The following is a 120199-nucleotide window of genomic DNA, read 5'->3' on the forward strand; positions in this document are numbered from 1 at the left end:
GCAGAGCCAGAGTCCTCTGTAAGGTTGCCACCTGTACGGGATTGACCTGGACAGTCCTGGTTTCAGTCCACCTGAAACCCAGAATGGAGTCCTCGCTTCGGCAGGACATATAATAAAATTGGAACGATACAGAGAAGATTAGCATGGCCCCTGCGCAAGGATGACACGCAAATTCGTGAAGCGTTCCATATTTTTGGATGAATCTCACAAATGCGAAAGTATTCTGTCATGCTCAGCCTTAACCTTTCAACGTTTTAAAGATAGATGAAAACTGTGGGAGGCCTACAGGGCTTCTTAGACCTACCCTTTACACTTTATTGTTTCTTTCCTCTTTATTCTTTCCCTACTATATTACTATAATTTTCCCCTTGTACAGGGCTTGGGCGTGCCACGTGGAGGCCGAACATGCCGGAGAACTGACGCCTCTTAGATTGTTCATTCAAGCATAGAATGCATATATGTTTGTCTCCGAAAGTTTGCTATACAGGTATGGTTTTTTATACCCCTAGAAGAAAATGTTTGTATGGGTGGTTTTACCCCATCCAGAGTTACTTGCTGATCCTGTTTAAATGTAAATGGCATACTGTTTGTTATGGATTACCACAAGCCTTGTATCTTTGAAAACCCAATAAAAATGTATTTATAAAAAAAAAAGAAACCCAGAATGGAAATACCTCCAGTCCCAACCATCAGGTAAACCTGCTCTGGGGATGGAGTCAGTGCCGGTCCAGTGTGGTGCCTGTCTGTGCTCTCTGCTTTCTCTCCTGCCCGGCGCCTCTCTCCACCCCTCACCGCCTCAATGATCTCCTTTGAAGTAATTGGTTAGGACATGCATAGTGGGAGATAGAACGATACTCCAGATCTACCCCCTAACTCTGGCTCCCGGTGCACATCCTAGTTTGCAGCAGTTACTGCTCCTGAGTCCCGCAGTAAGGCAATCAAAACCAATGGAGGACTTAAAGAGGGCAGGGGATGCAGATATAAGGGGGATCTCTCTCATCTAATGGAGGTCTCTATGGAAGGAGGGAGACTGAGAAGGGGACTGTGAGCTAATGGGTGTCTCTAATGCGTGATGATCTAACAGTTGTTGACCATTAGATCAGCAGTAAGCACCCCTCCCCTATAGAACCTTACATCAGAGTCACCTTATATCAGCATCGTTACCCCCCTTACAGACCCCCATTAGATCAGCATTAAGCACCCCACCCCTACATAACCTTACATCAGAGTCACCTTATATCAGCATCATTACCCCCCTTACGAACCCCCATTAGATCAGCAGTAAGCACCCCTCCCCTACAGAACCTTACATCAGAGTCACCTTATATCAGCATCAATACCCCCCTTACGGACCCCCATTAGATCAGAGTCCCTTTATATTAGAACCCCTCCCCTCTTTTAGAGAGCCCCAATTATATCAGAGTTCTCCTATATCAAAGGTTGGTCTCTTGGGGGGTTGCTTATATTAGGGGACGAAAAACTCAGTAAATAAACTCACTGTTGTGTTGCTGCTAGCACTGATATTTGTTCCCACACCTCAAAAAAACAAAAAATGTAAAAATGCAGCACAACCTCCCCCTACAATTCTATTAATTCATAAGTGAAAAAATATTTGTAAATGATGGTGGAAACCCCCAAACATATATACTGTGCAATCTTGATACACATAACACTATATTAATAGTGGTGGAAACCTCCAAGCCATTCCAAAATGTGTGCTAATATCCAACTTATAAAGTCCTTTTGAGTTGGATAAGCTGGATATTAGCGGAACACATTTTGGAAGGAAAATTCTCACAGGCTTTTCTTTGGCCCTTTGGCACTTATTCAGTTACCTATTTGTGACCACGTTTGTCTTATTTGCCCATTTGCTGCCCTGCATATTGTAACAATTGACTGTTTGTTGCCTGTGTATAGTGTGGGGGGGGGGGGGCTTAATAATGTATGGTTTAATAACACCTGAGGCTACTTTGTTCTAAATCAAGAGTGCAGGCCCAGGTGTGCACTGCGGGTCACTGTTCAAAGCAAGGACAAGGTGGCAAATATTCCATACCCTTACCTCCTGAACAAAGTCTACACAAGCTGAGAAGGGAGAGACTTGGAAGACTACGTAATATTCAGCATGTGACATCATCAATAACCCCAAACACAACGAGGGGCAGACACACTCTTCTTCTTTCTCCTGCTCCAGGCAAATCACAGAAATATTGATAAGATCAAGATGGATTACAATGCGACCACTTGGGCAGGAGAGTCCATTTTTAAAGCTGGAAAGAAAATGGGACACATTCTTTTAACAGGGCACGAAATCTGCAAATCTTTTATAGGGCAGACTCTATAATTGTGGACCGTCCCTGGAAACCAGGGACATCTGGTCACTCTGTTCTACATGTGCCACAATGCCTAGATGTTCCCTGGGTCTTTTATCATTTTCCATTGCCAGTTGGAGTTCTGCAAGGTCTGCCAGGCTCACTGACATTGAGGTCTATAACTGTCTGCCTTATGCCTCATTCTTTTGCTCCAGATGCTGTAGTTTTTCCCCTAAAAATGTGCTCATTCTCTGCCATTATCGGTCTGAAGTTGCAAAATAGCTGTCCTTGGAGACATTTAGATCTCTCTTGTAATGTGTAGCTCTCTTTCTCTGGGGTTATGTAGCACTCTCCCTTCTTTGGTAACACTAATAATACATACTGTACCAGATGCCAACAATTTAACCTTGAATGTTCAAGTTAAGGGCTTGTTTACACCACAATGCACATACTGTTAAAAATGAACAGTAAAGAAATTCGCATTCACACGCATTTTTAACCTATTGCACTGTGTTTTATTTAACATTAAATGTTTTTTTACTGTTTATTGTGGATATGACACATATACAGAATACACACATGCAGAATAATTCTGATGAGACATCAAAATGTGACGGCATGTACCTTGCAGTAATAAGCAATCAGAATACCAAAAAATGGTACAAACAAACAAGCAAACAAGCCTCTATCTCTTGTATCTTCACCAAAATTCTGATTACCGAAGGAGCAATAACAGTGTACAAACATATAAGACTGATTATTTATAACCCTGGACAACCGTCGACTGTTTTTTTTGTCAATTATCTTGGCATTGCCGAAATTTTACACTGAGCTGAGTGGGTTGACAGGCAGGTAAGAAACTTTAAATTCTGCCTGATTGCCAATTTTTTTTCCCCTGAAGTTCCGCTTTACTAGCATTCATCATTCTTTCCATAAATAAAGTCTCTTTCAAGGAAATCCTACTATATTGGGGCCAAACCTATTTGTCCAGAACTTCAAAGAGACACATTTTTGGAGCACAGGGTACCATCTGAGACAATAGAGACGTAAGCATTACAACTACCTGGTTCCAGTATGAGGATGTCACTGGGCATGACCAGTGGATGAAATCTGCCTGGGGCTGTGCATGTGGGTGGGGCCACTTGCCCTGTGTGAGGGGGTACCTTTCACGCTGAGTGCGTTTATCAATGTACAGGACCAGGCAGGGACCTCAATCATGTGAAAATCAAACATTATGTCAGTTCCCTGCCTTAGAGATGAGTTAAACATCATGTGCAGTAATTAAATGTACAGAGTTTCACTGTAAAGTACCATCCCGTGTCACTACACACTTTAAATTGAGGTACAGTATGTTGCATTTCGGAGGGATACTGCTGAGCCCGTGCCCTTTCCACCAGTCCAGCGTATCTCTGCCACCTCACTCCAAGTGACAGAATAGGCTCCCACTGTGCATTTAGCACGGACCTCATGCATGCACTTATTAATTCCTTCTCTTCCGTACCATGTGGCCAGGCTCTGGGTCTCTGTAACGTGGGTACGGTCCTGAGTGCTTTTGGAAACCGACCGCTGGGGAGTGAGCCAGATCACTGACCCTTCGCTAATGGAGGACCGGTCATCTTCACCAGGTACCATCCCTTCTGACTGGCTGCAATGTATCTTTCACTATTTCTGATTACCAATAGCAACTGCATTGCTCCTCCTGCTTGTTGTGTGTAAACCTTCTGTAGTGGCTTTGCTTTATATGCCACATGTATTTTACTGACTTTCATATGACAAGAAGCATCATGTACCCCTTTGAATAACTTCAGACCAGACTTAAGACAGTGGATGCAACTTTACTGAACAATTTGGCAATACAGGTCAACATGAACATTTGCAATGGAACATCCCTGATTAACTCTACTAGGCTGCCCAGGCATACTTCAGCAAGGTGGTAGTCCATGACTGGTGATCCCCAAAGCTTGGTAAATCTTTGGTCTCCCGGTGTCCTCTGCAAGGCACAGCAGTCCTCCTCAGATGCTCTGCAGCAGTCACGGCATCTTCCTACATGGGCTGAAGCTTCAGAGCCTGACCCCCCCCCCCCCTTATTTATATGACTGAGCAGATAGGCTGGGTCCAAAAAGCCTCAGGAACAGAGGTGCAACACATTAAGCCTTTCCCCAGTCTGGGCCAGCCAGCTAGCTAACAAACTGTAGGCAACCTGCCTACACTTGCCCTCTCCTTTTTGTAAGCCATCCCAGCTACAACCATACCTATGAACAAATAACAATAACGGCACGTTTACACCAGCATAGAAAACAGTGCAACGACAAACTGTATCTTGGCAAAACAACAGAGTCTTTACACAGAGTTTGCTGGGTCCGAGTAGGAGACCCCTTTTTCCATCACAGGGTGGAGTCCCTTTACATGGTGGATCACCAGGTAGGTATATTCAGGCTTCACCAGTTCCCCATAGTCTATGTAAATAGGTCTCCTGATATTGTAATCCTGGTATAGCCGATGGAACTGGGCTTCTATATATTCATTTTGGTGACAAAATTCCTGGAGGTACGCCAGTTCCTGGAATTTCTGCCATATGGCCCAATTGTATATTTAGGCCTCTCCTCCTCTAGCTGTCGAAACATGGCCTCAGGCATTTAGGGGAAAGTGTACCTGAATTTTGTTTAAAACATAGGCATCGAAATACCTCTGCAGGTGGGACAGTCTAGTTAACTTCAACCTGGGGAAGGACAGACCCTTGTGGGAGGGTTGAATCCTTAGGGTGGTGGGACAAAACCTGAAACCATTCGCTCAGAGACCTGGGGGTAGTCTGCTTTGGGCATCCCTCTGGAGTGGGCGGTAAGACCGGGAAGAACTGAAGGGAGGATGAAGGATCTTCCTCGCTGCTTTCAAATACCAGGTCCTCTCAGGACCCTCATACTTCTTCCTGGAGGTGGCCTTTGGTTCTTGCAGCTCATCCCATAATGGGGAGGCAGTGGCAGAAGACAAGCAGGGCTGTAGAGGGACTTGTTATGACAGTTCAGGAAGGGGCAAGTTCTACAGCAAAACACTGGTGCTACCTGGTAAGTCTCCAGGGGGCAGAACTGAAGTGTGGTTACCTCTTGGGCTAAAGGTTTCTGAACAGAGGCAGACGGTGATGGTGTAGATTTCCGTGCAGACAGCTCTTTGAAAACAGCTGCAGAAGTCAGCAGCTCGACCCCCGAGTCTAGTGGGGGAAGCGGATCTAGATAGCTCTTTACTGCAAACCACAGATCCTGGTGATGGTGGCAAAGGTGATTGAGATCATGGAGAGAGTTGTCATGAGTCCTCCAAGGCTCCAAGGCTGCAGCAGGACTAGCTGAAGTGGGAATTAGTTGTCCATTAAAACTGGTCAAAGCCAAAGTCGTATCCAAGTTGCACCCATCCAAAGTTGTGTCAAAGTTGCAATCTAAAGTTGGCGCAACTTTGGAGTCCTACAAGTGTGAAAGGGGCCTTAATGTTACAAAATGAATGAATGGATAACTCCCCTAAGGCCCCTTCCACACTTGTGCGACCTAAAAGTTTGCTGTGATTCTTTTGCCGTGATTTTGAATGAACTTGAAGCAATGCCGATGTCTATGGACCTCAAAAGGCATTAAAATTGGACCAAAGTAGTGCAAGGACTACTTTGAAGTTGTTGCAACTTGAGGTTGCACAGATATGAACGGTACTCACTGGAAATCATTGAGTATGAATTATCATGTGAATTTGCAGTCCCAAATCGCAGGAAAAGTCGCACAAGTTTGAAAGGGGCCTAAAGGCAGCACTCAGCAACCAACAGTTCCATATAAAGTGTCCAATGGACATGAAAAAAAATATATATCAATCAAGAAAGTTAATTTATTATAAGATAAGTCTAAATAAAAAAATCATGTATATGAAAAAAAAAATTTTCATTCACACTTGTATAACTCCAAAGTTGTGCCGACTTTGGAGTGCAACTTTGAGGCAACTCTGGATGGGTCCAACTTGGATACGACTTTGGCTTTGACCAGTGTTAATGGACAACTGTTGCATTGTATAACATTCAGGTATGACTGTCATGCAACTTTTGAGGGTTAACATTGAAAGCTGTGCCCCTCAAGTTGCATGAAAGTCATACCAAAGTTGTGCATGAACTACTATGAAGTCGCTGCAACTTTAAGTCACACATATATAAATAGTTATCACTGGAAAACATGGGGAACGACTTGTCATGCAACTTTGATGTCCAACAAGTGTGAATGAAGCCTAAAGGATAAATTCACCTTTGGGAACATGTTACATGTTCCAACCATTTTTGGGGTGGAACATGCAACATGTTCCCAATGCTGCAGCCGCTGCCCGATTCCCCCTGTGACAGCAGTACGGGGAAAAACACATTTCATTTCAGTGAACAGGCTACTGGAATGCATAGAAATCTCTGTTTAACAGAATTATTCTGACTCCAACTGTTGTAATAATGACTTATCCCTTGCTGAGACCTATGCCTGGCCTGTATAAGCAGATATAATATAATCACCACGGTGAGATAGCTGAACTCACCAAAACACATCTTTTTCCATCCACAAGACATTTATTGACCACAGCAGTTACAGCAGACAACAAGATGTGGCAGATGACTGAAAGATGACATTTTGCAGGTCAAAACATGGTAATGTATTCCCGGTTGCGAGCAGATTGCATAAGGCCTAGACAGAAGTGGCCATCTCTATCCCCACAAGCATAATGAGGGAACAGGAAAAGGAAGTACATCACAAAAATGGAGGAGACAGGAGGAGACACAGAAAAGGATGGTGCTATAACCAAAACAACCACAAGATGGCAGTATAATAACCAATTATATAGACATTACTATAACTATGCATTACATTATATCTAACATATAAGTATAAGTGTAACAGCACACTCCCCGTCTGGTACTGTAAATACCACTATGTTACATCATAACGGTAGTTATGCAATGCACATTAACCACTTGCCGACCGCATGCCGCAGATTTACGGCAGCAGTCTGGCTCTCCCAGGCAAAGTCCCGTACATGTACGGCGCTCGCCTGGGAGGAGCTAAGGGGCGATTGCGCGCCGCCGGAGGCGGGCTCCTGCCCCCGTTCGTCAGCTGGGAAGCTAGTGCGTGTGGCAGGCGGCTCTGATGGCCGCCGGCCACTCGCGATCTCCCGCAGCTGAGAGAGAAGGACAGACGGCTTATGTAAACACAGTTGTCCGTACTTCTCCCTGAAGTGATCACAGATGTCATGTGATCCTGCTATATTGGATTGCATGTCTCTGTGATGACTTCACAAGCCATGCCCTCCACAGTTAGAATCATGCCCCTAGGGACAAATTTAACCCCTTGATCACCCATACTGTTAACCCCTTCCCTGCCAGTGTCATTTTTACAGTAACAGTGCATATTTTTTAGCACTGATTACTTTAGTAATGTCAATGGTACCCCCAAAAGTGTCAAAAATGTCAGTTAGGGGTCCAATCTTTCGGCCGCAATGTCGCAGTCCCGCAAAAAATCGCAGATCGCCACCATTACTAGTAAAAAAAAAAAACTATAAAAATTACATAAATCTTTCCCGTAGTTAGTAAACGCAATAACTTTTGCGCAATACCAATCAAAATACTGCGATTTTTTTTACAAAAATATGTAGCAGAAAACAAATTGGCCTAAAACATTAAAAATGTTTGATTTTTACATTTTTTTTGAGAATTTCATATAAAAGAATGTGAAAAATATTGTTATTTTTTCAAAATTGTCGCTCTTTTTTTGTTTATAGCGCAAAAAAAAAAAATCGCACAGGTGATCAAATACCACCAAAAGAGTTCTATTTGTGGGGAAAAAGAGGACATCAATTTAGTTTGGGTACAGTGTCATTAACATGTCCGTTAAAGTCACGCAGTGCCAAATCGCAAACTAGGGCTTGGTCATTGAGCAGCCAAATCCTCCGGTCTTAAAGTGGTTAACAATGGTGCAATTTGCAGTTGTCTTGAAGATCTGAAAGACAAAAGGAAAAACATGCATATATATGCAACAATGATAACTGCAATAAGGCATCAAGTAGTGTCAATTAAAGTCCAAGGCACATTCTACTTGAGGTCAGAAACTGGATCCAACAAACCCCCTGATAAACAAGTTCAGTCTCCAAAAGGGAAGAGTAAAACAAGTTCTGTGATGGGTCTGGGGAAAGTCTTTACAGTTTCTTGTGTGGCAACTTTCACCTCTACCTTACGTACCATACCATCATCACTAGGAATGGTCTTTACAATGAGCCCCATGAGCCATTCGATTCTTTATGCTTGCTGGTCTTTAAGCAGAACAAGGTTCCCTGCTTTAAAGTCTCCAGGTGGAATAGGAACAGACCCAAGCTTCTGGGTAAGAAGAGTAGCTGCAGTAAGGATGGTTGGGACTCTGGATCTTTGTCAGGATCTAGAAGATCTCAGCTGTAGTTTCTTTTGTATGATCCAGCAGGAATTCAGGTCCTGTTAACCAAAAAGAATTTGCAAAGACACTTACAGACATTTTTCTGGTGGCATGATCTGCAGGATTAAACTCTGACGGAATGTGATTCCATTGTTCAGGCCTTGAGAATTTTCTGATTCTTTCTACACAGTTACTGACTGTAAGATTCTGGTACCTCTGGTACCCTTATTTTCCACTTTTCTTTCAAATATGCGTTCCACCTTTCTAATTAGGTGGTACGCATACTCCTTTAAGACGAATGACGTCATCGCCGAGCGCCGCAGAGCAGCTATTTCAACCGCCGGCGTTCTCTCTCACATCGTTCGTTCAACCTGCCGTGTGTCCACATGCTTACAAGCTTACCTTGCTACCGGAACCTCCAGCTATTCCCTTCTACTTGGAAACAGACCGGAACCTCGCTACCGATCCCTGCATCTCGCTACTGGATCACTCCCTTACTACTGGACCCTGCTACTACTAACTTTACTAGTGATAAGTACCCCACAGGGGAATCCTCCATAACCTTACTTACACTATCTACCTCTGCACATAAGGACTGTTACTATCTATGCATACTAATTCTATCATCTGCACTGTTACATAGATTGCTAGCTCTTGAGTCTACTACCATCTATCCTTGCACTGGGTTAGTCTATCCTGTATTTGTCATCTGCTGTCCTTACCACCTGTTACCATACTCGATTACTAACCTATCTGCATTCTACCTAATACCATCTAATACTCTCCTGAACATTTCTATCAAGTGCTTGCCATCTCTGTCACTGTTCACACCTGTCCCTTCAGCACATCATCTTCATACTGTTATATACATCCTATCACTCCAGGAACATCTTATTGAGTGTGAATATCTGTATGCTGAAGCTGAAAAGCCCACAGTGATGAGTCTGGAGAGTTGGATCTGGTTATTCAACACATCTCTACATGACTACTGAGTGGAGATTCTGCAGCTGCAAATCCAGCCTACTACAAAAACGCAGGAGCGTTACACTGACATAGACATAGAAGTGTTTTGTCAAATTGTATATGTAACCCAAAACAACTTTGCTGTCTGTGTAAAATTTTATGTCATCTATCTGAATGTCTAGCTCACGCAGTAAAATGTCTGCAATTTCTATGGCTAGCACAGTCCCGCAAAGTTCAAGCCTGGGAATTGTGTGTTCAGGCTTAGGTGCTAACTTAGCTTTGCCAAACAGGAACCCTACATGGGTTTGATTGAAAGAGTCTCTTACCTTCAGGCAGGCAACAGCTGCTACGGCCTCAGTGGAAGCATCTGAGAAGATGTGAATCTCTTTTCTCTGACTTGCAGCAAGGTAAGCTGAAGTGTAGCAGTGTGGTATGTCAATTCCATCCAAGGCAAGTAGAGATTGTTTCCAGGACCCTCACTTTGAATGTTTGTCTGTTGGTAGTGGAACATCCGAATCTTGAATAGACACTGATAGCTGTCTTAATAAGGATTTACCTTGTATGGTGATGGGAGCCACAAATCCCAGTGGATCATAAAGACCAGGGATCCTCAAACTACGGCCCTCCAGCTGTTGCGGAACTAAACATCCCATGAGGCATTGTAAGACAGATATTCACAGACATGACTAGGCACAGCGGGAATTGTAGTTCCTGAACAACTGGAGGGCCAAAGTTTGAAGACCCCTGGTATAGACTGTATACCACTGACAGTACACCTTGTTTGGTGAATGGCTTCTCTGCAGCGCTGACTTGAAAGCTGAAAGTGTCTTTTAATAAGTTCCACTGTAAGCTCAGACTTCTCTGAACAGGAGGCATGTCCATTCCCAGATTTAAATCCTGAAATCCTGTGGCATGATCATCAGGCTGAAAGGCTTTTATCACAGCAGCACTGTTTTGAGGCAATTTTATGGAGTCCGAGGTTGGCCTCAGAAAGCATACCTTGAGTTCTTTGGAGCAGGTCTATGGCTTCTTCATCTGTGGGTAAGGATTTGAGTCTATCGTTCACATAGAAGTCTCTCTCAACGAAGAGTCGAGGATCTGTGAAATGCTCCTTTTCGTCATCAAGAGCAGTCCTTCACAGACCATATGTTGCAACAGCAGGCGAGGGACTGTTTCCAAAGACATGTACTTTCATGCGGTATTCAATCACTTCATTGTTTATGTTGTTGTCATGGTGCCACAGAAACCTTAGCAAGTTCCTATGGTCTTCTCTTACTATGAAGCAATGAAACATTTGTTCAATGTCAGCAGTTATGGCAACTGGCTCTCTTCTGAACCTCATAAGTACTCCTACAAGGTTATTGGTTAGGTTAGGACCAGTGGGAAGAACATCATTCAGGGATACGCCTTGATGCTTGCACTGGAGTCAAACACTACCCTGATTTGCTTTGGTTTACATGGATGATACACTCCAAAGAAAGGCAGATATTAGCACTCATCATGTTCTAGAAGAGGTGGAGCCGGCTCATCATTGTCAAAGATAGTTTTCATTAGGGCAATGAAATGGTCCTTCATTTCAGGCCTGTTCTTTAGTGTTCACTGAAGTGAGTTGAATCTGGATAAAGCTTGTTCACGATTGTTTGGAAGTCTGACTCTTTTACCATGAAGAGGTAATGGTACAACACCGTTGTTAGATTCATCTTTGAAGAATTAGCCGTCCATTATTGTGATAGACTCTCTATCTTCAACTAACAAGGCTATTCTATTGTCATCAAGTGTAGTACAAAACACTGTGCTACCTAAGTTGTCATCACAGGGGATGGGATTAACATCAGATACCTGGATAATGTCAAGAGGCTTCTCCTTTACTTTAATGATGAGGGCATTGTCTGAAGTGAGATGCACACCCATTTCTTAACAAATGAGTCTTGAAAGAGTTGATCTCAGATGGCATGCACATCCTGTTCAAGCATACATCACCCACTATTACCCAGCCTAGATCAAGTCTTTGTGCATATGGGGCGTTGTCAGATCCATTGCACTGCTGGCATACTTTATGTACTCTGAGAATGTCTCTTCCCAGCAAGACTAAGATTTCATCATCCATATCCATTGGAGGAATCTCAGAGTCCAGGTGCCTTAAGTGGGGATGGTGATACGCAGCTTCTGGAGTAGTTATTTCATCGCTGTTTTTTGGTATTTGGTCACACTCAACTATTGTTGGCAAGGGTATGCCTTTCTTTGCCTTGATATGAGAAACCATGAACCCATCGGCCCTTCTGCCAGAGGTTTCTACACGACCAGAACAAGTGTGGAGAGTATATGTTGTTTCATGTCCCTTTATGCCAAAGATCTCAAAGAATTTAGGTTTAACCAGGGATCTGTTGCTCAGCTTGTCTATTATGGCATACATCAGGGGTCTTCAAACTATGGCCCTCCAGTTGTTTAGGAACTACAATTCCCATCATGCCTAGTCATGTCTGTAAATGTCAGAGTTTTACAATGCCTCATGGGATGTGTAGTTCCGCAACAGCTGGAGGGCCGTAGTTTGAAGATCCCTGGCATACATCCTGGTAGCTTTCTCAGGTTGATCCTTTGTATATACTTTGACTAGACAAACGTTAGCACAGCATTTGTGGCTTGATCCTTCTCCACGGACTTCAGTACATGAAAATTAAACATTTGTTATGGCTGGAGCATGGCTTTGTTGCTCCCTGATGACTTGAAGCAGGGTTCAGTGTAGATGGCTGCTGTGGATTTTCTGGAAGTTGTGCAGGATGCATAGCTGTAACATGTTTGTCACTGCTGCATTCTGTGCACTTGATGACAACTTTACAATCTTTAGCAAAATGGTCATAGGAAGCACAGCACCTATAGCATATTCCAGGTTTCTGAAGAATCTCCCTGCGATCTTTAACCGTCTTTGCCCTAAGCCCACAACATTTCTTGAGAGGGTGAGGTGTTTTGTGAATAGGGCACGGACGATTAGGATCCTTGTCTCTATCACCCGAATCACTCTGGTGTTTAGGAGAGGATACGAGAGGTGAGATGTCTGTATTTTTAGTGGATATAGCTCTATTTAAGTCTCTATGTTTAGCTGCTTTGTTATTATACCTTGATGATGAAGATGATGATGATGATGAAGAAGGCAGGCTAGACTCGCTGAAGCTGAAATAATTTCTTGTCCAGGCTTGTTCACTGATGAACCTGCAAAAATATGAGAATGGAGGAAAAGATACATTATAGTCTCTTTTATATCTTAAGCCCTGTTGTGCCCATTTCTCCTGCAGGTTGTATGGCAGTTTAGACACCACTGGATTCGCGCCATGAGCAGTGTCCAGAAAGCTTAGCCCAGGTAGACGAGGAACTGCCTTTGCCAACTCTAGCTCCATGAGGAGGTCGCTTAGTTCTTGAAGCTTGCGATGATCTTTACTAACTATTTTTTTTTAAAGTTTTGCAGTCTTTTGATAAGCGCGCTTTCTATGGCTTCAGAACTACCATAGGTTTGCTCAAGTCTTGCCCATGCAGCAGCAAGACCTGCATCTGGGCAGTCAACATGTACTGCTCTCAGTCTTTTAATATGATCAGCAGATTCTGGCCCCAGCCACATTTTGAGAAAATCAAGTTCCTCCTAGGCATTAAGGTTGAGATCCTCAATAGCAGCTTTGAGGGTTGATCTCATAGCCCTACAGTTCTCTGGACAGTGGTCAAACCCTAAGAGGCTAATGAAAATGAGCTTGCAGCGAATCATATATCTGGCAAAGTCAGAAAGGTCTGATCTCTCACTCTTTGGTGCCAAAGTAACTTGTGGGGCCCCTTGGGTGTGAAAGTTCTCTGGTGAATAAGGTTTAGGGTTACCAGGATAAAATGACTTTGCAAGAGCATTTAGCTTAGTCTCTAAGGCTTCTGCTGGCTGTTGCTTGAACTGTGGCTTTTCGCTGGGAGTCACCTTGTCATTGACAGTAGGTGATGTGGTTTTCTGCATAGGTGTGTTGTGCATAGCTCCCAACTGTCCCTGATTTCGAGGGACTGTCCCTGATTACGAGGGACTGTCCCTGATTTGGAACAAAGTCCATTTGTCCCTCTTTACTCCTCATTTGTCTCTCATTTTGATCTGATCTATACAGTTGTATATAAAATGCACTTTTTATCTTTCAAAAAGTGTTTCCCAGTGCTAAACCTTTCATCCAATTTCTAAATTGCTGCATTTGTTAATTGCAAAATAAAGGAAAAGTAGTGGTAAAAAAGCACTTGTTGGTTTAACTAATCATTTTTTTTGTTGTATAATTCTCCCTAAGGGGGTGTGGCAGAGGGTGTGTTCTATGCCTACATACTTTTGCTAATAGGTGTCCCTTTCTCCCATCTCAAAAAGTTGGGAGGTATGGCGTTGTGGACTTGAAAAGGCTCAGGCTTTTGTAGGTTGGAGGTCTCTGGGTTGAGAGTCTGAACAGTAATATTAGTAAGCAGTACAGGAGATGATTCTGTATCATTGCAAACACTATGCCTTAGCACATATTCACTAGTGCGTTCAATTGGATCTTCCATTTCTGCTGGAAATGAACAGTTTGAACTAGTACTATCTCCCATTGCTTGTTCAAGAACCTTTAGCCTTGCTAAGGCAGCTGCTTCCTCTCTTTTGATTTGCAGAATCTTTATTTGGGATTTCACCGTTGCTTGGCGTGCTGCTTGAAGAGTTTTGTTCTGAGCTTCTATCTCTGCTTTTCGAGCTGTCATCTCTGCTTGGGGAGCTTTGTACTGAGCTTCTATCTCTGCTTGGCGAGCTGTCATCTCAGCTTCCCTTCTGGAAAATGAGCTTTGCACTTTATTTGCTTCCAGATTTGCACAGGCTACTATTAGCTTGTCGCTTAATGTTGAGCTTCTAGAGTGAGAAGATCTAGAACGTGGTGTGAGCTTAGTAGATGTGGATCTATGAGATCTGGTCTCCTCCAGTTGAGCGATGCGGAGTTCTACCTTATCCTTAGCATCCTGCACTAAGAGATCTCTTTGTTGGTTTAGGTCATCTTTCTTAGTCAGTTCTGCTAAAGAGACCTCTAAGAAAGCTGTGTTTTTAGCAGACAGCCGCTGGTAGCATTGGTACGCTGTAGATAGGTGATCTATAGAGTCTCTTAATTTAGCTGCTTAATCATTAAAACACAGCAAAACTGACATGCGATATATAGTTCTGTCCCATAGTTCCGACAGATTGCTGGAGAACTCATCTCTAGTGGTTTCGTAGTTTTCTCTAAGTTTCTGTGTTGGTATTATTATGAGTTTGGGTCTTACACTTTGTTCTGGGATATCTGCAGAATCTGCTTCCTGTGCATGTGTGGTCAGAGGCATGATGTATCTGTGTTGACTCAGTAATAAAAGGTGTAGACCTTTTTTTAAGTTTTGCAAAAAATGGTTGCTGTCTCCTTAAGAAGACGAACAGCACCAGACAGACGGGATCACGCAGTCCAATGCAGAGAAACAGTATTCAACAATAACAGATGACTTGTAGTAAGCTTGTGCGACCATGGGCTTACACAATATGGCAGTAAGCTTGATTGCAGATTAGACATACACATCTACACAGCATGCTGTAGGAATTCTACCACGTTTTGACTATTCTGACTCCAACTGTTGTAATAGTGACGTATCTCTTGCTAAGACCTATGTCTGGCCTCTATAAGCAGCTATAAGCACCGTGGACAATCTTCATCACATAGCTCAATTTACCAAAACACGTCTTTTTCCATCCACAAGATATTAATTGTCCACAGCAGTTACAGAAGACAACAAGCAGATGCTTGAAAGACGATATTTTGCAGGTCATAACATGGCAACGTGTTCCTGGATGCAAGCAGATTGCATAAGGCCTAGATAGAAGTGACCATCTTTATCCCCACAAGCATAATGAAGGAACAAGAATAGGAAGTACATCATAAAATGGGATGGGACAGGAGGGAACATGGGAAAAAGGATGGTGCTATAACCAAAACTACCACAAGATGGCAGTATAATAACCAATTATATAGACATTACCATAACTATGCATTACTTTATATCTTACATATAAGTGTAACAGCACAGAATACAATAACCACTTGCCGACCGCCGCCCGACTATATGCGGCGGCGGTCAGCCTCTCCCAGGCAAAGTGACGTACCGGTACGTCACTAGCCTGGGAGCCAATGGGGGGCAAGCGCGTGCCGGCGGAAGTGCGCTCCCGCCCCCGCTCGTTCCCTAAGCAGCCCGCGCGTGTGACCGGCGGACCCGATGTCCGCTGGTCACTCGCGATCGTCGGGTGGAGAGGGAGAAAGGCAGGCGGCTAATGTAAACAAAGCCGCCTGTCAGTCTCCCCTGTGTAAAAGCACAGATCATACGGTCCTGCTATGTAGGACTGTAGATCTGTGCTGTTACATCACAAGCCACATCCAATCACAGTTAGAATCACGCCCCTAGGGACACACTTAACCCCTCCCTCTCCAACAAAGTTAACCCCTTCCCTCCCAGTGTCATTTTTACAGTAACAGTGCATATATATAGCACTGATTACTGTAGTAATGTCACTGGTACCCCCAAAAGTGTCAAAAATGTCAGTTAAGGGTCTGATCTGTCCGCTGCAATGTCGCAGTCCTGCAAAAAAAATTGCAGATCGCCGCCATAACTCGTTAAAAAAAAAAAAAACAATAAAAATTACAAAAATCTTTCCCTTAGTTAGTAAACGCAATAACTTTTGCGCAAACCAATCAAAATACGCATTTTGCGATTTTTTTTTTACCAAACATATGTAGCAGAAAACAAATTGGCCTAAAATGTTAGAAAATTTTGATTTTTACTGTTTTTGGGGGAATTTCATATAAAAAAAATGTGAAAAATATTGTTATTTTTGAAAAATTGTCGCTCTTCTTTTGTTTATAGCGCATGATCAAAAAAAACGCACAGGTGATCAAATACCACCAAAAGAAAGCTCTGTTTGTGGGAAAAAAAGGACGTCAAATTCGTTTAGGTACAGCGTCGCACGACCGCGCAATTGGCTGTTAAAGTCACGCAGTGCCGAATCGCAAAATAGGCCCTGGTCAGGAAGGGGGTAAAATCTTCCGAGGCTTAAGTGGTTAAAGAAAAACTAGACAGGGACTCATTGCTATAGATAAAACTAGTATAATGAATACCTCTGTGTAGCAAGATGCAAAAAAACATAAACCTCCATCAGAGAACTCCCTTCACATCAGATCTATTCTACCACATTAGAAGTCCCCCCTTCACATCAGAGTCCCCCCCCCAACATAAAACCCTCTCTTCACATCAGAACCCCTTCTTCATATCATATCCCCCTTCACATTAGAGTTCCCCTCTCACATCAGAGCCCCACCTTTATATCATATCCCCTCCATACATCAAATCCCCCCTTCACATCAATCCTCCCTTTACATCAGAGCCCCCCCCCCACATCAGAGTCCCCCCTTCACATCAGGGCCCCACTTTTACATCAGAGTCCCTCTCTTCACATCAGAGTCCACAGCCCCACCATTTGTATGGGGCCCAGCAGGTCTGGATAGAGGGGGGGGGGGGGAGGCCATGCACCATGGAATTGCATGATGTAAATATAGAATGAGTTACTGGGTAAAAATCTTCTATTCTGGGGAACCGTCATTGAATTGATTGGATGCTGAAAATGATTGTTTCATTTAAAATCAGCAGAAAATTTTGCCTGCATTGATCCAATCGACAACACGCTTCCTCCGGGTGTGGAATAATTGACATGATGATTGGACCAAAAAATCACTTATTAAATTACTTGAAATTTCCAAGCATCCAGTTTTCGGCTTTGACAAAATGGATCGAAATTACGATGAAATTTCTTAATGATCATAAAAATTCGATTTTAATTTTAAGTGATTTTTTTTAAAAGACAAAAAATATAATTAAATGTAAAAATGTATCATTACAACAGATCTGCGGGAAATCTGGGAAGGAATCCCTAAAACAGCTTCCCCGGCTGTCACAGGACGGATTCTTCGCCAAGGACCAATCTCCTCTCTCCCTCAACAAACATGGCCGCTCAGATTCCTTCCAAGGGTCACATGACAACCTATCCCACCAGCAGGCTTGCAGTTCGGTCCAGCTGTCATTCAGTCGGGCCCCCTCCTTCTATCACGTGTTCCCGCGGCGATCTCTCCTCCCCCTGATCCTCGGTGGAGTCCGTCCCCAGCCTGCCAGTGACCGTCTCAGCCATGATGGTGAGCGGCGGAGGGGAGGGCGGGGGATTGGCGCCTCTGCAGGGCATGGTGCTGGCTGCAGGGGGGCCGGGGGCCCTACGAGGAGGCATCGGAGGGTAACAGTCTGTATTTTGTTCTCTCTTTGTAGCAGGAAGGCCTGGATGACGGACCCGACTTCCTGTCAGAGGAGGACAGAGCGGTAAGTGGCCACATAACCTTCTCATGATTGGATGACATCTCTCAGGGCATGGATGTGCCAGTGTATGGCAGACACCATGGGGAGAGAGAGTATTCACATGTGCAGCTTATAGATCCTTACCATGGCATAACACTACCCCATTGATCCCCCTGTCATAGACTGCCCCTTATTCACTGACCCCCCCTGTCATAGACTGCCCCTTATTCACTGACCCCCCCTGTCATAGACTGCCCCTTATTCACTGACCCCCCCTGTCATAGACTGCCCCTTATTCACTGACCCCCCCTGTCATAGACTGCCCCTTATTCACTGACCCCCCCTGTCATAGACTGCCCCTTATTCACTGATCCCTCCCTGTCATAGACTGCCCCTTATTCACTGACCCCCCTGTCATAGACTGCCCCTTATTCACTGACCCCCCCCCCCGGCATAGACTGCCCCTTATTCACTGACCCCCCCCCAGCATAGACTGCCCCTTATTCACTGACCCCCCTGTCATAGACTGCCCCTTATTCACTGACCCCCCCCCCCCGGCATAGACTGCCCCTTATTCACTGACCCCCCCCAGCATAGACTGCCCCTTATTCACTGACCCCCCTGTCATAGACTGCCCCTTATTCACTGATCCCTCCCTGTCATAGACTGCCCCTTATTCACTGACCCCCCCCTGTCATAGACTGCCCCTTATTCACTGATCCCCCCCCTGTCATAGACTGCCCCTTATTCACTGACCCCCCCCTGTCATAGACTGCCCCTTATTCACTGATCCCCCCCCTGTCATAGACTGCCCCTTATTCACTGATCCCCCCCCTGTCATAGACTGCCCCTTATTCACTGACCCCCCCCTGTCATAGACTGCCCCTTATTCACTGATCCCCCCCTGTCATAGACTGCCCCTTATTCACTGATCCCCCCCTGTCATAGACTGCCCCTTATTCACTGACCCCCCCTGTCATAGACTGCCCCTTATTCACTGATCCCCCCCCTGTCATAGACTGCCCCTTATTCACTGACCCCCCCCCGGCATAGACTGCCCCTTATTCACTGACCCCCCCGGAATAGACTGCCCCTTATTCACTGATCCCCCCCTGTCATATACTGCCCCTTATTCACTGACCCCCCCCCCCAGCATAGACTGCCCCTTATTCACTGACCCCCCCCCCAGCATAGACTGCCCCTTATTCACTGATCCCTCCCTGTCATAGACTGCCCCTTATTCACTGATCCCTCCCTGTCATAGACTGCCCCTTATTCACTGACCCCCCCTGTCATAGACTGCCCCTTATTCACTGATCCCTCCCTGTCATAGACTGCCCCTTATTCACTGACCCCCCTGTCATAGACTGCCCCTTATTCACTGACCCCCCCCCAGCATAGACTGCCCCTTATTCACTGACCCCCCCTGTCATAGACTGCCCCTTATTCACTGATCCCTCCCTGTCATAGACTGCCCCTTATTCACTGACCCCCCCTGTCATAGACTGCCCCTTATTCACTGATCCCCCCCCCTGTCATTGACTGCCCCTTATTCACTGACCCCCCCTGTCATAGACTGCCCCTTATTCACTGACCCCCCCCTGTCATAGACTGCCCCTTATTCACTGATCCCCCCCTGTCATAGACTGCCCCTTATTCACTGACCCCCCCTGTCATAGACTGCCCCTTATTCACTGATCCCCCCCTGTCATAGACTGCCCCTTATTCACTGATCCCCCCCTGTCATAGACTGCCCCTTATTCACTGACCCCCCCTGTCATAGACTGCCCCTTATTCACTGATCCCCCCCCTGTCATAGACTGCCCCTTATTCACTGACCCCCCCCGGCATAGACTGCCCCTTATTCACTGACCCCCCCGGAATAGACTGCCCCTTATTCACTGATCCCCCCCTGTCATATACTGCCCCTTATTCACTGACCCCCCCCCCCCCAGCATAGACTGCCCCTTATTCACTGACCCCCCTCCAGCATAGACTGCCCCTTATTCACTGATCCCTCCCTGTCATAGACTGCCCCTTATTCACTGATTCCTCCCTGTCATAGACTGCCCCTTATTCACTGACCCCCCCCCGGCATAGACTGCCCCTTATTCACTGACCCCCCCGGAATAGACTGCCCCTTATTCACTGATCCCCCCTGTCATAGACTGCCCCTTATTCACTGATCCCTCCCTGTCATAGACTGCCCCTTATTCACTGATCCCTCCCTGTCATAGACTGCCCCTTATTCACTGACCCCCCCCCAGCATAGACTGCCCCTTATTCACTGATCCCTCCCCTGGCATAGACTGCCCCTTATTCACTGATCCCTCCCCTGGCATAGACTGCCCCTTATTCACTGACCCCCCCCCCTGGCATAGACTGCCCCTTATTCACTGACCCCCCCCCCTGGCATAGACTGCCCCTTATTCACTGATCCCCCCCTGTCATATACTGCCCCTTATTCACTGACCCCCCCCCCCAGCATAGACTGCCCCTTATTCACTGACCCCCCCCAGCATAGACTGCCCCTTATTCACTGATCCCTCCCTGTCATAGACTGCCCCTTATTCACTGATCCCTCCCTGTCATAGACTGCCCCTTATTCACTGATCCCTCCCTGTCATAGACTGCCCCTTATTCACTGACCCCGCCCTCGGCATAGACTGCCCCTTATTCACTGACCCCCCCCCCCAGCATAGACTGCCCCTTATTCACTGATCCCCCCCCCCAGCATAGACTGCCCCTTATTCACTGATCCCTCCCCTGGCATAGACTGCCCCTTATTCACTGACCCCCCCCCTGGCATAGACTGCCCCTTATTCACTGACCCCCCCCTGGCATAGACTGCCCCTTATTCACTGACCCCCCCCTGGCATAGACTGCCCCTTATTCACTGACCCCCCCCTGGCATAGACTGCCCCTTATTCACTGATCCCTCCCCGTCATAGACTGCCCCTTATTCACTGACCCCCCCCCGGCATAGACTGCCCCTTATTCACTGACCCCCCCCGGCATAGACTGCCCCTTATTCACTGACCCCCCCCGGAATAGACTGCCCCTTATTCACTGATCCCCCCCTGTCATATACTGCCCCTTATTCACTGACCCCCCCCCCCAGCATAGACTGCCCCTTATTCACTGACCCCCCCCAGCATAGACTGCCCCTTATTCACTGATCCCTCCCTGTCATAGACTGCCCCTTATTCACTGATCCCTCCCTGTCATAGACTGCCCCTTATTCACTGACCCCCCCCGGCATAGACTGCCCCTTATTCACTGACCCCCCCCGGAATAGACTGCCCCTTATTCACTGATCCCCCCCTGTCATATACTGCCCCTTATTCACTGACCCCCCCCCCCCCCCAGCATAGACTGCCCCTTATTCACTGACCCCCCCCAGCATAGACTGCCCCTTATTCACTGATCCCTCCCTGTCATAGACTGCCCCTTATTCACTGATCCCTCCCTGTCATAGACTGCCCCTTATTCACTGATCCCTCCCTGTCATAGACTGCCCCTTATTCACTGACCCCGCCCTCGGCATAGACTGCCCCTTATTCACTGACCCCCCCCCCCCAGCATAGACTGCCCCTTATTCACTGATCCCTCCCCTGGCATAGACTGCCCCTTATTCACTGACCCCCCCCCTGGCATAGACTGCCCCTTATTCACTGACCCCGCCCTCGGCATAGACTGCCCCTTATTCACTGACCCCCCCCTGGCATAGACTGCCCCTTATTCACTGACCCCCCCCCCTGGCATAGACTGCCCCTTATTCACTGACCCCCCCCCCCCCTGGCATAGACTGCCCCTTATTCACTTATCCCTCCCTGTCATAGACTGCCTCTTATTCACTGATCCCTCCCTGTCATAGACTGCCCCTTATTTACTGATCACTGCGGTGACTGATGTTTTACCATGCAGTAAAACATCTTTCCCAGCATATAGTATGAATTGGAGCCTAAAATGGTCTGTTGCAAAGTGGAAAACTGCTCTGTGATCAGATAGATCGAAACCTGACATTCTTTGTAGAAACCATGGGTGCCGTGTCCTCCGGACTAAAGAGGAGAGGGACTTTATTGCTTGTTACCAGCGCTCAGTTCAAAAGCCTTCCTCTCTGATGGTATAGGGTGCATCAGTGCATATGGAATGGGCAGTTTGCACATCTGGAAAGGCATCATCAATGGTAAAAAATGATGTATATCCATATTGTAGAGCAGTATATGCTCCTATATAGATGGATCTTTTTTAGGGAAGGCCTAGAATATTTCATCAAAGCTAAAGTGCTTCTATCACAACAGCATGGCTTCATAGTTAGAGTCTGGATGGTTAACTGGCCTGCCGTCCAGACCTTTCTCCAATTGAAAATATTTGACGCATCTTGAAAGGAAAAATATGATAAAGAAGACCCAGGACTGTTGATTACCGTATTTTTCGCCGTATAAGACGCACCGGCATATAAGACGCACCCAATTTTAAAGGAGGAAAATCTAGAAAAAAAAAGATTCTGAACCAAATACTGCAGTAAAATATTTTATATCAACAGGTGGTGGTTTAGGCATGGCACAGGTGGTGGTTTAGGCATGGCACAGGTGGTGGTTTAGGCATGGCACAGGTTGGCTTCAATCATTTACCTGCTCTCCTGGGCTGCCTGCGAGACGTCCACGGCGCTGCTCCTCTCGTCCTCTTCTGTCTTCTTTGACGGCGGCTCTCTCGGTCCGGCGGGAAGGAGATCGGGCGGTGACTGACGCACGCACCGGCACCGCCCCCATTGCGACGTCAGGACTCAGCAGGCAAAATGTGTATTTGCCGTATAAGACGCACCAACTTTTCCCCCCCAGTTTTGGGGAAGAAAAAGTGCGTCTTATACGGCGAAAAATACAGTAGTTAGAATCCTAAATCTGACAAGAATGGGACAAAATTCCTCTCCTAAACTCCAGTAACTGGTCTCCTCAGTTCCCAGATGTCTGCAGAGTGTTGGTAAAGAAGAGGGGATGCTAAACCGTGGTAAATATGGCCCCGTTCCAACTTTTTTGAGACATGTTGCTGCCATTAATTTCAAAATTACTTTCTTTTTCTCTTAAATTGATACATTTTCTCAGTTAAAAACCTTTGATTTGTTTTCTATTGTAAATAAAATATAGGTTTATGAGATTTGCAAATCATTGCATTCAGTTTTTTTGTAGATTTACAGTGCCCTTTTTTTGTAATTTGGGTTGTAATAGAGCTACACGATTAATTGTTAAAAGATTGTGACCCCCCCTAACGATCTTAATTTGACATTTTCACGATTCATGTAACAGTGCAGAGCCGTTCTCTGCTCAGAGCTGTAAAAAAAAAAAAAAAGTGGCAAACTTTATCAAAACATTGCTTAGGCTGAGATAAAAAGAAACCTTGTATCATTTGGTTCTTTTAGATCAAAGGGATGAACGTCTGTCTGCAAACTAGGGCAGTTTATCCACTTAAAGATACATTTTTATCGGAAATTTTTGTATGAAGAAAACTTATCTAATCGTTAGTGGGGTCAAATCAATGTCCATTTTCAACTGCAGTGATGCAAAAATTTGAAGGAGCAGGAAGGAAGAATTTTCTTGATCTAACAAACTTTCGGGGCAGTGTATGGTTATCGCTCATAAATTTCATTTATTTTAAAACTGATAATGTTAAAAGCAAAGGAATATACGAACGACATTTATACATTCATCAAATGTTCAAAGAATTTTCATACGAACATCCTCGTCCAAAAATCTTTGCATTTATGGCCAGCATAAGCCTTTTTCTGACACTTGTTGTTAAAATCAGTACTTTTTACTAGAACAGCCATTAATGTCTAAACCGCTGGCAACAAAAGTGAGTACACCCCTAAGAGAAAATGTCCAAATTGGGCCTGAAGTGTCAATATTTTGTGTGACCACCATTATTTTCCAGCACTGCCCTAACCCTCCTGGGCATGGAGTTCACCAGAGCGTCACAGGTTGCCACTGGAGTCCTCTTCCACTTCTCTATGATGACATCACTGAGCTGGTGGATGTTAGAGACCTTGCGCTCCTCCACCTTCCATTTGGGGATGCCCCACAGATGCTCAATAGGGTTTAGGTCTGGAGACATGCTTGGCCAGTCCATTACTTTACCCTCAGCTTCTTTAGCAAGGCAGTGGTCGTCTTGGAGATGAGTTTGGGGTCGTTATCATGTTGGAATACTGTCCTGCAGCCCAGTCTCTAAAGGGAGGGGATCATGCTCTGCTTCAGTATGTCACAGTACATGTTGGCATTAATGGTTCCCTCAATGAACTGTAGCTCCCCAATGCCGGCAGTACTCACCTGGTTGCCGCCACACACGCTTGACACCATCTGAACCAAATTTATCTTGGTCCATCAGACCACAGGACATGGTTCCAGTAATCCATTTCCTTAGTCTGCTTGTCTTCAGCAAACTGTTTGCAGGCTTTCTTGTGCATCATCTTTAGAAGAGGCTTCCTTCTGGGACGACAGCCATGCAGACCAATTTGATGCAGTGTGCGGCGTATGGTCTGAGCACTGACAGGCTGACCTCCACCTAGGGATGCACCGAATATTCGGCGGCCGAACATTATTCGGCCGAAAATACAGAAAATAGCACTTTCGGTATTCGGCCGAATAAGTCAAAAGGCTGAATAATTTTGTGCCGAACAATGTCAGCTTCCGCCCGGACCGCTCCCCTTCCTCATTGCGGCTCCCGGCTCCCTTCTCACGCGCCGCCGGTGTCCTGTCCGGCCTCGAGTAGGGGGTGTGACGTCACGCGCGTCCCGCCCCCCTGCTCCTGACTGCGGCTCCTTCACACTAGGTCCAGCGAGCGTGACACTATGTGCACGCCCCGCCCCCCTGTTCGCGGCTTTTGGCTCCGACCTGGCTGCAGTTCAGGTATGTGGAGCTGAGCACATTTGGGGGAGAATACGGTAGCTGCACAAGCATTAGTGTGCAGACTGCCATATGTTGTTGCCACTTGCCATGCTCATTACATTAGAGTGCCCTATAAAGTGCCCCTTAAAAAAAAAAAAGAAAAAAAATGTGCCCAACAGAGTGCTCCCTTGACATAAAATGTGGCCATCAGCGTGCCCCTTATTATATGCTAAGGGACATGCTGATGAGCATATTTTATGTTAAGGGGCACTCTGATGAGCATATTTTATGTTAAGGGGCACTCTAATGAGCATATTTTATGTTAAGGGGCACTCTGATGAGCATATTTTATGTTAAGGGGCACTCTGATGGGCATATTTTATGTTAAGGGGCACGCTAATGGGCATATTTTATGTTAAAAAATGCGAAACACTGCGTTCGGTATTCGGCCTTCGCCCAAGCATTTCATTATTATTCGGCTTCGGCCAAGAATTTCATTTCGGTGCATCCCTACCTCCACCCCTTCAAGATCTGCAGCAATGCTGGCAGCACTCATAGGTCTAGTTCCCAAAGACAACCCTGGATATGACGCTGAGCACATGCACTCAACTTCTTTGGTCGACCATGGCGTGGTCTGTTCTGATTGGAACCTGTCCTGTTAAACAGCTGTATGGTCTTGGCCACCGTGCTGCAGCTCAGTTTCATGGTCTTGCCAATCTTCTTATAGCCTTAGGCCATATTTATGTAGAGCAACAATTCTTTTTTTTTTTTCAGATCCTCAGAGAGTTCTTTGCCATGAGGTGCCATGTTGACCTTCCAGTGACCAGTATGAGAGAGTGAGAGCGATAACACCAAATTTAACGCACCTGTTCCCCATTAACACCTGAGACCTTGTAACACGAACGAGTCACATGACATCAGGGAGGGAAAATGGCTAATTGGGTCCAATTTGGACATTTTCACTTAAGGGTGTACTCACATTTGCCAGCAGTTTAGACAATAAAGAGGAAGTAAACCCTCTGAAAAAAAAATGTGAAAAAAAACCTGTAAAGACAAGGGCATAATGAGCTAGTATGCATCGCATACTAGCTCATTATGAAGTATTTGCCAAAAAACGAAGCCCCCGCAGTGCCCACAGGACGGCTGACATGTTCGGCCATCCTGCTTCCTGGATCGTATCCTCCGGCCATCTGATTGGCCGGAGGCGCGATTACATCACTCCCGCGCATGTAGGCGGAAGCCGCCGTCTACAGCACAGGGCTCTGAAGGAACAGCACGGGTGGCCATTCCTTCAGAGCGCATGTCCCGATGACATCAGCTGCATGCACTGTAAATATCTCCTAAACAGTACATGTTTAGGAGATATTTATAGCACCTATAGGTAAGCCTTAATATAGGCTTACCTATAGGTAAAAGTATTTTAAGTGAGTTTACAACCACTTTAATGGCTGTGTGTTGAGTTATTTTGAGGGGACAGCAAATTTACACTGTTATACAAGCTGTACACTCACTACTTTACATTGTAGCAAAGTGGCATTTCTTCAGTGTTGTCACATGAAAAGATAGAATAAAATATTTACAAAAATGTGAGGGGTGTACTCGCTTTTGTGAGATACTGTATATTTTTCAGCAGAGACCCTAAAGAATAAAATGGTGGTCACTATTTTTTTTTTTTTTTTTGTCACACTGTATTTGCACAGCGGTCTTTCAAAAAAAGCAATTTTTTGGGGGGAAAAAAATACACTTTAACCACTTGCCGACCACCAGCAGTACATATACTGCAGCAGGTCGGCTCTGTCCCGCGAAAAGCCGTAACTGTACGTGGCTTCGCCGCACCGCTAGTGGGGGGGTGCGCACCCATTCTCCACAGGGGGAGCCAATTTGCTGCCGGGCACCCGTGATCACTCCCCATGGAGACAGAACATTAGTACAGTAACTGCATATATTTAGCACTGATTACTGTAATAATGTCACTGATCCCCCTCAAAAGTGTCAAAAAATGTCAGTTAGGTGTCCGATCTGTCCGCCGCAATGTCGCAGTCCTGCTAAAAATCGCAGATCGCCGCCATTACTAGTAAAAAAGAAAATTAAATAAAAATGACATACATCTACCCCATAGTTTGTAGATGTGATAACTTTTGCACAAACCAATCAATATACATTTTTTGGGATTTTTTTTTACCAAAAATATGTAGCAGAATACAAATTGGCCTAAAATTATGAAAAAAAAAATATTTTTAAATTTTTTTTATTGGGAATGTAATATAGCAGAAAGTAAAAAATATTGTTTTTTTTTTTTTTTTTTTTGTAGAATTGTCGCTCTTTTTTTTATTTGTTTATAGCGCAAAAAATAAAAATGGCTGAGGTGATCAAATACCACCAAAAGGAAGCTCTATTTGTGGGGAAAAAAATGACATCATTTTTGTTTGGGTACAGCGTCACACGATTGCACAATTGTCAGTTAAAATAACACAGTGCCGTATCGCAAAAATGGCCTGGTCATTAAGGGGGGAAATCTTCCGGTCCAGAAGTGGTTAATGTATTTAAACAAATGTAAACCTTGAAGTTAGCCCATTTTTTTGTATAATGTGAAAGATAATGTTATGTCGAAAATCGCAAGAGGATCATGATCTTTATTTTATCTAGAATTGTGCAGCTCTAGGTTGGAAATTGTATTTCTAAAGAAAAGGCTTTATGACTGTTTTCTAGTGAAGAGTTCACTTCCTCTCGGTGACTAATTTACTTTACTTTAATTTAATTTAAATAACGAATCCATGTGCTGCTTACAGTTTTTAAAGAGATACAGTCTGAAATTGACATTTGTAATGATCAGAATCTCTACCGTTGCCCACACCCAGGATTCCTCTCAGAACAGGGATAGCTGTTTTTTCCGATATTCTCTGGTATTCTCTTCCTGTCTTAGCTGAAATGTTTGTTACAAGCTGTGTACAAACCTCCCTTCCCCAGAGGACACCTAACAAACATGTTGTATCCTAGTACTGAAAACTCTGTAGACTGCTGGAGAAGGGTAGGACCTTCCATTTCTAAAACTTTTAGTTGTCACCCAGAGTGTTACTAAGCAGAGAAGTGGCAATTACCATAATTCATTCACCTAAATCCTACACATCATGCCACTGTTTATTTTTTTTTTTTAATCGTCTAAGTACCTTATTCCTTCAGCGCTGTTGTGTGGTCATATGATTTTTTCACTGTTCTTTGGCATCTGCAGGAAAGGAATGTAATCAATCGGGTACTATATCCCACCCCCATAGTGGAGGTGAGACTAAGGGAGGTGAGTGTCATTTACCACTGCGTATGCCTCCACGTGTGACTATATTCACATTGGCTGCACAGATAAGAATGGAGGAAATGAAGAGCTTTAGAAGGGAACTGAAATATGAGCATACTCAGTAGAGGACACCAGCTGGTCTATACAATCTCAGCCTGCAGTGGGGACACAGAGAATATGGGAGGGATAGCTAAAGGCAGGATCAACCAGGTATATATTTCACTATACACAAAATGAATGCTTTAGTGGCTGTGTGAGTATGTTTTATAGCAGGTAATTCGAGTTTTTCATAGTCTGGGTTTATTGACATTGTAAGCAATCTTGATAGCACTTTTTGTTATTTGGCCTTTTTTTGGGCACTTGTTTTCAGGTTTGAATTGAGGCAAGAGAGCCTTAAGCTGGATACACACTATACAACTTTTGTTGTTAGATTTCCTTTAGATTTACCTTCAACTATGTAGTGCAAGGGCTGCCTGATTGCATACAAATTGAAAGTGTTCAGATTTGACCTCATATTATATGGTTTTGGTAAATCTAAAGGAAAACATCTAAAGACAATTGTATAGTGTGTGTGGCCTATTAGAGAAGGCCTTGCAGTTTGACATTAAGCTGAAGCTGCTTCTCTGAGAGGGAGAAAATCTAGCTAAATAAAAGGATAAACCCCATGCCTGCTCTGTTTTTATACAAAAATTTCAGCTAAATTTTAAAGAATGCCATTTAGTTCTGTTCTCTGCTCGCAGTATTGAGTGTATTATGGAGAGACTGTCAGGCCTCATGCACACAGGACGTTTTGTTTTTCCTCCCCTGGACATTTTTGCTCCAGGAGAGGAAAAAGCAGCCTAAAAAGCGCACATAAAACCTCGCCTCGCAAACGCATTTAGGTAAGCTAAACATTTGGGCATTCATTCATTTCATTGGCTAGAATTTTAATTTATTCTGACCGTCGGAATGAATGAAAGCCTTCATGTTAAAGTGGTTGTAAAGGCTGAATGTTTTTTTACCTTCATGCATTCTATGCATGAAGGTAAAAAACCTTCTGTGTGCTGCTCCCCCTATAGCCCTCTAATACTTACCTGAGCCCCCTCTCAATCCAGCGATGTGCACGAGAGCCTCTGCTATCCCGGGACTCCTTCTCCCCATTGGCTGAGACAGCAGTGGGAACCATTAGGGGGAGAGTGGAGTTGGCAAGCAGCGGCTTTGTGTGTCCATTGCATGCATAGAGCTGGGCTCAGGAGTGAGCACGCACCAGTGCCTCCACAGCAAACGGTTTACTATTGGGGGGCACTGGTTAAGGGCGAGGAGTCGGATGCATTGGCGAGGGACCTGGGAAGAAGTGGATTAGGGCTGCTCTGTGCAAAACCACTGCACAGAGCAGGCAAGTATGACATATTTGTTGTTTTTTTTTTTTTTAACCACTTCCCGCCCGCCCTATAGGCGATTGACGGCGGGAATGTGGTTGTATTATCCTGACCGGACATCATATGATGGCGGCAGGATAATGCGCTCTTCGCGCCCCTGGGGGGCACGCAGAGCGGCGATCGGTGATGCGAGGTGTCAGTCTGACTCCCCGCATCTCCGATCTCGGTAAAGAGCCTACTGACGTAGGCTCTTTACCATGTGACCAGCCGTGTCCAATCACGGCTGGTCACATAGTACACAGGAAGAGCCGTTGATCAGCTTTCCTCAGTATGTGCCTGACAGGCACGAGTAAAGGAACGCCGATCGGCGGCTCCCCTGACGGGGAGGGGCGGTCTGCCCTGGTTGTCAGATCATTGATTACCAGTGCAGACCCCTGGGGGGGGGGTGCCACTAGAACCACCAGGGATACCCACCCATGACCCCAGGGATGCCCACTATGGCCACCAGAGATGGCAATCAGGGCTCAGGGAGCCCCCCAGTGCCCATCAGTGCCATCTATCAGTGCCATCTATCAGTGCCACCTATCAGTGCCCATCAATGCTGCCTATCAGTGCCGCCTATCAGTGCCCACCAATGCTACATATCAGTGCTACCTATTAGTGCCCATCAGTTCTGCCTATCAGTGCCTGTCAGTGCAGCCTCATCAGTGCTCATCAGTGCAGGAAAAAACTTATTTATTTACAAAATTGTATAGCATAAACAAAAAAAACTTTTTTTTTTTTTTTTTTTTTCAAACTTTTCGGTCTTTTTTTTATTTGTTTAGCAAAAAAGAAAAAACCTTGTGGTGATCAAATACCACCAATAAAAAGCTCTATTTGTGGGGGGAACATGACATAGATTTGGTGTAGGTACAATGTTGCATGACCACGCAATTGTCATTCAAAATGCAACAGTGCTAAAAGCTGAAAATTGGCCTGGGAAGGAAGGGGGTGAAAGTGCCCGGTATTGAATTGGTTAAAGCATTTTCATGCGTTTAAGCTTGTTAACCGTTTTCTTCTGCCCAAATGTTCCTCTCCTGAATGTGCTGGTGGTGCATTTTTTATTTTTCAGCCTCTTCTTATACACCTGTAAATGCCTGTGTATGCCTGGCCACAAAGTCTATGATAGAAGTGTGTTTAGAAGCTAAAAAAAAAAAAAACGGCAAACGCCTGTAAAAGTGGTGTTTTTACATCCTGTGTGCATGAGGCCTAAATATTTTATTCTAGTAGGCCCCTGCGTACTCACCTTTCCGACTCCAACCTTTCCATTCCAGCACTGCAGCCTAGGAAGATGTCTTCAGCATTCACCCAATAGTGACGTATAGGGTTAGAGGAGGCAACAAGTGTGTGGCTGGGGGCATAGACAACTGACGCTCCCAGAAGTGTCGAATGCTTACGATATTTTAGTAGACTGCAGTGCTGGAATAGAGGAGAAGAGGAAGAAATGGGCCAACAGAAAGGTGAGTTTATTCGGTCTTCCATTGCAGGGATCTGCTGGATTAAACATTAAAAGACCCAACTGAGTCAATAAAGTGGAGTTCCACCCAAAAGGGGAACTTCTGCTCATGTGCTCCCCCCCCCCCCTCCAGTGCTACATTTGGCACCTTTCAGGGGGGAGGGGGAACAGATACCTGTTTTTGACAGGTACCCTTGCCCACTTCCGGGAGACAGTGCCGTGACGCCATCCACCGGACGTTTACGTCCTCCTCTTTCCCCCCGCCGCCGAGCCAATGAGAATGCACAGCACACTTTGCGCATGCGCAATAGGGAACCGGCTGTGAAGCCAAACTTCATTGTCGGTTGCCCTTAGAAAGAATGGTGGCGGCAGCACCCAGGAGCCGATCCGAAAATCATCTAGGGTGCTGATATTGCGGGTTCCATGGACAGGTAAGTGTCTATATATTAAAAGTCAGCAGCTACAGTATTTGTAGCTGTTGACTTTAAAATGTTATTTCTCCTGGCGGAACTCCGCTTTAAGTATCAGTACTATACTTCCAATTACCAACATATTGGTAGTCATATGATTTGAAGCTACAGCAAATATTTCAGGCACTGGGGCTGGAGCTGAAGATGTTTGTGGCAACCTATGGGAAGATTTTATCAGTATGGGGTCATTCAGGTCCCATTCACACTTGAAGAATGTTTTCATTGATTGTACAGGAGTACTTGTGTTTCATGCTGGAGCATATTGGGGTTTTTTTTTGTGTGTTTTTATTTTTAGTTACTAGATGAGAAAAAATAATGCGTGCTTTTCCGGTACTTCCATTGAAGTTTGCTGGAGCCAAAACACGCAAGTCCGCCCCAAAAGAAGCTCAATTACTTTTTCAAGCGTGCCTAATTGCAACACTCAGCAGAGTATTGGATAAAGTATAATTAAAAACAAAACTTATTTTAGAGTTGGATAGTGGGCAAAATGCCCAACAAGCAAAATCCCATTCATTTCAATGGCTCCTGTTCACATCTGAGCATTTTGCCGCCTGAAACAAAACGCCTGAAGCTCAAAAAAGTACATGAGCCTCTCTTTTGACAGATCGGCAGCATTTTTGTTATGTCAATGCCTGCCTAAAAACTCCTGAAAATGATACGCTCAGGTGTGAATGGAGCCTAAAAGTGTTCCTAAATCCAGAACCCTGCATTCACTATATCTGGTCTCCCACAGCACACAGAACATAGAAATGCAATTATTTTAGTAAATTTAAACTGCTAAATACCTTTTCTCATCAGCAGTAAATAGCAGTCTTGTGACAGTGTCTGGCCGAGCACTGGTTAAAGCTTGTAGGAGGAGTTTTCATTCTCCTCTGACTGTCCTATGAGTCTACATGACCTCTGACCCTCTGCCCGCACAGTGCTGATTGGCCCTGTGCTGATCACATGCACCCTCCCAAAAAACAAAAAACTCTCTATCAATACACCCAAACTGAGCATGGGCAAAGTGCCCCCAAACCTCTGTACAATCAGCAGATGGATTGGGGACAGTAAAAGAAGTGGAGGATCAGAGAAGACAGGATCAACCTGCCTTTTTACACAATGGATTAACCCTTTAGGTTCCACAGTGAGTATAACAAGCTTTACGCTTTAATTTATAATCAATGTTACCTGTGATGAAAATTTTGGGTTGCCACCAGAACGGGGTTAGAGGGGAATCCTGTGACAACTTTTTAGGAGGGGATTTCTCTCACGTTGGAAAGATATCCACTCACTTTCTGTTGAGACTACAGGGCAGAAAGTAAAGGGCAGCCTCCCTAATGTGACACAGATGGCAAAAAAAAAAAAGAAAACATGATGGTGATTTAAATCCTTCCCTACTTTATCCAACATAGGAGAAAACAAGTTTTGGCTTTAGGAATACATTAATATAAAAAAAAGATTTTTAGTAAAATAACACCAGCTGAACTGAAAACTGATGGTTGGCTTTTGCTTGGTGTAGAAAGAAATTAGGGGTGTGTTTATATATTGTTCATGGGTTTATTGTGGACTTTTTGTATGTGAGTTACAGGAGGAGCTGAGGAAAGCTATTTTGGCAGGGAAAACGATTCACATTGTGCAGAGTAGGGAGTCAGAATCCCTAATCTGTACATTCGTTCTGGAACATTCACACCAACTGCGTCATTGCAACAGTGCTGTCAGGCCGGACCAGCGCAGTGTTGATGCGCATACTGGAGCATCAACACTCATCGCGCACTGTTCACCAGTGACTGGACTCTAAGACATTACTAAATCCATTGGATTATCATGACAGTCAGGGAACTGGTATTTTCAGAAAAGGTTAGCAATGACAGCCTCTATACTTCTTCCTTACAGTTTAGCTCTTAGCTCTTTATTTAAAGTGATACTTTAATATTGCACGGAGCGGTTCTTTACCTCCTCATCTGGGGTCCCCCGCCAGTGATGTTCACTCCTCCTCTTCTCCAAGTGCTTTTTTTTTTTTGGGGGGGCTCAAATCGTTTAAAGTGAATAAAAAAACATGGAAATCCGCTTTAAAGCTGAGCCTTTGAAAAGGTATAAGACACAAATTAATACAGATATTATTCTGTCTGTAAGGTGAGCATTCTCCCCATTGCCCATCAAAGTATGGAGTATCCTTTATGCTGAACAGCACGGTAGGGGCTCTTTTCTAACTGGCCACCAATGTAAGGGGGCACATCTTAATTGACCATGTGTAAGGAGACCCTTCTCCAACTGGCCAATAATGCAAGGAGGCCCTTCTTCAACTCACCAATAATGTAAAGGGGCCCTTCTTCAACTGACCAATAATGTAAGGGAGCCCTTCTTCAACTGACCAATAATGTAAGGGGGCCCTTCTTCAACTGACCAATAATGTAAGGGGGCCCTTCTCCAACTGACCAATAATGTAAGGGGGCCCTTCTCCAACTGACCAATAATGTAAGGGAGCCCTTCAACTGACCAATAATGTAAAGGGGCCCTTTTCCAACTGACCAATAATGTAAGGGAGCCCTTCAACTGACCAATAATGTAAGGGGGCCCTTCTTCAACTGACCAATAATGTAAAGGGGCCCTTCTTCAACTCACCAATAATGTAAGGGGGCCCTTCTTCAACTGACCAATAATGTAAAGGGGCCCTTTTCCAACTGGCCAATATTGCAAGGAGGCCCTTCTCCAACCGGCCAATGTTGCAAGGGGGCCCTTTTCCAACTGACAATTTTTACTGTCTGCATTTCTTTGCTGGCCATTATCAGTTGTTTATTTTTTATAACTGAAAATGATTTTGTATAGAACAGCCATAGATGTCAAATACAGTGTATGCTGCATCCTATATCCACTTACTGTCCACACTAATGTACCTTCAGCTGTAGACACAATGGTTAGCTGGGATTCCCTGGGACCTGACAGTTATTTTAAAGGTTTCTCTGGTTTAAAAGGTTTTGAGAAAGGCTGTTCTATAGTATTCCCTCCCCTGGTACTACATACAAGGTTATGTAGGTAGGTAAGGAGAGGAGCGGGGGAAATGGGTCAGTGCAGACAGTGATTATACCCTTGAAGAAGAGGAGGGGGCTGTGACCTGCAGGGAGGGAGGCCGGGCTGTGCTAGGGAATCGGCTCTTCTGAAATAGTGAGAATTGCCAAAAAGTCAATATATAATTGTTTGTGGAAAGAAAAATTGCTGCAAGCAAGCATTTAAAATGCTTAGGCTCCTTTCACACTACTCCATGGTAAAAACGCATATGTGTGTTTTTTCCACGTTTTCGGTGCATTTTGAACCTGTGAAAAAAGTACATGTGGCTCAAACGTGCCAAAATGCAACTGCAGGTGTGTTTTCCATTTATTTTGATGGGGAGGTGTGTTTTTTTTTCCCCACACAAAACATGCACCAAAAAATGTAGCAAGCACTACTTTAAAAATGCAACTAACACGTCACTAACTGGTGTGAAGAGCTCCTTAGAATTTAATGATCATGTGTTTTTCTTCCACTATTGGTAAGGCAAAAACAGAAGAAAACTGTGGTCAGTGGGAAAGGGGCCTTTGTTTTTCTTTGCTTTTACTTGCAATTGTTTAAAGAGTAAAGCCCCGTACACACGCACCGATTGTCGGCCGAACGATCGGCCGTCTTTTGTCCAGGGCTGTCCTGTAGGTTGAAAAGTGATAAAGACTGCACACGAATTTTGTCGGCCAACAACAACCAACTTCAGAAGTGATGTCATGTGCTGGTTTACTTTCCGTGTGTTTTTTCATCTCTGAGAATGCCCAGTCTTGCTCATCTGATTTTTGTCGGCTGAAATCTGTACTGACTGACGAACAATCGGCCGTTCTGGTGACGGCCAACAAAAATTTTATAGCCTGCACACCAGATTTTGTTCAGCCGAAAAGTCGCAGTCGGTTGTCGGAAGCATCATACTAACAAGCCGACAATTGGCCGATCAGACGTTGGCCGAACATTTACGGCCGACAATCGGTGCATGTGTACGGGGCTTTACTCTGCCTTTGTTGAGAAAAACATTCCCCCTCTTGGTGATCTATGTACATTGCAAGGACTTTAACACACTTTGTTGCAGACTCGTACCTTTTGGTACTCCTGAAGAATTAGTTGTTTGTGTCTATGTGCAAAATGAATCTTTATGGGAGTAGTTTTATAATTATCAATTAGCTGCTGCACCTGTAGGGCTCTAAAGAAATGCAGGGTCTGCATCCCTTGGGATGTGATTTCCCTTTGAGAGTCTCTCACCATGACATTGACATTTTTGTTGCAGGGGTTAGCAAAATCTGACTTATTTCTTAGTGTAGACCTCTGCAAAAATAAGTAAGCCTGTCCCCATATGTGTACAGAAAGCCTCCAGGTAGCCATATTGCATTGTATTTTACAGAAGATAAAAGCGCTGCAGATTGAATAGGAAAGATCGTTTTTATTAAACTTCAATTATAATGTGACTTGTGTCACAATTGCTAACTTGTTTGCCCACGAAGAGGAGTTACCTTTTGAAGTTGATGGCGGTCAGTATTTTTCAAATGCAGCTAGTGTGAGTACTTTAATAACTTGGTATCAACATTTTACAATACTCTCCACAGCAGAGCTCAGACTGGGAGAGGGAGGGCTGGGTCTTGGAGTCAGGATTTTTGTATGCAAATGTGCTGATGGGAAAAGAGCAGAGGGATAACCTCAACATTTTCCTGTTGTCTAGTCAGCTGAGGCTAAAGAGGACATTGCTGTCCCTTTTCTACGGCCTATACCTGTAATGGAGAAAGTGATGTGATCCACCTGGCTATACTGTATCACGGGGCTGTGTAAATCTAAGAAAGGGATGGCTCCTTGTACATATATATCTTTTGGATAAATTTTTAAAGCAGTTTATTTTATGTATAGTAATGCCCCATACACACGTGCAGATTATCTGCAGACTTTTGTCTGCAGACTTACCTTTTCTATGTAGTGCAAGGGCCTGCCGGATTGCATACAAATTGAAAGTGTTTAGATTTGACCTCATATTATATGGTTTTGGTAAGTCTGCAGACAAAAGTCTGCAGATAATCTGCACATGTGTATGGGGCATAATGGATAACTTTATGCCAAAAAAGTAACATTGAAATGGATTTTAAGGGGTGGCAACCAATAAGAATTTTTTTTTTTAATTTAAAATCTGATCGGTTATTATGATCAGCACGTCCACATTTGCTCTGGTTTCATAAATAAACCCCATGATTATTCAGGTGTTGGATTCCTTGGCCCACAGAATTTTCCTAGGTCTTAAAATGCTTGGAATGCTCTTAGTAGGCACATTGCATTCTGTTCTCGGTTAATTGGTGAACCTTTTGGAATACATTAAGATGCTTAGTCTAAGTAAAAACCTTAGAAAACCATTGCTTTCTCCAAACTTTTCAGTACAAAAACCATGTTGTATGATACAAATATTTGGGGCCAAAAACATTTTATAAATCAATAATTGAAAACCTAAGTAAAACAAACTGAAGATCCCCATTACATCAAGGTCCTTATGAACCCCCCCCCCCCTTACATCAGGGTCCCCATCAGAGTTTCCCTTTACATTAGCGTCCCGGTCAGGGGAGACTAACTGATCTGTATCCTTGGTCTTTGCACATCAGCTGTGGACCTGGTAAAATCTTGTAGCAAGTTGTGGCCCGTGGGCCATAGTTTGGGGACCCCTGCTATAGAATATGGATATTCCTCTTTTCATTTTTCCAAATGCTGTAGTCACCTAAATTATTTAATTTACACTGGATATTTGCATTATGTCAGGGCTCGAAAGAAAACTCAGGTGCCAGGTCGCCATGGCGAGAAGAAGTTTAGTCCTGGCACCTGGGCTGCTGCCTGAATTCTCCCCACACCCTGTGTGCCCCACCACGGGTACTGCCGTACAGAGGGGGGGAGGAGAGCAGACACACGTCAGCTTCCCCCCCCCCCCCCCCCCCTTTGAAGTTGTAGGTCACATCTCACTTCTGGGTCCCCATTGACACTTTCCCCAAGCATCAAGGCTGGGAAAAAATGTAATAGTGCGATGTGCAATGCATTAGTTTCAGTGGAGCACAGGGGAGACATGCAAGAAAAATTCATCACACTGGACTTTTTGTTCCCTATGTGCTGGGGGGGGGGGGGGGACGTTAAGTAAAAACTAAAATGTTTTTTTTAATTGTAAAAAATTAAAGTTACACTCAAGCAAATAAAATCCCCCCCTAAAAAAAAATTGAGGCCCTCCACACCCACATATATAAACATAAATACGTGCGGTGGGGCGCCTATATCTGAGAACTTTGATTCCAATGCATGTTACATATCAAAACTTTCATCAAAGAATTCTCCATTTGCAGCAATTACAGCCTTGCAGACCTTTGGCATTCTAGCTGTCACTTTGTTGAGGTAATCTGAAGAAATTTCACCCCACGCTTCCTGAAGCACCTCCACAAGTTGGATTGGCTTGATGGGCACTTCTTGTGTACCATACGGTCAAGCTGCTCCCACAATAGCTCTATAGGGTTGAGATCTGGTGACTGCGCTGGCCACTCCATTACAGACAGAATACCAGCTGACTGCTTCTTCCCTAAATAGTTCTTGCATAGTTTGGAGGTGTGCTTTGTGTCATTGTCCTGTTGTAGGAGGAAATTGGCTCCAATCAAGCGCTGCTCACAGGGTATGGTATGGCGTTGCAAAATGGAGTGATAGGCTTCCTTATTCAAAATCCTTTTTACCTTGTACACATTTCCCACTTTACCAGCACCAAAGCAGCCCCAGATCATCACATTACCTCTGCCATGATTGACAGATGGCGTAAGGCACTCCTCCAGCATCTGTTAACTTGTTCTGCGTCTCACAAATGTTCTTCTGTGTGATCCAAACACCTCAAACTACACACGCAACGATTATCGGCCGACCGATCGTCCGTCTTTTGTCCAGAGTGGTGTTTTGTTGGTTGGAATGTGCCTAGACTTCACACGAATTTTCCCGCACGACAAAATTCTACTTCAGAAGTGATGTCATGTGTTGGTTTGCTTTCTTTGTGTTCTTTCTTCTCTGAGCATGGCCAGACTTGCTCATTAGATTTTTCCTTGTCGAAATCTGTACTGACTGCACGAAAATTGGCCGTGTTTTGACGGCGGACAAAAATTTTATAGCCTGCACACCAGATTTTTTTCGGCCGAAAAGTCGGAGTCGGTTGTCGGAAGCATCATACTAACAAGCCGAAAATCGTCAGATCGGTCGTCGGACGAAAATTCCCTGCCGATTTTCGACGTGTGTGTACGAGGCTTTAGATTTGTCTGTCCAAAACCCTTTTTTCCAATCTTCTTCTCTCCAATGTCTGTGTTGTTTTGCCCATCTTAATCTTTTCCTTTTATTGGCCAGTCTCAGATGTGGCTTTTTCTTTGCCACTCTGCCTAGAAGGCCAGCATCCAGGAGTCACCTATTCACTGTGGACGTTGGGACTGGTGTTTTGAAGCTGCCAGTTGAGGACCTGTGAGGTGTCTATTTCTCATACTATAGACTCTAATGTACTTGTCCTCCTGCTTAGTTGTGCATCGGGGCCTCCCACTTCTCTTTCTATTCTAGTTAGAGCCCGTTTGTGCTGTTCTCTGAAAGGAGTAGTACACACCGCTGTAGGAAATCTTCAGGGTCTTGGCAATTTTTCACATGGAATAGCCTTCATTTCTCAGAACAAGAATAGACTGTCGAGTTTCAGAAGAAAGTTCTCTTTTTCTGGCCAATTTGAGAGTATAATGGAACCCACAAATGCTGATGCTCCAGATACTCAACTAGGTCAAAGGAAGGCCAGTTTTATAACTTCTCTAATCAGCACATCAGTTTTCAGCTGTGCTAACATAATTGCACAAAGGATTTGTAATCATCAATTAGCCTTTGAACACGATTAGCGAACACAATGTACCATTAGAACACAGGAGTGATGGTTGCTGGAAATGGGCCTCTGAACACCTATGTAGATATTCCAATAAAAATCAGCCGTTTCCAGCTAGAATAGTCACTTACCACGTTAACAATGTCTAGACAGTATTTCTGATTTATTTAATGTTCATTGAAAAAAAACTGCTTTTCTTTCAAAAATAAGGTAATTTCTAAGTGACCCCAAACTTTTGAATGGTTTCGGGTGTGTGTGTGTGTGTGTGTATATGTATGTATGTATGTATGTATGTGTGTATGTATGTATGTATATATATATATATATATATATATATATATATATATAATCTGTGGTAGTTGGGAAGGGGAGGGCAGAGTGTAAGAACTGTAGATACGGCTGCTGTAGTAGTGGTTGTTGGGGGTGGGGTGGGGGGTAAAACTGTATATATGGATTATGTGGGATTGTGCTCTATGCACATTGAGAGTTTGCTCAGCTCTTCTGGATGGTTTTTCTCCTGACAGGAGAAAAAAACGCTTTAAAAAATGCCGAAAAATACTTGTATTGTACGCATGTTTTATACGCATTTGTGCGTATGCACGTTAATGCATTCTATTAGCCAGCGTATTTATTTATTCTGGCAATTAGAATGCATTAATCTGTGAACGCGCATAAATGTGCTTAGTGCTTATACGCAGTGCTGTATTTTGACCTAAGCCGACATGGCCCAGGCCTAGGGCAGCATGTCCCCCATCCGTCCTCTGAGTCCAGGCTTTCATGTCTGCCTCCCACGGCCGCCTCCCGCACACATGCAGTCCCTGGTGGCTTGCTATACAGTGGCACTTAACGGCATTTGGCTCAAGTGGCAGGTAGGGGGGGCCGCTCTGTCTAGGGTTGCCACCTCATCCCTTTAAACACAGGTTCTGTGGCTGATTAAGGTGGTAATTAAATTCACTTAGTGCCTTTTCTGCGTTAAATTTGCTCCAGAACCTGTGTAATAAATGTGTTCTGTTTTAAGGGATTAGGTGGCAACCCTACCTCTGTCACCTGGGCCCCGCTGGTTGTCCTCACAGCCTCTCACTAATCCTTCCACTGGCAGCCCCCCCCCCCCCCCCCTCTTCACACTGCAGTCTGTGAGAGCAGCCGCCTGCTCTGTTCCCTCCCCTGCTTCCTCATTGTCAGGGGGAGGGAGCCCATCATCTGTCAGGACTCCAGCAGCTGCAAAGCATCGTGGGACATGTAGTCTCTATCCCCAGCGGCCCCCTATCAATCCCTGGAGGCAGAGACTACACTCCCCAGCCTGCCCACAGGAGAAGATGGACAATAGGCTGTGGGGGGGGAACAGAGGGTCACTGCACAAGGCAAAAGGACAGAGAAAATGTAAGTGTTTGCGCTTTACATTTGAGAGCATGTGAGTGTGACACTTTTGCTAAGTGTTAATGCTACTCGCATCTTCCATCTATATTATGCACTGGATCATTGGATACTGTTAGAGCATTGTTTAACACCATTGGAAAAAAAAAAAAAAATTCTATTAGCTTTTGGCCCCATTCACATAGGGGCGATCCGACTTCCCCAGGCGACCTCGGAGCGGCCGCCACGGACTTCATAACATTGAAGTCTATGGCGGTCACCTCCGGGTCGCCCCGAAGAAGCTCCGGACCCTTTTTCTAAGTCGGAGCGACTTGTGTCGCTCCTTTTAGAACGGGTCCGCAGCTTCCCTATGGATGGCGACCTACGGCGACCTGTGAGGCGACCAGGTCGCCTCACTGGTCGCCTTAATGTGAACGGGGACTTTCAGCGCTGCTATTTACCAATGTTCTTACGTGATGTAGGTAAATTTATAGTTAATGTTAACCACTTCTGGACCGGAAGGTTTTACCCCCTTTCATAACAAGGCCATTTTTTGTGTTTCAGCACTGCGTTACTTTAACTGCCAATTGTACTGTCGTGTGACACTGTAACCTAATAAAAGTGATGTCCTCTTTTTCTCACACATAGAGCTTTCTTTTGGTGGCATTTGATCACCTGTGCGATTTTTTTTTTTTTTTTTTTTTATTTATTGCGCTATAAAGAAAAACAATTTCTCTATCGCTCATTGACAGACGTAGTCTTCTTGATTCTCAAGAGCTGGGTTATGTTGTCTCCGCAGGAGTAGGACTAGGCAGAAAGACAAAACGTTCTGGCTCCACCTTAGGGGCAGTCCCTGAGGGTATATCCTCCCTCTCTCTGCTACAGGGAATCAGTTTTTTTCTGTCTAGTCAGGAGTAAGGACCTAAGTTCCTTGCTGGGATCTTTTGGTCCTGGCAAGACTTTTTTTCTTTAAGAAAAAGACATTTTTTAGGTAGTTTTCTCCAGTGTTTTTTTCCTGTGAGATCTTCAAGCAAAAATGCCGGACTGGGCGACACTTGTGGTCACCCCAGCCGGCCTACGAGCGCGCACAGACCATGGCATTGCGCTTGGTCGGCCGCGACATATTCAAGTAAGTATGCGGGGCCGGGCGACGGGCTGGATGTTGAAATCCAGTGGTCACCCCGGTTTCTGCCTACGAGCGCGTGCAGACCAGAGCTCCGCGCTGGGTCGGCCGCGACGGAGTCCCAGTGAAGGGACTGACTTTGCGAGTTAAAAGTCTCGCTTGGACGCCAGGTACCAGAGAGTCGAGGCGTCCGGAGTGGTCCACAAACCCCCACCCCGGTGGAGAGGGTATTGTGAAGAGAGGGTGCCTGTCGGTTCGGTATGGTGAGTAAACGTTCCCTTTTTTCCTCGTTATGAGGCAGTATGTATTATGGGCCCCTCCATATATGGTCAGTATATATCTGATACTTACAAGTCCCCCTTGTAATACAGCATGTGTTTGTGGGAAGTGGACTTGGTTTAAGAGCTAACACTCTACCCAGCAGACTGTAACATTACAGCAGACATAGGAGGTATAATCCTACCTTATATGTAGTGTATCTTCTGTAGATCCATATATCGCCTCTTAGCAGAGATGCAGGTGGATGTGCTGGGAAAACGATTTCGGCGGTCCGCCGCCATTTTGCCGTAGACCGAATGCATGTATGTCCTCAGGTCACGCCGGCCGCCATGTTTTTGGAGTCTTATGTCTCTTCTATGGGGGCGGCCATGTTTTGTGAGCCCAGCTACCTCGTGGAGAGCTGGGAACGCCGGAAGGCGTACACAGGGGGCGGAGCCACGCCTTCTACCCGGGAAAAAGCAAACAGCTCCTTCCAGTCTGTGTAAGACAGACGCTGACTGCAGTTGGTTGGAAACTGCACTGCATCGGTTGGTGAGCCTTGGGGGTCCCTCTCTCTCTCTGTGGGATCGAGAAGCAGGTACTCTGAGGGGCGCTATTGCGCTAGGGGGAGACACACAAAAAAAAAAAAAAAAAGTTTTTTTGTTTTGCTGGCAAAGGTGTCCTGTATTAACATGGACCCTGCCACTCATGTATCTCCTCCGGATCCCCTCGAGGGGTCAGCGGGATCCTCCAGCACCCCATTGACAATTGAATCATTGTCAGCTATTATGGAAACTTTTGTGTCCCGGGTGGAAGTGGCTTGTCAGGGACAGGGCGCAAGAAAGCGACCCCTGCCTAACCCCTTATTATCTGAAACCTCGGACTCAGACTCTGAGCCTATTTCTGCAGTTGCAGGTACTTCATCTGGGATTGGTGTCTCGGGTCCTGTCTCTTCAGACAGTGAGGAGGATGTTTCGGCATCCGCCATAGCCCGAGAGGAAGCGTTGGTAAACGCACTCATTGTATCTGTTCAAGAGACCTTAAGGTTACAGGGTATTCCATCAGAAATAGCTGAAACTGAAATCCCTTTTGGGACTAAAAAACGCATCAAAGTGGCGAAGGTTTTTCCATTGCCCAAATGTTTTGGCAATCCAATCGAAGAAGAATGGCGTCTGCCAAAACGCACTTTTACTATTTCTAAACGCATTGACAGGCGTTATCCGTTTGAGGAAACCCTTATTAAGAAATGGACAGAACCACCTGTGGTGGATTCACCAATTGCTAGATTGAATAAAGCCACGGTTATTCCTTTAGAAGACGCTCCGTCTTTTAAAGATCCAGTGGATCGCAAGATAGAAGCTATGTCTCGCACCATGTTTTCCTTGATTGGATCAGCTTTCAGACCTATAATAGCTATTGGTCTGGTTTCGCAGGCTGTAACTGAATGGACCAAGTGGTTACGCCGGGACTTAGAAGAGGTCCCTCAGGCGGTATCAGATTTGTTGGAACAAATGATACAGGGGTTACAGTTTGTGTGTGATGCGGCGTTAGACGCCACTCCATTATTGGCGCGAGCATCAGTCTCAGCAGTGGTTCTCAGGCGTACACTGTGGCTAAAAGGTTGGTTAGCCGACCAAGGTTCCAAAAAAGCATTGGCTAATATCCCCTTTTCAGGAGAGCGTCTATTTGGAGCCAACTTAGATGAGATCATTAAAGATCTCACGGGTGGAAAGAGCACCTTTTTACCGCAAAATTTTAAAGGTAGAGGAACTCGTCAAAGACGAGGGCCTTCTTTTTCTGCTCACAAGAGGTTTTTTCGTCCCGCGGGTGAAAAAACTAAGTCCTCCAAAGCTCCTGCAGGAGGCGTCAGGGGTCGTTGGTCGGGCAAGCAAAAGCCCGCCCCCTCCAGACCTGAAGATAAACCATCCAAAGCCTGAAGGTGCGCCCCCACCCATAACTGGGGTGGGGGGACGTCTTCGCCGGTTCCCGGATCCATGGCTTTCCAGAATCCCGGACAAATGGGTTTGCGAAGTCATAAGGTCAGGGTACAAGATCGAGTTTCGATCTCTCCCACCGGCGCGATTCTTCCCTTCCAATATCCGACTATCCGCAGATCGTTTAGAAGATCTGCGGAGAGCAGTCACAGATTTACTACAACAAGGAGTGGTAGTCCACGTTCCTTGGACAGAACGGTTTCAAGGGTTTTATTCAAACCTGTTTACAATACCCAGGAAAGAGGGCTAAGTGCGTCCAATTCTGGACTTAAGAGCACTCAATTCTTTCGTCAACATAAGAAGATTCAGAATGGAGTCCATTCGCACGGTAGCAGCCTTCCTGCATCCAGGGGATGTCCTAGCGTCCATAGACATCAAGGACGCCTATCTTCACATTCCCATTTTCGCAGGACATCAGCGGTTTCTACGCTTTTCCGTAGAGGAGAACCACTATCAGTTTGTGGCGTTACCTTTCGGTCTCGCCACGGCTCCGCGGGTCTTCACAAAGGTGTTGGCCCCAATGTTGGCACTTCTGCGCCAAAGAGGTATATCGATCCTTGGTTACCTAGACGATCTTCTGCTTCATGCAGAGTCTCCTCAGACCTTGCTACAAAACATAGAAATTACTATGATTTCTTTACAGGAATTCGGGTGGCTGGTGAACCAGCAAAAGTCATTTCTGGTTCCCACCCAGAGGCTCGAATATCTGGGTCTAATTCTAGACACAGTCAGGACAAGAGTTTTTCTTCCGGTAGGGAAACTCCGAAAGATTCAATCAGCAGTCCAGTTGTTACTGTCCAACAGCTGGTCTTCCCTTCGGACTTGCATGAGGGTTCTGGGGTTGATGGTGGCTTCGTTCGAAGCAGTCCCATTTGCCCAGTCCCATACCCGAATTCTTCAGCAAGAGATTCTTCTCAGATGGAATCGGAATCCGGAATCCCTGGACAATCAGATCCGATTGAGCAAACAGACCAGAGAGTCTCTGGTCTGGTGGCTTCGGTCTCCGATGCTCAGCCAGGGAAAGTCATTTCTGCCAATATATTGGACGATAGTGACCACGGATGCCAGTCTATCCGGATGGGGAGGAATTCTCGGTCAGTTATCTGTCCAGGGACTTTGGTCCCCGGAAGAATCCAGGTTACCGATAAATGTATTGGAACTGAGAGCGATCAGACTTTGTCTGATTCACTGGACCGAGCAGCTCCAGGGCAGCCCGGTTCGGATCCAGTCGGACAATGCCACGGCCGTGGCTTATGTCAATCACCAGGGGGGCACCAAGAGTGTCCGAGCGGCCAAAGAAGTGGCTTGCATTCTTCGCTGGGCGGAACGATTTGTTCCAGCAATCTCTGCGGTGTTCATTCCGGGGGTGGAGAATTGGCAGGCAGATTATCTCAGCCGTCAGACCCTGGATCAGGGGGAATGGTCCCTCCATCCAGACGTTTTCCACCAGTTGTGCCTACGGTGGGGCACCCCGGATGTGGATCTGTTGGCATCACGATTCAACAGGAAAGTTCAGAGATTCGTGGCTCGCTCCCGCGATCCTCTAGCAGAAACCGCAGACGCACTGATCGCCCCGTGGGGGCAATACCAGCTAATATATGCCTTCCCTCCTCTCGCGTTACTGCCAAGACTTCTTCGCAGGATAGAGGAGGAAGGAATCCCAGTAATCCTGGTAGCTCCGGACTGGCCTCGTCGAGCTTGGTACGCCGACATGGTCAGACTGGTGGCGGACGTCCCGTGGAGACTTCCTCTCAGGGAGGATCTACTGTCTCAGGGACCGATCTTCCATCCTGCTTTACGATCGCTGGCTTTAACGGCCTGGCTATTGAGACCCAGGTGCTGAAGGACAAAGGTTTGTCAGCTTCAGTTATTCCTACTCTAGTTGAAGCAAGGAAAGCGACTTCCAGAAAGATTTATCATCGCACATGGAAGTCCTACATTGCATGGTGTGAACCTTTGGGGTTCCGTCCTCGGTCTTATTCGATTAGTCGAATATTGGCTTTTCTGCAACAAGGGGTTGAGCAGAAACTGGCCTTGAGTACTATCAAGGGTCAGGTCTCAGCATTAGCCATCTTCTTTCAGAAGCCTTTGGCTACTCATTCCTTGGTGCGGAACTTCATCCAGGGGGTGCGACATCTGGCTCCGCCAGTGCACGCGCCGTTACCCCCCCTGGGATCTTAATTTAGTGTTGTCGGTTCTTCAGAAACCTCCCTTTGAAGATATTAGGGAGATTCCTCTACCCACGTTGTCCCAGAAGGTGGCCTTCTTGGTGGCTATTACTTCTGCACGCAGGGTGTCAGAACTGGCCGCATTATCTTGTCGTTCACCATATCTGGTGGTTCATAGAGATAAGGTGGTTCTTCGTCCGAATCCATCCTTCCTACCAAAAGTGGTTTCAGAATTTCATCTGAATGAAGAAATTGTATTACCTTCCCTGTGTCCTAAGCCCAGTCATCCTCGGGAGTTTGCTTTTCACTCCTTGGATGTGGTCCGGGCGATCAGGGTATACTTGAAAACGACAGACTCGTTTCGCAAGACGGATTCACTTTTTGTGATCCCAGATGGACCCAAAAAGGGGTTGCCTGCATCTGCCGCGACCATTTCCAGATGGATCAGACAGACGGTAGTACAGGCTTATTCTATTAAGGGTCGGGAGCCCCCGTTCCCTGTTAAGGCGCACTCCACTCGGGCACTTAGTGCGTCATGGGCCTTTCGCCATCAGGCGTCAGTGGTCCAGGTGTGCAAGGCGGCTACCTGGTCGTCGGTGCATACCTTTACTAAACATTATAAAGTTGATGTAATGGCATCGTCTGATGCCTCGTTTGGCCGCAAGGTTTTGCAGGCCGCAATTTGAGGAGACCAGTGGTCTACCTCGAGGGTTTTTTCCGTTGGAAAATTTTTCTTTAGTCTCATTCTTTGTTTATAATGAGCCTTTAAAACTTCTAGTTTGGCACCAGTTGGGCCTTCTAGATTGGATTTGATTTTGTCAATCCCACCCCTCATTTGTGGCACTGCTTCTGGATGTCCCAGCTCTTGAGAATCAAGAAGACTACGTCTGTCAATGAGCGATAGAGAAAAATGGATTTTTGTAAGATCTTACCGTAAAATCCTTTTCTCTTAAGCTCATTGACAGACGTAGTACCCGCCCCTCTATCATTGAGTTGGGTTGGGTTAAATTCTCTGTACTGCTTTAAAACAGAACTGATTCCCTGTAGCAGAGAGAGGGAGGATATACCCTCAGGGACTGCCCCTAAGGTGGAGCCAGAACGTTTTGTCTTTCTGCCTAGTCCTACTCCTGCGGAGACAACATAACCCAGCTCTTGAGAATCAAGAAGACTACGTCTGTCAATGAGCTTAAGAGAAAAGGATTTTACGGTAAGATCTTACAAAAATCCATTTATTATCGCGTCTACAAACTAGGGGAAAGATTATGTCTTTTTTTTTTTTTTTTTTTTTTTTTTTTAGCGGGACTGCAACAATGCGGCGGACAGATTGGACCCCTAACTGACATCTTTGACACTTTTGGGGGGACCAGTGACATTACTACAGTAATCAAGTGCTAAAAATATGCACTGTTACTGTACTAATGACACAGTGGGAAGGGGATAACCTAGTGGTGATCAAAGGGTTAAGTGTGAGTCTAGGGGAGTGTTTTCTAACTGTATGGGGGAGGGACTTGTGAAATTAACATAGAGACCTGTAATCCTAAATAGGAGGATCACAGGCGCTCTGTGAACGGTCTGCTGTGTTTTCAACAGTAGACCGTCGTTCTCTCTCAGCGGGGAACGATCACGGGTGCCAGGCAGCAATTGCGGCCGCTGGCCCAGTGGATTGGCATCCCCGTTGCCTAGTGGGAGCACCCATACAAAATATACAAGTAGGCACTTTGTAACCACTTTAATGTACAGAGAGGAAGAGGTGGAGCCTAAGGAGAAAGGGGTGTGGTTTACAGATGACGGGGGTCTGAAAGAGGAAGAGGTGTGGCCTTCACAGGAAGGGGTGGGTCATAGTTAAATTAGGGGGTGCACGAGTTTAGTCCGGCCTAGGGCAGCACAAAACCTAAATACACCACTGCTTATACAGGTTTTGCATTTTTTCTGCCTAAATGCTCCTTGAAAACGTTGATTATGGTTGTTTTTTTCTGCCTTTAGACCTCCTCTTCTAATACACATGCATGGATGCATAGGCTACCATAGAGGTGCATTTAGAGGCAGAAAAAAAATGGCAAATGCCTCCTAAAATCGTTTTTTCTCTGTCGCTCATTGACAGACGCAGATTCCATCTCTTGATATCCGTAGGGTTATACTGCCCCCTACAGAAGTAGGACACTAGGCAGAAAAAAGTTCTGGCTACACCTATGGGTAGTCCCAGGGGGTATACCCCCTCTCTCCCTGCTATAGGATGTCAGTTTTTTTCTGCCTAGTCAGGAGTAAGGACCCAAGTTCCTTGCTGGGATCTCTGGTCCTGGCAAGTTTTTTTTTTTTTAGATCTTTTTTTAGCTAGCTTTTTCTCTCCGAATTGTTCCTGTGAGATCTACAAGCAATTATGCCGGATCTGGGCGACGGGCTGGATGCTGAGATCCAGTGGTCACCCCAGCCGGCCTACGAGCGCGTGCAGGCCCTAGCTCCGCGCTGGGTCGGCCGTGACATGGTCCCACTGGCCGGGGACTGGCCCGCGGGTGAAACATCCTGCCGAGTCGCATACAACTGGTCAGCGACCGAGTCGCAGCGCCTCTTTTGGCCGACATCCCCCACCACTGGGCGGCGAGGGGTTTTGTCTGGAGTGGCGCCCGCTCTGTTCCGGTATGGTGAGTAAATGTTTCCCCCCTCTCCCTCATGGCTGACTCTGGGGTGAACGTGGGCCCCTCCCTGGGATGGTCGGACCCCCATTGCTCTGGGTTCCCCTCTGTTCCTCTGTGCTCCCCCCAGGTGGTGTCCCTCTCCCCCCCCCCATCCCCCCGCCCCCCCGAGGGGGGGTGCTTGTGTGTGTGTGTGTGTGTGTGGGGTGGCTGGCAGTGCGTGCATGCCGCTAATGGGACGGGAGGTGGGGGGTCCAGACGGTGCGGACAGCTGTTGTGCGGGGGGGCTCCCCAGGGCCTACCTGCCGATCGATCGCCTGTTGGTGTTGGGGGGGGGGAGCCCAGGGACCCCCCTCCCCGCCGCAGCGCGCGGGGCCGCCATTTTCTTGTAGCCTGCCTCGTGTAGTTTATGACGGCGACCGTCTTGGTACACCCAGCTCATTGTTCTTCAGAGCTGGGCTGCAGTGGGAGTTGCTGGAGGCGTGTGAGGGGACGGAGCCCCTCCCTAGCCCCGGGAAGATCGCTCCACAGGACTTCCTTTTCATGTGGACAGCGCTGAGAGCAGTCCTTTGAACTTCTGGTGCATCGTTTGGTGAGCCTTTTGGGGGTCTCTCTTCTCTCTCTGCGGGGGTCTCTCGGCACGCTGCCTGGCCACTGGGGGGCGCTGTAGCGCTGGGTGACATTTAAAAAAAAAAAATCATAATTTGCTAATGGGTTCCCCTGGTGTACCATGGACCCTGCTGCACGTGTCCCCACCTGATCCCCTCGAGGTGGCTGCAGGGCCCTCCGTTCCCCAGCTCACCATTGATGCGCTTTCGGTGGTCCTGGAGTCATTTGTGTCCCGGGTGGAGGTGGCCTGTCAGGGACGGGGGGCTAAAAAGCGACCCCCGCCTACCCCTGTCTCGCCTGATGCCTCAGATTCTGATTCTGAGCCTGTCGCTGCTGATGCGGGTCCCTCCTCTGGGGCTGCTGTTTCGCGCCCCGTCTCCTCCGACAGTGAGGATGACCTCTCTGCCTCCGCTATAGCGCAAGACAAGGCGCTGGTGGACGCACTGATTGTGTATGTCTGGGAGACCCTAAAGCTGGAGGTTTCCCCTGCGGATGAGACTGATACGGAAGTTGCCTTTGGCACTCGCAAGCCCTCCAGGGTGGCAAAGGTGTTCCCTTTTCCCAAATGCTTTGACGATATCATTAAGAAGGAGTGGGTCTGTCCGAAACGACCCCCTGGGACGCCCAAACGGATTGCTAGGCGCTATCCATTTGAAGAGTCCCTCCTTAAGAAATGGACGGTGCCGCTTTCGGTGGATCCGCCGGTCTCCAGGCTAAATAAGGCTACTGTTATCCCGTTAGAGGATTCCCCGTCATTTAGGGATCCGGTTGATCGTAGGGCGGAATCTGTGTGCCGCTCTATATTCTCCCTGGCGGGGTCGGCCTTCAGACCAGTGTTTACCATTGCTCTGGTTTCGCAAACATTGACGGAATGGGCCAAGTTGTTACGCCGTGACCTGGAAGGGAGAAGTCTCCCCCCTGCCGTGGCGGAGTTGCTGGACCAGATGGTGCAGGGGCTACAGTTTGTTTGTGAAGCCGCGCTGGATGCTGCTCTATTGCTGGGGCGTGTGTCGTTCTCTGCGGTGGTCCTCCGGCGCATGCTATGGTTGAAGTGCTGGTCGGCGGGTCAGGCTTCCAAAAAAGCCTTGACTGATCTCCCTTTTCAGGGGGATCGCCTGTTTGGTGCCTACCTTGGATGAGATTATCAAGGGTCTCACTGGGGGCAAGAGCACCTTTCTCCCGCAGGCTGCCAAGGGTAAGGAACCTCGTCGCAGACGGGGACCTTCCTTTTCAGCTCACAAGAAGTTTTTTCGTTCCTCCGGGGCGGGTGACAAGGCGAAGCCCTCCAAGGCCCCCCCGGGGGGGTTTCAAGAGACCCTGGTCTGGTAAGCAAAAATCCGGTCCTTCCAGACCTGAGGATAAGTCAGTTTTGGCCTGAAGGTGCGCCCCCACCCATATCAGGGGTGGGGGGGGGGGGGCGTCTTCGCCGGTTCCCGGACCCGTGGCTCTTCAGGATTAAAGACAAATGGGTTCACAAGGTCATACGGTCGGGTTACAAGATCGAGTTTCGATCAGTTCCACCAGTGTGGATCAGTTTGTGGCGTTACCCTTTGGTCTCGCCTCTGCTCCCCGGGTCTTCACAAAGGTTTTGGACCCAGTTCTGGCGCTGTTGCGACAGCGGGGCATATCGGTTCTGGGCTACCTGGACGACCTCCTCCTCCGTGCGGAGTCTCCGCAGGCTCTGTTGTCAAACTTGGAGATCACCATGACCTCTTTGGAAGAGTTTGGGTGGCTTGTGAACCTGCAGAAGTCATCCCTGGTTCCCTCCAGGAGGCTGGACTATCTGGGCCTGACTTTGGACGCGTCCTTGGCCAAGGTGTTTCTCCCTGCAGAGAAACTCCAGAAGATACAGTCGGCGACTCAGCTGTTACTGTCCGCCAACTGGCCGTCCCTTCGGACCTGCATGAGGGTTCCGGGACTGATGGTGGCATCGTTCGAGGCAGTACCTTTTGCTCCGTTTCATACGCGGACTCTCCAAAAGGAGATTCTTAAATGGAACCGGAATCCCGATTCCCTGGACATTTGGATCCGGCTGAGCAAGCGAACCAGGGAGTCCCTGGTTTGGTGGCTTCGGCCTCCGATGCTCAGTCAGGGGAAGTAATTTATTCCGATCTATTGGACGATTGTCACCACGGATGCCAGTCTATCCGGGTGGGGAGTGGTTCTCGGCAGGCTGTCTGCTCAGGGGCTCTGGTCCCTGGAAGAATCCAGGCTGCCGATAAATGTGTTGGAACTGAGAGCGATCAGGCTTTGCCTGGTTCACTGGACCGAGCGTCTGCGGGGCTGCCTGTTTCGGATTCAGTCGGACAATGCCAGTGGCCGGCATCCTTCGGTGGGCCGAACGGTTTGTTCCGGCTCTCTCCGCAGTTCTCATTCCGGGCGTGAAAAATTGGCAGGCGGATTTTCTCAGCCGTCAGACCTTGGATCAAGGGGAATGGTCTCTTCATCCAGAGGTGTTTAACCAGTTGTGCCTTTGTTGGGGCACCTCGGACGTGGATCTGTTGGCATCTTGGCTCAACAGAAAGGTGCAGAGGTTTGTAGCCCGCTCCCGCGATCCTCTGGCGGACGCCACAGACGCACTGGTTGCTCCGTGGGGGCAGTATCAGCTGCTGTAGGCCTCTATCCGCCTATTGCAGGATAGAGGCAGAAGGAATTCCAGTCATCCTTGTGGCTCTGGACTGGCCTCGTCGGGCCTGGTGCGCCGACTTGGTCAGGCTGGTTGCGGACGCTCCTTGGCGACTTCCTCTCAGGGAGGATCTGCTGTCTCAGGGGCCGATCTTCCATCCTGCTTTACGGTCGCTGGCTTTGATGGCTTGGCTGTTGAGAGCCAGGGGCTGAAGGACAGGGGTTTGTCTGCTTCAGTTATTCCTACTCTGCTTAAAGCGAGGAAAGCAACTTCTAGAAAGATCTATTATCGCACGTGGAAGTCTTGTATCGCGTGGTGTGAGTCCCTCGGGGTTCCTCCACGCTCTTACTCGTGGCTCGGATCTTGGCCTTCCTGCAATGGGGGGGGTGAGCAGAAGCTGGCCTTGAGCACTATCAAGGGTCAGGTTTCAGCCTTGGCGATTTTCTTCCAGAGGCCACTGGCCACGCATTCCCTGGTGCGGAATTTCATCCAGGGGGTGCGACACCTGGCTCCTCCGGTGCGCTCGTCCTTGCCGCCATGGGACCTTCATTTGGTGTTGTCGGTTCTCCAGGAACCTCCCTTTGAAAATATTAGGGAGATTCCCTTGCTTACCTTATCCCAGAAGGTGGCCTTTTTCGTGGCTATCACTTCTGCACGTAAGGTGTCGGAACTGGCTGCGTTGTCCTGTCGTTACCCCTATCTGGTGGTTCATAGGGATAAGGTGGTTCTTCGTCCGAATCCATCCTTCCTTCCTAAGGTGGTTTCCGGCTTTCACTTGAATGAGGATATTGTATTGCCTTCCCTGTGTCCGAAGTCCAGTCATCCTCGGGAGTTTGCGTTGCACTCCTTGGATGTGGTTCGGGCAATCAGGGTGTACTTGGCTACTACTGACTCTTTTCGTAAGTCTGATTTGCTTTTTGTGATCACGGATGGCCCTAGAAAGGGGTTGCCTGCGTCTACCGCGACTATCTCCAGATGGATCAGGCAGACGGTGGTGCAGGCTTATTCTATTAGGGGTCGGGTTCCTCCGTTCCCTGTTAAGGCGCACTCTACTCGGGCTCTTAGTGCTTCCTGGGCCTTCCGCCATCAGGCGTCGGTGCTTCAGGTTTGCAAGGCGGCTACCTGGTCGTCTGTTCATACCTTTACTAAATTTTATAAGGTTGATGTGATGGCATCGGCGGATGCCTCTTTTGGCCGCAAGGTTTTAATGGCTGCTGTTTGAGGGGACATTTGGTCTACCTCGGGGGTTCTGTTTTTTTCAAGTGGGTCTCATCTTCTTGTTTCGATGAGTCCTCTGTTCTTCTGGTTGGCTCTGTTTTGGCCTTCTGGATTGGATTTTTTTCTGTTACCCACCCCTCATTTATGGCACTGCTTTGGGACGTCCCTACGGATATCAAGAGATGGAATCTGCGTCTGTCAATGAGCGACAGAGAAAACTGGATTTTTGACTTACCTTAAAATCCTTTTCTCTTAAGCTCATTGACAGACGCAGGACCCGCCCCTCTATTTTGAGTTGAGTAGGTTTGATTTCTCTGACACTGCTTTGTTACATAACTGACATCCTATAGCAGGGAGAGAGAGGGTATACCCCCATGGTACTGCCCATAGGTGTAACCAGAACTTTGTTTCTGCCTAGTGTCCTACTCCTGTAGGGGGCAGTAATACCCTACGGATATCAAGAGATGGAATCTGCGTCTGTCAATGAGCTTAAGAGAAAAGGATTTTACGGTAAGTCAAAAATCCATTTTTTTTTTTAACCCCCCTATGTGCTTGTGGCCTGTGAGCCTTGTGTATCAATAGATGCTGGGGCAAGTGGGATTGTAGTAAACTGTAAATGTGGTTGGGGGGGGGGGATTAGAAAGAGTATTGTATTTATAGCTGGGGAGGGCAAACTTTGTAAAGCAAGCCATAGTTGATATTCTATTTTCTTTCCAGTCAGGGGTAGCGCGGTGAGCCGTCCCTGCCGGGAGGTCACAATGATTATTGCCAGTGGCTATAGCTGCTGGCAATATTCTCATCCTAAAAATCTGATATGCTGATTGTACCCAAGTCGATTGATGGGTACAATTAGCCTGCCCATACATGGTTCGAATCTCTGCCGGTTCAACAGGAACCATCTATGGCTGGCTTATATGTGGCTGCTGTGGCGGTGGTTTTGGTAGGGGCTGTATTGGTTTGGAACTGTATATATGTCAACCGTGGTGTTGGAATATATATATACCTACGTAAGTCAATCCATAGATTGACTTGGATGCTACCAGCATGTCTGATTTTTCCATGCGATTATAGTCACTAGCAGTAATCACTGTGTTCTCCCAGCAGGGATGGCTCCCCCCACGCCAGCCCCGCCGGGAGAACACAATAGCTTAGCAGGAGGGATTCCCCATCAACACTGATTGTGTTGATGGGGGAATCTTGCAGGACAGCAAATCGTATCATCTGTGGCCCGCCTAAAGAGAACGCATACATATAGATGTGGTTGTTGTGTATACGTTGGTTAGAGATGTTGCTGGCTCATGATACTTATGGAGCTGTCATCTAGATTTTGGGAACATCTGTGGATGCCTGTAGTATACGGTTTGTTTGGTATGCAGGAAATGAAGGACTTATCACATGAAGAGTGGAGTATCAATACCAGCTGTTGAACATACATTTCCTCATTCTAGAAATGCTTCTGATTATGTAATTTCGCAGATGTGCTCTGGATAACTCTGGTGGATTAAAGAAAAATGCATGTCTAATAGAAAAGTAGACTATTGTTTAAACTTAGAAGCTGTTAAAATCGCTAAATACAGCCAACATTATTAGAAGCTTTCCTTGCAGAGGGCCGGCAGCTTATATTTGTACAATCTAGGCCCTGACATTGACAAAGCCTTGGGCCTCATGTATAAAGGGTCTCATGGAAGAACCTACATTTTTCTCCTAACAACCCAAGTATCCCTCTTCTGTTGCTAGGGCAGGTTACAAAACGCTGAACAGTGTGGACCTCGTGTGTCATGTTTTTTAAACCTGTGACTCTACAATAAACAACAAACTTTTCTTCATTTCTGGATGTGCCGCTTTTTGTTTCTTTTGTTGCATAAAAAATGCAAAGATGACTGATTTGTCCTAGGTAAACGAAGATTGTTTTTCGGGTGACATTTGGTGGAGATAAAGGCCCCCTTCCACACAGGGTGGGCTCCATTGGAGTCTGCCTGCTCAGTGGGTAATCTATCCACTTATCCCCTCTGAGCAGGCTGATGACAGGTCCGTGTCAGCTCCACTTATGCAGAGTGGACACAGATACAGCACGCTCTTCTTTATGGGCGGTTAGATGTAAACAGACCGCCTGTCCATTTACACCTGACTGCCATCTGATCTGCCAGACACATGGGGAACAGATCCCCATCTGTTTGTTTTTAGCGGATGGGATAGGATGTCAGAGGGTGTCAACAGACACATGCCTGTTGCCACCCATCACTTTATAGAGGAGACTGGAGGGTCTGATCCGGTCCACCTGAGAAACTGTCAGGCAGACACGATCATACCACGTTAGCTGGGGAGCCAGTGCGTGTGACCAACGGCTCCGATGGCCGCCGGACACTCGCGATCTCCCGCAGCTGAGAGAGAAGGACAGACGGCTGATGTAAACACAGCCGTCTGTCATTCTCACTGAAGTGATCACAGAAGCTATGCGATCCTGCTATATAGGATCGCATGTCTCTGTGATTACTTCAGAAGCCACGCTCCCTGACAGTTAGAATCACGCCCCTAGGGACACATTTAACCCCTTGATCACACATACTGTTAACCCCTTCCCTGCCAGTGTCATTTTTACAGTAACAGTGCATATTTTTAGAACTTATTACTGTAGTAATATCACTGGTACCCCCAAAAAAATGTTAGGGGTCTGATTTGTCCGCCGCAATGTCGCAGTCCCGCAAAAAAAATCACAGATCGCCGGCATTACTAGTAAAAAAAAAAAAAACAATAAAAATGACCTAAATCTTTCCCGTAGTTAGTAAACGCAATAACTTTTGCGCAAACCAATCAAAATATGCTTATTGCGATTTTTTTTTTTTTACCAAAAATATGTAGCGGAAAACAAATTTGCCTAAAATGTTTTACATTAAAAAAATGTGAAAAATATTGTAATTTTTTCAAAATGGTCGCTCTTTTTTTATAGTGCAAAAAATAAAAATCGCACAGGTGATCAAATACCATCAAAAGAAAGCCCTATTTGTGGGGAAAAACAGGACGTCAATTTCGTTTGGGTACAGCGTCGCATGACCGCGCAATTGTCCGTTAAAATAACGCAGTGCCGAATCCCAAAATAGGGCCTTGTAATTGAGCAGCCAAATCCCCAGGGGCTAAAGTGGTTAAAAAACAAAAACATACTTACCTCTATGCTATAGCATCGGTACGATGCTGCAGATATTCCATATCTGCTCTAAGACCAAGAACTGAGTGATCACATGACCACTGATCATTCAGTTCTCTGGTCGCTCGAGCAGAACGCAGTGACGGTCAGTCATTGCTCTCCGCTCTGCTCCTCCAGTACACTGGGAAGGATATAGGCAAGGCTGACTCTAGTTTTAAGCTGCACACTCGGGAGGTGAAGCCAGGTGTCAATAGGGCAGCTGGGTGGATCCCGACAGTATCGTCGAGATCCTTCCAGAGCCTGGAGTGGCTCTGTTCTGTCAGCTTATAGCGGGCAATAACCCAATATAGGTTGACTCTGGGTCAAAGGAGAATGGAAAAATGGGTTACTCCTGTGACCCACAAGAGACGTCTAGCCAAAAAGCTTTGGCCATACTTCTCTTTTTAATGGTGAAGTCAAGTGCTGTGCTAACCTGCTAGTAAAATGTTTTTATTACTTGGCTAACAACCAATCCAGGCTAGTCCACCACTAGCTGTGGGGGGAATCGTCTATGTCCAGTAACTTTGCATTGGCTTAGCTGCTGATTGCTGAGTTTTTGCACAGTCAGCCAATTAGAAGCAAACATACTGTATAGTGCATTCAACAAAGATCACATAACTATTTACTACTATTTACTATGTAGAAAGTAGCACATAAAGCCTATGGATTCAAACTCAAGGTTTCCAGCAGACACTTGGTTTAGTAGGCTCTGCATTAACTTAACCACTTCCGGACTGCTCACTGCAGATATACTTCCGCCATTTCCCGCACCTCTCCCGCCGTTTCCCGGTAGTTTCCGCTGCTTACCGGACCCGCCGGCAGCGGGGAAAACGATCTGGTCCACGCTCCTCACAGGCAGGAAGTCGAGTGAGGGCAAGATGGCCCTCATTCTACTCTATGGTCTTGGAGGACCGGAGCAACATCAAATGTCGTCTCCTAGCAACGCATTTAAAGAGCTCTCACATCTCTCACGTCTCTCTCTTACGTCCTCCGACAGTCGCCGCCACTTCATAATCTTCACTAATTGGGTAATTGACCTTTGCTCCGCAGGAGTAGCTAGGCAACAAGATTTGTTAATATCAAAGCTTTTAGCATATCACACCCCTAGGGGGTGGTCCCCTCAGTCAATACCTCCCTGCTTCCAGCATTCTCAACTCAGTTTTCAATTGCCTAGCTTAGGAGTAGCTGGCTGATCCTGTGCTGGGGCTTTCAGTCTCAGCCTTCTATTCTCTTTTTGATTTTATTTTGAGTATTTTTCTCTTTCTTTTACTTAGCTGTTCTTTTCTCAGCATTAGTTTAGTTTTCTTCGGATGAAGATAATCATGCGGAGCTGGGTCTCGGACTGGCCACCCTGGATCCCAGGGCTCAGGGCCAGGGGTTCCCCAGCCTGCCATCGAGCGTTCAGCTCAGGTTTCCCTGGCATATTGAACGACCCATCCCTGTTCGCTGCAGGGATGCTGCCTGTGAGGTGGCTACCTCACCGGACGCCATTTGCGGTTTCGCACCGCAGTTCCACTGCGTCCTGGCTGCGACACTCCCTGTCCTCAGTACAGCGGTTTGATCGCTGGAGAAGGCTCCCCACGCCATCCGGAATGGTAAGTGCACTTCTATGTGGGGACCTGTCTGTTTTGGGTGTCAGTCTGTGACTGTGTGACCCGCATGTCTGTGTAAGTGCTGAGCTCCCTGTCAGATTCCTGTGTGGAATAGCTGCCTTTCTGTGGGCTGCGGGGGGCTCTCCCGCTCTGCTGTGTGAGATGTATGGGGGCAGACTGGGCTCAGACATGCTGTGCGGCGACCGCTAATGCGGGCCGCCATTTTTTTCGGCAAACCATGGTGACCGGCCCTGTGTGGTACAGCGTGGTGTTTTGGCGCCAAACGCCGCCATTTTTGGCGGCGATCGCTCATACAGCCACATGTTGGCGTCATTTTCTCATTGCCTACAATGCCTCAGCCGAGCGGCCATGTTTGTGAAGCCTGCATAGGCTTTATAGGGCGGTCAGTCATTGCATCACTTCCTTTTGCTCTGGAACAGCGATCGGTGGCAGCAGCCTGTGTGGTCTCTCCAGGTTTTTACCTTCCTTATCCTGTATTTCCTTGCTCAGTGTTCCTTATCCCTGACAGGGGTCGGTACATACAGTAGTGTGCGGTGGGCTGCGCTCGCCGCGGTCTTAAAGGGGCAGTCCTTCATTTCAATTATTACTGGGGCATGGATTCTCAGGATTGCAAGTTTCCTCCCACCTTGGTGGGGGGCCAAGGGGCTGCTGCATCCCCCGAGGGGGCTGATCTGGCTGCTATTGTGGCGAACTTGGCTTCTCAGGTGCAGATGCTTATGGCTGATCGATCCGCAAAACGGCCCAGATTGTCTATTTCCTCTGATTCAGAGGGCGATGGGGCTGCTATGGCTGGGGTACCCTTCTCAGGGTCTCGTTCATCTCTGGACCTTGTGGGGTCTGAGGGGGAGGCTGAGGTGGAAGGAGTTGATAATTCTCCCCCTGGCTCGCCTGAAGAGCTTGCACTCATGGATGAGTTGGTTGCTTCTATCAAGGAAACACTGCGTTTGCAGGATGAACCATGTCCTCCTGCTTTGATGTCCTCTTATGGGACGCAAAGGAAACGCAAAACAGCGCAGGTTTTTCCCTGCCCTGTGGAATTTCAACGCGCTGTTGATGAGCAATGGCGCAATTTAAAGAAGCCCTTTACTGTGCCAAGTAAGTTCAAGCTGCGTTATCCATTTACACCCACCACTGATGAGCGTTGGTGTGTGCCGCCTCAGGTGGATCACGCGGTGGCAGTTTTGAATAAATCTACTGCGATTCCTGCTGAGGATACCCCGGTGTTCCGGGACCCTACGGACAGGAGATTGGAGTCTCTTGCCCGTCATGCTTATACGGTTGCTGGTTCTATGCTGAAGCCTATTTTTGCTTCCATTATGGCAGCCCAGGCTATTGCGGATTGGACGCAGGTGCTCAGGCGCACCCTGGTGGCTGACTCTGCTCCGCCGACAACGTTGGCTATGGTGGATCAAATTCATCAGGGTGTCATGTATTTGTGTGATGCGGACTTGGATTTAGTCCCTTTGGCTGCACGCCTCTCAAGTGTAGCGGTGTTGAACCGTCGCCTGATATGGCTGAAATGTTGTTAGGTTGACCAATCATCTCGCAAGACTTTAGCAAATTTACCCTACGCGGGATCTCGCCTTTTTGGCGAGTCTTTGGATACTCTGATAAAGGGAATTTCCGGGGGTAAGAGCACTCTCTTACCCCACTCTCAGAAGAATAAGTCTGTTCGCGGTAAGAAGAATACCTCGTTTAGGCCCTCTCAGGGGTCCTTTCGTGCCTTTCGGTCGCAATAAAAGGGCAAGCCCTTCAAGGGCCAAGGCCCCCAGAAGAAGCCGTGAGCAGGTAAGCAGAAGTCCGGCCAGTCCGGGTCCGCTGCCCATGCCATTTCAGCCTGAAGGGGCGCCCTCACCCGGTTCTGGGGTGGGGGGACGTTTGCTCGGTTTTCTTCAACCCTGGCTGACCCGCATTCGGGACAGGTGGGTTCAGGAAATCGTTCGATCTGGATACAAGATCGAGTTTCTCTCTCGGCCGGCGAGCAGATTTTTCCCCTCAAATCTTCAGCTGTCTCCGGAGCGTTTGCAGGATCTGCACCTGGCGGTGCGGGACCTGCGGGCCCAGGGAGTGGTGGTTCCGGTGCCTCATCGGGACAGATTTCGGGGGTTCTACTCCAATCTGTTCACTGTGCCCAGAAAGGAGGGCAAGGTACGTCCGATTTTGGACTTAAAAGCTCTGAACCGCTTTGTGCGGGTTCGCAAGTTCCGCATTAAATCCCTGCGCTCGGTGGTGGCTGCCCTGGTTCCGGGGGAATTCATGGCCTCCATCGACTTGAAGGATACGTACCTTCACATCCCCATTTTCGAGGGTCACCAGAGGTACCTTCGATTCGCCATTGCGGAGGATCATTACCAATTCGTGGCGTTACCCTTTGGTCTCGCTTCGGCTCCGCGGGTTTTCACCAAGGTGCTTGCGCCGGTCCTGGCTTTATTGAGAGCCCAGGGCATCTCTGTCTTGGGGTATCTGGACGATATCTTGATTCGGTCTGCGACCAGTCAGGGCCTGGTGAACGACCTGTCCATCACGATGCAGAATCAACGCTGTGTCCGTCGGTTCGTCTTCCCTACCTGGGGATGATCCTGGACTCTGTTCAAGCGAAGGTCTTCCTGCCGGAAGACAAGCTCCGGACACTTCAGGACGAAGTCAGGTCCCTCAGGGACACTCAGTGCTCGTCCCTCCGGACATGTATGAGGTGTCTGGGATTGATGGTCTCGGCTTTCGAGGCGATTCCCTTCGCCCAGTTTCACACGCGGGATCTTCAGGCGGAGATCCTGGCCAAGTGGGACGGGCGTCCGCAATCTCTGGATCTGCGGATTTCGTTGCGCCGCCTCACCCGAAGGGGTCTTTTGTGGTGGCTCCAGTCCCCAGCAGTGTCGGGGGGCAAGTCCTTTCGTCCTTTGTCGTGGACGGTGATCACCATGGATGCCAGCCTGTCGGGCTGGGGTGGTGTTCTGGGCCTTCTGTCTGCCCAGGGAACTTGGTCGGAGGAGGAATCCTCCCTTCCGATCAACATTCTGGAATTGGGAGCGATAAATCTCTGCCTTCTACATTGGTCGGAACGGCTTCAGGGCCGTCCGGTTCGGGTGCAGACGGACAATGCCACAGCGGTGGCCTACATCAACCACCAAGGGGGCACCAGGAGTGCCCGAGCGGCTCGGGAAGTAGCCGACATTCTGTCTTGGGCCGAGACGCACGTCCCGGCGATATCTGCAGTTCACATTCCGGGGGTGGAGAACTGGCAAGCGGATTATCTGAGTCGCCAGACCCTGGACCAGGGGGAATGGTCCCTTCACCCGGATGTCTTCCAGATGTTGTGCGCGAATTGGGGTTCCCCAGATGTGGACCTGTTCGCGTCTCGTCTAAACAACAAGGTGGAAAGGTTCGTGGCAAGGACGCGCGATCCTCGGGCAGACGCGTTAGTGGCGTCCTGGCATCAGTCTCGTCTGATGTATGCCTTTCCACCGATTCGGCTGCTGTCCAGGCTCCTTCGCAGGTTGGCCTCGGAACCGCACACGGTGATTCTGGTGGCGCCAGACTGGCCTCGCCGGTCTTGGTACGCAGACCTCTTGAATCTGGCGGTCGACGCTCCGTGGCGTCTGCCACTTCGAGAAGATCTTCTGTCTCAAGGACCGATATTCCATCCTGCTTTACAGTCGCTGGCTTTAACGGCCTGGCTGTTGAAAGCCAGGTCCTGAAGGATAGGGGTCTCTCCCCTGAGGTCATTCCCACTTTGATCAAGGCTAGAAAAGCCTCTTCGGGGAAGATTTACTACCGTACTTGGAAAGCGAATTTTGCCTGGTGTGAGTCCAGGGGGTATTCCCCTCGCTCATATTCGGTGTCAAGGGTGTTGGCTTTCCTTCAAACAGGCGTGGACCAGCGTTTGGCGTTGGCCACGATTAAGGGTCAGATTTCTGCGCTGTCACCGTCATTGGTTGGCACCTTTGTTCAAGGGGTGCGACACTTGGCCCCTCCTCGGAGGGACCCTTTACCTCCATGGGACTTGAACCTTGTTCTGTCCGTGTTACAGCATGCTCCCTTTGAGAAGATCAGGGAGATCTCGTTGTCTCTGTTGTCCAAGAAGGTTGCCTTTTTGGTGGCAATCACTTCGGCTCGCAGGTTGTCGGAGCTGGCGGCTTTGTCCTGCAGCTCTCCCTACTTGGTGATTCACTTGGATAAGGTGGTCTTACGACCTAATCCTTCTTTTCTTCCGAAGAGGATCTCGGAATTTCACCTCAATGAGGACATTGTCTTGCCTTCGCTTTTGCGCGAAGCCTAAGCATCCAAAGGAGGTGGCCTTGCATTCCTTGGATGTTGTTCGGGCGATCAGGGTTTACCTGTCATCGCAAGTCGGATTCTCTATTTGTCCTTCCAGAGGGTCCTCGGAAGGGCATGGCGGCGTCGGCTGCGACCATCGCCAAATGGATCAGACAGACTATTGTGCAAGCCTATGCTTTGAAGGGGAAGGTTCCTCCTTTCTCTGTGAAGGCGCACTCTACCAGATCTCTGAGTACGTCTTGGGCCTATCGTCATCAGGCTTCTGTGGCCCAGGTGTGTAAGGCAGCGACTTGGTCGTCCGTTCACACTTTCTCAAAATTTTACAAAGTGGATGTTCAGGCAGATGCTTCCTTTGGCCGTAAAGTTCTTAGTGCGGCAGTGCCTTAGGGTCCCTTGTTTGGGTCCTTGGCTGTTGGGGTGTTTTACCCCTAGGTTACTTGTTCTTTCCTGGGTTGTTGCTCCTGTTGAGCACGTTTTCCTGTTGCCCAGTTGGTTCTCTTACTTTGGTAATGCGTTGCTGTAGGCGCGGCTGCGTTTTTCCCACCCCTCATGTCTACACTGCTCTGGGACGTCCCCATTAGTGAAGATTAAGAAGTGGCGGCGACTGTCGGAGGACGTAAGAGAAAACGGAATTTTTGTAAAATCTTACCGTAAAATTCCTTTCTCTGAGTCCTCCGACAGTCGTCGCCCCGCCCCTCTTTTGGGGTTTGTTTATGTACTCTACTACTATGCTACTGAAACTGAGTTGAGAATGCTGGAAGCAGGGAGGTATTGACTGAGGGGACCACCCCCTAGGGGTGTGATATGCTAAAAGCTTTGATATTAACAAATCTTGTTGCCTAGCTACTCCTGCGGAGCAAAGGTCAATTACCCCATTAGTGAAGATTATGAAGTGGCGGCGACTGTCGGAGGACTCAGAGAAAGGAATTTTACGGTAAGATTTTACAAAAATTCCGTTTTTTTTCATCATGGAAAAAAAAGACTCTTTTCTTTTTTTGTGTAGATGTGAGGTCTGAGGTCTTTTTGACCCCAGATCTCGCCATAAAGAGGACCTGTCATGCTTATTTCTATTACAAGGGATGTTTACATTCCTTGTAATAGGAATAAAAATGATCAAAAAAAAAACTGTGTAAAAATAAAAAATAATAGATAAAATAAATGGGGAAAAAAATGAAATCGCCTTGTCCCCGTTAGCTTGCGCGCTGAAGCGAACGCTTACGCAAATCCCATCCACATATGTGAGATATCACCGCAATCTTTAGAGCGAGAGCAATAATTTGAGCCCTAGACCTCCTCTGTAACTCTGAGCTGGTAACCTGTAGAAATGATTAAAATGTCGACTATGGGGATTTTTAAGTACCAAGGTTTGTCGCCATTCCACGAGCGTGCGCAATTTTGAAGCATGACATGTTGGGTATCTATTTACTCGGCATAACATTATCTTTCACATTATACAAAAAAATGGGCTAACTTTACTGTTTTCTTATTTTTTTAATTAAAAAAGGGAATTTTTTCCAAAAAAAAATTGCTTTTAGAAGACCACTGTGCAAATACGGTGTAATAAAAAATATTGCAATGATCTCCATTTTATTCTCTAGGGTCTCTGCTAAAAAAAATATTTAATGTTTGGGGGTTCTAAGTAATTTTCTAGAAAAAAAACCTGATTTTAACTTGTAAACAAGAAGTGTCAGAAATAGGCCCGGTCCTTAAGTGGTTAAATGATTCTCTCCGCTTCACTCCCCCACCAGTTTTTTCTATACACAGTGATTATTTGAGGATTATTTTAGTGCTGCATGTCTTTTATGAATAAACACTGCCTGATAAGCTATATCAACTGACCTGATGTTATTTTATGAAAAGTATGTCTCCGGACTTTAATATATTTTTCTGTTGTTTTTTAGCCGCGAGCAATAAGCGTAGATCTGCAGCCTGATGCAACTTTGCAGGTCGATATATCTGATGCCCTAAGTGAGCGAGACAAAGTGAAATTTACTGTGCATACAAAGGTGAGTACTCTCTCTGTCCTATTCATATATGGGCAAGTGTTATCGAGCGTCATGTTATCAATTGGTCCATGGATGGGTTTTGCACCCAGTTGACTTTGGGAATTGTCAGAAGTGAATATCATCGCAACATGAAAAAACTTTTGTGACCAATCAGCAGTCAGGTTTTCTTTGTTAACACATACGATTTATATCCCTTTTGTTAGATGCAGTATACCTGAGAGATGCTGGCGTATGATTAGTGCTCTGTAGAGATTTGTACACAAAGTTTTAATGATGCTAGATGATTGTGATATTTTGGTTGTGAGTGTCTGCTACGTTCCAGCCTCATTCTTTGTTAGCTAGAATGATATACATGGACATGTAGCCCTTTAAAGAAGTGAGTTCTGTAGGTTTAAAGCCCTGATTTTTTCTAGGTAGATGAGGGTGTCTTTATTTTATTTAAATACCCCTGAGTTCCTCAAGGCTGTGTCCTCAGACCACTTCTTTATTCCCTTTATACTCCTGATCACACTGCTATTCATAGCTCTAATGCCTTAATTAAATTTGCAGTTGACATGAAGATAATGGGTTTGCTATCCATTGATACTGAAGCAGGGTATAGTGAGATTGAGGAAGTCCAAATGCTGTCAGAGTAGTGTATAGACAGTGACTTGAACTTTAAACACTAGGAAAATAAAAGAAAATGTAACTGATTTTAGGAAAATGTATATTTTTATAGAGAATTTATATTGCATTAACAGTTTGTGTAGGACTTTACAAAATAAGAAGAGACAGTACAGTTGCAATATATTGCAAGACAATAGGGTAAAGCCTGGTACACACAGGTCGATGGCTGACACTCATCATGTGTTCACAGCAGCCTATCTGACAGAAGTCAGCTGAATGTACATCGTCTGTCGGAACGGGCATGCTGGAAAAACAGCTGCCAATCGGCATCCAATCAGGCCGGTGTGTTCTGACGGGGACCATTCCCCTCTTAGAACACACTAGCTCAGTGGGGAGATTGCTGTACTAACCTAGCATAGTTAGTACAGTGAGCTCCTGTGTGTGTAGTGAACAAGCACGCTGTGAGTCGTGTGAAACATGTCTACCATCCATTTTGCTGTACCTTGCCTCCTTGTTCAATAAAGCCTTTCATCGTGAGCTATTGCCTGGTGCACGGCCATTTCTCTTGTATCCTGAGCTCCTGTGTGTATCAGACCTAAAGGGTAACTACACTTTCGTGGGGAAAAAAAATCAGCAAATAAAGAAAAAACAATATTGTATACAATTGTGACACAAATCATATTGTAACTGAATGTTATTATAAATTACCTTTCCTTTTTAATCTGCAGCTGTTGTAATTTTATGAAAAAGCAATGCAATATGGCTACCTGGAGCTGTTCTGTACACAGAATGTGTACTGACCACACCCCAGAAACATAATTTCCTGCTTGTGTGATTGGCTCACCAATTTTCCCCAGAAGTCTGCCTAAGATACAAGTCAGATTTCAGGCATCCCCTGCAACAAAAATGTCATTTTTGGTGAAATACTCCCAATAGAAACACATCTAAAGGGATGCAGACCCAGCCGCTTTCCTCATTAGAGCCCAGCAGTTGCCACAGCTGACAAATAATTATGAAACCACTCCCATTTGACCCACTCAGCAAAGAGAAACAAACAATGATTTCTTCAGAATAATGAAAGGTAGGAATCTGCAACAAAGTTTGTTAAACCATCTCTGTGGGGTCCCTAAGTACTTTACTAGGCGTTACCCCTATGAGGTGTCCCTTCTTAAGAAGCGGACTGTTCCACCAGTGGTGGACCCTCCGGTTTCCGGATTGAACAAGGCAACCATTATTCCGGTTGAAAAGTCCCCAGCCTGTAAGGATCCGGCTGACAGAAAGGAGGAGGCTGTGGCTCACAACATGTTGTACACTCTGGCTGGTTCGGCACTGAGGCCGGTATTCACCACTGCCCTGATGCAGCAAACTCTGACCGAGTGGGCTAAGCTTTTACGCTGTGACCTGGAGGGAGAACAGCTTCCCCCTGACTTCGCTGAGCTGGTGGAGCTGGTCCAGGGTCAGCAGTCTATCTGTGATGCCTCTTTGGATGCGGCTCCCCTAGTGGCTCGGCTCTCTGTTTTGGCAGTGGTCCTTCGGCGTGTCTTTTGGCTCAAATGCTGGTCTGCGGACCAGACTTCTAAAATGGCCTTGACCGATCTTCCCTTTCAAGGAAATCGCCTATTTGGAGCTACCCTGGATAACATCATAAAAGATCTCACAGGGGGGAAGAGTATGTTTCTTCCGCAAGCTACTAAGGGCAAGGAACCTCGTCGTAGACGTGGGCCTTCCTTCTCCGCTCATAAGAAGTTTATTTCGTCCCTCACGGTCGACTGACAAGGGCTCAAAGCCTTTCAGGGCCTCCTCTGGAGCATCCAAATGACCCTGGTCTGACAACCTGAGAGCGGGCTTCTCCAGATACGCAGACAAGGCTCCTTCAGCATAAAGGTGTGCCCTCACCTGTATCGGGGGTGGGGGGACGTTTTTGCTGGTTTCCGGACCCGTGGGCTTCCCTGGTTCAAGACAAGTGGGTCCACAAAGTCATTCGGTCCAGCTCCACGATCGAGTTTCACTCTTGTCCCCTGGCAAGGTTCTTTTTTTCCAACTTGCGCCTGTCCCTGGGCCAGGGTCTGTTTGGGGTGGTACAAGACCTGTTACTTTAAGGGGTGATTGTTCAGGTTCCGACTTCGGAACGTTTTTAGAGTTTTTATCCAAACCTGTTTACAGTTCCCAGGAAGGAAGGCAAAGTGCATCCAATCCTGGATCTCAAGGCTCTGCTCAGGGTATCTAGACACTGGAAGAGTCCAGGCTTCCAATCATTGTCTTGGAACTGCAAGTGATCAGACTGTGTCTTGACCATTGGACGGTTCGTCTTCAGGGTTGTCTAGTGCGCATTCAAGCCACGGCCATGGCTTATGTCAGTGATGCCGAACCTTATTGAGCTTGAGTGCCCAAACCGCAACACAAAACCAACGTAATTATTTCAAAGTGCCAACACTGCAATTAGCATGAGAGGGGGCTAAGAGAGAGATGGGGGCTGAGAGAGAGAGAGTTGACAGAGAGAGAAAGTGAGGAGGGGTGTGAAAGAGCAGAAATTGTCCTTGAGTACCATCAAGGGCCAGGTGTCGGCTTTGGCAGTCTTTTTTCAACAACCTTTGGCCACACACTCCCTGGTGCATACCTTTCTTCAGGGTGTCCGACATTTGTCTGACATTTGGTTCCTCCAGTGCGGGCTCCGTTGCCACCTTGGGACCTCAATTTGGTGCTTTTTGTCCTCCAGAATCCTTCCTTTGACAATCTTCGGGAAATTCCCATGCTTTCGCTGTCCCAGAAGGTGGCCTTTTTGGTGGCTATCACCTCTGCATGCAGGGTGTCGCAACTGGCAGCATTATCCTGTCGTCCACCTTACCTGGTGATTCACAGAGTTAAGGTGGTTCTTTGCCCCTGTCTGTCGTTCCTTCCAAAGGTTGTCTCTGATTTTCATTTGAATGAAGACATTGTGTTGCCTTCCCTGTGTCCCAGGCCTAAACATCCAAAGGAAATTGCCTCGCATGCCTTGGATGTGGTCGGGCAATTAGGGTGTACCTGGCAGCTATGGAGTCTTTCAGGAAGTCAGACTTTCTTTGTGCTAACGCCTCGTAAAGGATCGTCTGATTCCTCTGCAACCATTGCCAGATGGATCAGACAGTGATTCAGGCCTATTCTATCATTTCCCTTTTAAGGTGCTCTCTACTTGGGCGCTTAGTGCCTCCTGGGCTTTCTGTCATCAGGTGCCAGTGACGCAAGTTTGCAAGGCGGCCACTTGGTCATCGGTGCACACTTTCACAAAGTGGATGTGTTGCCATCTGCGGATGCTTGTTTTGCCCGAAAGGTTTTGAAGGCTGCTGTTGAGAGGGCCTGATCCTCTTTGAGGGTGTATTGTTTTTTTTTCAGGTGTGCTCCAGTTGTTTTGGTTGAGCTCCTGTTGCCTGGTTGGCTATTGTTTAGCCTTGGGAATTTTTTTGCTGTACCCACCCCTCATGTTTAACACTGCTTTGGGACGTCCCAATGGTTATGAAGAACTGAAGCTGTGTTCGTAAATGAACGAAAGAGAAAATGGGATTTTTGACTTACCATAAAATCCATTTTTCTGATGTTCATTGACCGACACAGCCCCCATCCCTCTGTGGAGTTGTAATTTTTCTGACACTGCTTGTAACTAATCGGAGTGGCTATAGCAGAGAGAGGGAGTATAACCCCTGGGACTGACTGCCCATGGGTGTAGCCAGATTTTTTTTCTGCCTAGTGTTCTACTCCTGTAGGGGGCAGTATAACCAAATGGCTTTGATGATCTGAAATTGTGTCCATCAATGAACACCAAAGAAATGGATTTTACGGTAAGTCAAAAATCCAATTTTTTTTAGTACCTGACCATGTCTGTCCGTGATGGCTCCGTAAAAAATATTGGAAAGAAAGCCTAGTGCTTGCCATTACATCTACCACTGGTGGTGTACAGCAATGTTTCTCAGCTCCAGTCCTCAAGTACCCCCAACAGGTCATGTTTTCAGGATTTCCCTCAGATGAAACGGCTGTGGTAATTATTAAGGCAGTGAAACTGACCAAATCACCTGTGAAAAATATTGGAAAGCCTGAAAACCTGACATGTTTGGGGGTACTTGAGGACTGGAGTTGAGAAACATTGGTGTACAGAACCTGCCAGGCCCTCAATCCTCATGAGCTTTATAAACAAGAATCGGATATGCTCTGCCAGTACATAGTTGAAAGATGCTGATAAGATGCAGTTAAACAAAAAAAAAAGCATACATTTTCTAATGATCCTTTTGTCATTTCTTCTTTTTTATCCCCTCCAGAGTTCATTACCAAACTTCAAGCAGAACGAGTTCTCTGTGGTGAGACAGCATGAAGAGTTCATATGGCTGCATGATTCCTTTGTGGAAAATGAGGAATATGCAGGATATATTGTAAGTGTGATAATATCGCCTGTCCTTCTATTTCATTTATAGTGCTACATGAGCTCCCATTACATGCTTTGTGTTTAGATTTGCTGTGAATATATATATTTTTTTTTTTTTTTAAATACTTGGGGATTACATATTTCTAATGAATATATTTTCTGAGCTCCCATCCACAATAAGTAAGCTGCCAGGGCCATCTGTGCTGAAAAATGTAGCTAATAACACCTTGTGTAATTACAGTGGAGCGAGGCAGAAATAACCGTTTAATTTGGAAAAGCTGATTGTATCCATTTATCAGCCAAACATAGACAGGCAGATAATGGAGGGGAAATTATGTAGACGTACAACTGGGTCTTGGCTGTATATATTCAATAACAAACCTCTTATTTTTATGCGTCTCCTCATTCTTCAGTTGTAAAGCATAGAAAAAAAAAAAACAGTTTTGGATTTCTAATGTATATGGTGTAGATAACATTTTAACCCCTTCGTGCCTAAGGGTAAAACAAATCCTAATGCAGGCATGTCCAACCTGCGGCCCAGAACTGCAGGCAATGCGGCCCACTACCCCCTGACAATCTTTTTTTTTTTTTTGCTGGGGAGGAAGGAAATCGGGTCGGGGGCACGGCCACAGCGGCTTCCAACTAATGGTAGGCAGAGGCTGCCTCGGAGTGGAGGGGAGGGGGGGCGAGCATGTGCAGTGTTTCTGACTCCTACCACCAGGACCACTTTAAATCACTGTCCTATAGTTGTGTTAAATTAGTGCAGGGGGCGCGGCGGCGCGGGAAGAGCGTGGCAGGGTTGTATTATTTATATACCTTAACTATAGTATATATTTTATATGCGGCCCGAGAAAATTTCTCTACACTCATTGTGGCCCAGAGAAGCCAAAAGGTTGGACACCCATGTCATAATGCCTAAGCCCAATTTTGCAACTTTGCTATTTTTCAACTTTGACATGTGTTAGTAAAACCGTACATATCATCACAACTACTTTGTGCATACCGGTGGATTATGAATTGCAAGTAACATCATTTATTTATATATATATATATATATATATATATATATATATATATATATATATATATATATATAATATTTTTTTTTTTTTTTTGATTTATGCACAAGCATGTTATTATGCACAACTATGTTTATGTATTATCCTGAAAGTTGATGAATTTATATATTTTATGATCAGATAAGAGGTTTTGTATGACTTTTTTTTCTCAAAAAGCATTTTTGGGGTTTATTTTGGCTAGAAAATTACTTAGAACCCCCAAACAATATATATTTTTCTGAAAGAGGAGGCCCTGGAGAATAAAATGGTGTTTGTTGCAATCTTTTTATGTTGCATGATATTTGCACAGCCCTTTATCAAATGCAAATTTTCAGGAAAAAATACACTTGAATCCATTTTAGTGCACACAAACACAATATAATACCCAATTCTTTGGTAAAATATGATGTTGCACCGAATAGTGTTGCACGCCTGGTAAATGGCGACAAACCTACAGTACTTAAAAACATCAATAGGTGACGCTTTAAAAGCCATTTACAGGTTACCAGTTTAGAGTTAAACATAAGTTATGGCTCTAGGATTATTGCTATCATTCTGACATTTGCAGAGATACCTCACATGTGTGATGCAGTCTCCATTTACATATGTGGTTGCGAACTCCCCGTCTGTTCGCATTTGCATGTGTGCAGGGGAGGAGGGGAGGGTGCGTGTGTGTTTTTTTTTTTATTTTTTATTAATATTTTTATTACTTTATGTAGGTTTTTTTTTTTTCTTTTTACACTTTCTTTTATTTATTTTAACTTTATTGCTATCACAAGGGATGAGCAACAGCTCATGATCAGTGACCTATCCACTTTATGGAAAGTGCTGAGGTCTATTAGATCCCTGATCTCTCCTCAAAAGCATCTGATCATGTGTGTAAATTTTGTGACCTGTTGCAGTATTCTGTATGGGTGATGCTGGCGTTCAATTGTAACACCAAATGTGATGTTCTATTATATTTGCACAATGTCTTAAAGTGAAACTTTAGTCAGAAAATTAGGTTTTGCTAGATAACTTCATGCTGACTCCTTGTGCAGATATAGCGATGCAAAACATTAAAAATAAGTGCCTATACTTTTAAAAATCCACCATCTCACAGTGCTCTGCACATGCTCAGTTGATCTCAATTTTTAGTCACTGCCGAGTTTGTAGAGGCCGATCTGCTGAAAGCCTTAAAGTGATACTAAACACACTGTTTAATTTACATTGTCTCTTGATTGCTTTGTAATATATATATATATATATATATATATATATATATATATATATATATATATCAGGGTTCGACAATCCCCGGGCGCCACGTCGCATTTGCGACTAGAATTAGCGACCTGGCGCCTGGGGTGCACTGCAGGAGATGTCCTGTTGCTTTGCGCCAACCCCAGCCCCCCCCCCCCCCGAGCGCTCGAACTACGGCATCATCCAAAAATTGAGGCCCCGGCTTTTGGGCCTTCTTCACGGAGATGCTGCCAATGGGGAACTGGCGGCCTCTTGTGGTGGCCGGGAGTATTACAACATGCAGTAACTAGCAATGCAAGGATTTTCTACTGTTTGTTTTCAATGCCCGCCCTTCTCCTTCCCAAGAGGTGGAGAGACGGAAGTTTTTGCAGTCTTCATCTGGCGCCCTTTTGTTAAAGGTAAGTGTGCAGGGAGTGTGGGTATTATTTGATTTTATTTTTAAATCCCATTTTACACCGCTCTCTCCTGGAAGTTCAAGGATAACGTGTTTTATATATTTATGCACTTCTACAAGAGTGTTAGGGCTCTTTCACACGGGCGTTCCGATCAGATCAGTCAGTTTTTTTAGGCGGATCTGATCGGATGCCCCATTCAACCCTATGGAGCAGCGGATGTCAGCGGTGACGTCCGCTGACACCCGCTGCCATCCGCATCCGATCCTGAAATCCGGACGGATGGAAACCTATTTTCCATCCGTCCTGGGGATCGGATGAGAGCGGACAGGCGGTCTGCTCTCACCCAATTCCCCATAGAGAGCAGCGAGGCTCTGACACCTCCCTCTCCGCACACAGGGCGGAGACGGAGCTGTCATCCACCGGCTCAGTGGGGATCGGCGGATCGATCCCCGCTGAGCAGAGCACGGTCCGCAACGGAATGCGGACTGTGTGAAAGGGGCCTTACTTTAAAAATTGCATTTTGTAAGCTCCTTGCAACGTGTTGATCTTTTGTTTTGCATTAAAATCCCTTATTCACAATAAGAATCTTTTATGGAAAAAAATAAAATAAATTATTATTTTTCATTATCTCCCTGCCCTGCCATGCCACACAGCCGATGGCCCCTTTCACACTGGTTTCTGATCAGGTCCGCCTGTCAGTTTTTCAGGCGTGCCTGATTGGACGCTTCAGTCTCTATGGAGTGGCAAGCCGCCGCCATCCGATCCTGTCCGCCAAAAACAGACGGATGGTGGTTCTATTTACCATCCGTCCAGTGAATCGGATTGGATGGCATCGGATGGAAACAGACGGTCCGTTTCCATCTGATTGCCCCATAAAGGAGAATGGGCTGTGTCTGCATAGCAGAGCGGACAGGACCTGTCATCCGCCTGCTCAGCGGGGATCAGTAGAGAGATCCCCACTGAGCATGCGGATTCTGCTTAGCGTAGGCGCCCATGTGAAAGGGGCCTAAGGTGGCATATGTTACTCTTGGTCACTGGATCTCCTATCGCCCCAACCTTGCTGCACTGTTTAAATTTAAGATTGGTTATTTTCGTCATTGAAAATAAAGCTTTGTTGTTAAGAAAAAAAACTGGCTCCTAACTTTTTTAGCTGGCTCCTAGATTCCAAACAAATTTGTCAAGCCCTATATATATATATATATCATCTTAGTACCTTTTTTCCTAATTGATATACAGCTGTCACATGACACAGCTCTTTCCCAGCCTGTCTGCAGGGAAGCAGGAGGAACTTCTAGTCCTCTGCTCCTGGTCACATGTTAAAAATGAAGGGGAAAAAAAAACGGCTTTGGAATATAGAGTAAATAATATCTGTAAAACAACAATATATTTAGATTTTTAGTATTTAGTGGAAACTCTTTGCTATATTGATTTACAGTACTCTGGTCCCCGGTATAGGATTTAATTGATGAGTCCTAGCCATAAATCGGAATATATTGGGCCTAGGGTACTGCTACTCCATAGTCACAATGTAAAACTTTTGCGCTTATATGTAAAAATACAAAACCTCATGTATGTTTAAATTTAATAAAAAATGTATTGAATCCAAAATAAAATCAAACTGTTTTATGTTGTCATACAAATATATAATTGAAATTAAATTTGTATTATTTTGTGGAAATATGTGTGTCCCGCCCCTCCAGCCTGTGTCTTAGAATAAGAGGGAGGTGAAGCCACTATTAATCTACATGTAATATCCCGCCCCCATTGTGTCTAGCTAGTTAGTGGGCAAGGGGGAGGAAGGAGGGGAGTGGGCTGTCATTTACTGCTGTATATATGCCCACATGAGACTTTATAGTCACACGGGCTGCTTAGATGTGATAGGGAGGAAATGCTCAGCATAGAAAATCACTGAAAACTGAGCATGTGCAGAGTTGCCACCTCCGCTGCAAAATCCCTAGATGAATTGGGGACATGAACAGGAGGGGGAGACGGAGAGCAGCAGGATTAATAATTTTTTTTGCAGAATACAGAAAAAGAATCTCAGTGACTAGAGTGAGTATGTACAGCATGTAATGCAGCATTTGGTAGGTTTTTTTTTTGTTTTGTTTTTTATGATGTGGGTTTAGTGACACTTTACAGCAGAATTAAACCCTCCTATCCTTTACAGCCAATGAAGCTGCTTCTGTTTCATCTGCAACTGCCATGGTGCTGCACATGTAATCAGTTATGACACCAGCCATTTAATGGTTTGACTGTTTGGTTGAGAGCAGAAGCAGTGGTAACAGCAATAAGGGGCTAAGGAGTCCTTAAAGCCAAACTTCCACTTTTGGGTGGAACTCTGCTTTAAGACTCCTGCATGATGTGCAATGCACAGCAGTAAGGGCACTAGGCAAAAGGGGAATTTAGTCTCCCTAATATTGCTGATAGCCAGGGTCAATGTAAATAAAAATAATGGGTAAATCCAAAATTTTAAGTATCCTTTAGAACAGAAATAAAGCGGAGATCTTCAAGTAGGGACACTTGTTACTGTGACAGCGAAATTATCCTCTCACTTTCTGTTGAGTCTTCAGGGCAGGAAGTTTAAAGGAAATCCTAGTAGCAAAATACTCGCAATTAATTTAACCTTCCAAAAAAAGTTTTGTTTTTAGATCTACTACTTTAAATATACTTGTAGTCTTGAAGACAACATCTTCTAATTGGTTAGAGAAGGTTTCTTTTTACAACTGTGCAGGTTTTAGGATATTTTCAATGAATAAGGTTAATTCTCATGCCTGTATAGGGCTGTGCTTTATTGCATATGTAAACTGTAAGGAGGTGAAGTTTTGGAAGAGTTTTGTGTTATGTTGAGTTGTGAACTTGTCAGACCAACCCTCCTACAATCTATCTGGTGTGCTGTCCTAAAAAAAATCACATGCATTTACAAATCTGAATTACTTTCTTATAACTGTAGATCCCTCCTGCACCACCCAGACCAGATTTTGATGCCTCCAGAGAGAAACTGCAAAAACTTGGAGAAGGGGAGGGTTCGATGACCAAGGAGGAGTTTACCAAAATGAAACAAGAGCTTGAAGCGTGAGTTTACATTTATAAAGTGATATTCACCGAAGGACCGGGCCTATTTCTGACACATGTTTACAAGTTAAAATCAGTATTTTTTGCTAGAAAATTACTCCGAACCCCCAAACATTTTTTATATATATATATATATATATATATATATATATATATATATATATATATATATATATATATATATATATATATATATAATTTTTTTTTTTTTTAGCAGAGACCCTAGAACATAAAATGGAGATTGTTGCAATACTCTGTCAAACTGTATTTGTGCAGCAGTCTTACAAACGCAATTTTTTTGGAAGAAAATGCATAAAAATTTATTTTTTTTTTTAAATATGAAAGTTAATGTTACGCTGAGCAAATTGATACCTAACATGTCATGCTTTAAAATTGTGCACGCTTGTGGAATGGCGACAACGTTTGGTACTTACAAATCTACTCAGGTGACCATTCAAAATTTTCTACAGGTTATCAGTTTGGAGTTACAGAGGAGGTCTAGTGCTAGAATTATTGCTCTCGCTCTAACGATTATGGTGATAGCTCACATATGTGCTTTGAACACTGTTTACATATGCGGGCGCTACTTGCGTATGCGTTTTCTTCTGCACGCTAGCTTGGAGGGACGGGCGCTTTAATTTTTTTTGTCTTTTTTTTTTTTTTTCATACTTACTATATATATATATATATATATATATATAATATATATAATCCATTTTTTTTTTTTTTTTAACGTCACTTTAAAAAATATTTTGATCATTTTTTTTTTCCGATTACAAGGAATATAAACATCCCTTATAATAGAAATAGGCAGGACAGGTCCTCTTTAGTGTGAGATCTGGGGTCAAAAAGACCTCTGGTCTCACATTTACAGTTAAAAGCAATAAAAAAAAAAAAAAAAAAAGTATTTTGTCTTCCAAAAAAAATAAATGTGGACCTTTCAGGCCGTTTGACGTCGCTCCGGTCGTCCAAGGGCATAGAGTTGAGTGGGGGCCATCTTGCCCTCACTCAACTTCCTGCCCAGCAGCACAGGGGGCACAGGGGATTGGATAGTTTTCCCCCGCTATTGACGGCTCTGGTAAGCGGGGGGAAAATGACCAGGAAGTGGCAGGCCATAAAAGTGATCCCATGGTGAATCCGCCGCTGGGACCAATTTTTATGGTAAAGCGGACCGCCGTCGTGATAAAAATAAAAAGATATCCGCTGCCATAACCCCAGTATTTAACGTCAACGTAGCGATGTAAATAAACGGTGAGCGGTCCGGAAGTGGTTAGAGCCTTTTTTTTGGTTAATATTTATTTTTTTAATAACAAACCTGTTATACTTACCTGCTCTGTGCAATGATTTTGCAAGGAGCAGCCCGGATCCTCCTCTTCTCTGGTCCCACGCCGGCGCTCCTGGCTCCTCCCTCCTGCTGTGTGCCCCACAGCAAGCAGCTTGCTCTGGGGGCACCCAAGCAGGCACGTTCTCGACCCACAGCTCTGTGTGTCCATTCACACACACAGCCACGGCTCCGCCCTGCCCCCTCTGTCTCCTGATTGGCTCACTGACTGTGATTGACAACAACGGGAGCCAATGGCTGTCAGGAGTACGAGTCCCCAGAAAGGCAAGGCTCTCGTGGACATTGCTGGATCAAGAGGGGGTTTATGTAAGTATTGGGAGGGGGACTGCTGCACACAGAAGGATTTTTCCCTTCATGCATAGAAAGCACAAAGGGAAAAAACCTTGTGCCTCTATATACAACCACTTTGTTATTGGTGAACTGAAGTACTCAACACTTTTATGAGACATGAGTTGCTTAAAGGATAACTATAATTTGAAACAACCTAAGCCTACCAGCACTCTCGCCCTCCCCATACTATCTTTACCCCCTTGTACCTACCTTTGACCTATAACGGGCAGTGCTTTTCCAAGGTCAGGGGGCTTCTCAGGTCTGTGCATATGTGGCATTTCTCCATATGCCCTAATGGAAAAGTCAGCCTTGCTCTGTATTGGCTACCCCCTTCTTTATTTTTCAAATAAAGATTCTACAGACTTTTAACTGTATTGTGCCTTGTAGCCAGATCTTTATCTATTTTGTGTTGTGGATCTGAGTGTGCAGCGGCGGTCCTTCATCCAGGTACACCTTTAGTTGGAGTGTAGCACCATACTTTCTTGTCCTGATGGAAGAGCATTCTAGTTTCAGACTTGCAGGAAGATGGCATTTCCATTACAACCTATACTAAAACAATGGAGCTGCTAAGCCCTTCTACATCATGCAGTCAGATCTGAGAAAATTCCTAACATGCCAAACAATTCTGTCTTCTGTCTGAAAGTGAAAAGGCCGTTTGCTGTTTGTCCCTCTACTTTATAAATTCTACTAATGAAGTTATCTTATTACTTTCAGAGAGTACCTGGCTATTTTCAAGAAAACGGTAGCAATGCATGAAGTCTTCCTCTGTCGTGTGGCAGCTCATCCCATTCTTAGAAAAGATTTAAATTTTCATGTATTTCTGGAGTACAATCAGGATGTAAGTTGATTATTCTTTTGTTTCCTTTTAAAGGTACCTTTAGACATCAGATTAGTGTTAGGAAATTATTCGAAAGAAATGATAATTCTGGTTTGCAATTTGAAGAGAATTATAGTCCCAGTTCACATGTACAGTATCTGTTCATACAGGATTATCAATGTATATATTATATATATATATATATAGAACATGAATACCTACACTATATTACCAAAAGTATTGGGATGCCTGCCTTTACACCCACATGAACCTTAATGGCATCCGTAGGGTTCAATATTGAGTTGGCCCACCCTTTGCAGCTGGGAAGGCTGTCCACAAGGTTTAGGAGTGTGTCTATGGGAATGTTGACCATTCTTTCAGAAACTTATTTTTGAGGTCAAGCTCTGATGTTGGAGAGAAGGCCTGGCTCGCAGTCTCTGCTCTAATTCATCCCAAAGGTTCTATCAGGTCAGGACTCTGTGCAGACCAGTCAAGTTCCTCCACCCCAAACTCACTCATCCATATATTTTATGGACCTTGCTTTGTGCACTGGTCCAAATCATTTGGTGGAGGGGGGATTGTGGTGTTGGGGTCATTTTTCAGGGGGTTGGGCTTGGCCCTGTCCCCTAAAGCCTCGTACACACGCACAGATTTTTGGCCAACTGATCGGCCAACTTTTGTCCAATGTTTGTTGGTTGAAATGTGCTCTAGACTTGCACTGGACTTTTGTTGGCCAACAAAAACCAACTTCAGAAGTGATGTCATGTGATGGTTGACTTTCCTGTGTTTTTTCTTCTCTGAGCTTGCTCATCTGATTTTTGTCTGCCGAAATCTGTACTGACTGAGGAACAATCGGCCGTTTTTTGTTGGCCAACAAAAGTTTTATAGCATGCACACCAGATTTTTTTCGGCCGAAAATTTGCAGTTAGTTGTCAGAAGCATCATACTAACAAGCCTACAATCGGCAGATCGGACGTTGGCCAACAATTTATGGCCAACAATCTGTGCGTGTGTACGGGGCTTTAGTTCCAGTAAAAGCAACTCTTAAGGCATCCGCATACCAAGACATTTTGGACAATTTCATGCTCCCAACTTTGTGGGAAGAGTTTGGGGTTGGCCCTTCCTGTCCCAACATGACTGCACACCAGTGCACAAAGCAAGGTCCATAAAGACTTGGATGAGCGAGTTTGAGGTGGAGGAACTTGAATGGCCTGCACAGAGTCTTGACCTCAACCCAATAGAACACCTTTGGGATGAATTAGAGCGGAGACTGCGAGCCAGGCCTTCTCTGCAACATCAGTGCCTGATCCTCACAAATGCGATCCTGGAAGAATGGTCAAACTTTCCCATAGACACACTCCTAAACCTTGTGGACAGCCTTCCCAGAAGAGTTGAAGCTGTTATAGCCGCAAAGGGTAAGCCAACTCAATATTGAACCCTATGGACTAAGACTGGGATGCCATTAAAGTTCATGTGGTTGTAAAGGCAGGCATCCCAAAAGTTTTGGTAATATAGTTTCTTTATATAGAACATGATTACATTTATTTATTCTATATTGAAAGCTCTAACAAGCAGGGCCCTCTGATTCCTCATGTATTGTACTTGTACTGTTAACCCTATGTTGTAAAGCGCTGCGCAAACTGTTGGTGCTTTATAAATACTGTATAATAACATAATAATTTAAGTACATTGCTGTTTTCTGTCATAGAAAAATGCAGCAAGCTGCATAGATCTTCATGTGTGTATGTGGAACCTACGTTATTGGTAAGGATAGAAAAGATGTCTCAAATCTAAATACATGATAGGATGTATTAAGGTGGACTCCTTTCCTTACCAAACGCTCAGTGTCTGCCACCCCTCTCTGCCAATCCCTCCACTGGCTTCCAGTCACCCAACAAATGAAATTCAAAGTATTACTTACAAAACCATTCACAGCAGCCACCAGATACATCACTAACCTCATCTCAGAATATCACCTAAACAGTCTTCCTCTCCCAAGCTTGCCTCTGGAACTTATCTAGAGCCTCTCCCATCTTCTGCCTCAACTTGTAAGGCTATCTCCTACTCTGCCTTTAGGTAATCCATGAAAACTCATCTCTTCAGGGAAGCCTATCCTGCCTCTAGCTAACAACTAAATTTTCGTTTCTTGAACTCACCCCCCACAGCTATTACTATTTTGTGGCAATTTCTCTTTAGATTGTAAGCTCTCACAAGCAGGCCTGCTGTATGACAAAACCACATACACATTTGTAAGTGAAGATGCTATCATCCGCCTAGATAGCTGAATATTATTGCTGAGTATAGGGCTGTGCTTCCTGGGACTGTCCTAGTAGAATGAATGATTTCTTTGTCTGGATGTTTCCTTGCACGCGTATATGAGTAAATCACTGTCTGAGCTAATGCGAATGGAATCATTCATTTCAATGGTTTCAATGATGGAAGTATTATTTATGCGCTATTAATAGAGAAGCATTTTTTAAACTGCCTTTGTTTTCTAGTTAAGTGTCCGAGGAAAAAACAAGAAAGAAAAATTAGAAGATTTCTTTAAAAGTGTAGTAAAGACAGCTGATGGAGTCATTGTGTCCAGCACAAAGGTAAGAATAAAAATGTCAATCCAGTTTAAAATAAAGAGTGTGAGCCAACTGCCACTCAAATTTCAAAGTCGCGCTATGGCAAATTATCATTACCAAACCAATAATCTGAAAGTGCCAAAGATGTGCAAACATTTCATAAGAAAGTCCTTATAAAGTGCTGAAATTCACATAAGCACATTCACCAGGAATTTTCTAGGATCACCACTTGAGCACGTGAGACACCTTACAGGACCATTATACCATTCATTTTCATGACTGGCATAAAGCGCTTGTGTATGTTAACCCAAAAATCCTGGGATTAATCTCCATTGTGTCACTCCTCCATCCGGCCCAATCATTACCATATCATATAAGAAAATGAAACAGCCCCGATAGTGTAGTAAAATAATCAACACTTTTTTATTGGTTAAAATACCACTCACAAAGCTAAAACAATATAAGTTGGTGACTTGACCTTCTGGTAAGTAGGATGTTTTTTTCTCTCTTCCTAAGATTGCTTATATTCTCCTATTCATCTGATCCGATGGCGATCAAACTCAAACCAGATTTTCTAGTCCTTATTAAGTCCTTATTCATGAAGGAAAAAAAATATATAAGCTCATCTCGTCCTAGCGACAGGCAATAGTGATTAACGCTAGTCTCACCACATCCGGATCCTACGGTCTACCAGAGCGTCGCTTCTGGTTCCTCTCTAACCACACTTCTGGTTGCCGCAAAGCCATACTCTGGCGCATTTCGTTCTCCTGACTTCGCCATGGGGGGGGGGGGGGCTATTTTCCACAGCAGCCATATAGCCACCCCTTTGACTAAGTCAGAAGGACTTTGTTATAATCAAGAAGAAAAATGTGCACGTACAGTGTGCGTATATATAAGGGACATGGGATTTCTCTGTGCATCTACCATGTCCCATGTACCATTATAGATTGTCACTACCTGCTAAATGAGACAGGAATTGGAGAGAATAAAATAATCTTCTTTTCCATATCTTCACATTTTTCTTGTTAAAAAGGAGAAATAGTGGAGACTAAGAGTCTAAGCTTGAATCTCCAGTTCTAGTGTTGTGTTAGTTGGACATTAGTATAGTGTTGAATCTGGTTGTCCCATATGGAATGCCAGAAGGGCAGCCTTTTGGATAATGAACTGGAGGTCTCCATCTTTGAGCCAGGAATTCACTTTGAACTCCCTAAAACTGTGATTTCTATTAAACTTTTGTTTATGACTAATTTTCCTTGATCTCATGTGTACTATGCCAAGGTGACTTGAAAAAATATTCTGGTTTCTAATAAACTTTTTCTCTGCCCAGGATGTGGATGATTTCTTTGACCATGAGAGGACATTTCTTGTGGAATATCACAATCGAGTGAAGGATGCAAGTGCCAAGTCAGACAAAATGACAAGGTCCCACAAATGTAAGCCCTCCTGTTGTGACCATGGAATATCTCATGTCAGGTGTCTCTTAGGATGGCCTGTTTACCCTGTTTTTTTTTTTTTTATTGTGAATAACTAATTTAAACTGAATTGGTATCCAAAATGTTTATAGATGTGCATCGGACAGCCATGGACTACCTTGCAAACATTAGAACCTGGCTGCTACAAAGGTACCATTGTATTGTGCAACTTGAGGGCATGGCTGCCAGTGTAGGTGAGAAGAGTGGGGTATGGTCAGCCTCAGGGTTGCTTTTTAGAGAAAAATGCCTGAGGCAAACTCTTACCAGTCTTCACTGTTTGAACACCGTTTTGTTCTAGTAAAGAATTAGCAGTGTTTAAGAATGTTAGCCTTGTCCAACAAAAAAAGGCAAACCTGGCATACTATAGAAAATATGTCAAAATCTGCTTGCCTATCCTATTGTGAAAGCCTTGCAAATATTCTGGTCATTAAAGGGAGTTAATCAGCAAGGAATGAAGAAATTAACTTGGGTGCTTAGCTAATGCTTTCTTTGTTCTGCATGCCTTCAGATCCTGTTAGCATTCTGTATCATGAGTTAAAATAATGCAACCTATAAACATAGCCATCATGATTAACTACTGTACATTTGGAGGGATGTTCAATTCCTATCGCCCAACGCCTGGGACATGCAGTTTTGGGCGCCAGGCAAGAAGTTTCTTTTTACATTTAACCCTGCTGTGGGCAGGCAGCAGGATTTATAGCTGATTGTAGGATCTCTTGTTAAAGCAAACTGAGCGGCTAGCCACTGGATCACAAGCAGTGGGAAGAGACTTCCCCCCCTCACACCGGGACACATGATTGGACAGCCGGCGCTTCTGCCTGCTGATCATAGAGGTGGACAAAGATTGGAACCGCTCTGTCCGTGTCTATAATATAGGAAACCGGAAGCGTCGAACATACATAACTTCCGGTTTCCCCGACGCTGTTTTTAAATATGGAAAGCATTTGATCACACCAGTCTTGGTATGATCAAATGCTTTTAAGGGCAGAGGAGGGATCTGGGGTCTTATTGACTCCAGATCTCTGCATAAAGAGTAATTGTCACTGCCTGTTGCTGTCACAGGTGATGTTTACATTCCTTGTGACAGCAATAAAAGTGTTAAAAAAAAAACTAAAGCGACAGTGTAAAAATAAATAATTAACAAAAAAAATGTAAAGCACCCCTGCCCCCCTGTGCTTGCACGCAAAGGCCAACGCAGGCATCGCCCAAACAGCAGTTGTCCCACACGTAAGTTATTACGAATGTCAGATCATTGTGGGGTACAGTTTTTGATGGGATAGATTGGGCTAATACAGGGGTGAAGTTTATGAAAAGTGGCATCACTTGGCCCACGTATAAGCACTGGTGATGATAATATAGACAGGAGTCAAAACTCAAGTGGATCATGGTGTAAGTTTTGAAAAATTCCTCTTTAACCACTTTAACTTCGGAAGATTTACCCCCTTTATGACCAGGCCATTTTTGCTATATGGCACTGCGTTTCTTTAACTGACAATTGTGTGTTCATGCCACTCTGTACATGAATAAAAACGTATGTAATTTTTTCCTAGAAGATGTATAGAATTTGTATCAAGTTACAGAAAAACTCTTAAGTTCTGCTTTTTAGACTGAACTGTGGGATTCTCTGACTTCCACAGAAGGATGTCCTTTCTGTGCAGAGGTCACAGCTAGTGCTTGTGAATTGTAGAGAGCGTTCTAATGTCATCAGATCAGCCAGCTTCCTTCAGTTCTGCACATGCAACTTCTTTTCCTGGGAGGGGGAACAAACGGCTTTTTTCTTTAAAGTATAACTAAAGGCTAAACTTTTTTTTTTTTTCTAGTTTTGGATATAATGGAGACGGATTAGAACACCTATTAGGTTTATTGCTGTGTCTGCCCCAGTTAGGGAGACTCATCCTCTCAATCTGTCCTGTTTACCTTTATCATCGAAAGTGAAAGTAAAAGAAAACCCTCATTTTGGGTTGTCCCCAGAAAAGTAAAAGAGGGGAAATCTTCCAATGTGGACACCAGTTCTGGTGACCTGGGGGTCCCCAAGGAATTCTCTTAATATGCAATGATTTTATCTCCCTTCCTGTGTGGCTATAGGACAGGAAGTGAAGAGATATCTCCCCAATGGGATGCAAATGGCAAAAAAATAAACTGTCAGGGATTAAAACCCTCCATTACTCTATCCAAAAAGAAAAAAAAATTGCCTATGGTTCTACTTTTAAATGCAAAACTATTCTTTATAATCATAACATGTGTGCAGTGATATAGTTGCATTTGTTTATGGAAGGACGTTAAGGTAAAAAACGCTTGGATCTCTATAACAGAGCAGATAGCGCTCTCCGCAGGACATTGCAGTGGTTATTGGGCCTGCATTTTATGTTTAACCTTTAAAAATCAGAGTACAGCGTGGAGCATGGGGTTTCCTTCAGTATGTTCTCCGCATAATGCTTCAGAGCACACACTGCGTTAGGAGGAGAGGTCTGTCACGTGACCTGTAAGTCATTGGAAAGTGCCCCTCTTCCTTGGCCAACTCCCCACCCATTATATTAAAATGGATAGGGTTTCACTTGCTTCAGAGTTCTAAAGCTGTGTTTTATATATAAAAAAGAGAAAAAAAGAACAGTGTTGCGCTAAAAGCGTTGATTATACATGCCAAAATATTAAAACAAAAGCAAACGGTTAACATATAGACTGCAGTATAAAGTTCTAAAAAGATTTTGCGCTGGAAGATGCTAGGTCATAACTGATTCACCATCAAAGTTTCACACATCCCATCTCCGCCACCGTGTACAGCAGACCACCAAAGATACTGCCACCTTAGGTGTAAATCAATGCCTGCTTACCAGCAATACTGGACCTCTTGTCACAGGAGGCCAATAGCACCTTTTGGCTGATTACCCCGCCAGGGCCTTGGGATGATATTCCTGCAGACGTTTTGTTAAACCGTAAAGGGCAGGCATCCAACTCAAGTATCCGTGTATTCAAGCTCGAAAATAAAAGGATGCTCCACATAGTGTAAAATCATGATAACATTTATTTAAAATAACGGAATTGCACTCCCATAAAAGGAGTTTAAAAGTGCATTAAATCTCTTGCCGGCTGGCACATAAGCATCCACCCGCACTTCTGGGAATCTTGGTCAGCAATGACCTCCGCACGTCGTCCACCCTACGCATTTCGTCATAAATGATGTTGTCCTGGGGCAGGGGCGACGCACCACGCCATCGCCTTATATGGTCGATCAACAAACCAAGCCTCAATTTGCTCGACTGGACTATATCCAAGCCTCATTCTACATCTGCAGTAATACATTACAATACAAAGCGAAAACTCCATCTGGACCCTCAGGAACTCAACGGGACGCCACCCAAACCTACTAATTGCAATATACATTCACCCCCCTTAATCTAAAACAATCTATGAACATATATTGTGGATAGATAAATGTTAATTATCTACCCCCTCGTATTATCATCCTGCCACACTAGATTAAATAGCAATACTGCCCCCTCATGGGCAGAAACTGTAGAATATTCCACATGATAAAGGGAGAAACAAAACCTCATCATCAGCCACTATTGTCCATAGAATAAACTCAAGCTCCTCAAGGTCCAAATGTTCACATTGCATATCATTCATTTATAAAACACATAAGGAAGATCAAAAATGTATTCTTTTCCCTCAAAATTGAAACACCCCTTTACAGCCACCAAAATGGGCTATCTAAGTTGTTTTATGAATTATCAACTAAAACATTAATGTCTACATCTACATTGAGGCCTAAAGGAGAGAAACATTTAATTTTCAAAATCCACTTCATTTCAAGTTGTGAGATCCCTCTCACCAAAGAGCCCCCCCCTCCAGTGTGGACTGTATCTGCCGATACCTAAAAAGATTGTATTTGTAGGGTCCCTATTATGGGCAAGAGCATAATGTTTGGAAATGGAATGGTTCCTACAACCTTTTCTGATGTTTCTTAATGTGTTCATTAAGTCTGACTTGAAGAGCTCGTTTTGCTCGGCTTTGCATGTCCAGTCACACACAGAGCCGCAGCTCTGCCCTGCCCCCCTCTCTTCTCACTGGCTGTGATTGACAGCAGCAGGAGCCAATGGCTGCCTCGGCGAATGAGGAGTTGGAGTCCTCAGAGAGCCAAGGCTCTCCTGCACATCGCTGAATTGCGTTGGGGCTCAAGTAAGTATTTGGGGGGGGGGCTGCTGCACACAGAATATTTTTTACCTTCATGCATAGAACGCACGAAGGTAAAAAACTTTGAGCCTTTAGAACCACTTCACTTGTCAGCCACACAGTGTAAGGCAGTGGATTGCCTCGCCCTACACTGTGCTGGAAAAATGAACTGCATGCAGTCCCACCTCATCTGGTGTGCATATTATACCCTCAGTATTTACGTATTTTAAACAATTGGTACAATCTATTTGGGCCCCCTTTAAGGTTTTCACCATTGAATAAACCATGACTGTACTGGAGTGAATACCCATCCAAAGACCTTACAGCACAAACTGATCTGATACAGCTCTGATGGCTTTTATATCCCCTGTCCTAGGTGTTGCAGATGACTATAACAGAATAGGATCTTCTATGTACACATTGGGAACACAGGACAATACTGACATATGCAAGTAAGTGATATTTGAGTTCTTGGTTTTTGAGTATGTAAACTTCTGGAGGGGATGATAAGGGACTATATCGTAGAGTTTGCTAAGGACAACAACATCATCAGCAGTAATCAGCACGGGTTTACAAATGGGCGTTCTTGTCAAACCAATCTCCTAACATTCTACGAGGAGGTGAGCTGTGAGCTAGATAGGGGGAGACCAGTGGATGTGGTGTACTTGGATTTCGCTAAGGCGTTTGATACAGTTCCCCACAAGCGCTTAATTTATAAAATAAGGTCTGCAGGTATCGATAGCAGGGTTTGCTCTTGGATACGGAACTGGCTAAAAAGGCGTGTCCAAAGGGTAGTAATAAACAGCGCATACTCAGACTGGTCTGAGGTGGTAAGCGGGGTCCCCCAAGGCTCAGTCTTGGGACCAACCTTGTTCAATTTATTCATAAACAGCATTGAGGACGGGATCAGTAGTTCGATATCAGTTTTTGCAGATGACACAAAATTGGGCAGGGCAATAACTTCACAACATGAAGCAGATATCCTACAGAATGACCTGGACAAAATAACAGAGTGGGCAACGACATGGCAAATGAGGTTTAACGTGGAGAAGTGTAAGGTTTTGCACTTGGGGACTAAAAACATAAAAACACAATACACGTTAGGAGGGGAGCCCTTGGGGGAATCAAAAATGGAGAAGGATCTGGGAGTCTTGGTTGATGATAGATTAGGAAACAGCATGCAATGTCAAGCGGCAGCTTCCAAAGCCAACAGAATATTAGCATGCATAAAGAAAGGGATGCATTCCAGAGATAAGACTATAATCCTTCCACTTTATAAAACTCTGGTCCGACCGCTTCTGGAGTATTCCGTCCAGTTCTGGTCGCCAGTCCTCAGGAGGGATGTGTTGGAGCTGGAGAGAGTCCAGAGAAGGGCAACTAAACTAATTAGGGGATTGGAGGACCTTGACTATGAAGAGCGTCTACAATCGCTCGATTTATTCTCCCTGGAGAAGAGACGTCTGAGGGGGGACAGGATAGCAATTTATAAATATCTTAATGGGGATCCCAGCTTAGAAAAAAAGCTGTTCATTCGAAGGGATTGCATGAGGACTCGAGGGCATACAATGCGATTAGAGGAGAAGCGTTTTAACAGGCAACGCGGGGGGTTCTTTACTGTTAGGGCAACAAGATTGTGGAATTCTCTACCACAAGAGGTGGTTTCTGCGGGTAGTATGGTGGCTTTCAAAAGACTCTTAGACTTACATCTCAAGGATCAGAACATTCAGGGGTATGGGAGATGATTACAGCCACACATACCTACACAGGTTGAACTAGATGGACTATTGTCTTTATTCAACCTCACCTACTATGTAACTATGTAAGGAAAAAACTAGATAAAAACAACCCGGAAATCATAGAACAAGCTCTATAACTTATGCATTTCTTTTCACCTTTCACATTGTATGTTGGCAATTGACTTATTTGGAGCACTGCTTGATGGAGTTGTAATGTTCGACTCCCTTTTGTATGGATCTCCTCCCACAACATACTCTGGTAGGTTTGAGCATTGGGAGTTCCCCTATTTGCATAGGTCACTTGGTGCATTTATTACCTGTTACTGCTGGATTCTGCTGTGGAAAACAATGTTGTAGGATTGAGTGTAGAAATGATCAGCTGGGGGGAACTCTTTCCCACTATACAGCATTTAAAAGTGTCCCCCCATTGCTACTCCTGCATGCAAGAGCCATAAGTAATTCAAATCTGCTGCGTGCCTACGATAATATCGTCCTCTCTGGTCATCTGACCCTCACCCTCCACCAGCTGTCTGAGTTTTGTGTGTACCTGAGGCTTTATGTTGTCTTACTGCCTTGTGGTTACAACATGTCTGATTCTAGACATGAAGGAGAAAGTCCTGCTGTACTGGTTACCCCCAGTTCACTTTCTACGAACGGCTCTGGGGCTGTTTTCATCTTGTGATAGTGCTGACATCTGCAGTCAGGAGTTATGTTGCCCTCTGTTCTTAGAGCCTATTCCAGGGATCCTCAAACTATGGCCCTCCAGCTGTTGCGGAACTACACATCCCATGAGGCATTGTAAGGCTTGGTTCACACTTATGCGATGCGGGAAGGCTGCAAATTTGCAGCCTGTTCCCGCATTGCAAACGCACCCTTGGCAGTTCACACTGCCATATGCGATACGCTGGGGGTGTCAATGTAATGTTAACGACACCCCCAGTTTGATCGCATATCGCAGTGCGATCTTACAGTTCGCACAGGATCTGATCGCACAAGTGTGAACCACTGTGCGATCCGATCCTGATGTGGCTCAAAAAAAGGGTCATGTGCGACTTTACTGCGGGTGCAGTGCGAATTTAGCCATACAAAGTGTATGGCTGAATTCGCACCGCACACCCGATCGCATGTAATGAAGGAGCAGTGCGCTCCGATATTATATGCGATCGTTCACATATGTGAACCGGCACTTAAACTTTGACATTCACAGACATGACTAGGCATGATGGGAATTGTAGTTCCTGAACAACTGGAGGTCCATAGTTTGAAGACCCCTGGCCTATTCCATCATCTGTAGCTCTGTTGGCTGTGGCTGCATCCTCTATTGTTTTGACCATGATCTTTACTACTGTTATCCAAGAATTCATGTCCCAAATCACCCAGTTATTTAGGGACTGTAGTCACAGAGGTCACAAGCGCGCTCCCATACCCAGTCATGCAGGTTCAAAGTCTGATCTGCCTTGGTGGATTTAGACCCTTTGACCACAGATAAGTGGAGTATGGTGAGAAGTTTGGCAAAGGAATATCTTTCTTTCTTGGGTTTTCAACTACACCAATTAGTACAGCTACTATTGAAAAGCATTAACTGGCTATGTACTGCAAAGTAACTTTTTTTTTTTTTCTTTCTTGTACAGATTTTTCTTACGAGTATCTGAATTATTTGACAAAACTCGTGTAAGTATTATTTATCATTACCTTTTGGCTAGTTTGCACAGGAGCAGCTGAATGCATTTGTACACACAAATTCTAATATGGTGTTTTTTTTCAAGAGCTCCTACATCCTAACCTTTAAAGGGTCGGTGCACGCAAAATATTCAAATACTTTGGTGTTTGTTAGATAATTAGATACCAACTTAAAAAGGCAGATAAAAAAACAAAAACCAAAGTATTAAGTGCTTACTGGCAGTGTTTTCCATTTCATTGTATTGTAAAAATAAGTCGCGCTATAATATGATCAATGGAGATATAAAGTCCATACAGTCCAAACATAAAGTGAAGATGTAATCCAGGACCAGGAACCCCAAAGGGTATATGCTTACCAGATTGAGGTAAGGTAAAGACAGATTCTTTGGATAGAACTTGTCACCTTGATAGTAGATCCAGGTCCACGTAAACGGTTAGCTCAATGGTCATTGGATCATGGAAGTAAAGGTAAAAGCGCAATAGCGTAAACTTACAAACTATATTAATTGGACACCACAGTGTTCTTGAAAAATAAGTTCAATTGTGTGAATGAATGAACCTCCACCAATAAATTGATCACTGATAACAGTGAATAAAAAACATGCAAAAATAAAAATATAAAAATAAATATAAATAAAAATGTGATGGGTACCCCTTACCAAAAGGTGATAAGGGTAAACATCAAAATCAATAATATGACGTGTTGTAGCTGAAATCGCCTCTTACCGGCCAACGTTAATTAAATAGCCAATAAAGGGAAGGCAAAAGTGTGAAATTTGCGTGTTGAACCACCACCTTTTGTAGCTAGATTCGCCTCTTACCATATGAAATAAGGATTATAGCAAACGTGCAGATCACAATGCAGTGTGAACCCGGAGCCAATATAAGATAAACCAATAGGGGTCGCCTCTTACCGAATATAAATAGTATTGAGCCTGTATGGTGATCAAGCATCCAAGGACCCGATCCTTACTCTGGGGTGCTGTTTTCCTCAAATAACGGAGGTATTGCAAGAGTTCACTGGATAGAGGCTCTGTATGGCGACTTTTGTCCGGTGACTGAAACTTGCTTCTCCGTCAGCTGGGCCATTCGCTCCGTTCAGCCCCACTGGGTGGATCCCTTCCTCCGATGCTCGGATTAGTGTCTCTGCAATCTGGCCACCGTCTCCCCACAGGTCCTACCAGGCAGGCCACACGATTCCAAGAGATTTCATGAATTATGTATTTTACTGCAATGTGCCTCTGACCTTCATAGAGAATGTGACTACTTTAGGAAGAGTGATTTCCTTAGCACAGCCACCTTCTTCCTTGCATGCCATAGCCTTTTCCTCTTCTGGAAGTTTCTTTATACTGCCTGTGATGGCCTAACTACTCTGCCCCTACCTTTCATACATAAACTTTTATATAACTGCAAGGGGAGGTGCAAAGGAGAATACGGTAGAATGTAAATCTGCTCGGGTTCTGACATGATATCCAAGATGGCAGCACCCAGCAGGAATCTGGGCTTTTGGATGTCTATGGGAAACTTTTACAGGTAAATGAGATGCTTAAAATGGTAAATGCAGATATAATTCTATGGAAAGATTGTTGTCTAAATAAATACTCTGCCGTTCTTTAATCAGTTGACAATATATTTTTGTTGAATACTCTTTTGGTGACATCTCTGAATTTAAGTTCATGTATCTGCAAACCTGCTGTGGCCTTCCCCAAAGTTTTCCTATGCTCCCTGTTGGATCTTTTTTACTCGATATTTTGAAGAATGCAACAGAAGGTTAGGGAACACCTAAAACCTTTGGGTGGAAAAGAACAAAGTCAGGAGTTGTAGTGGGAGATTTAAATGTTGGAGGTTCCAAAACGTATAAGAAGCCAAGGGGCTGATGAAATTAACCGTTATATTTCTTCTGAATCATTCTTGCCCCATCTTGATACTTTCTTTTTATAGTCTGCTTGAAACTTGCCTAATTACCTTTGTTAAAAGCTTAACTTTCAAAAACAAACAGGTTTCGAGTGAGTGACTGTTTTAACCACTTAAGCCCCGGAAGATTTTACCCCCATTCCGACCAGGGACTATTTTGCGATTCGGCACTGCGTGACTTTAACGGACAATTGCACGGTCGTGCCACGCTGTACCTAAACAATTTTGACGTCCTTTTTTTTCCCACAAACAGAGCTTTCTTTTGGTGATATTTGATCACCTGTGCGATTTTTTTTTTTTTTTTTTTGATCATGCGCTATAATAAAAAAAGAGCGACAATTTTTTGCAAAAATAACAATATTTTTTAAATTTTTTTTATATGAAATTCCCCCCCCCCCCCCCCAAAAAAAAATGTCAAAATCTAAATTTTTTAACATTTTCAGCCAATGTTGTTTTATGCTACATACAGTGGGTACGGAAAGTATTCAGACCCCCTTAAATTTTTCACTCTTTGTTATATTGCAGCCATTTGCTAAAATCATTTAAGTTCATTCTTCTTCCTCATGAATGTACACATAGCACCCCATACTGACAGAAAAACACAGAATTGTTGACATTGTTGCAGATTTATTAAAAAAGAAAAACTGAAATATCACATGGTCCTAAGTATTCAGACCCTTTGCTCAGTATTTAGTAGAAGCCCCTTTTTGATCTAATACAGCCAGGAGTCTTTTTGGGAAAGATGCAACAAGTCTTTCACACCTGGATTTGGGGATCCTCTGCCATTCCTCCTTGCAGATCCTCTCCAGTTCTGTCAGGTTGGATGGTAAACGTTGGTGGACAGCCATTTTTAGGTCTCTCCAGAGATGCTCAATTGGTTTTAAGTCAGGGCTCTGGCTGGGCCATTCAAGAACAGTCACAGAGTTGTTGTGAAGCCACTCCTTCGTTATTTTAGCTGTGTGCTTAGGGTCATTGTCTTGTTGGAAGGTAAACCTTCGGCCCAGTCTGAGGTCCAGAGCACTCTGGAGAAGGTTTTTGTCCAGGATATCCCTGTACTTGGCCGCATTCATCTTTCCCTCGATTGCAACCAGTCGTCCTGTCCCTGCAGCTGAAAAACACCCCCACAGCATGATGCTGCCACCACCATGCTTCACTGTTGGGACTGTATTGGACAGGTGATGAGCAGTGCCTGGTTTTCTCCACACATACCGCTTAGAATTAAGGCCAAAAAGTTCTATTTTGGTTTCATCAGACCAGAGAATCTTATTTCTCACCATCTTGGAGTCCTTCAGGTGTTTTTTTAGCAAACTCCATGCGGGCTTTCATGTGTCTTACACTGAGGAGAGGCTTCCGTCGGGCCACTCTGCCATAAAGCCCCGACTGGTGGAGGGCTGCAGTGATGGTTGACTTTCTACAACTTTCTCCCATCTCCTGACTGCATCTCTGGAGCTCAGCCACAGTGATCTTTGGGTTCTTCTTTACCTCTCTCACCAAGGCTCTTCTCCCCCGATAGCTCAGTTTGGCCGGACGGCCAGCTCTAGGAAGGGTTCTGGTCATCCCAAACGTCTTCCATTTGAGGATTATGGAGGCCACTGTGCTCTTAGGAACCTTAAGTGCAGCAGAAATCTTTTTGTAACCTTGGCCAGATCTGTGCCTTGCCACAATTCTGTCTCTGAGCTCTTCAGGCAGTTCCTTTGACCTCATGATTCTCATTTGCTCTGACATGCATTGTGATCTGGAAGGTCTTATATAGACAGGTGTGTGGCTTTCCTAATCAAGTCCAATCAGTATAATCAAACATAGCTGGACTCAAATGAAGGTGTAGAACCATCTCAAGGATGATCAGAAGAAATGGAAAGCACCTGAGTTAAATATATGAGTGTCACAGCAAAGGGTCTGAATACTTAGGACCATGTGATATTTCAGTTTTTCTTTTTTAATAAATCTGCAACAATGTCAACAATTCTGTGTTTTTCTGTCAGTATGGGGTGCTATGTGTACATTCATGAGGAAGAAGAATGAACTTAAATGATTTTAGCAAATGGCTGCAATATAACAAAGAGTGGAACATTTAAAGGGGTCTGAATACTTTCCGTACCCACTGTATGTTTGGTAAAAAAAATCGCAAAAAGCGTATTTTGATTGGTTTGCTTAAAAGTTATCGCATTTACTAACAAAGGGAAAGATATTTTTGTCATTTTTGTTGTTTTTTTTTTTTTTTTTTTTTACCGCGTAATGGCGGCGATCTGCGATTTTTTTTTTTTTTTTTTTTTTTTTTTGCGGTATTGCGGTGGACAGATCGGACCCTTGACTGACATTTTTGACACTTTTGGGGTTACCAGTGACATTTCTACAGTAATCAGTGCTATAAATATGCACTGTTACTGTAAAATTACACTGGCAGTGAAGGGGTTAACTTTTTTGAGAGGGAGGGGTTATGTGTGCCCCTAGGGGTGTGATTCTAACTGTGATTGGCTGTGGCTTGAGGTGTAGGAACAGTGATCAACGGTCATACATAGTAGAACCGTATGATCACTATTTCTCCACCGGGGAGAATGACAGGCGGCTTGTTTACATCAGCCGCCTGCCTTTCTCCCTCTCCACCGACGATCGCCGAGTGACCGGCGGACATCGGGTCCGCCGGTCACACGCGTGGGGGGGTCCGTGACCGCGCGGGAGCGCGCCCGCTCCCCAGAGCCCTCCCAGGCTAGTGACGTAGTACTACGTCGCTCTGCCTGTGAGGGGCTGACTGCCACAGTAAATATACTGTGAGCAGTCGGCAAGTGCATCCACCTAGGTAAGTATAAATGTGGGAAAAAATGAAACCCCATACTTCTATTTTAAGATGCCATCTTCCCAAGACGGTTTTTCAAAAGGTCCGAGATTGAGAAAAACATGAAAGAAGATGACAAATAGGGGATGAAATAGTAAGGAAAACACAGTAGGGTGTTTTTTTTTTTTTCTGGATTATCAAGACATTTCTGCATTTCTCGCTAGAAAAAAACATAGGTATAGGTAAGGTACAGCTTAAACTTTTTTCACCAAGGCCTCATGTAACAATTCCTGGGCGTCAGCTATCTTATATGTTGTCAGTAAAAACAAATGCAATTGGTGGTCTAAATCTTTACTGTAAATTTACTAATGAGTTAAAAAAAAAATTAAATGAAAAGCCTTTTATGTGTCATTAACTTTTGGTAGCATGCCTTGCAGATGAAACCGGCCTCAGTTTTTGAAGCAGGACCAGAAAACATAGAACAGTATTCTTTTCTTGTTCATTCTGTAGAAGGGAGCATGTTGATAAGTCTTGTGGGTATTCTGTAGCTATTATTTTTTTAGGATTTAGGAAAGTGATGTAGTTGGTAGGACCTGCAGATGTTTAGAGATATGTCTAGTCAAATCCCGAATTGGAAATTTAGTTTATAACATGTACTTTATCTTTGTAATAAAACACATTTTGTGTTCTTTAGAAAATTGAAGCCCGGGTATCAGCTGATGAAGACCTGAAGCTTTCAGACCTCCTTAAATATTATTTAAGAGAATCACAAGCTGCTAAGGTAACTGTATGGTGCATCAGCCCAGAAACTGCGAATTGGGAGTGGCGTCACATTGAAATGATGGGCTGTTTTTTAAGTCTGAGCTTTCTGTTTGCAGGATCTCCTCTACAGAAGATCTCGCTCTTTGGTAGATTATGAAAATGCCAATAAAGCACTAGATAAAGCCAGGGCTAAAAACAAGGATGTGTTATCAGCGGAAACCACTCAGCAGCTTTGCTGTCAGAAGTTTGAGAAAATATCTGAATCTGCAAAACAAGGTACATTGAATTACCCCGATTTTTGTTTTTTGTATTTGGAATAGCAAGGTTCCCTAATGTAATACTGAAAGGGATGGGGGTAGATTGGACAGTCTGTATACGTGTGTGTGTGTGTGTGTGTGTGTGTGTATATATACATACATACATACATACACACAATGCCTTGCGAAAGTATTCGGCCCCCTTGAACTTTGCAACCTTTTGCCACATTTCAGGCTTCAAACATAAAGATATAAAACTGTAATTTTTTGTGATGAATCAACAAGTGGGACACAATCGAAGTGGAACGAAATTTATTGGATATTTCAAACTTTGTTAACAAAAAACTGAAAAATTGGGCGTGCAAAATTATTCAGCCCCTTTACTTTCAGTGCAGCAAACTCTCTCCAGAAGTTCAGTGAGGATCTCTGAATGATCCAATGTTGACCTAAATGACTAATGATGATAAATAGAATCCACCTGTGTGTAATCAAGTCTCCGTATAAAGGCGCCTGCACTGTGATAGTCTCAGAGGTCCGTTTAAAGCGCAGAGAGCATCATGAAGAACAAGGAACACACCAGGCATGTCCGAGATACTGTTGTGGAGAAGTTTAAAGCCGGATTTGAATACAAAAAGATTTCCCAAGCTTTAAACATCCGAAGGAGCACTGTGCAAGCGATAATATTGAAATGGAAGGAGTATCAGACCACTGCAAATCTACGAAGAACTGGCCGTCCCTCTAAACTTTCAGCTCATACAAGGAGAAGACTGATCAGAGATGCAGCCAAGAGGCCCATGATCACTCTGGATGAACTACAGAGATCTACAGCTGAGGTGGGAGACTCTGTCCATAGGACAACAATCAGTCGTATACTGCACAAATCTGGCCTTTATGGAAGAGTGGCAAGAAGAAAACCATTTCTTAAAGATATCCATAAAAAGTGTAGTTTAAAGTTTGCCACAAGCCACCTGGGAGACACACCAAACATGTGGAAGAAGGTGCTCTGGTCAGATGAAACCAAAATCGATCTTTTTGGCAACATTGCAAAACGTTATGTTTGGCGTAAAAGCAACAGAACTCATCACCCTGAACACACCATCCCCACTGTCAAACATGGTGGTGGCAGCATCATGGTTTGGGCCTGCTTTTCTTCAGCAGGGACAGGGAAGATGGTTAAAATTGATGGGAAGATGGATGGAGCCAAATACAGGACTATTCTGGAAGAACACCTGATGGAGTCTGCAAAAGATCTGAGACTGGGACGGAGATTTGTCTTCCAACAAGACAAAGATCCAAAACATAAAGCAAAATCTACAATGGAATGGTTCACAAATAAACATATCCAGGTTTTAGAATGGCCAAGTCAAAGTCCAGACCTGAATCCAATCGAGAGTCTGTGGAAAGAACTGAAAACTGCTGTTCACAAATGCTCTCCATCCAACCTCACTGAGCTCGAGCTGTTTTGCAAGGAGGAATGGGCAAAAATTTCAGTCTCTCGATGTGCAAAACTGATAGAGACATACCCCAAGCGACTTACAGCTGTAATCGCAGCAAAAGGTGGTGCTACAAATTATTAACTTAAGGGGGCAGAATCATTTTGCATGCCCAATTTTTCCGTTTTTTATGTGTTAAAAAAAGTTTGAAATATCCAATAAATTTCGTTCCACTTCATGATTGTGTCCCACTTTTTGTTAATTCTTCACAAAAAAATTACAGTTTTATATCTTTATGTTTGAAGCCTGAAATGTGGCAAAAGGTTGCAAAGTTCAAGGGGGCTGAATACTTTCGCAAGGCACTGTATATAAATACTTATGTATTTATCTGTGAAGTGTGAAACATTGGGGCAACTCTTGGCTTGTGTATTTGTGTTTTAAGTGCTGGTTCACACTATAGCGATGTAAGACATTGCATGTCATTCGCACCGCACTGCTCTGCAAATCACATGCGATGCAAATTCAGCCATACAGATTGTATGGCTGAATTTGCATCGCAGTCGTGCAGGGTTCCTGCATCGTACCAATGTCAACCGTCACTTATTGCGCCAATAAAACTCTGAAGTTCACGTATTTAGAATTGAAACACTGATGTACTTTTTTAAACAGATATAACAAAAAAACTGTTTATTTGCAGGGCCAGGCAGGACAAATGTCCGTCTGGGAGGACGTACCTGTACATCCTCCCAGACCTGCACCTCCTGCACCCATCAGCGCAATCCTGTGTCCGGTGGACACAATGGATCACCAGTCCGAGTACAGAGCGGCGGTGCTTGGCCTTAGTACCATGTGAACATTGTGATCAATTTCAACAATCCTATATCCAGTAGTAAAGATGGCTGCCATTCTTTACAGCCATTCAGAATCCCTGTGATCCCTTGGTACAGGGCCAAGCACCGCCTCCCATTACCATGCAATAGCTGTAGTCGATCACAGCTTATCCCAATCCCTTTTTAGAAACAACCCTGCACTGCTCTGGTGACAGAATGTAATAAAAAAAAAAAGTGTGTTTAGGTGTGTGTGTATATGTTGGTGATCGACCGATTATCGGCAAAGCCGATATATTGAGGGCCGATATGCACTTTGCCCGATATATCAGAATCAGCCTTTTGATTTACCGATATTGCCGATATTTCGGGAAAGTGCTTGTACTGGGGTGATGCCTTCAGCTACAGGCATCACCCTGGTACCGGTGTCCATAGCCAACGGTTGGCTGTCTTGTAATGAGAACCGATGCGGCTGAGAAGCCGCTCGGCTGTCATTCCAAGGAGCGGGAGGGGACGTATGGCCCCCAACCCCCCTCCCTCCCGCGGCTCGCACGGGTCTCCTGTCCCACCGGGAGACCCGGGCATCCTACCTTCACCGCCGCCGTCTGACCGGGTCTCCATCTGCGCCACCGCCGTCTGACAGGGACTCCATTTTTTTTTATTCGGCGCTGCCGAGTACCCGGAAGTGATGTCATAACATGACATCACTTCCGGGTACTGGCGGCGCCAAATTCAAAAAACTTACAGCATTCAAAACGGCCAAACTTGGCGTTTTGAATGCTTTTAAGCGCAGAGGAGGGGTTTGGGGTCTTTTAGACTCCCCAGATCCCTCCCCCACAGTACCTGTAGACATTAAAAAAAAATAAGTACATTTTTTTTTTAATGTCTGAAAATATCGTCCGATACCGATATCCAATGACCAAAGTATCGATATCGGCGGTAAAAAAATCTGTTGCTTAAATGCTAGCAATTTAGCAAACCATTTAAAGCGGAGTTCCGGGCACAAAAACGATATTTTTTTTTTGTGCCCGTCCGCTAGTTCAGCCTAACCTGAAAAGGAATTGGATAGTTAGATTTTTTTTTTTTAAAAACTCACCTTGTAATTGACGATCGTAAATACTCACCTATGACAGCTTCCTCCCTCGGAGCCGCGGCTCACCCCGTCACTTCCTGTCTCGCTATGATTCCTGGGAGCTGAACGTCATAGCTCCCAGGAATCAATGCGCCGCACCGGCCCCGCTCGTCATTTCCGGGCGACGCCGCATTCCCCTGCTAAACAGCTTCTGGGCATGCCCAGAAGCTGTTTAGGAATGCGGCGCCGCACCGGAAGTGACGAGAGGGGCCGGTGCAGCGCATTCTGGGACACGAAGACGCGGAAGAAGACGGAGAAGAGGACCGCGCCGGCTTCAGCTGCCCACAACCGAGATGGAAACGCTGTGGAAGAAAACTTCTAAGTAAGTATTTCTTCTAAAAGGTAAGTGCGAACCGGGACAGATCAGAGGCTAGCCATTGTGGAATGTGCTAGCCCTGACTGTCCCGGGGGTATGTTCAAAAAAAAAACGATTCTCTGCCCGGAACTCCGCTTTAAAGTCCTATTTTCTGCTGTACATTATTAAATACATAAACTAGTAAAGTGCTGCCTCACGTAGTAACCAACAACTGGGTACCCTTATGTTTGTCAAAAAAGAATACTGTATTGAGTGTTCTATGATGTGACTAATCTATTTAGAAATATTTTTTTATACTGATTTGTTAAATCTATATCTGTGGCTGCCATCTTAGAAAGTCCCCGGTTTTATCCTCGTAGTAGTCAAATACAGAAAATTGATAAAATTGTAAATTCCTAAGGCCTGATGCCAGGAGGCCAATAAGATTTGATATTTCACATAACTCAACTGCTTTTTTTTTAAAATCACAAAAGGACACAAGGTTGTTGAAATTATGGGCAGCATGATGTTCATAAGAATCCTTCATCTTTATTTTTCCTTGCCAGGAACACCTACTCCTTAATATGAAGTCAATGCGAATTGCCTATTGGTTTATTTGTCTATTTCTATAATTCATTTTATGATATTGTTTCTGCATGAATATTGCACAAAAATGTAAATAGTTCCATATTAAGGATTTTTTTTTGCACAAAATTTAGCATTTTCCCTCTGCACCCAGCCCTTTATTGTATATTTTTTCTTATTTCATTAATTGGTATATTTTGCATTGTTGCATGTGTAGCAGCTAGATATACATATGCTTTACATATGTGAGCACAGATTTTTGTAGTATGACAGTGATAGCGCTGTCCACTTTATATACTACAACTGTACATGCAGCATTCTGGAATCCTCTGTGGAGGAGGAGAGAGAGGCATGGCTTTTTTTTTTTTTTTTTTTTTTAATTCTTTATTTAGTGGTATGCCACAAGAAAAACAGAAAATAACATTTGGCATTACAATTAGTCAAACCTTTATCTATAATACAGAGTAGATGATGAACTAATGAAGGTTGATGGTAGCTAAACATAGCAAAGACCTACTGTCATTTTAATAACTAAACCTAGTAGCAGTTTTAGGTGTTTGATGATTTCTAGAGAGAACTGTGCTAAGTGGAAATCCGAACTAAAAGGAGCCTATCTCGTATGGTCATGACTGTAGGGTTGCGACCTCCTCCGGCATCTATCTATTGGCCGGTTTAATGAGGCAGCAAGCCCTCATCACTATGAGTGTATTATGTAGATAAGCAAAATTTCAATTCAGTATCGTGTGCACACCAAGAGGCATGTTTTATTCGTTTTTTCCATACAGATATTAATCAGAGAAAAGGACATCTATGGTGTCGAATAGAAGATAAGAGAAGGTGAAAGGGTGAGACAGAAAGGAAGTTTGAGAGTAACAGGAAGAAGGTGGGGGGGGGGGGCATCGCCCATTGTGCTCCTCCACTCTCCAAGGGTCGCATTAAGGTGCTCCATGTGCTGAATATCATTCTGGCAAACCATTGAGACATCAAGGGAGATGTTTGTTGCTTACACATAACAGGTATGCAAGCCCTAGCAGGATTCAGGAGATGTTTTAACAGGGATTTGCGGTATTTCTTACTAGACATAGGAGTCGGGTTAAGGAGAACTGCGACTGGATTGTCGAATAAAGAGTAGTCTGTAAGTTTGTGCACGATTTTCAGAACCTGTTGCCAAAAAGGGTGAATCATGGGGCACTCCCAGAAAACATGGACAAGTGTGCCGACTTGGGAGCCACACCGCCAGCAGAGGGGACTATGTCCAGGGAAGAGGGATGACAACACTGCTGGGGTCCGGTACCAACACGTCATTTTATATGATGTCTCTTGATATTTACTGCAAAGGGAAGACTTGTGTGCGAAAAGAGTATTCAATACGACGGGTCTTGCTGAGACATACTGGCTAGTAGGATGAGATAAGATATATAGAGAGGGATTTCCAAAGTGGTCCCTCCCCCACACAGAGATCCTCAAAAGACATCAATTGTCTCCGAAACCTGTGGTGTTCCAGTAGGGATCTAAGAAAGTATGCTAGTTGTCGCAATTTCCATTGTCAAAGAGCGGTAGAGTTGAATATACTGTATAGGTTCGAAGGGCGTGCCCAATCTGTTTGGGTGAGAAAAGAGGAAGCTCTGACAATATTCTTGTCTGCTTGTATTTGGAAAAGTTTTGTCTGTAAATCCTGGTGCAAAGTCAGGGTGACCAATGGATGGGTGTGAGTGGAGAGTGAAAGCTACGTGTCGCTATCATTTTATAGCAGGGCTCGACAAACCCCGGGCGCCAGGTCGCATTGGCGACTCGAATTAGCAAAGCTGGTGCCTGGGGTGCCCTGCAGGAGGTGTCCTGTCCCTTTTGCTACCCCCCACCTCCTCCCCAAGTGCACGGACTACCGCACCGTCCGAAAATTGAGGCCCCCGGCTTTTCGGCCTTCTTCTGTGAGATGAGATAGGCTTCCAACGGGGAACTGGCGCCCTCTTGTGGTGGCCGAGAGATTCACAAGCAGTCACTAACGACTGTTTCCACTGCCTGTTCTCAATGCCTGCCCATCTCCTTCCCAAGAGGAGATGAGATGGAAGTTTTTGCAGGCTTCATCTCCCTGTCCACTTACCTTTTGCTTAAAGGTAAGTGGACAGGGAGTGTGGTATTATTAATTTATTTTTAAAATTATTTAAATAATATATATTTTTTTTTTTAATTATTGAAAAATATGTATATATATTTTTTTTATCATCTCCCTGCCATGCCACAGCCACACAGCCGAAGGCCCCTTTCACACAGGCTATCTCATCAGGTCCGCCTGTCAGTTTCTCAGGCAGACCTGATCGGACCCTTCAGTCTCCTCTATGGAGCGGTAATCTGCTGCCATCTGATCCTGTCCGCCAAAAACAGACGGATGGTGGTTCTATTTTCTATCCATCCCATGGATCAGATCAGATGGCATCGGATGGAAACAAACGGTCTGTTTCCATCCGATTGCCCTATAGAGGAGAGCGGGGTTCTAGTCGTATTTTATTTGTAAATTAAGTATCAGTTTTTTTTTTTTTTTTAAATAAAGCTTGGTTGTTAGTTTAAAGAAAAAAGAAAAAAAACTGGCTCCTAACTTTTTTAGCTGGCTCCTAGATTTCAGGCAAATTTGTCAAGCCCTTATAGTATCTAGCAATTTAAGTCAAAGTGGTGTCGATTGGGGAATGTGGATTCACTAGGCAAGAGTGTGGGACATCAATCCATGGGAGGCCAGCTAAGGGAGACGCTATTGATTCTTGTTCCAATGATACCCAAAGCTTGTAAAGGGCATGTCTGCACCAGTCGATCACGAGGCATGGCTTTTGCTCTGTGTCCTTCTTGCACTGCTTGGAATGTTGCATGTACAGTTGTAGTATAGAGCAGTATGCACATAGAAGGGACTCCTACAGGACTTCATAGGTCCCAACGGCACAGAGAACATGGAGTGTGTCTGTGTGGCTGGGGGTCACTTTCAAAAGTAATCACAGAGGATGAATTTGCATATAACTTTTTATTATGTTTTATGCAAAAAAAGATGCTAATGTCACTTTAATGCTATGTTTAACAGCACATATGGAAGAAGTTCATCAGTAGGGTTAATATACATTTTAAAATAAGCCTGTTTACTGTTATCTTTGTTTGTTTCAGAACTCATGGATTTCAAAACCAGAAGAGTGGCTGCTTTCCGCAAAAATCTAGTAGAGCTGGCTGAACTGGAATTAAAGCATGCCAAGGTACACTTTACTATAAAAATTTGTCCTTTTTACTTAAACATGTTTAGTAAGGATGGGCTGCACCTTAATGGGGACGGTGCAGCTCTTTTGGGGAGAAAGATGGCCACCAAGTTGGAGGGGCTTTTAAACTTGGGGGCGAGGGCTCAGAAGTAGAGTCAGTGAGGAGGGAGCAAAGGACAGAAGGCAGTAGTAGAGTCAGCAGCGACAGTAGTTCCATAACGTCAATTGGGGGGTCTGTGCGGGAAAACCTCAGACCAAACAGGAATAAACATAATCACCATCCACAATCAACTTCCACAAAACTAAGAGGGGTATATGCTAATGCCAGGAACCTACCTAATAAAATGGATGAGTTGGAAATGTTCGTACATGAGGAAGACATAGACCTTGTGGGAATAACGGAGACTTGGTTTGACCCCTCACATGACTGGCTTGCCAATATCCAAGGGTATTCGGTGTATCGGAAGGACAGGGTAGGAAAAAGAGGGGGAGGGGTATGTCTCTATGTCAAGAATAATGTAAGGGTGATAGAGAGGAATGATATTATGGAAGGGATGAGTATGGAGTTAGAATCCGTGTGGGTAGAACTGCATAGGGAAGAAGAAAAGGGAAAAGAGTAATTGTGGGGGTTGGCTATAGGCCACCCAACCAAAGGGAGGAGGTAGAGCTGGAATTTATATCACTGTTGGGTAAAGTGGCAAAACTGGGATCAGTCATCATATTGGGGGACTTCAATTATCCCGACATTGACTGGGAAGAGGGGATTACACACTCACAGAAGGCCCGTCTATACATGGAAACCTTACAGGATAACTACATGTCTCAGTTGGTGGATTCTCCTACTAGAGAAAATGCAGTCCTGGATCTATTGATCACTAATGACCCAGACCTAATCTCGGAGGACAAACTGGGCTCTAGCGATCACAGGATGATCACATTTAGCATAAATAACAATATAACAAGGCAAGTAGGGAACATAAGAACCCTAAACTTCAGAAGGGCAAACTTTCCAAAATTATGCTCATTGATGGAAAGGGTAAACTGGGACGAAACGCTTGGAACACTGACCACGGAGGAAAAATTGGAATGCTTTAGGAACATATTAAACAAATGCATCTTGCAGTGCATTCCTATGGGAAATAATTTTAGAAGAGACCAGGCCAAACCTGGCTGGCTAAACCGTAATGTTAAAAAACGTATTAGGGGGAAAAAAATGGCCTTCAAGAAATATAAATCAGAGGGCACAGTATCGGCTTTCGAGCAATACAAGGAGGCAAATAAGAAAAGAAAAATACGAAATCAAAATGGCTAAAATCAACTTTTAGAGACAAATAGCGGAGGATAGTAAAAAGAACCCAAAGAAATTCTTTAAATATATCAACAGCAAAAAAGCTAGGGCAGAGCATATTGCACACATAATTAACGAAGATGGGGGGATGGTTACAGAGGACACTGAAAAAGCAACAGTGCTGAACGATTTTTTCTTGTCAGTCTTTGCACAGGAAAAGGAGGAGTACACTGACCATGACTGTATGGTTAGTAGTCATACACAGGACTTGCTGCTATGGCTAACAGAGGGTGAAATCAGGGAAAGGCTAGATAAAATTAACACAAACAAATCACCAGGCCCCGATGGCGTACATCCGAGAGTACTCAAGGAACTCAGTAAGATTATATCTAGACCACTGTTCCTGATCTTTGCTGACAGTATTATCACAGGAAATGTACCAGGGGATTGGAGGAAAGCTAACGTGATACCGATATTCAAAAAAGGGCAGAGGCATGTCCCGGGTAATTATAGGCCTCTCAGTCTGACATTGATAGTATGTAAACTTCTGGAGGGGATGATAAGGGACTATATCGTAGAGTTTGCTAAAGACAACAACATCATCAGCACGCGTTTACAAATGGGCGTTCTTGTCAAACCAATCTCTTAACATTCTACGAGGAGGTGAGCTAGATAGGGGCAGACCAGTGGATGTGGTGTACCTGGATTTCGTTAAGGCGTTTGATACAGTTCCCCAAAAGCGCTTAATTTATAAAATAAGGTCTGCAGGTATCGACCGCAGGGTTCGCTCTTGGATACGGAATTGGCTAAAAGGGCGTGTCCAAAGGGTGGTAATAAACAGCGCATACTCAGACTGGTCTGAGGTGGTAAGCGGGGTCCCCCAAGGCTCAGTCCTGGGACCAACCTTGTTCAATTTATTCATAAACCGCATTGAGGACGGGATCAGTAGTTCTATATCAGTTTTTGCAGATGACACAAAATTGGGCAGGGCAATAACTGCACAGCATGAAGCAGATATCCTACAGAATGACCTGGACAAAATAACAGGGCAATGACATGGCAAATGAGGTTTAATGTGGAGAAGTGTAAGGTTTTGCACTTGGGGACTAAAAACATAAAAGCACAATATACGTTAGGGGGGGGGAACCCTTGGGGGAATCAAAAAGGGAGAAGGATCTGGAAATCTTGGTAGATGATAGACTAGGCAATAGCATGCAATGTCAAGCGGCAGCTGCCAAAGCCAGCAGAATATTAGCATGCATAAAGAAAGGGATGTATTCCAGAGATAAGACTATAATCCTTCCACTTTATAAAACTCTGGTCCGACCGCATCTGGAGTATTCTGTCCAGTTCTGGTCGCCAGTCCTCAGGAGGGATGTGTTGGAGCTGGAGAGAATCCAGAGAAGGGCAACTTTATAAAACTCTGGTCTGACCGCATCTGGAGTATTCTGTCCAGTTCTGGTCGCCAGTCCTCAGGAGGGATGTGTTGGAGCTGGAGAGAATCCAGAGAAGGGCATCCCTTAATTAGGGAATTTGAGGACCTTAATTATGAAGAGCATCTGCAATCGCTTGATTTATTCTCCCTGGAGAAGATGCCTGAGAGGGGATATGATAGCAATTTATAAATATCTCAATGGTGATCTCGGCATAGAAAAGAAGCTATTCAGTCGAAGGGATTGCATGAGGACTCGAGGGCATACAATACGATTAGAGGAGAAGCGTTTTAACCTCAGGCAACGTGGGGGGTTCTTTACGGTTAGAGCTACAAGATTGTGGAATTCTCTACCACAAGAGGTGGTTTCTGCGGGAAGTATGGTGGCTTTCAAAAGACTCTTAGACGTACATCTCAAGGATCAGAACATTCAGGGGTATGTAAGATGATTATGGCCACACATTTACACAGGTTGAACTGGATGGACTATTGTCTTTATTCAACCTCACCTACTATGTAACTATGTTAAAAACCCCAAAAGAGCTGTTAATTTGGTAACAATATAGTAACCCAATCAAAATGAGAAGTAATGAAGGGTTACAAAGCTGTCATTTTGCTTATGGATGCGCATGTACTGTATATAATAATAGTATATAACAAAAAGGTAGGTGCACAGTAAACATTGGTATATATAAAGAACAAAGGTAAAAATAATAGATAAGCGCTATAGCATACAAATCACCACAATGAAAATGTAAAGCTCAAATAAATAAATACATGATGATATATAAAATAGTGCAAAGCATGCTAAAAAATATATAAATAGAAGTGATAAAATCATCCCACATGTGATCTTCCATACAGAAAACTGAAAAAAAACAAAACCTACATTTAATATATATATAATACAATTTCAAAAGTCCATATATGATATGAATCAAATTTGTGCATGAAATGGAAGAAAAATATCTTAATTTCTTAAACAAACATCCAAAACGTGAATATTAACATCCAGTGTTGAAGGTGTCACCAGTGTAGAGTCACAGCAAACCGCTCTCCACCATCAAGTGCAAAGGCCGCTCACCTTAATAAATAGAAATTAATGCGTTTTCATATATGGCACTCTTAATCAAGAGGTTCTCTCCATGGCGCATGATAGTCAGCTTGGGTCAATATAAAGATGCGTGATATTCTTAAGAGGCAATCCTGATAGAGGGATAACTCCGCAGCAGATGATATTCAGCTCATGAAAAAATACATAGGGGTCTCCATAGTGTAGTAAGTAAAAGTAGTGCTTTAATAAGAAATAAAATAACTTGCATACAAGTAAGGAAATGCAGGTGTAGAGTTAAAAATAGGACAGAGGGGTCCCCGTGGAAGTGATTACTTGTATAACCCCAAACTCGCTTCACATGCTATTATACACTGGCTATACACGCTATTACTTCCACGGGGACCCCTCGGTCCTATTTTTAACTCTACACCTGCATCTCCTTGCTTATATGTAAGTTATTTTATTTCTTATTAAAGCACTACTTTTACTTACTACACTATGGAGACACCTATTTATTTTTTCATGAGCTGATTATTATCTGCTGCGGAGTTATCCCTCTATCAGGATTACCTCTTAAGAATATCACGCATCTCCAAGCTGATTATCAAGCGCCATGGAGTGAACCTCTTGATTAAGAGTGCCATAAATGAAAAAGCATTAATTTCTATTTATTAAGGTGAGCGGCCTTTGCACTTGATGGTGGAGAGTGGTTTGCCGTGACTCTACACTGGTGACACCTTCAACACTGGATGTTAATATTCACGTTTTGGATGTTTTTTTTAAGAAATTAAGAAAAATTTTCTTCCATATCCTGCACAAGTTTGATTCATATCATATATGGACTTTTGAAATTGTATTATATATATTATTGTATGTTTGGATTTTTCACTTTTGTGTATGGGAGATCAATGTGGGATGATTTTATTACTTCTATTTATATATTTTTTAGCATGCTTTGCACTATTTTATATATCTTCATGTCTTTATTTATTTGAGCTTTACATTTGCATTTTATTGTGGTATCTGATTTGTATGCTATAGCGCTGATCTATTATTTTTACCTTTTATTAGTATTGTATGTGGTGACACTACAGGGATTGGCTGCTTATGCTTGATTCTATCTTGATATACCTTTATATATATTTTTAAGATATTATTTTTTTTTTATTTTTTAGATCCTTTTTGGTAGCGCATTGGTTCTCTATACTAATATATATAAAGTTTGTTGACAGTTTGAATTTTCTTCTCTGCAGGGTAATTTGCAGCTGTTGCAAAGTTGCTTGGCCGTGTTAAATGGTAAACCATAAAGCACACTCCGTCCAGATGTTTGAAGTAACCAGACCCTCCTGTGACCTCTAGGAGCTTCCAGTTTTCCATGGACTGCTCCATTGGGCATATCTAGCTTGGCAAGGATGAACCCATACCGAAGTTTTGGGCTGCTTCCACCTTGGTAACAGCACTGTGCTGTGGAGCCCACACCTGATGATCCCACATGTACCTTTATTTAGTCATTGTACACTTTCTAGTACATCACAAGATCTCCCATTTTTTTTTCCAAAGCAGTTAAATGCTGTACTTGTTATGGACTGTACTACATAACAATGCCAATCTTATTTACCAGTCTATGTTAATCTTCGATGATGTTCGGCATTCGTGGTTCGAATGGATTTAACATTACCATTAGTTGTTCACATCATATACCTTGTCCAGGTTCCATGTAATGATTTTTTTAAGCCTCTGTTTTCTTGATTTACTGAACTCTATTTTTTTTATTAAACATTTTCTTAGATATTTCAGAACGCTCCAATTATCTTTTTAAACTTTAAGTTCCTAAAGCTAATGCATCAGTATGTTTGCCTTAACTTGTAGACTTCTCAAATATTGTAAAATAAACTGTGAATCCAATGATTTTTAATTTATACTGTCCCAGTGTTTCTATTTAAAAAGAACATATAATGCTTCAAAGGTATACATTTCAAGCATGGGAAATGACCATTAGACAAGGGGAAAAAGTAGAAAATATTGCTTGACCTATAACACCAAATGTCTTGGTGTGTACACTAAGGGCTGGTTTTAGATTTTTTTTTTTTGCAGTCTTTAACACTTGGCAAAAGGGGAAGCTGACCCGGCCCCAGTCATAATTGTGGGGCTAAAAGCGGCTGCCCCCTGAGATTCCCTGGTCCGGTGGCGGCGGGGAGCAGGGCAGTGGAGCTAAATCCAGTGCAGACAGCGGCGTCCTTAGGGTGCGGGCAGGATAAAAGTGTCTTGCTCCGCATATACGTTCCACTTGGCAAGCAGGCGGCCCCGGAGACTGAGGCTGCGGGGAAGATGAGCAGCGTGGAGGTGGCTAGGACTGAGAGCCTGGGAAGTAGAAGACCTCCACTGCGTCCCTGACCCTGAAGAGGCAAGCAGCAGCGGGCGTAGCATCCCCGACGCCTCCCAGAGGGCAAAGAGGACAAAGATAGGCAGGAGGTGTAGGTACTAGGCATCACACACACATTGACTGGGACAGGGGGGCACAGGAGAGATTGCAGACAGGGGTAGGGCTAGGGGGGTCTCTCTCTCTTTCACCCCCCCTCTCTCTCCCCCCCCTCTCTCTCACCTCCTCATCCCCCACCTCCCCTCTCTCTCACCCTCTCCCTCTCTCGTTCACCCCCTCTCTCTCACCCCACCTGTATCTCTTTCTCTATCCACCCTCTCTCCCCTCCCTTTTTAAAGCGCCTATCTTAATCCTACATTTACAGGACACAGGAAAATTATTCATAGTCCCTGGGTTATAGGCCCATACCTTCAGGTGATTGTACACTGGCAAAGCTTTAGAGGACACTCCCCCTGGGCACCTCCCCTATAACCCTACCCTACTCTGAGTTCTCAGCCCAAGACCAACCTTAACTATAGGGAGGTCTTTCCTTCCCTATCACTGGAAAGGGATAAATACAGACACCAGTCTATCAGGATGAGGAGGAGTGTTCCAGTCCCTCACAGTCCAGGGAACATGGTCATTGGTGGAAGCCAAGCTCCCCATCAGCATTCTGGAGCACAGAGTAATTTAAATGGCTCTAAAACAATGGACCCCTCCCCTTTTTCTATATGGTCACACAATCAGGGTGCAGTCGAACACTGGCCTACATCAATCATCGAGGCACTGGGATTTTTGCAGCCTTGAAGGAAGCAAGGCAGATAATCTAATGGATAAAAAAACACTGTCAAGCACACTCTGCAGTCCACATTCCAGGAGTGGAAACCTGGAAAGCAAACTACCTCAGCCGTCACCGCCTAGATCAGGGGAAATAGGCCCTTATACCAAACCTCATCAATCTGACATTTCAAAAATAGGTGACTCCAAATGTAGACATTCTAGTCTCTAGGTTCAACAACTAACGACTAACTTCCTCTGTTTATAGCCAGGGCCACATATCTGCTAGCCTTAGCCTTGGATGCTTTGATAATTCCCTGGTCTCAGTTCAGGCTAACCTACAGCTACCCTCCAGTGCAAATTCTGCCTCACCTGTCCAAAACAGTTAGGGCAAAAGAGGTAAACTCATTCTAAAGCCCCAAACTTGCCCAGAAGTACGTGGTTTACATCCATATTAAAAATTCTCGCAGATAATCCCTGGTTTCCTCCTAACAGGTAAGATTTTCTGTCTCAGGGCCCTCTATTTCTTCCTGCTTCAGTGTCTGGCTTTAACAGAGGGGTTTCTTGAGCCAGTTATTTCTACCTTACTAAAAGCATGAAAAGCCACTTCCAGTAAGATCTGCTATCATACCTGTAAATCCTTTTGTTGCACGTTTTGAACACAGGCACTTCAATCTCAGAGAATGCTCTGTGCCTCACATGCTAGAACTCCTACAGTCTTGTCAAGTCTTGGCCTTAAGCACTCTAAAAGAAAAAGGACTCTCAGAAGCCCATAAACTTATTTGCATCCAAACATACTAAGCAAATATACATTTTTTTCCATAGAAACTGATGTTTGAGAATAAAATAACAAACTATGATCCAATATTTATTTATCAATCATCAAACTGTGTAACTATAACCAATCCAAACCTCAATAGTGCATTAAAAACGTATTGTTAATCATTCACAATATTTTGTATGCAACATTTCAATATTGCTCTCAAATAGAGTTCTGGGTGGAAAATAACCACCTAGGATACAATAAATAATGTGACCTCACTTTTCAATGTGGGGGGTATTTGTTAACCTCTGTGGACACTTTGACAGCTTGCGTTTCTAATACTTGGTTGCAGGAGGTGGTTTCCAAGGGCTAAAAACTGGACTCTTAGGCCCCTTTCATAGTGGCTGTCTGATCAGGTCCTCCTGTCAGTTTTCCAAGTGGACTTGATCAGAACATCAAGTCTCCCCTATGGAGCAGCGGATGTCAGCAGACACATGTCTGCGGCTATCCGATCAGATCCTGCCCCAGACGGATGGTGGTCCTATTTTCCATCGGTTTGGTGGAACAGATAAAAATGGACCGGCGGTTCGTTTTCACCCCAATTACCCCAAACAGGAGAATGGAACTGTGTCCATCTCCACTCTGCACAGTGAGGCGCGTCGGACCTGTCATCCGCCTGCTTAGCGGGGATCAGCAGAGCGATTCCCTGCTGAGCAAGCGGAGTCTGCCAGAGGCGCCTGTGTAAAGGGGCCTTACTCTTTGCATACTACTCTCTAATGTCCAACCTTTCTGTATCACTGCATAGATTAGCAGATCTTTATTGAGCCCTCTATGGCCTTCTGCATCAAGGAGTCTTTGCCCCAGTTCCTCTGACAGATCATTTTCAGGTTTTACTCTAAATGGTTCACAGTTTCCAAACCAAAATGACCTATATGTCCTATCTTGGATCTCGAATCACTAAATTTCTCCAAAATTCTGCATGGAATGCACCACAACTGTCATTGCCACAACTGTCATTGCCTCTCTTCACCAGGGCCCTTTCTTTTTTTAGACAACAAGAATGCTACCAGTTCATGACCCTGCCCTTAAGTTTCTCATCTGTACCTCTGGTGTTTATCAAAGTGCTGGCCCCAGTATTAGCCCTGCTGTGCTCTCATGGCATCCCAGTTATACTTAGCAGAACATCCAGTGCAGTCTGACAACGTGGCCTTTACTGTCCAGACAATGGGCTCAGGTGGATCCTGAAACTTCAGAAATCTTTAGTGTAAGTGACTCATCATTTGGGGTATCTGGGTCTAGCCCTGAACACAGCTCAGGCCAGTGTTTTTCTCACAGCAGAAACTTCAGAATCTGATTTCAAATTTTGAGCTCCAGTTGTCCAACTTTATGCTATGACATGAGAATCTTCGCTCGAATAGTAGTCTCCCTTAATGCAGTTCTATTTGCTAAGTTTCACTCCAGATCTCTATAATGCAACTTTGTCATTTTTTGAGACAAGTCAGTCCAGTTTCCAGATAGTGATTTATTTGGCAACAAGGTTGTCTAAGGAATGGGTCTCCAGAACTCATGACAGATGCCAGTTTGTTTGGTTGGGGAGAAGTCTTGGGTACCATGTCAATGCAAGGGACATAGTCGTCTAATAAATTTGGTCTCTAAATCGATTGGAGCTTTGGGCAATTTGGCTGTCTCTGGAGCTTTTGACGATCCTGGAGGAATATGATCTCGATTCAGGCAGTGTCATGTACCTGGTAGAGTCCGGGTAATGAGAGAGCTTCCCTTACACCTCCTGATCCTGTTTCCACTGGAGATGACAACAGGGTGTAACAGGGCACAGAGTGGCACAGGTGCCTGCAAAAGATCCTGGCCTGAAGATGCTCTTGAGTGGTACAGGAGATGTAGTGAACACAGGACTAGGAACTGTGCAGAAGGCAATCCAGAAGCTGGCAGATGCAGGGATAAGAGGTGTAATAAGGCAGTGGTTACTGAAAACCACTAGCAGAAGTGCAAAATCAGGAATTGGGCCTGGCCAAGGTTGGTATAGAGCGAGCAGAAAAGGTATCAGATTAGCAGACCGAGGACAAGGCCAGGTCACAAGCCAGGGTCAACAATGGAATATCACTCAGAGTCAGGACGAAATCAGGTCAGAACAAAGATGTGAGCACAGGATCTGGTTACAGGTCACAGAAACTGACGATCACTCACCAATCTTAAACCTTGCAGAGCTTTTAATTTTAATTAACCACTTGGTGCCAAAGTCAATTCAAACTTGCCTGCTCTTGTGCATGCAAATGTTCGTAGACACGCGAGGCCCTGATTCTGTGCACAGGTTCCGTTTCATGAGCATGTGCAGTTCTTCGGGCAAAGGGATGAATCTGGTTCTCCTGACAGGCAGACAGCGCCATGATAGTGACATCCATTAACCATCCACGATGAGATCCTGTCCTGGAGAAAACGTCGCTGCTGGCCTTGTCTGTCATTTACATTCCAGAGGTAGACAACTGGCAGGCACACTTCCACAGCTTGCACGGTCTGGACACGGAAAATAAACTTCTTCCTTGTCTGCTTTGCAAGATCGCGATGGCGAGCATTCCGGTGATTCTCATTGCTCCACATTAGCCAGGCGAATGTGGTATTCTGACCAGGTAAGCCTTATTTTGAACATTCTATGGGCTCTACCAGATCATCTTCATCTTCTGTATCAAAGACCAGTTTACTATCCATCTTCAGTGTTGTTAGAATTAATAGTGTGGTTGTTGAAGTTTTGACAAAGACATCCTTGAGTTGGTGATTCCTACAATGCTAAAAGCTAAGAATCTACTTCTTGAAAGGTCTATCTTTGAAGTTAGAAGGCTTTACTTGGTGTGAGTCTTGGGGATTCCACCATAGGAATTTCTCTGTGGGACAAACCCTCCCCTTCCTACAGCTTGGGTCAAGACCAGTGTTTGATTGTCAGCACTATCAAAGTTCAGGTTTTTGCTCTGTTGTGTTTCAGAGACTGCTGGTCTCACTCCTTGATTAAGATCTTTTTTTGTACAGGAAATCTCCCATGTAGCGTCCCCTATTTTTTCTCTTGAAGGGATCTAAATCTAGTTTTCTCTTTGCTACAGAAACTGCCATTTGAACCCATCTTGGACATTCTTCTTTCATCTATAAGGTAGTATTCCTTGTAGCCATCACCCTCATGAGGCGAATGTCTGAACTTGTGCCCTTATCATGCAAGGAACACTTTCTAGTTATGCATATTGACAAGGTGGTTTGGAGCCTAGAAATTCCTTCTTACCTAAGGTGGTTTCTGCCTTTCACCCTAAGCAGGACATTGTTCTTCCTTACCTTTTTCTGGCTCCAGCTCACTAAAAGGAAATTTCCCTCCATTGTCTGTATGTGGTTTTGGGCTGCAGGAGTCGGTTTCCCAACCACTCCTTTGTTCAGAAAGACGGATTCCCGTTTTGTCATTCAAAATGGTCCCCGTATGGGTGCACCAGCTTCTTGTTCCACCATCTATAAGAGACGCAGGCAGGCAGACAGACCATTATCAAAGCACATTGTCTGAAAGATTGCACCCTTTCCTGTCAAGGCACAATCAACTAGAGCTGTTAGTGCTTCTTAGGCTTTTCAGCATCAAGCAACTATTTCCCAGATTTGCAAGACTGACACCCGTTCTTCTGTTCACACATGCTCTAGTTTTGTTAGGTGGATGTTGAGGTATTGTCTGATGCCAGTTTTATGTAAAGGGGCCTTCAAGTTAAAGCTGCACTCAATCCCCAATTTTTATGTTGTTTTCTTGGGCCTGTTATTGTTTATTTGCTGTGTTGGCCACTCCTCAGTTGGACTGCTTTTGGACGTCTTAAAGATGAGTGACTTCCGACAATGGACGTGAAAGATAATAGGACTTTCTCTATCGTTCTTTGAGGGACGCAGTTCTCTCCATATCAGTAGGGTTATACTGCCCCCTACAGGAGTAGGACACTAGGCAGAAAAAAGTTCTGGCTACGCCTATGGGCAGTCCCGGAGGGTACACCCTCTCACTTCCTGCATAGGATGTTAGTTTTAATCTGCCTAGTCAGAAGTAAGGACCTAGTTCCTTGCTGGGATCTTTGGTCCTGGCATAAAAGTATTTGTTTATGTAGTTTTTTTTTTTAGCTAGCTGTTTTCTCCAGAATTTTTTCCTGTGAGATCTTTAAGCAACTATGCCGGGCTGGGCGACGGGCTGGATCTCTATATCCAGTGGTTACTGCAGTCTGGCCAACGAGCGCGTGCAGGCCTTAGTCCCGCGCTGGGCCGGCCACGACATAGTCCCCCTGGACGGGGAGTGGCCCCACAAGTTAAATGTCTCGCCAGGATGCACACGACAGGGTCTAGGCTTATGTCACAGCGTTCCTATTTGGCCGACAGCCCCCCCACTTTGGTGGCATGGGGTCCTGTCAGGAGATGGCGCCCGCATGTGTTCCTGGTATGGTGAGTAAACGTCCCCCCCCCCCCCTCCCTGGTGGATTTTGGGGTATACACGGGCCCCCTCCCTGGGGATGGTTGGACCCTCACACTCCTGTGTTTCCCTTTATCCTGTTCAGGTGGGCCTCATCTTTTGTTCTGATGAGTCTTATGTTGCCTGGTCGGCTATGTTTAGCCTTGGGGACTTGTTCTTTTCTGATGTTCTCACCCCTCATTTTATGGCACTGCTTTGGGACGTCCCTACTGATATGGATCAGAGAACTGCGTCCGTCAATGAACGATAAAGAAAACTGGATTTTTGACTTGCCGTAAAATCCTTTTCTCTTAAGTTCATTGACAGATGCAGTACCCACCTCTCTATTTGAGTTGGTTTGGTGTTACTTTCTGACACTGCTTTGATACAAAACTGACATCCTATGCAGGAAGTGAGAGGGTGTACCCTCCGGGACTGCCTTTTTTTTCCTGCCTAATGTCCTACTCCTGTAGGGGCAGTATAAACCTACTGATATGGATCAGAGAACTGTGTCCGTTAATGAACTTAAGAGAAAAGTATTTTACGGTAAGTCAAAAATCCAGTTTTTGTAATTGTCAAAAAATCCTTTAATTGAAATTCATGGAGGGACATAGGTCCTACCCCTCAGTTTTTATAATCATGCGCTCTGTACTTCTTGATACAAAACTGAGGCATGCTGGTACAGTAAGTCCCCTACATATGAACGAGTTTTGTTCCGAAAGCACATTTGTAAGTCCAACAAAGTTATCCTAGGTACCCAACAAACACAATGGGCCCAATAAATTACTCTAATAGGTTTAAAACACATTTCACACAAGTAATACATGGGAAAAAGGTTGAAGTATAGATACAGTACTGTATACAGTAAAGTACAGAGAACCACAACCACCAGAAATGTGAACTAACTCACGATTGGACATGAAAACATGTTCGTATCTTTGAGAGTTTGCAACTTGAAGGTTCGTAGTAGGAGGGTTTATCATGGGCTGGCCTACAGTTTTTTGTTTGCCAGTGTACAATCCTCTTGTTGGTGACAGTGCAACCCTGAGGGCAAATTACTTCCAGTATATCCTCTAATGAATTCCAAGAAAATGTTATCGGGAGAAGTAAAATCCTATTTTGTCATTTAGCAACCAGAACAGAAATGGAAAACCAAGCTCAACATGATAAATTGAGACATATGTATATATTCACCGTATATATACATATACACTGCTCAAAAAAAATGAAAGAAACACTTTTAAAACACATCAGATCTCATTAGGGAAAAATCTCATGCTGGATATCTATACTGGTATGGACTGAGTAATGTGTTAGGAAGGAAAGGATGTCACATTGTTTGATGGAAATGAAAATGATCAACCTACAGAGGGCTGAATTCAAAGACACCCCTGAAAATCAAAGTGAAAAAATGATGCAGCAGGCTAGTCCATTTTTCTGAAATTTCATTGCAACCACTCAAAATGGTCCTCAGTAGTTGGTATGGCCCCCACTTGCTTGTATGCATGCCTGACAACGCCAGGATATGCTTCTAACGAGATGGTGTCCTGGGGTATTTCCTCCCAGATCTGGACCAGGGCATCATTGAGCTTCTTGATCACTATCCAGCTCTCCTAGAGTACCTGCCTGCCTCCTGGAATCTCCTCCATGCTCTTGAGACTGTGTTTGGAGACATAGCAAACCTGGCAATCGCATATATTGATGTGCCATCCTGGAGGAGTTGGGCTGCCTGTGCAACCTCTATAGCAGTGATGGCGAACCTTGGCACCCCGGATGTTTCAGAACTAAATTTCCCATTATGCTCACCTACACTTCAGGGTGCCAAGGTTCGCCATCACTATAGGGTCCAGGTATCGCCTCATGCTACCAGTAGTGACACTGACCCTAGCCAAATGCAAAACTAATGAAAATCAGTCAAAAAAGATGAGTAAGGAAAAAAAATGATAGTGGCATCCACCTGTAAAACCATTCATGAGGTTGTCTCATTGTTGCCAATCTAGTGCACCTGTTTTTCATTAACATCAAAGCAGCTGAAACTGATTAACAACCCCCTCTGCTACTTAACAGACCAGAACAATATCCCAGGAGTTTAATTGACTTGGTGCCATACTCTGATTAAAAAGTGTTCCTTTAATTTTTTGAGCAGTGTATGTATGTGTATATATATATATATATATATATTTTTTTTTTTTTTTTTTTCAACTATAGCTTTATTAAGGCACGAAAAGGGCCAATATATAACATGACAATAATTACAAATGAGCAAGGCAAGAAAAGAGAAACTCAAAGAACCAATAGGTACAGTCGAATGGCACGTTTCATGTATAACTACAAGGCACTTAAATCAACTGTGTGTATGGTTGTGTGTACACAACATATCTCTAGTAATGAAAAAGTCATGTAGCTTCTCTTCCTATACTCCATTCCTTTCCTTTTCCAGAGGACCGGGTAGAACGGAAGGGGAGAGGGGGAGAACAAAAAAAAAAAAAAAAAAGAGGGGGAAGGTTATTATGTGTGGGGAAGCTGGCGATGGGATCAAACAACCGGACATTTTTCCACATCTCTCTGCCTAATTTTTATGAACTCAACAGCACTATGCTGAGAGAATGAACAGATTCCAGAGTTCCCAAGTATTGCTCACGTTTGTTTTGCGCAGTAATTTAGCAAATCCTCCATTTTGTTTTTTAAATCTTCCACCTTATATAGCCAATTTGCAATAGTAGGTGTGTGTTGATATTTCCAAAAAAGAGGAATACAAGCTTTGGCGGCATTTAATAAATTACGAACAATAGATTTTTTGTATTGTTTCGCAGGAATATCAGAAGCGTGAAGGAGAAAAAAGGCTGGATCATCAGGTATAGTATGTTCAGTGAATTTCTGAACAATAGCTCTTATGTCAGACCAGTAATATAGTAATTTAGGGCAGGACCAAAAAATATGGAGCAGCATCCCGCGGTCCCCCCCCCCCCCCCCCCGGCATCTCCAACAGCAATCAGTGGTGCTTGGATAGAATTAGTGCAATTTGTTTGGAGTGAGATACCATCTAGTTAAAAGTTTGAAATGAGTTTCCTGAGTTTTTGTGCAGATGGAAGATCTAAGGGAGAGCTTAACAATGCTTTGCATTTGAGCTGCAGGAAAGGTACATTGTAAGTCTGATTCCCATTTTTTAATCCATTGTAGTAGGGAGGGTTGCTTGGGCCATGTAGTTAGCAGGCTGTAAGTTTTGGAAGGGGGCTGCGGAGAAATACCTGCATTGGAGCAATGTTCCTCAAAGGTAGTTAGTCGTCGATCAAAACTTTCAGGGTTCGGAATGGAGTGTAGAAAATGATGTAATTGTAAGGCCTGCCAAAAGGGGAGTTTATAAGGACCGTCCAGACTTGTCAACCTCTGTATAGAGGGCCATGAATCGGAACTTAAGAACTGGGAGACATGGTTACTGCCCGAATTACCCAAGGCCAGTAGTGCAGGGGAAAAAAGGCCTGGGGGGAATTGAGGATTCCCAATGATAGGGAGCAAAGGGGACTTTGGGGATGTGAGCGAGTGTTTTACGTTGACTTCGTAACTTATCCATTAGGTCATGACTAAAATTGGGTGTTGTTTTAATTTTGGGGGCAAATTGTGATAACACCATAACGCAGTTTTTAGCGGGATCGACGTTTGTGCCTGTTCTACTCGTATCCATTGTTTATAGTCATGGTGGCGGCGCCAATCAATTACTCTGCTTAGGTGAGTTGCCTGATGATATTTCCAAATGTCGGGGAGTGCCAAGCCCCCCTGATCCTTGGGGAGTGTGAGATGCCAGCATGAGAGTCAGAGCTATTTATATATGTATATACCGTATATATTCTGGATGTACTAATTATTTAGATATGCAGATTTCACTAAAGGCAGCCTCTGTTTTTACATTTTGTTTTATTCTATGCTTAGTTGGAATTGCCTAGGTTTTATCAAAACTATGAAAATAGCCTATATATCGCTATCTGCAAGACCACGCTACATATTTCATGCTGTTCAGCTGGTGTTGTGATCCAGGCACCTCTGCCAGACTTTAACCGGACTTTTACTCTATGAGCAGCACAGTGTGTTCAAAAACATATCCCCACCCTGCTGATTGGACAATAGAGATGAAACGGCACAGTTTTACTCCTTCTGTCAGAACATGTACATTGCAGAACAGAGCCTTCGGGAACCTGACCCAGATAGCAGTAGAATCCTGACAACAGTCCTAAACCTTCCCCAATCTATACATAACCAGAAATAAAGTTTTTGGCTTCACATGCACTTTATGACAGAAATGCTGATGCAGCTATTGTAATCTTGTTTTTAAAGCTAAACTCTGGGTACAATAATAATTTAATATCTTTTAATAAAAAAAATAAAAATAAAAAGTTAATCTTAAAGCAGTTCATGTGAAAATCAGCAACAAAAGCTAGTTGCTGATCTAAAAAACAGTCACTCACCTGTCCAACGATCCAGCGGTATGCTCACCCCAGCTGGTTTCACCTCCTGTCTTCATTCTCGGCATCCTAACTGTGGGCACCCGGCTGTGACAGCTTGCGGCTTCACAGCCAGGTTCCCACTGCACATGTGCAAACAGAGCTGCGCATTGTAAATGGTCCCTCATTTTTCTGGGACCTTTCACGTGTCCCAGAAGACTGCAAGGGGTGGGGGAGAGGGAGGAGAACTTACTTATGCTTCTGATCGCCTAGGCCAAGGGTCTCCAAACTTTCGAAACAAAGGGCTAGTTTACTGTCCTTCAATCTTTAGGGGGGCCAGACTGTAGCCAGTGGGAGTAGAATATGCCCCAGCGTCAGTGGGAGTAAACAATGTCATAGGCTAGGGGGTCAGTGGGAGTAAAAAAATGACATCTTTGGTGTCAGTGGGAGAATTAGTTCCTCATCTCTGGTGTCAGTGGGAGGAAGAGTACCCCAATGTTGGTATCAGTGGGAAGAATAGTGTTCTGTCTTTGGTGTTAGTGGAAGGAATAGTTCCCCAAGGGCCGGATAAAGGCCAGCAAAGGGCCACATCCAACCTGCGGACAGCAGTTTGAAGGCCCCTGGCCTAGGCAGTCGGAGTAGAAGTGGGAGCGGGTACTTGTCAAAATCGGGTACCCCCCCCTCAAAAGTGTAAATTCTTCTAGAGCAGAGGTCTCCAAACTGCGACCCCGGGGCCAGATGCAGCCCTTTGCTTGCCTTTATCTGGCCCATGGGGCACTATTCATCCCACTGATGAGAGACTCTATTCTGCCCACTGACACCAATAATTGGGCACAATTTCTGCCACTGGCATTGGTAATGGGGCACCATTTCTTCCACTGACACCAACAATGGGGCACTGTTTACTCCCACTGACACTAGAAAAATGTTCTATTCCTGCTGGCCACAGTCCAGCCCCTCTAAAGACTGAAGGACAGTAAACAGGCCCTTTGTTTAGAAAGTTTGGAGACCCCTGTTCTAGAGGAACAGGGG

General features: G+C 44.8%; 1 protein-coding gene across 1 annotated transcript; it reads left to right on the top strand.

Moving 5' to 3' along the window:
• Positions 1-17792: 17792 nt before the first annotated feature.
• On the top strand, positions 17793-108289 carry SNX6 (sorting nexin 6). The gene is made up of 14 exons (XM_082275617.1): positions 17793-17916; positions 18044-18094; positions 64401-64505; positions 69398-69508; positions 75147-75268; positions 77655-77778; positions 80256-80351; positions 81655-81760; positions 86349-86424; positions 89340-89379; positions 94770-94856; positions 94954-95113; positions 102511-102596; positions 107624-108289. The coding sequence occupies exons 1-14, from the start codon at positions 17911-17913 to the stop codon at positions 107675-107677; spliced, it is 1224 nt and encodes a 407-aa protein (XP_082131743.1). The 5' UTR covers positions 17793-17910; the 3' UTR covers positions 107678-108289.
• The last annotated feature ends 11910 nt before the right edge of the window (positions 108290-120199 follow it).

This window comes from Pelophylax lessonae, assembly GCF_965119305.1.
Source record: "Pelophylax lessonae genome assembly, chromosome: 13".
Lineage (NCBI taxonomy): Eukaryota > Metazoa > Chordata > Amphibia > Anura > Ranidae > Pelophylax > Pelophylax lessonae.

What these genes read in the sequence shown, in the direction of transcription:
- SNX6 (XM_082275617.1), top strand. An exon ending in ATGAAACAAGAGCTTGAAGC is followed by an intron (nt 75,269 to 77,654) that starts GTGAGTTTACAT and finishes TATTACTTTCAG; the next exon opens with AGAGTACCTGGCTATTTTCA. An exon ending in TTCTGGAGTACAATCAGGAT is followed by an intron (nt 77,779 to 80,255) that starts GTAAGTTGATTA and finishes TTTGTTTTCTAG; the next exon opens with TTAAGTGTCCGAGGAAAAAA.